Genomic DNA, 144,179 nt, shown 5'->3' with positions numbered 1-144,179 from the left:
CCACAGGATGGAGGCGAGTGCCAGCTGGCTTGCGAACACAGGTGAGGCTAATTCTGCTACACCTGAATGCATGTCACATTCACAAGTCAGATGAGGGTCTGTTCTCCAGCAGTGTTACAAGCAAGACAGAAGTCAGATGATATTAATATGCGGTTACCCCTTTAATATGACGGTTTGCTACTTTGTCCCTCCATTACAGGCTCATTGGTGTTGATGAAAATCACAGAGGAGGAACAAAGTCAGAGGAAGGGCAGCTCACACAGAAAACTCACTCCTCTCCATCTTATGCAGAAACTGCTGCCTTACCAGCCTCTGGCCAAGCCACGGCAACCCTCACTGGTTAGTAGTAGCCAACAGTTTATATTTAAGGACCAGTAGTTTTTCATCAACCTAAGCTTTCATGAATGACAATATTTTATTAATTAACCAAGTGAAAAGATTTAGTTGCAGGACTGTCAAACCTCTTGTGATGTTAGAAATAAAATCGATGAACATTATTGGGAGTCATGTAATGCTACCTTAATATGCAGTACAGTCCCTTACTGTTGCTTCCTAGAGAAGCCAAATAAGATCTCCCCACCTCTACTCCTACCACTCTGTTTGGTGAAGCCATCTGCCCATATAGTCTGCAGCATGGAAATGTTGAATTTAGTAGTCTTAATTTTCCAGCTTGGTGATCCACTGAATGTTAATGTATTTACAAGAGATCTTTTATTCCACATGATAATCTAGGATAAAAAAAGTTTAAATGTCCTCCTCCTTCCTTCCTAAATCCCAGGGCTTTTTGAAGGTCTTGGAGATTTCAGTTTTATTTATATAGTGCCAATTCACAACACATATCATCTCAAGGCACTTTATAAAGTCAATTCAATCGAATCATGGTTTGCTTTTAAAAAGCTCAATCTTTTTGCATATAATATCTCATTGCCATGGTTACTCGTTGCCATAGTTGCTCATAATATCAGATGGCAGCAAGTAACCAAAGTACGAGCAGAGGTCATGTAAGCAGGGCAGCATCTATATTAGAATCTATATTATCATGGAATAATATAGATAATATATCCATAATAATATAGACACCTACTTTTCGATGCAAAAGGTAATGAGAAAAGGTGTACCCTGCCTCTTGCCTGTAGACTGCTGGAGAGAGGCACCAGCTCCCCCGAGACCCACTATGGAATAAGCAGTATAGGATATGAATGAATGATTAGGCTTTAATTGATTACAGATTCAATTATTAGTACTTCAAAGTAAGTGGAAACAATATAAAATCTTTTTGGTGGATTTTTCAAATGATCAGTGATAGTTTAGATAGTTTAGAGGTTAGTCAGTAATTTTAGAAAGCCACTTAATATTTCATTAGGAAAGTTTATGCATATTTAATAAGTCTGTAGCAGCCTGGCATGTTATGGATCCCTCATGTCAGGCTTTTAGCCCTGAAACTGAGTGGTACTGGTTTAAACCATACACCGGCAGCTGTAACCATGGTGACAAATGGGAGCTTCTAATATGGGTGACGTCAATTGTGGTAAACACTGAAGGGATCCTTCATCCGTCCTCAATGAAAATATGCAATTTTTCCTCTGTGAAAACTTTGATCAAAGCAACCAGCTCCACTGGTGGTGTTTAGTTCATTGGATTGCTTAAACTTAAGTTATGAAAATACTGTATTTATTGTTGATGCAGTCACCTACTCTGCCATGCAAAAGGTAAAGAGGAAAATATGATACATGGTTTTTAAGTTTCTTTACAAATAAAAAAAAAACTGTTTCTATGTTCGTTTTGTTCTGTTTCTGGCCTTAGAGATTTGTTTGAGAACATTGGAGAACAAACCGCAAAAATAAAAATGTAAAATAGGAAATCCGCTATTCATCTAGACAAAACAATGCATTTTTACTTTGAACCCACCGCCTCTATTTTTGACTGTGGCTAAAGTAATCTGATTGGATGTTTGCCCATTTTGATTTAGATAATAATCAATTCCTTTTGGTGACATGTGTCTCCTCCAAAAACTGGTCTCTGTTTATTGTACTGTTTATCTAATAAGGAAATCAAAATGTGTTTTGGCCTACATGCAAAATGCTATCTGTGGCTGTCACCCTAAACACACAATCCCCACAGTGAAACATGTAGGGATTGTGGCAGCATCATGCTGTGGAGATCTTTTTCCATCAGCAGTAACAGAGAAGCTGGTCAGAGGTGATGGGAGGATGTATGGAATTTAATCCAGGACAATCCTGGAAAAAAACCTGTTAGAGCTGCAGAAAATGTGACAGGAAAACCACCCTAAACATACAGCCAAAGATACAGTGGGATGGCTTAGATCAAAGCATAGTAATGTGTTAGAATGGCCCAGTCAAAGCCCAGACCTAAATTCAAATGAGAATCTTTGGCAAGACCTGAAAATTGATGTTCACAGATGTTCTCCATTCTAGCGCACTGAGCTTGAGTTGTTTTACAAAAAAGAATAGGTAAAAAATGTCACTGTGAAGTTCACTCCATTTCTAAACGTTTTTCCTGTTCAATCAGCCAACTAGCTTTCTGATGTGTATATGATTTAGAGATGCACTGCTTTGTGTTCTCACCAACAGATTTCCCTTTGAGTTTACTGAAAAGCTTGTCATACAGTCTGCTGTTTTCACACAAGCAGCAAAAATGTTGAGGAGAATGTAGGAAAACTGTGATTTGGACATTTAGCATCTGGGGATTTGGAAACCTTTGGCCTAATGATTCCTTTGTTTTCTCCAACCTCCAGGTTACTCTGAAGATGGCGGGGCAAAAAAGGGGGAAGTCATTCCTGAGCACGAGTTTGCCGCTGGGCCTGTGTGTCTGGATGACATGAATGAGTTCCCTCCTGTGAGCATCCAGAAGTGCTAAATATCAGCCATAGATCCCTGATACCATCAGTTAGTTGTAAGAAATATCAAACCTTCATGCAAACTAGCTAGTTTCCTGGCAAGAGTTCAGAACCAATGATTTTACCACATTCTCCAGACCCCGCATTTACAACTGCAGAATCCACAAAATTTCCAGGTCTAAAGGAAGGGGGTTTTATCTCTAAGAGCAATGTAATGACTTAATGTAATGTCAATCTGGCATGCATCCTGTGGGTGTTTGCAGATTAGATTAGGGCCGTGAGGTAAAGGATAATTCAGCTGTTTTTAGCTCGGCTTCTATCCGTTTTACGGATCACATTTTGAGACATCAATGTGTTGTATTGAAGGTGGTGAGGAGGGATTTGGTTGTTGAGTTCCCAACCAAAACAAAACCAAATGTATCCGTATTGGATGTTATCTTTATGATCCTTTACTTGCGTAGCTTTGTACTTCTGGTTGGTTAACTTTTTGGGGTTGGAACTGGAGCCGCCTCTTGCTGTATGTTTTTATACTGTCCTGTCCTGTCGTACCCACATTACCATCAGTCCATCCATCCATCCATTCATTCATTCATTCATTCATTCATTCATCCATCCATCCATCCATCCATCCATCCATCCATCCATCCATCCATCCATCCATCCATCCATCCATCCATCCATCCATCCATCCATCCATCCATCCATCCATCCATCCATCCATCCATCCATCTCCCTCCCTCCCTCCCTTCCTTCCTTCTACTCACAGGTACTGTAAGAAAATGTATTTGTGTGACTCCAATAAATTACGTCTATTACGTATCATCGGGAGGTCGCTTGGAGTTTTATTGGGTTAATCAGAGATCCTAATCGTTTCAGAAGTGAGGATTAGAACCAAAATCAAGAGGAAACTGGTATGACCCAAAGTTTTCAAAAAACAATATACTGTTCAAGTTAATCCGGGGTGGCCCACCAGTTGAGCGTCAAGAACCAGTACATAATCCAGCAGCACTGCAAAGAGCCGCACAACAAAATGTCCCCACATTCTTTATTTAAATGCCTTATAACATAACCCTTAACATTTTTTAACATTTTTATATCAGATTTTCTTATTCCTGAACTGATTACTTGAAAATAAAAACAGTTTAAAACACAACTCGTTCGTATGATCACCTAGAGCATAGCCCCCTTTCTCGACTTTAAGCCAAGCAGTGTTTCCTGGCTCTTATCAACGGGCAAGAGGGAGAAGCTGCACTCCAGCCTTAAAACAACCTTAACTGTAAATCAGTCTGACAAAATTAGCTTTAAAGATCTCAGTAGATAAGCAGGTTGAGGCTGCAAATGTCTTTTTTCTTCTTTTATTTCTCGGTGTGGTGGAGGAGGGCGCGGCTGAACTGCAGGCGTGTGTAAAGCGCCCTAACTACACAAAGAAGTTGAATGCAGGCGGAAGTTAATATTTTTCTCAAAAAAACAAAATAAAAATACTTCACTAACTGCAGTTAAAAAGAGAACTTTGACAGATCAGTGAAGTCGCTGCGAGCAGCACAGGGAGAAGAACCGCACGTTCGCCACTCCTGAAGTAAATTATACATGTGATATGAGCATTTTTCTATCACCATAATTCATGAAAATTACTTATTTACTAAGGGAAATAACGTGAAATGCAATAGTGTAGTTACATGGGTAGGACAATGATGTGTGAAGGGAACAAATGTCAACATGTAGGTACAAAATGGGGGTACAATTTGTTGAATGTGAATTGACCTAAAGCCGTCTTGTTAAATCACAGAGGTGTCCACTGATTCTGTGCCTTTCTCTGGGGGGTTGTAAACACTCACTGATGAGGCACAAAGCTGTCTCTGTTTGGTAGAAATGGTGCAGAATTCTGACCGGGGTATTATGACAAACTTAACAATTTCTTGTTAATATGTAGACAGTTAATAAGCGCTATGATAGCGTTTTATCCCATGGATATGAACACTTTCAATTTGACTTGTTTTAAATTGCTAAAATCAGCTACGTCTGTCTGATTAAATGTTAGCCTTCCTCCTCTTAAAGGATTCTTTATTTTTCTACAAACTTACTGCAACATAGCATCTTTTCTCCTGTACTAAAACAACCTATTACTGGCAGTTACTTCGCATAAACCTCACTTTAAAAATCGGAACTGTCCCTTTGTCCCGAAACCAGCCAGCTCAATTGTTGAGACTGATAATCAAACTCAAAAAAAATGCTCTAAAAGTGATTCATAAATAACAATAAAAAACTCCTAAAATCCATAGAACATATGCCAGAATTGTCCTGATTGTAAAGATTTGGGACCTTGGCTGTGGAAAATACTGTAGGCAAAACTAACAAGTGTGTTGATGTGTTTTGGTAGATCGGTTGGTGCCGCAGCAGGACTGGAGGTGGCCAGGAGTGAGGCTGTAGAAGAACAAACACAGGCATCGGCCAGCAAGATGAACAGAAAAATCAAGTGTCAAATAATTACTGAGTGAAGAGTAGAAAACACTTAAAGGTCATACAGTAGGGAAAACAAGCTGTCTGTGATTTCCAAAAAAACATTTGACAATGATCACTGTTGGTTTTATACAACACCCAAAACAAGTCAACATGATGACTTTTCTGGAAATATGAGGTGCATGCGTGGGTACGAAATATACCCAAAACTTTTATTTTATTGTTACTTGTCAAATATACTATTGACATGCATTATTGTAGCACAATTAGGTTTTTTCTTAGTATTTCAGTTCACATATATTTTATTGTGCATAGCATTTTATCACATTCAGTGTTTCTGTATATGCCTCCTGGAGAATTTTCAGAAGGTGAATAAGTACTGTATGTTTCTTTGTGCCTCATATGTTTTGTAAAAGTAAAATGTAACTTGCCAATTGCACAAGACCAAAAAAAGAAGAAACTAAATATTAAACTCATAGAAGACTGAAACTATGCAAAACAATATCAGTGTCCTGTCTTGTGTCATGCATTTTTAAAAATAATTTATTAGCTTATAGATATTTGTGATTTTTACAAATGAAATTTTTCTACCAGGATTCCAACTTTTTATTTAATGTGGGTTTGTATGGACTATCTAAGAACAGTCAATATCTTAAGTCCAGGAAGTACAGTTCTGGGCAGATGTTTACATCAAATAATTATAGCCCTGAATGTCGAATGTTCATGTAGACTTTTTAAAAATGCATTTAAACCTGGCTTTTTGCGGGGTGGAATGGTGATACAACTTACAACTTCAGTGATTTTAAAAAGGTATGAGTTGGGTGCATGAGTGTGAATTTATTCTGGATTTTCTTTAAAGTGGAACTAAACCAAAAATCAACTTTTTTTGGAGATAAACTGTATAAATTGGGCCTTAGAGGTGCTATCTTTATGATATTGTGCAATTTTTCTACATTTTAATGTAAATATTGGTCCTAAAAGCATCTTAGTGGTACCCTCTTTGGGTTGAACGGTGGCTACTGCAGTTGCATTTTCCAATTGGTTAATACGGTACATCTTGGTACATCTGTGCATCAGAGCCCTGTGTTGGGGTATAAAACCATCTCACTCAGACAGGAGTTGGAATTGCGAGCATTGATCATATCCTTTTATGCTTTATGCCTTTGGTCATATGCTTTACTGGAGATAATATAAATCTAGATATAAATGTAAACTTTCTGAAAGCTTGTTACTGCTTTGAACATTAGCCCATGCTAGCTATGATGCTGCTAACATCCCCTTACTACTCAGAACTGGACCTATTCTGTCCTCCACAGTGCCAAGTGACTCTTGGCACTGCCCTCTTTGGTGGCATTTTTCAAAATCTGTCTGAGGGTGGGGTTATGCTTTTACATTGGGATTAATTCCACTTTAATGTACGCATGTTCAAAATTATACATACAGATTCAAATCTAATAGACTACTTGTTGTATGAACATTGCACCCTGGAAAACAGTTAATCTTCAAACATCATTTAAAGTCCAAATTTCATGACATTAATGCCAATGATAACTGTAGATTTCTGACCTAATAATGGTAGAAACAAGTGGGATTACTGACAGGTGCATGAGGTAACAGGTTATCAGATAATGAAAACAGAAGAGCAAATTTTTTCCCACCTAAAACAAATGAAGTGATGGAAGTCCTCCTTCTGTGGCTTGTTAGTAATTCTCTGTGTTTCTAACCTGAATGTGACCAAACAGAGTTCAAACATCCCTAATTAATAAACTAAAGTAGCTCCCAAAAATCACTGATTTCTAGCACCAATAATATTGTCTAGAAAGGACAGCAACCAACAGCTGCAACAACAAAGGTGTCTCACTTTCAGACCAATGAAAATAAGAATGTCTGTCACCATGCATCCCGTTTTCCTCTTATAAAACGTCTGACTCCTCTAAGTTTGGATACGGAATACCTCGATACACTGAACAATTCACGTTTAACAACTCGGTGTTTAAAACCCTCCCAAACATTTAGTTTTTTCATTTCAGGGAGAAACACGTCTTCATTCTGTTGTATGTTAAATACATACACTCACTTTTTTGGTACACCACAGTGCTTCGTTTGATTTACCATCAGAACTACCTTAATCTACATTCCTGATTTTGCTCCAGATTTTACAATAGCATCACAAAGTTCCTGCAGATTTGTTGACATAACATTTATGGTGGGAATCTCCTTTTCCACCATATCCCAAAGGTGCTCTGCCAGATTGAGATCTGGTGGCTAGGGCTACCACTGGAGTTCAGTGAACTTATTGCCTTGCTCCCGAAACCAGCTGAAGACTTTTTGTCCTGACTAAAACATTTGTGCAATACAAACCTTATGATCTCCTGGAACCTTTTTGTTAACTGCAGGTTTTGTTAAAGGACGCAAATGTCAGGAAAATCTACTAGAAATGTATGTTGTTTGCACATAGCAAATGCAATAGTCTTGTTGCTTAGGTGTTAAAATGTTATGTGCATTGTGCTTTCAGATACAGGAAGTGAGAGACAATTTGACACAACAGAAAAAAGATCAGTCGTATTATTTACTGATTCTGTCGAAAACAAATTTTCATGTGATCTTAAAATGTAAACCAAACTAAGATCCTAACTGTGTTATAATGTAGGATGAAGTGAAGTGAAGTGGAGAATCAAACATCATGCACAGGTTCACACCTGTCATCCTGTTTTCCATTTGAGCTGTGGATCTCTGCAGCTTCTCCAGAGTTACCATGGACCTCTTGGCTGCCTCTGTGATTAATGCCCTGCCTGCCAGTTTAGGTGGACATCCATGTCTTGGTAGGTTTTACACTTCAGCAGAACCTTCTCCCTGACCTGTCTGCTGTATTGCTTGGTCTGATGAGTGAACAGCTAAGATTAGATTACACATAAATTAACCTTTTTTAATATTTAGGTGATTTCTCAAGGCAACAGGTAGATTTAGACTTCATTTTAGGGTACCGGCAGAAAGAGAGCAGAGTACAAATGCATACTACCCTTTTTGAATCATTATATGTAACAAGTTTAGAAAACCATTGTCATGTTTCATCCGAATCACAATATATGCATCACTTTGTGTCGGTCATAAAATCCAAATAAATAAACTGAAGTTTGTTGTTGGAAGGAAATAACATCTGGAAAAATGAATGTTTAAGATCATTTTGCAACATGACATATTGCATAGAAAGTTGGATATCAGCTTGCAAAATAACACTAAAACTGAACCAGTTTATAAACAATCTTTAAAAGTGTTAGATGATAAAAAGCCTAAATATTGCCATCAATGTCACTGTAAAATAATTCTGTATTAGCTTATACCGTATTTCATGGTTATGCTCCTCCTCCACTTTTACTCCAATTTATTAATTCAGGAAAACTGCTTTTGGTGAAGCTATTTGTTTTCTTCATCCATATGTTATCTGGAATATAATCCCAAATAATATATATGGGAACGCTCACTCATCACCTCTTTTAGAGAATATCTTAAATTATGACTCATGGAAAGCCAGAAATGTCAACATAACAAAATTTAAGTTTGTCTATTTTATTGTGCTTCTACATTTTATTAGTAGAATTACATTTGATTATTTTTCTTTTTAGTTTTATGTGCTTAACATAAACCAGATAATGGGACCACCTAACTATAATCTCACTTATTTACATGCTATTGTTCATTAATAGGTATTGGCTCATTTTAAAAACTAATCTAAAAATGCTGTTTTTGTTCCATGTAGACAGGCAGAATTTGGACATTTGTGACGTGTTCTCTCAAAATTAACTTTGACCAGTCTTTGTTATCATCAGCGGGGTCAAAGTATTGTGCACACTGTTAATTGTTGCTGCACCAATTCTTTATTTTGTAGATTCTAACTGCAAAAATATAAACTATTATGCTTTTGGAAAGAATGGTAGCTGGTCATGTTAAAACATGAAAACCTCAGCAGAGTAGAGTCAACAACAGCTACCTTGGAGTTCTTCTCCTTACTTTTTGAGTAGTTCAGATTTCTTTATGCTGTTCTGTTGTGTTTTTACATCATGTTCCCAGGTGTAGGGTGTGGCTAAAGGGTCAGCCAATTACAGACATTTCCCTGTAGCGATATTAAAAAGGTATACTTGTGCCAACTTTTCACAGCCACTGTTTCCACTTGCTGTGCTGTGAGTTTTCTTATCCACCATCTGTGGTTCAGGCATTCTAAAGTCCACCCCTTTTATGGCTTAAATGTTCTCATTTCTGCTTTCTGGCTTTCAACTGCAAGCTACAAGGTCGCAACACATCCTGTGATGCTTGAGCAACCTTTCAACCACAGTGTACTCCAATCTACAGCTTAAACAGTGATGAAACTTCATTCGCTCAACCTTGCAACTTTTCACCAATAACAACAAATCTGTTGTTGGCTGAAACTATCCACCTTGAGGGACTACATGCTGCTGAGATAACACAAAAACAAATTGGATCTGAGAACAAAGAGGGGGAGAGGAGATAGAAGATATTAGCAGAGAGAACCTCCAACATTTACGTGTAATGGGTTGGAAAAACAAAGATCTTGATAACAAAGGATGAGTGAAAAACCTGAGTTTCTACTGCACAAGGGGTGTTTTCTTTGTTTGGAGCGGGTCACCTCAGGGAGGCACCCTGAAAGTCATCTCTGAGGTGAATTTTGATACAGTACAGTCTGTTTGTTTGATCTGGACTGGATTTTCAGACACAACTTGACAGAAGGAACCTGTACTATTTGGCATAAAATGAAATGAAATATATATATTTGTGGGAGTCAAGAAGACTACGTGTGAAGAAATTCCTCTGAACACAGCAAATGTTGGCTTTAAAAGAAGCAGGTTTGATGAGAATTTGATGAATATTTTTGAATTTTTCAAGAGCTACCCAATGCTCACTGACAGATTGACTGCTGGATTACAAATGTCCTTTAATCAGACACCATAGCCTCCTTAGATTTCAGACATGTGTTATTTGTGTTTTCATTACAAGCAAACTAGTGACATCCTTGGCCACATAGAAAAGAGGCTTTTATAGATCTGTCTGTCCATCCATTTGCCCTCCAATATTTCATGGAGCACTTGTACATTTCTAGTATAGACCACATCACTACATAAAACTTGTGATTATGTTTTGAGGTAAAAGAAAATCAATCTTTTTAACATTTACCATTTTGTTGGTGAATATTATTTGCCAAGTGCAACATCCACCCACAAACTTTATTCATGAATGAATAGTGTGCCCTATCAAAATTTAGGGCAGGACCTGGTCCGGCCTTGTCTTAGACACACCCCTGCTTTTTCCATACAAGTATATGAGGCCAAGGGCCTTCAGAACATGCCATGGAAGTCTGAAAAATCATCACACCTGCGAGAAAGGTATGTCAACTTTACATATCACATGCTTTAATACTGGCTGAATTAGCTAAAAATATTCATCAACATTAAACATTGCTAAGTTGAATTACACATGAAGAAACTTAGAGAATATTTTCTATAGAAAACGGTCAGGGACTTACATAATCTTTGCAGTCAACTTTCAGGACAAACTCCACTTATGTAAAAGCATCTTTAATATTTTACCAGACAGCCTGATGTTCCTCTTCTCATTTCTCACGCCCTCTACACCAGTGAACTGCAGCATGACTGTTTTTAATTTACTTGATGAATTAAGTACTTATTATTTACAAAAATACGGTTAATTACAGCAATAAAATCCATGTATTTTAGATAGATATTTATTATTTCTGCTGTTTACTTCTCAAGTTAATGGAGTTCTTAAGCTAAAAGAAAAACAGGAAAAAGAACAGCTAAAGGAAAAAGAAAAAGCCAACTATGATCTTTTATAACCACACTGAAATGTTCCTTTTATAAATGATTTGTGACATTAAAATTTAACAGAACACAGATAGACGCTACCACAGCAGGCTGAATGGGAAACTGTTTCAAACCACCTCTAGACCGGAATAAACCTGCTCATCCCAACCGCGCAACCGGTATGCGCAAGGTATACGTAGCGCGCGCCAACTGGCGAATCTGCATTCAGGATCCATGGTAAAATCTGACAAATTACATTCTACCTAACGGAAACCCCGATTTGGTTCTCGTAGAAACGCAAACTATTCAAAATATCAGTTTTTCCCCCTTTGTGTCTGATAAAGGCCACAGTTAATCGTCCTTTCTTTAGTGTGGTACATTTTTTTTCATGTTACAGTAAACGCGACGAGAGAGACAGCGACGGCTCGAGGCACATTGAAGATGCACGTGTACGGCAGACGCGTGGGCGCAGTGAAGAGCTGCGCGTTCATGCAGCCGGGGACCCGCGTGCCCGCGTTTGAATATACCGGCTGAAGCCGGTAAAGGGCTGCGAAGACAGGCAGGACATAACTCTGAAGACAAAGGATGCTGCCGCTGACAGAAAAGACTTACACACTGAGGAAGTAGATGTATTTAACAAATAGTTAAATTTTAGCGCGAAAAATATTTAAATATCGTTTTAGATATTTAAATATTTAAAAAATATAAGTGTTTAACTGCTGCTCTGTCGAACTAAGAAAAATACCAATCTTTAGAAATCATAAAGATACCAAAATGACCAACAGATAAAGGAAGCAAGAAGTCCACAAGATTCAAAAGACTGCCTCCCATCCACTGCTCAGCTCTGCCGGTAAGTGTGAACTTGGCTCCAAGATGCTGGTTAACCTCCGTTCTTGGGTCAGACACAAGAGCGGCTGTCAGCCTGCCTCCTATCCGCTTCATTGCAAATGCAAGTCTTTACTTATTTTAAATTTAACTTTTTATTAAATATAATGTTGTTTTTTTTTTACTGATACGTAAATGTTCCGTCTACTATCATTCCTTTTCAAAAAGACGTTTATAAGCTAGTTCCAACTTGGTTAAGATAACAGGGGGAAATCTGGTCCAAGTGAAATGTTTGAAGAGCTCTTCCTGTTGTGAGGCGCTGCCAGGCAAGCAGGGGCAAATTTAGACCCGGGGGTAACTGCCTGCATCAGTGTGGGAGAAACCTCTCGCATGCGGCACGTTGACATCATCCCGCTGCCTCTGCAGTGCGTACAACCCAAACACAGAAAACAAGACGAGAGCACGGTTCTTTTACGCTAAACATACCGATAAAAACCAGACCAATCCGGTTAAAATGGTCTGAGTCAAAAACAAGCAGTTTCACCAAATACCACGCGGAGTGCGCGCTGCTAGCAAAAACACATTTTAGGATTAGAATTACAAAATCATTTCAAAATAATCCGTAAAGTTCTTTGGATAAAACGTGAGCATGAATAGCGTAGAAAGGGCTCTGAATGCAATTTGATAACGAAGTAGAAGAGTTTAAAAGTCAAAAATGAATGAGCTCATAACATTTTTTGGATATTGATTAATTTCATAGATGATTGTGTACTGAAATGGATAACTGGTCTGAGAAGCTTTAAAAGATGGCAGGAAAACTAAAGATTTACCAATCAAAATTATGTCTAACTTTCGATCTCCATGTTCTTGAAAAGTTGATTTTAATTTAAATGATTTCACTTAGAGAAATATTCCTGTTTTAAGTGGTCATTAGTGATTTGTTAGGAGTAGAGGTGACATCACGCCAAATGTGTCACAAATTTTTTAACCATCACAGATGTACAGATTGCGAGTATAACTCAGTATAGGATCTCATATTAGTTATTAGTGAAGCAGCATTACCAACAGCAGTCTGTGTTTTCTACCAGACAGTCAAGGTGAAAATTGTTGATTGAGAGTTTGTCTCTAAAACAGACATTTAATAACAACACGAGGAAAAGTAGCAAGTTTTCAGCATTCAGAAGCTAGAACCAGGGTATGTTCTGATCTCTGTTCACAGTTTTCTGGGGTGTGGTTACTAAGTAATAAATTATTGTTAATATTCAGTCAACTTATGAGAGGACTCAATAAAAAGACATAGTCACCATTGCTTGCCTGATGTCCATACTCAATATTATGCAATAAATAAATATGTAACCCTTTAAAACAGGGTGAGGTAATGTAAACTGGCAGTGCTTCTTGCTTCTGCCTAAAACTAGCCCACAACTTATTTCTGACAGGATTCCTGAGACAGTCTTAGATACCTGCTATTCAGTTGTTATGATATGAATATAAATGAAATTGAACCACAATAAAATCTGGTGTGTAGTTCACTGGAAGCTCTCACTAGAATCTGCTTTGTTCATTAAAGTGTTTAAGTGTCTCGGTGGAACTGGTTGCCAGTTGACCTGGTGCTGATCCTGACGCAACAAGTCAAAGTCTCTGCAATAAAACATTTTTTAATCAGTATAAACGTATCAGACCCCCTACAGTTCACTCTTACATCTGAGATAATAAGCTTACAGCTATGAAAATGACCTATGATCTAAAAATGTTTTGTGTTGGGACAGTTATCTATAGTGGAGGAGCTTTATTTAAAATGGCTCATCAGGCCTTAATGGTATTGCTCTCGTTTTTATGTGGTCCTAAACACCTGTCCCTATTTTATGCAGCCCTAACAACAGATTAACCCTGCAGTGAACACTGTTTACAGAACACAGCATTTGCACCAACATAGCACCTGAAAGACTGAGACCACAGGCTGAGGACAGTGAGTTCCTAATCTAATGCATGGAAAGTGCAAGAATCAAAGGTAGTCAAACCGTTTCTAGAAAATACTTGGTTCTATACATTTGAAGCTCAGGAACAAAAAGATGAGGGTTTCTATTTACATAGAACCTAAAGCCAACAGCGTTTACACAAAATACATACTGCTCCTGAATTAGTTATAAAAAATAACATTAAAAAAACATTTAAATGAATCAGTGGTTCAAAATCTAAAGTAGATGAGACTTTAAAAAGCTGCATATGTGTGGACATGGATCATATTTCAGAGGGAAAACAGGTTTCAAATCTCCTTATGTCTGCTTGGGATTCTTAGTCCCATCTGGTAACTTCAGCCCACATTTAACACAGTAATACTTTATATGTTTAGACACAAAATGAAGATCAAGGTAAACTTAAGGTTTGTTGTTGGAATGTTTTTGTTTTGTTTTTTTGGAGGTACTTTTATGTCTTTCAGAAAGAAAAAGTGAGCCAATGCATTAGCTTAATTGTTCTGGGACTTAAGTCATTCGGACTGCAGAACATCAACACCACTGACCCGTCTGTAGAGTGTGTGCTGTTAGCATGAAATGACACTAAATGATTTAAGATTAATTTCCTCTTTTTCAATGCTTCAACATTCAGCCATTTTGTATGTCACTATCAGAGGATATCTAAATATGGGAAAGAAAAAAACTATGGTTGAAGCTATTGACCCAACCTAAATTAGAACATTCAAGTTTCCGTCAAATGACCTTTTCTTCAAGTCACTTCTGATTAATAATGGCAACATCCCCTCTGTGAAGGTCATACCTGCTAAAATGCAACTCATCGTACAACAATTATTTGTAGAACAATTTGAGAACCAAAGAAGCTCCCCACATCCTTCCACCCCTCAAACGACGACACAGAATCCATGTCTGCAGCTTCGTCTTTCTGCTGAGCCATGCTATGGTTCATGTTCATGTCTGTTTCTCTTACCAGGAGGCCTCTTGTAGCCATGAAGATTCCCAAAGTACCTCGTTGTTTGAGTCCAAATGTTTACCCAGAGGTGCCAGAAGGGGGGTGGGGCTGGGCCGTGGCTGTGGCCTTCTTCATGGTGGAAGTCAACACGTATGGAGTCCTCAAGACCCTTGGAGTGTTCCTCGAGGATCTCATGAGGGAGTTTAAGGAGACCAACAGCCGGGTCTCCTGGGTCATCTCCATCTCTGTGTTTGTCTTTGCCTTCACGGGTTAGTCATTATGTTTTTACTGGTATTTCTGACAAGTGACTAGGACTTGAAATGTTGTCTTTGTTGTAGGTGGAAGACCAAACACATGTACAGCTCATGCACTTCATTTGTCACACATTCAGTCTGTTTCATGTGGATTTTATGTCGTAGACCAACACAAAGTAGTGCAGAACTGTGAATCAGAAGAATAGTGATAGATTGTTTTCACTGTTTTAATGTCAGCCTTATCTGACCACAGTGTCTACAGCGTCCGTTCACAACATTTATTGATTATGGTGTTTCAACTCCACCCTCAGCCCCTCTGGCTTCGATGCTTAGCAACCGCTTCGGCTGCCGTCCTGTGGTCATGATGGGGGGCTTCCTCATGAGCCTGGGAATGATCTCCTCTGCCTTTATCAACGGCATCAATGAGATGTACATCAGTATTGGCATCATCTCAGGTACAAGAAACTCACACAAACAACATCTCGTCCTATCTACCTGACTGTCTATGTAGAACATTTGTTTGTCTGACTATGTTTGTGTAATTTTATAAAGTGGAGTTCCCTCTGCAGATCCCCGTGATCTTGTTTAACGCCCACATATTATAAACTAAAGGGACTTCTAGCAGTGTCAATAAAATCTGAAACAGTATATTCCTTTCAAGAATCGTCTAATGACTGACAGGTGAAGAACTTCTCTGAAACACTACATAGAGAGATCTGTCTACTACCTAATGCCTGGTTCACACAGCATGATAATTATGCCATTGACCCTATCTTCCCCTTCCGACAATCTTAAGGATGCCCTGTGATGGCTCTAAAGATAATCTAATGAGATATACCTGCTGTGTGTGGTGCTTTAAGAGTGATCTGGTCTAGTTGGAGCCGCTCTTACCTTAAATCGGAGATATTCAACATTTTGAATCGTCTTGGCCTGATATCCTAGTGCTTGGGGTATTCCCCGAGGACAAACGAGCACGCAGTCTGTTGAATGTGACGTGTAGCCAATCAAAAAGCGAGGTGATAAAAACACAGAGACAGACAGCTGCCATGGTGCACTAGAAATCTATGCACGTTTATTAGAACTGTAATTACCCAGGAAATAGAGAACAATGTAAACACACAGTATGTGTCTCCTTTAACCAACAACTTTTCTTTTTGTATTGTTTTTTTCTCTGTTAAAATTAGTCCACAAACTATCGCCATTGCTTCTTCCTTATGGGCCATATTTATTTATTCTGAACTCACGTTTGATCTCTAGAGATTTCCTGTCTGACATCTAAATGTTTGTGGTGTGTGTTGTGCTTGCTGTGTTCCGGGACACCTCACACTGTAAGACCAAACCTGTTATACCTACGATTTTATTATCATCATTCAATTTCAATTCAATTCAGTTTATTTATATAGCGCCAATTCACAACACATGTCGTCTCAAGGTTCTTCACAACAGTCAGGTTCATACATTCAAATTAATCGTAACCATTGAACAGTTCAGTCAGATTCAGTTATTTATTCAAATTGGATAAAAAGTTTTTCTATCTAAGGAAACCCAGCAGATTGCATCCAGTCAGTGACTTGCAGCATTCACTCCTCCTGGAAGAACATGTAGAGACAGTGGACAGTCACTGGTGTTGACTTTGCAGCAATCCCTCATACTGAGCATGCATGTAGCGACAGTGGAGAGGAAAAACTCCCTTTTAACAGGAAGAAACCTCCAGCAGAACCAGAACCAGGCTCAGTGTGAGCGGCCATCTGCCACGACCGACTGGAGGTTTGAGAGAACAGAGCAGAGACACAAAGAGAACAAATAAGCACTGATCCAGGAGTACTTTCTATGGGAAGGAGAAGTAAATGTTAATGGATGTAGCTCCTTTAGTCGTTTCATCTAGAAAGAAAGAACAGATAAACTCTGAGCCAGTTTTCAAGGTTAGAGTCTGAAAGAGAGCACATAGAGTTAGTTACAGTAGAAGCTCAGTCAGTAGCCATGTCTAGGAGAGAGAAAGGGTTAAACACTAAAAGACAGGGTCATGTGGATCATCTGTAGAAGGTGAGCATTAAGTTGTTGCCAGCAGAAGCTCAGACGATTCCCCTCTCCAGAAAGGTGTCACAGGTAGACACAGAGTCAGGCCAGTTGTAGCTTCTAGGAAGAGAATAGAGAGAACATAAAGTTAAAAGCTGAAATAACAGCAAATAATGCAAAATTGGAGAGTAGTATGAGAATGTAGCAAAGAGGGTGAAAGTGGTCATTATGTCCTCCAGCAGCCTAAGCCTATAGCAGCATAACTACAGAGATAGTTCAGGATAAACTAAGCCACTCTAACTATAAGCTTTATCAAAAAGGAAAGTTTTAAGCCTAGCCTTAAAAGTAGACAGGGTGTCTGCCTCACGGACTAAAACTGGGAGCTGGTTCCACAGGAGAGGAGCCTGATAACTAAAGGATCTGCCTCCCATTCTACTTCTAGAGAATCTAGGAACCACCAGTAAACCTGCAGTCTGAGAACAAAGTGCTCTGTTAGGAACATATGGACCAATCAGATCTCTGATGTATGATGGAGCTAGATCATTAAGGGCTTTATATGTGAGGAGGAGAATTTTAAATTCTATTCTGGATTTAACAGGGAGCCAATGAAGGGAAGCTAAAATAGGAGAAATATGATCTCTCTTTTTAATTTTCATCAGAACTCTTGCTGCAGCATTTTGAATCAGCTGAAGGCTTTTAACTGCATTTTGTGGACATCCTGATAGTAAAGAATTACAATAGTCCAGCCTTGAAGTAACAAATGCATGGACTAGTTTTTCAGCGTCACTCCTAGATAGGATATTTCTAAGTTTGACAATGTTCTGGAGATGAAAGAAGAAAATCCTAGAAACCTGTTTAATATGGGATTTACAGTGCCTTGCAAAAGTATTCAGCCCCCTTGAACTTTTCAACCTCTTGCCACATTTCAGGCTTCAAACATAAAGATATAAAATTCTAATTTTTTGTGAAGAATCAACAACAAGTGCGACACAATTATGAAGTGGAATGAAATTTATTGGATGTGTCAAACGTTTTTAACAAATAAAAAACTGAAAAGTGGGGCGTGCAATATTATTCAGCCCCTTTACTTTCAGTGCAGCAAATTCACTCCAGAAGTTCAGTGAGGATCTCTGAATGATCCAATCTTGTCCCAAATGACTGATGATGATAAATAGAATCCACCTGTGTGTCATCAAGTCTCCGTATAAACGCACCTGCTCTGTGATAGTCTCAGGGTTCTGTTCAAAGCACAGAGAGCATCATGAAGACCAAGGAACACACCAGGCAGGTCCAAGATACTGTTGTGGAGAAGTTTAAAGCTGGATTTGGATACAAAAATATTTCCCAAGCTTTAAACATCCCAAGGAGCACTGTGCAAGCAATCATATTGAAATGGAAGGAGTATCAGACCACTGCTAATCTACCAAGACCCGGCCGTCCCTCTAAACTTTCATCTCAAACAAGGAGAAGACTGATCAGAGATGCAGCCAAGAGGTCCATGATCACTCTGGATGAACTGCAGAGATCTACAGCTGAGGTGGGAGAGTCTGTCCATAGGACAACAATCAGTCGTACACGGCACAAATCTGGCCTTTATGGAACAGTGGCAAGAAGAAAACCATTTCTCAAAGATATCCATAAAAAGTCTCGTTTAAAGTTTGTCACAAGCCACCTGGGAGACACACTAAACATGTGGAAGAAGGTGCTCTGGTCAGAAGAAACCAAAATCAAACTGTTTGGCCACAATGCAAAACGATATGTTTGGTGTAAAAGCAACATAGCTCATCACCCTGAACACACCATCCCCACTGTTAAACATGGTGGTGGCAGCATCATGGTTTGGGCCTGCTTTTCATCAGCAGGGACAGAGAAGATGGTAAAAATTGATGAGAAGATGGATGGGACCAAATACAGGACCATTCTGGAAGAAAACCTGTTGGAGTCTGCAAGAGACCTGAGACTGGGACGATAAAGCCAAGTCTACAATAGAATGGTTCACAAATAAACGTATTCAGGTGTTGGAATGGCCAAGTCAAAGTCCAGACCTCTATCCAATCGAGCATCTGTGGAAAGAGCTGAAGACTGTTGTTCACTAACGCTCTCCATCCAACCTCACTGAGCTCCAGCTGTTTTACAAGGAAGAATGGACAAGAATTTCAGTCTCTCAATGTGAAAACTGATAGAGACAAACCCCAAGAGACTTGCAGCTGTAATTGTAGCAAAGGGTGGCGCTACAAAGTATTAATGCAAGGGGGCCGAATAATATTGCACACCCCACTTTTCAGTTTTTTATCTGTTAAAAACGTTTGACACATCCAATAAATTTTATTCCACTTCATGATTGTGTCCCACTTGTTGTTGATTCTTCACAAAAAATTTGAATTTTATATCTTTATGTTTGAAGCCTGAAATGTGGCAAGAGGTTGAAAAGTTAAAGGGGGCCGAATACTTTCACAAGGCACCGTAAATGACATGTTCTGGTCAAAAATAACACCACGGTTTTTTACTTTATTACCGGAGGTCAATTTATTGCCATCCAGGTTAATTGACTGACTAAGCAGTTTCTTTTTTAAATACTCCGGTCCAAAGACGACAACTTCTGTCTTGTCTGAATTTAGAAGCAAAAAATTTAAAGTCATCCAAGTTTTTATATCTTCAAGACATGCTTGTAGTCTATCTAACTGGTTGGGCTCATCAGGATTTATGGATAAGTAAAGCTGAGTATCATCAGCGTAACAGTGAACATTTATCCTATGCTGCCTGATAATTTGACCTATTGGAAGCATATAGTAAAGAGAATTGGCCCAAGTACTGAACCCTGTGGTACTCCACAATTAACCCTGGAGTTTAAAGATGATTTATCATTTACATGAACAACCTGGAATCTGTCAGACAGATAAGATTTAAACCAGCCTAACCCTGTTCTCCTGATCCCTACAGCATATTCCAGCCTTTCTAAGAGAATATTATGGTCGACTGGATCAAATGCAGCACTGAGATCTAACAGAACCAGAACAGACACAAGTCCATTATCTGAGGCCATAAGAATATCATTAGTGACTTTCAGCAGAGCTGTTTCAGTGCTATGATGAGCTCTGAAACCTGACTGAAACTCTTCAAACAGGTCATTGCTGTATAAATGTTCACACATTTGATTAGAAACTATTTTCTCAAGAATTTTAGATAAGAATGGAAGATTGGATATAGGTCTGTAGTTTATTAAATCATCTCGATCAAGTGAAGGTTTCTTAAGTAAAGGTTTAATTACAGCTAACTTAAAAGCCTGTGGTTCTGATCCATTTACTAAAGATAGATTAATCATATCTAAAACAGGGCTGGTAATCAGAGGGAACACTTCCTTAAATAATTTGGTTGGGATTGGGTCTAACATACAAGTTGAAGGTTTAGATGAAGTTAATATTTCTGATAACTCAGGAAGCTCCACAGGATCAGAACAGTCCAAACACAGATCAGGTTCTGCAGTTATTTCCAATGTTGTCTCACTTGCTGAGGATGAAGTAATCATCTTCAGGAGTATGTCAAAGATTTTATTTTTAATGGAATCAATTTTATTTAAGAAGAATCCCATAAAGTCATGGCTGCTAAGAGCTAAGGGAATCATCAGGTTTTGAAATCAAGCAACAGTTTTAAAACGTTGCCTTGTGAACCAGGCAAAAGCTTTCTAGGAGGGACAGACAGAAACAACACAAGCCTGAGATAACAGTATAACATTTCTGGGGGGAAATGATATCTTGGAATATGACTAAATTAGTAATCTTTGTATTAGAGAACAGTAACATTATTATTTTTTTAACAGAAGGCACTGCTAGCTCTCCCACCATGAATACCATGTCTGCCTCTCCAGTGGAACATGGCTAACTTTACAATTCCTTCTTCTCTCTCCCTTTGTCTTTTGTTGTCTTTACATGCATTTTGTCTTCCAGCCGTGGCTGTAGCAACCCTGTCTCCTCTCAAGCAGCCTGCCATCTTTGACAAAGGAGGGACACGGCGGCTTGACACTTTGACCCACCCCCCTAGCCATGCAGTGTTCCTATCAATCGGACCAGTGGCTGTCATGTCCCCTTTTTCTTTTCTCGTCTCTTTTTAGGGTTTGGCTTCTGCCTCGCTTTCCTCCCCACGGTCACCATCCTAGCCCAGTACTTTTCCAGGCGGCGAGCCCTCGTCACTTCCATCGCTTCCTCTGGAGAATCCTTCGCCATGTTCGCATTTGCACCTGGTGAGTTATGCAGTCTCCTAAATCTTACTTTTTCTGCCCATTATAACATAGAAAATCTAAAAAGCACAGAATTAAACATACCTATTATTGAACTCCTGTCAGAGAAATGTTCTTTGATGCTATCAAACATGTAAAGTACCTTAATGTTGCAACGTGTTTGTCAGGTTGCAGTCACAAACATCCATGTCTTTAATTAGGATTTTCTGGCTATGGAAGGAAAATCATAGATGATTTTCAGATTTCTGAATTATTTGTATATGGCTGTAGTTCCAGCTGTAAATCATTTAGGCATTTGTCTTCAACAGCTTCTACACAACTAAATGTTTCTTCAGTCTTTTTTGCAAGCAGCTCAACTCACCCATATTGGATGGAGAGTGTCTGTAACAATCAAGTTTCAAGTCTTGTCACTGATTCTGTACTTTGACTAGGCCATTCTTACTCATGAATCTGCTTTGATCTAAATCACCCCATTGTATATCTGGCTGTATGTTTAGGGTGGTTGTCCTGGTGGAAGGAGAACCTCCAACCTAGTCTAAGGTATTCTGCATCCTCTAAGAAGTTTTCTTCCAGGTCTGTCCTGGATTTAGCTCCATCCATCTTGCCATCGTCTCTGACCAGCTTCTTCCTGTCCCTGCCAAACAAATAGTGTTGCCACCATCATGTGTCACAGTAGGGATTGTGTGCTCAGGTAGATTTGCAGTATTATTTTTCTGCCATACACTATGGCAGTAGCATGAAGGCCAAAAAAGTTCAGTTTTGGACTCCTCTGAGTAGAGCACCTTCTTCAACATGTTTGCTGTGTCTCCTACTTGCCTTGTGGCTTTCTTTTTTCCAATCTTTCACAAAGGCTAGACAAGTAGCTGTCCTATGGCAGGTTCCTCCACCTAACCCGTGGATCTCTGCAGCACCTCTAGAGTTACCATAGTCCTCTTGGCTGTGTCTTTGATTAGGTGGACATCAACATCTTGTTTGGTCTGCAGTTGCTCCATCTCTCCATGTTCAGATGATGAGCTCTGAGAGATGTCAAAACTTGAGATATTGTTGTAGAATCTAACTTGCTTTAAACTTCTCCACAATTTCCTCCCTGAGCTGTCTGCTGTGGTCCTTGGTCTTCATGATGCTGCTTGTTCTCTGATGTTCTCTAACAAACATCTGAGGCTAGAAATAGAACTTAAATGATGGACTGTTGTGTGTCACATGAAATGCCAATAAAACAGTGAAGTTTGTGGATTTAAGGGTGTGAGGACAGTTGGGAGTCATTCTAGAAGTAGAAACCTTTACGTGAAAGTATCATAATAGTTGTAATTATGTTCTACATTAAAACAATAACAATATGAATCACAGTGAACATGTCTCTACAGCCTTCACCAGACTGAAGGAGGTCATCGGCTGGCGCTACTGTCTGGTTGTTCTCGGCGTCATGCAGGCATCTGTTATTGGCTTTGGCATCCTCCTACGTCCAATCAGAATTGAGTCGGAGCTTGTAAAGGAGGACAGTGACTCAGACTCCCTGTCTCTGAAGCAGATCCAAAGTGATTATGAGCTGGAGAACGAACAAACACGAACCTCCCTCAGCTCAGCCATCTCCCAGGGTTCTGGGGACTCAGGTGTAACGTCCCTCTCAACGTCTGACGAAGACCTCGGAAACGCTGAAACAGAGGCAAAGGCTCTGATGCGGTGGGGGGATCAGGACAAAGAGATCCTGGAGAAATCAGCATCCATGCCTCCCAGCGCCCCCCCCAGCACCCCTCCCAGCCCAGTCAAGGAGGAGCTTGATGTAGAACTATCAGAGGGAGAAGCCTGTCCCCTCCAGCCCTCCACCCCCAAACTCTTGGACTTCTCTATGCTTAAAGACGGTGCCTTCATATGGTACTCGCTCTTCGGCCTGTTTGCAACGTTGGGCTTCTTTGCTCCACAACTTTACATCATTGAACTGAGCAAAAGCCAGGGCGTGGAGCCCAGCATGGCCTCCTACATGCTGTCTGTGATGGCTGTGGCTGAAATCTTTGGCCGCTTTTCCATTGGCGTAGTGTTAAACAAAGTTCACTGTAAGAAGACCCATGTACTGCTGGGGTGTGTAATTCTCATGTCCCTGGTTCTGGTGGCCTTCACTATTGTGTGGGAGTTCTGGGGCCTGTTGGTCTGCTGTGCTCTCTACGGCTTCTTCATGGGCACAGTTGGCTCCACACACATCCCCCTGCTGGCTGAGGTGGAAGTGGTTGGCATCCAGAAGTTGCCTTCATGTGTTGGAGTCTACGTCTTCATCCAGAGCTTTGCTGGCCTGGCTGGGCCCCCACTAGGAGGTAAAGTTAGCTTCTTTTGCTGTTTTATTTGAACCATTTGTGAAAGTCTCTAAATCCTAACATCTGACTTCTCTTTGCCTTCAGGTGTGTTGGTGGATGTCACTCAGAACTATGGAGCAGCTTTTTACTCATGTGCAGCAGGAATGGGACTCAGTGCTGTCTGCCTGGCTCTGGTTGGTGTGGCCAAGTCTGGAGTGTGCCAAAGAATGAACAGAAACAAGAACAGAAGCAAGAACACAGAAGAAGAGAAAAATATATCTCAGGACAGTAACCCATTGGACTTTCTGGAGGTTGACTTGGTTGAGAACAGTTCAGTCAAACAGGCTGAGGACAACCGCTCAGTTATTTGAGGATGACCACAGCAGGACTTTACCTCATAGAAACCAACAAAGTAGAATCCAGAGTTCTGCATGTGCTGTCTGTGACTTCAGCTGCTGCTGATCAAACCTCAGGTGTTGCTAACTCACTTTTAAGCAAGCCTGAAGTCCAGTTCTTCACAGAAAGGAAACTTTTTCTGCTGGAGACCAAAGACATGGCTGCTGGGTCTATGTCATCATATCTGTTTGCTTTAAGAATGTGGACCATAGAGCACCACAGATATGAGGTCATGTCTGACTGATGCCTTTGGTCCCTAGCCTCTTCTCTCTTTTTACAGTAAACACTATAGTCTGACTGACAGCAGACATCTGAACCAGTATTTAGGGTGATTGTAGGGTGGTTTTCTGTCATAAAGAAATAAATAACATTTGGAGTAACTTGCTTATTTATTTTTCTGATGTTTTCCCAGACCAGTAACAGACAGGTAAAAATGGTTCAAAGTCTGCTGTCTGTCCGTGTTCTGCTGGTTGTTGGTTCACATTTTATTAATAAACAAATAAATGAATTCATTTCATAAATAAATGAAACGTGTTCCTGTGAGTAACTGCATTGCAACATGTGTTTGAGGCTTTAGATAAAATTGTGAGAGCAGTTGCTCAATAAGCACAGCTTCTCTGAATGGGACCAGCTTCACAATAATTTAACAAACATTCTGCTGCTCAAGAGACAGCGACACAAGCTCTGCAGATTGTTGATCTGAAGATGAGTCTGTACAACAAATCTTATTCTTAGAATCTCTATCATGATCACTGCAGCATCTGATCCTCCAGAGTGAGCTCATGGAGTCAGAGCTCTGATCATGGAGGTTAAAGGATGCATGAATCTTTAATTCTGTGCTGCTCTGGATAAAAGAACAATCCTTTTATCTCTTCATGATCCTGTTGCTGTACTGTAGAACTCCCCTTGATGCCAGACAAACTCAAAAGCAATGATCATTCAACAGACAGCTTAGTTTGTGACTGGTTGGAAAACGCTGGATGTTGACATGGTCTCATATGTCATGTATGCAAAACTGTCTCCTCTGCAGCCTCGGAGGCAAGTTGAGGGTTAGCTTAGAAAATGTATTTAAATTGTTTATTTGATGTCTTTCTTATTTTGTAATTTTTTTAATGAAGTGTCAGGCAGGTACATTCCTGTTAAGTGATGTACCACATACCTTGTGATTTTTAAAATAAAATCTCTAAAACAACTATGTTGGTGTTATGTAAAGTTTATTTCAGGAACTGACGTGCCAGAAAGTACTGGTGCATCTCCACTCAGACGTGGTAAAATGATGCTTCAGCACCATGGACTGTGACACTGGTTTCATCCATAGAGAGGCATCATATATCTACTATATTCTAACTTTCAAAACTAATAGTTGCAGGAAGACTTTAGGAAACCAACGCAACCCACAGAAAGTAATATGGGAAAGCAGACTGTCTAAAACCGTATTTAAAGGCCTATTGTGTTGCCCTGGAAAATAAAGCCCTCTCATCATTGAACCTGGACATGTTAAGCAGGTGTTCCAGTTTTTCCATGTTTTGCATCACGTTACCATATCATGAAGAGACTGCTATAACCTCTGCTGAGTATTCATAACCCCTCACGTTTTTATACTTTATTCTGTTTCAGATGTTCTGACATACACACACACCATGACACACAAGAAAATTAATACATGGACTGATGACTATAATGCTTGGATAGGGAAATAAAAACATAAATAATAATCATAATAGAGTAGCAACAAAACAAAACCCAGTAATTAGCGCAGTAAGCTATAAATGCAGGAACATGACGGATTGAAAAGGCACAATATGTACTTGTATGTCACATTGAGGCGCTTGATATATTCTCTAGACGACCACATTTTTTCAGAATGTTTCATGCTGATTGGCTACACTGTATCTCAGTTTTTCCAACTGTAACAGAAAGCATTTGCCCCAGTCATTAAAGGAAGGAGGTTAATTGGTTTTCACTGAAGAAGAAAAAGCCTTCAGGCCATAAGTGAAGCAAAAGTTCTCAACTGTAATGACGAAACCCTGACATCTGGAGGAGGCCACCCACAGATGTATATGTGGGCCATCTGTAATCATGTTTATTACAGATGTATGACAGGGCTACACAAACCTTTGACCCGAATTCATATAAGGAGGAACAGTCTTAGAACTTATGGCCTAGGATGACCAGATCTTGATGGCATCTTACACATTTTAGTGTAAGTGATGCAATATTTTAAACTGAATTAGGCATTGTCTAATACAACAAGATGATAGATGGATATTTCCTAGACAGAGCTGCCAGAAATTCCTTAGGATTAAACTAAATTAAATTAAATTCTGCATTTTTATACTGGCTCAACACTAAACTATTTTATAAAACAAATTTGAGTATTCAGAATTTCTTTGGTAGTAAGGCGATGTATAAATCCTTGTAGATCCAAAACTTAAAAGGAGTTTGCACTCATTAAAAGAAAGGCATTCAAGTTTACAAATTTGGGCTTGAAGTTTATCTAATTCTCAGTGATCAGGATAGAATTTGGGTCACCCTGTTTGACACATTTGTTGTATTTAGCCAAGTTTAATATAATAAAGTAAAAGGAGATTTGAGTGAACAAAAGTTTGTTTTTGAGTAAAGGTCACTGGATAGATGTGGTTCCTATTACTATGGAATTTAATTGAAAGACAAATACTGTGCGTTGTCGAGATGTGTTTCCTTATATGAAGATTGTTATTTGTTATTTCTCTAATTAAAAATGTCTATATCTGCATCAACCACCTGTACAAACAGGCCACATTTCTATCTTTCTTAAATTGTAGTCGAGGGCCACACAACATCAGTCCAGGGGTCCGCAAGTGGCCCCCGGGCTGCACTTTGGACACCCGCGCTCCAGATCCTTTAGCAAGTGAAAGACAGAAATAAATCTTTTTTTAAACTGATTTTAAGGAACAGTCAGGCCAGTTTTGCGCCACACCTGGAAGTCTGTGTGGGTTTGAGATGGTAGAAACAAGTGTTTTCTTAGCTGGGACAAGATTTTCAGAGAATGTTTGACTACAGGGTTTGCAATTGGAGACACACTGGTAACAATCAAACTAGAGAGATTGTTGGACTACTGTCCGGCTTCATACCGGCCCAGACCAGGCCTTAATTCTTTTCCCCATTTGGTAAACCAGTGTATTAGTTGGTCAGCATTTGTTGCCCAGCAATAATGGATAAAACTGGGCATTTCCATGCCTGCCGCCATAGGGACTTCCAAGAAGGGTTTCCATATTCGTGGGGCAGATTTGTTCCAAATGAAAGATGAACTATTTACTTGAATTCAAATTTGAGTAGTAAAAAAGGGACCATATTAACAAACTAGAGAAAATGGGGTTAGACCGACATCTTATATTAACTCTTCCCACTACACTGATGGGAAGCAGGGACCATCACGACACATTTGGGATTAAATGGTCAAGCAGATTATTTAAGATTACGCCCAAATGATTTTTATAGCAGTGTTTGACTTTTACTTCTAGATATGTAAACTCCTCTACTTGGTTAAATAGGAAGGAGCTAAAGGTTGCCAGGGTTGGTAAGTAGATATGCTTTGACCAGGTTGTGGTTTTAGTTTATTTAATGTTACAACCACAGACCTTAATTCATTTAAAAGGTATTTTATTTGATAGTAGTGATGTGTCTGCCATGAAGGAAATGGCTCTAAGAGCCGGTTCTTTGAAGTGAACAGGAGCTGGCTCCTGATTGGGAGCCATTTCTTCCTGCTTCTTTCTTCTTCAAACCACACGTGATTAGTCAGTCTGCAATAGCAGGCTTGACACTTATTCACATTGGCTGACTATTTGGCAATGGTGTGGCCAGCAGCAATAGGAACTTCAGCTCCTTTAAGAGAACCGGATCTTTCGGCTCCAGAAAACCTCGAGATTTTCGATGCTTGAATTATTTACTGCCTAAAATTAATTATAAATGCAGCGAGGTCAAGACACCAAGAGGAAAAGAATCTCATTTTCAGTAAGACTTCATTGAACATCAACACTGAACAGATGCTGCTTGTGCATCATGCTTACTCTTTTATATTTATCATCCAAGCAGCTGAACTTCCTGGTTATCTTTCAAAGGGGTTTATTCAGGTACTCTTGTTGTTTAGGCTGGTCTCAACTTTTTGTTGAATTTTGAGTATAAATTTTATTGTGTCACAGAAGAATCATGGGAAATGGGTGTGGGAATGCCTACAAGCACTGACCATGGATTTTTAAGAAATTATTTCACCATAACTCCACATTGAGCTGACAATTTTCCTTTTGTCTCAAATTTTATCATGTAAAATACACCCAAACTATGCCCCCATAAACCTTGCTTTTTGTTTCACAGAGAAATTGACTTTTGAGAAAGTTTAACGAACTAACAAAAAGGTTCTATGCGTATGAATATTTTGCACTGTTAAATTGGCCCTATATTATCTGCAGTAAAATCCAACAATACTGACAGGAGCCATTAAAAATCAGCTGATTTATTGAGGAGTGTCAGCGGTTAAGACAGTATAAGTTAGAGTTTACAGCAAAAGCTGTTTTCCCAAACTGGGAAGAGAAATACAGTATTTAGTGGTAACATCATTACACAAAGACATGGCATTTTGTGAGTCAACAAATGAAGTGAAATGAACTAACATAGTTTTAAAAATGATGCAGAGCTTAGGACAGGACGTTTCCTGATGTCACCTCAAAGTTCAATAAGTTCCATTAGACAGCGGCAGCATGAAAAGACTCGTCTGTGTAGAGTAGTGCTGCTGCAGAGTTTGGACCTTGTACAGACTGACCTCCTTACAAAGACAATCACACAGATGTTTGTTTCCACATCTGGAGCTGCAGAAAAACATCTAAATCTGAGCTTCAAGCTGTTGTCATGGGGCTGAAAGAGTCCGAATCCACAAATCAGAGACGATGCAGCATACAGCACCAGTAACATGAACATGTTAAAAGGCAACCTTAGAAGGTAAGGCAGATTTTGCGCAACATCTGGAGGTTTGAAAGAACAGCATCTCTTACAGAGGGTAAGGCTGCAAGACATAAGGCTTCAGTATTTAACAAAAAAGGGGGGAGACATTTTTGCAGAGGAAACGGTGTTGCTATGGTAATACGTTTAAGAAGTGTGGACATGAAAAAGTAGGCATTAAAGTTCTTCCTCAGGTTCCTCAGTCCAGAAAATGCTTCAAATGAGAGGCTGTCCACAAGAGGGTGCTGTCGGCCCTACTTCACATGCCAGTTTCTTTATAAAATATTTAAAGCACAATAATTGCTTCAGATGATGGGCAGTAAACAACAATCCACTTTAACTTAGCTTCCTCTCAGATTGGCGTTTTGTTCCTACTGCAGATAACTGAACTCTGCACGTCAGTTAGAGTGTTGTCACTTTTCTCATAAACAACCAACAAACAGATTTATATTTTCTGTAATACCAACACAACAGATGCAGTGTTTACAGGCCACCGTGTGCAGAGGCTCTGCTGCAGCACCCGGAGGGTAGTCAGTGTCAAACATATCCTGAAAGTAAGAAATGACAGAATAATAAGTTATTATATAGGTTGCTAAGTCAGAACAGCAAGAAAAGGTACCATCCATGTCCTCACAAGATAATAAAAATCTATATCAGTAAGTGTTCAAGCTGCCTTCCTCATTCATCTTCCACTCAGACTAACAGAGCAGATAAGTCCCAACTATCAGCATGAGATTGTCCTGTCCCACATCTGAGATGTTCTGTGAAATCTGCTGATCCAAACCAGCACCACATGACTTTTAAATTAACTAGCATCTGGTCCCTTATTTAGGATAGTTCAAAATTTCCAAGACAAGCTTCTGTTGAACGGAGCAGCTGACATCTCAGCTTTGGTACATAGATCAGTGAGTCTTCATATTGTGTGACCCCACATTAGTTGGTCCTACTGATCTAAAATTAGTCCAATCGAAAATTGATGAAAGTGGTTTAAGCTGACGCTCCTTTTAGATCCTTCAATCGGTCGCAATTTTACACTGGGAGGTTACGCACACAGAAGACATTTTTACTGAGATAAATTGAGGTTGGAGGAGGTGCGTCATCAATGACCTTCCTGTGTGAAACACCTTCCTAGAAATGGAACATACAAAGTGTTTCTGGTCAGAGTAACTGAGAAATAAAAGTAAAACGGTATTAAAAGCAAAAATATTATACTATTTTATTACCTTTTACTTTGCCTTAATTTTATATTAGCTAATGGTTAAAACGTTCTGTTTTCAGGTGGTGTTTCACACTTGAAGCTCATTGGTGGTGCATCACCTCTGAACTCAACTTCCTGTGTAAATGGGCATCAGTTGCTATGTAAACAACCTCCCAATGAAAAGTGACCCGTTAACCCAAACCACTTTGATCTTTTTTAGATGAAAGTTGTTTTAACTCAGTAGAAGTCCACCTTGGCCTTGATCCATCTCAGAGTAGCCGTTAGCCTCAGCCTCTAGAACCAACAAAGATACCATGAGTATCTACTGCAGGAAAGATATTAACCTCCAACAAAAACCCACTTCAAAAAATCTTTCCAACACTTTTAAAGGGAAAGAACCCGCCACCCTGAAAAGGATGTAGTCTCAGTGCCATCAGAACAGGTGGTTTTAGAGACAACTATACTGAGAGCCTCCTCTGGTGTATACATGTTTAACATGCGTCAGTTAAACCTGCTGTTCCCAGACAAGCTTTAAACTGAACGTGGACAGTTTTCATGCGGTTTCAGCCGATCGTGTCACTGCATTCAGATGCCATGAAACCCAGATTTGCATAACAGATTTGCAGTGCTCCGTGCCTTCTAAGTTTCATTCCCCGGTGAATTCCCATGCTTTGTTTCATTGCACTGAGAAATGCCTACACTGCACATATGTCTGAAAAAACGCACACCGGCTCCTCCTGCACCGTGACAACACAGCATCTGCAGGAACGAAGCAGGCTTGGTGAGCGTCACCAGAGGCCGTCTAACACCAGAAGACCTCACAGCGCCAACATAGAAGCTCCCCTTTGGTCTGAAGTGACTATGAGACAGACCGGTTCACGTCTGAACAAAGAAGACTCGTCTGTACTGACTGAGCAGCAGATTGGACACAGAGTGTCTGTCTGTGTGAAAACAGAGCACTGCTTCATCCACACACACACACACACACACACACTGGTGGACTGACAACTTTCCTTTCCTTTCTGGCACTGCAACACTGACACAATTCAGCAATTGGTCAGCCTGCTCCTTTTAAATACCAATGAAAGCAGCTTCATCTAACTGCTCCTTGCTGATGTCCATAGCGGACATTCAGCGTCCCACCAAGGTCTTTAAGCCTAAACTACAGATGAGTAGTAGTCAGCTGCAAACGGAATTAAAAGCCTTCTAATCTAAAACATTAATACTCCATCCTAAAGACTGAACAGATCATGACTCAGACAGCAGTGGAGCAGCATGATGTGTTCAAGGGGATCAGGCCAAAGTCCATCAACCTGCAGCTTCTTTCACTCACCGAGGTGATATCAAAACACTTGCCACAAACCGCCCTTTAAGCTTTACTCAGACTCCTTCACTTCTAGATCCCAACCTGACCTCTCAAGATTAAACTACTGATCATCAGTACAAAGTTTCTATCAGTTAAAGAATTAGAGATGTGCAGAGAAACCAGCTGGAACTGGAGAATTTCCAGCTCAATCAACCAATGATCTCTTCCAGATCGGTGAAATCGCCCATTTTAAGCACTACCAAGTAATACTGACAACACTCTTCAGTGTGGAAGTTGTTTCTGGGTAAAGGAGACTAAAAGTTAGCAGTTTTCAGTATCTGTAAGAATAAGGTGAGATGAAGCTACACTAAATGAAACTGTATTTTCTACATGTCTGCAGATAAATCAGGATGTGAGAGAGAGCAAGGCCTCAGCAGATGACAATAAGGCTGAATGGAGCACAGTAAAGTTGATCGTTTTGTAATACTTGTGAACTTTCAGCCTCCCTGTGGATTTTTAAGAGTTAAGGTATGGATCTTGCGGGGTTTGTAATGCTAACTCCAGTAATCGCTACTATAAGATGCTTTAAAACATGAATTCTGATTTTTCTGTCTTTCTTTTAAAAGCCTATTTTACAGTGATTACTCTCTCACACTGTGTGACATCAGCCCTTTGAAAGTGGTATCAGAAAATAACAACAACAACAAAAATCGTGATCTGCAGGTCAAAACTTTACAAAAATTGGCAGGAATATTCTGATTGGTGAATCTCTCTGAAGGACGACCCAAAATGTTTTTGATTCAAGGATGGAGAAAATCATCATCATCAGCTTTTAACTTGTGAGGAACACTTAAAAAAGCGCTTCTGCCTCTCTACAAACAGCTTAGTGATCATAAATGTCATAACTGTCATAAATAAAAACATCAACCCGCCCTCCCCTCCCCTCCCAACAACACCAATGAGCGGACAAGAACCTTCATGTACCTGTTGGAGAACATAGGAACATGGGAAAAACAACAGAGCAACAATTTCCACAAGAGATGAAAGAGTCCGATAACAGTATCAGCCCCGGCTATTAAACAGGCTGTGGATTTACAGATGCCAACACCGTAAAGCATCCACACATTTCACTTGAATGGGAGGAATCACACGAATTGCCTTATTGCAATATTTTAGGGTAGTAAAACTGGACTCAGGCTGGAGGAATGAGGAACATGATGAGAACAACTTGTCGGTTTGGGCCAAACTGGGATGTAAATCAAATGTGACTCTACAGGAGCGTTTTGGGCTTTAAACAGCATCGATGCTGCAGCTCCTGGACCAGGGAAGCCTGTGAGGACATGTATTGTAGTCCACTTTGTTGTGTGAGACACATTAAGGCTACCAGAACGCCAACTGTTCATTTATTTTACACAACTACAGAAAGTACCTGCAGGGGGAGCCCCCGCAGCAACACACAGGCAGCAGCCCTCCTTTTTGTTTGGAAGTCAGGGTGTGTGGAAGAGGGTCAGGTACCAGTACCATTCAGAACATTTAAATGATTTAAGACAGCAAAGAAATACCTGGCCACAGCATCATTTTACTATGATCCGCAACATTTTAGTGGTTACAATAAAAAAAAAAAAAAAAGAAGTTTGATTGAGAAGTGAAGCGAAAGATTTGGTACAGGACCCTGTTCAACCTGGACCAAACTTTCCATCCTTACTTCTGTAATATTTAAAGTCCACCCAACCTGTGGAGAACGTTTTTTTTCCTGCAGCTCAACTAGACAGCTTAACATTCAGTCTTTCCAGATGGTCTTTGTGCATCATTCTGGCCAAAACTCCGTCTGCAGCTCCACCAACGTCAGAAAAGCCTCCGTTTTAACTGAGGCCTTGACTATGTGCAAGAAGCTGCCTCAGACGGCAAAGGGACCAACATGTAGCTTAGGTCTGAACAGTGAACAGAGCGAAGCGTTAGTTTCCCTCCTGGCACTCCCACAGCACCTGTCCCCACTGTGTTATCTGGACACAGGAAAACAAACATATGGCACACAGGAGTTAGTGGATTCAATGGTCCACATCTGGTTGTGAGGCAGACATTGTCCCCAAAGACAGCTCATTTTACTAAAAGGTATTTAGAATTTTTTTTTGTTGAGATTTATGAAATATTAAGGAGGAATTCTGGGAAAATCTGACCTGAAGACGCACAAAACAAACAGCTTTGTTCACTGATTGGCCGGATGGAAACTAAAAATCTTTTTTTCCCCCATTAGTGGCCAACAACACCAAGTGCTAACAGGTTATGCTAACAACTCTCTTCAGTGCAGAAGTTGTTCCTGCAGAAAAGAGAAAGGGTTAGCTGGTTAAGAAACAGGGAACTAGAAATTATATTAAAATAGTGCAATATTTAATGTATCTAGAAAGTAGAAAAGTACTTTGGTGTATGTATTTGTAAGTAATTCAATAAAAGATAAGAATCAGCAGGTCAGAGCCAATCTCTTACTGGGGCATCTCTAATTTGTTACAATTATCCAGCTTCTCTTGAAAATCAATAACCTAAAATCCAAACGTGAAAAACTGAAATGAGTGTGAAAATGGAAAACCTTAGGTGCTGATTCACACTTCTTTAATCAACTGTGGGACTGCTCACACAGCCACAACAGAAAGACAAAGCTCTCTGTGGTAAGGGACCACCGTCCAGGTGGGACATGCAGGGAAAATGGAAAATGTCAGCAGGTGGTGAAATTTGCTCCAGGTTGAACGTGGCTGGACTTCTGCTTTTAAAGCACAGGAAGTCTCCTCACACACAGAAAACCCATGTCAGGGTCAGGTTCTGGTGGTTCTGATTGGCTTCAAATCACAGAGAAGTGGTTCATAATGAGCCCTGAGTGAAGGCAGAATACACTGGAACTGTTATCCCTGCATGAGCTGGCCTCTGGGAATAACAGGAGCACTTTCAGTAACTGTAACAGATTCCATCAGCAGTCACGTACGTGTAACGTTTCTCCCCTATAAAACATAAGAGGAAGGTGCATACGTACATACAGTATGTTCAGAGATTAGAGAAAACATACATGATTAGACCCTACAGGTGAATTCCTATCTGTATCGGTGATCTCTCAGAGGGCGAGAAGATGAACACTGAGGAAGCTCTGCTGAAGAAGGCAAACCCCCCCGCCCGACTAACACTGGTCAGAGCATCAGAGCAACACAGGGGGGGTAATACTGGGGCAAATGTAGGGAGGTGTCTATCAGAGCAGGTCTGCTGGAAGCTTGCAGCTCTTACCCACAGCTGGCTGTTATACATCACAGTGAACAAGCTCAGTCAGGCAGAGAGCAGGCGTGGAGGGTGGGGAGGTGGCCGCAGTAGTGGTGGCTTTAATACACAGTCTGAGTTCAAAACTAAGCAGGAGTGGAGGAGGGAGATAACATCCAAGGATACTGTAGGCATAAAGGCACTGTGATACCTGGTTCTGTCTGCAACTAGACCCTCCACCTCCTCCTCCTGCTCCAGGTCCATTCCCTCACTGCAGCATCAGCTGCTTGAGGTTGTCATGCAGGATGGTGTCCTTGACGTCGCGAAACACCAGCCGGATGTTGTCAGTGTTGATGGCCGTGGTGAAGTGGTAGTAGAGCGGCTTCTGCTGCTGATCGCGGCGCTTTCTGCGGAAGCACTCCACCAGGAAGCTCTTGACGTCGACCAGGCTGCTGGGTTCTCCTGAGAACTCAGGGAAGTAGTCCTTAATGGATACCTGCTTCACCTTCTCCTCCAGAAGGTCTGTCTTGTTGAGGAACAAGATGATGGAGACGTTGCCGAAAACCCGGTTGTTGACGATGGTCTCGAAGATGTTGAGAGACTCGCTCAGCCTGTTTGTCTGCCGGTCCTCCATGAGCACCTGAAAGTGTCAGAATGGGAAACAAGATAGAAAGCGATGATGAGTATCAGCTCTGCTGAAGGCTATTTTCTCAACCACAACTAACCCTTTCATCAGCGGTGACCTAATGTGACCCATTATGGAACATGTCAGTGGAAACAGGAACACACAAAACGGACGTTACAGCTACAAATCTGGCTCTTTTCACAGGTTGTGCTTTTTCAGACAGACCTTTTGTCTCTTTCACCTGCTGACAAGGTGCTAACAAGTTCTCACACCTATCAAGTTATTCCCATTATATTACATGACAAACTTCAATGTGTCTCATTGGAATTTTATGTGACATCACAGTGGTAGTGCATCCTAGTGAAATTAAAGGAAAATCATAAGAGCTCTTCAGTTTTTTCTGGCAATAAGACTCGTGGTATAGAAAAAGCCACAAAGAGTCCTGTTGGCAGTTTGTCACAAAGCATGAAGGAGACAACAAACATGGTGGACTTATTTGGCCCACATGCAAGAAGCTTTATGTGGAGACAAGATAACACAGCCTTCAAAACTAAAACTCAAAATTCCCATGATGGTGGTGGCAGCATCATGCTGTGGAGGTGATTTTCTTCAGCAGGGACAAGGTAGCTGGTAAGATGATAGGAATATGGATGGAGCTATATCCAGGACAATCCTGGCAGGAAACCTTCTAGAAACTTCAGAAGACTTGGGACTGAGGTGGAGGTCCACCTTCCAGCAGGACAACCACCCTAAACATACAGCCAAAGCTGCTATGGGATGGGTTGGATCAAAGCAGTCATATTGATTGCTTTGTCTTCAGTAAGTGACAGCATTAGACGAAACTCTAGAACCTGATCTGTGTTTGGACAGTTCTGATCCAGTTCAGCTTTCTCAAAACATTACATTCATCTAAACCTTCAACTTGTATGTTAGACCCAATCCCAATCAAATTATGTAAGGAAGGGTTCCGTTTAATTACCGCCCCCAGTTTAGATGTGATTAATCCGTCCTTTGAAACTAATCAGAACCACAAGCTGACAACTCATTTTCTGTGGGCGACCCACCTGTTGGACATGATGGAGAGGCGGGTATATTGAACATACAGGTCCTTCTCAAAATATTAGCATATTGTGATAAAGTTCATTATTTTCCATAATGTCATGATGAAAATTTAACATTCATATATTTTAGATTCATTGCACACTAACTGAAATATTTCAGGTCTTTTATTGTCTTAATACGGATGATTTTGGCATACAGCTCATGAAAACCCAAAATTCCTATCTCACAAAATTAGCATATTTCATCCGACCAATAAAAGAAAAGTGTTTTTAATACAAAAAACGTCAACCTTCAAATAATCATGTACAGTTATGCACTCAATACTTGGTCGGGAATCCTTTTGCAGAAATGACTGCTTCAATGCGGCGTGGCATGGAGGCAATCAGCCTGTGGCACTGCTGAGGTCTTATGGAGGCCCAGGATGCTTCGATAGCGGCCTTTAGCTCATCCAGAGTGTTGGGTCTTGAGTCTCTCAACGTTCTCTTCACAATATCCCACAGATTCTCTATGGGGTTCAGGTCAGGCGCTTCTGCCGCTGTTTCTGGTTCAAAAGTGGCTTGACCTGGGGAATGCGGCACCTGTAGCCCATTTCCTGCACACGCCTGTGCACGGTGGCTCTGGATGTTTCTACTCCAGACTCAGTCCACTGCTTCCGCAGGTCCCCCAAGGTCTGGAATCGGCCCTTCTCCACAATCTTCCTCAGGTTCCGGTCACCTCTTCTCGTTGTGCAGCGTTTTCTGCCACACTTTTTCCTTCCCACAGACTTCCCACTGAGGTGCCTTGATACAGCACTCTGGGAACAGCCTATTCGTTCAGAAATGTCTTTCTGTGTCTTACCCTCTTGCTTGAGGGTGTCAATAGTGGCCTTCTGGACAGCAGTCAGGTCGGCAGTCTTACCCATGATTGGGGTTTTGAGTGATGAACCAGGCTGGGAGTTTTAAAGGCCTCAGGAATCTTTTGCAGGTGTTTAGAGTTAACTCGTTGATTCAGATGATTAGGTTCATAGCTCGTTTAGAGACCCTTTTAATGATATGCTAATTTTGTGAGATAGGAATTTCGGGTTTTCATGAGCTGTATGCCAAAATCATCCGTATTAAGACAATAAAAGACCTGAAATATTTCAGTTAGTGTGCAATGAATCTAAAATATAGGAATGTTAAATTTTCATCATGACATTATGGAAAATAATGAACTTTATCACAATATGCTAATTTTTTGAGAAGGACCTGTAGTATTGAGAAAAATCACTTCCATTATGACTTCAGGGAAGACATCAAGGGTTCTTGTATCTTGGAGAACTTTGCCTTGGGTCCATCACCCAACACCATGCCCCAAAGGTTCTGGCATCCCGTACCTAATATAGATACAGGCGCTGACAGCTGTCTCCAGGCTTGTAATTAAGGACTGACCCAGGAAAACTGGGTTCTGTCTGCATTCAAAATCTTACTGAAGGTGCCATAACATTATTATGCAGAGCTGTGCTTAATAGTAGCCAACATGTTGCCTTTTTTCCCACTTTGCATACGTCTCCCCGATAGATGGATGACAGGACGGTCAGAGACTCCGTTCTCATCTTAGGACGCAGGAGAAAAGCAGGTAAAAAACAGCAAGCTAGTTGCAGCAACAGGAGGAGGACACACCTGGTAAAGTTCTGTTGAAACACACCTTCTGTTTGCTTAAAGAGCTAAAGTCTTTTTAAGTGAAAAAGTTCAGGTCCCAAGTCTTATGTGGTTTTATCAAGTTGAGTCTAAAGTCATTGAATCAATTCTGAGTCACATGACTCAGTTCACACCTCTGACAAATACAAAAGCAGTTTTCAAATTCAGATTTCATTTATTCAGGTAAAAGGTTATCCAAACCAGTCTGGCACTATGTGAAAAAGTAATCACCCCTCTTCATGAATTACAGCAACTGTGATTAAACTATATTCATGCCATTATTGAGACATCCAAACAGACCCTTAAAATCATACTAGGTGACACTAAACTGAGACGTTAAAAAAACTTGAGTTTTGGCTCATTCTGTGAAATAACATGACAAGCACTTACTTAAAATGTTCCATACCCTGCCTTCAACTTGATTGAAATAAGACACTTACCTGATCATATTCAGAAGAAGAGACGAGAAAGAGGATTGAAGTGACCGAGTCAAAGCATTCGAACCAGCGTCGCCTCTCAGAGCGCTGGCCGCCGACGTCCACCATTTTGAAGGGCACATTCTTAATCTCAAAGTTGTACTCGTGGATACCCTTGGTGGGTTTTCTGGCCAGTAGGATGTCCTGTTGGCTGGGGAGGTACTCCTGTAAGAAGATTAGTGCACTTAGACCTGAGATGGATATAAATAATGAATGATGTTGTTTTTATTGTTGGATTGATGATGATCAGCTGTAAAACTATAACAAGCAGCTAAATACACATTCCACTCGAGCCATTAATTCTACTGATCATTAAATGTCTGCAGCATTTGGTCCAAAGCAGTCAGTAACAGTACTCAATCTGCACTCTGTTCTACATCAGATCAGAGGTCTTTCTAATTCATCCCCCAGAGACGGCCTGAAAATGAGCACTGATCTTATCTCTCTCTTGTCTGTGCTGCCCACATACAGAATGAACCCTGCTCAGACATAACATCGTCTGAACAAAGACCTTCTAAAGGACCACAACCCATCCGATGAAGAGCATTGCTAGTTAGACCAAATCAGCATGCACACTGCTGCTGCTGCTTTGGGGACATTCCCAATTGACGCTCTGCATTCCTGACATTCCACAGCACAAACAAATGAGAGGCGGGAGCAGAGAAAGAGTATCGTTCAGCTAGTTCTCCGTAAGTTGGACCGGAACACAATGGAAATCGCTCTCCGCATTATTCCTACAGTTGGAGGGGCTCACAGTGTCTACAAAGATCTGTCTGGAAAAAAAAAACTAGTCTTAAACAGTGCAAACACTGACAACGATCAGTACCAGCACCAGGATGGAGTAGTCCACTTTAGATCTCAGTGGGTCCCTACACACAGCAGCAGCATTTGCAAAGAGATGGTAAACAATAAACTGCCGGCGCCACGTCAACCAGACAGCTCCCACTCTTTCCAGAGTTTTTTTTATTAAATCTATCTTTATATGTTCCTGTTTGTTCACCATGTTGCAGGCATTATGGAGCAGACTGTTTTGTGGAAAACTTTGTTTTTTCTTATTTGACAGCATTTGTGTTCGGGGACTGCATAAGAGGCTATACTTCCTGTTTACATTAGGGACCAGCTATTGGCTCTCGTTAGCTCTGCTTTGCTGATAGGAAGAGAGGCTGGACCTTTACTGTCATTGGGCCCTTCATTACGTCCATCATCATGGGAAATGTGAGATCACTTGTCAACAAAGTGAATGAATTGGCAGTGCTAACCCAGCTTCAGAGAGGCTACAGAAAGAGCAGTTTAAATATGCTGACTGACACGTGAATTCTCCAGTGCTTTTAATACCATCCAGCCTAGGCTTCTGGGGGACAAGCTGGAGCTATCAGAAGTGGACCACTATCTGTTCCAGTGGATACTGGGACCTCACTGGCCACCTGCAGCATGTGAGGACACGGGGGCTGTGTCTCTGACAAGCTAGTCTGCTTCACAGGGGCCCTGCAGGGAGCTGTGCTGGTAACGCTCCTGTTCACTCTACACTGCTCCATGAACTACTACTTAATAAATATACAGTATTTTTTACTTATGCTGCAATTTTTTCCCTAACTGTGTGGTCTCTTGTTCTTATTTTTATTATTTTATGTTTTTTACCTCTGTGGGTATCTGCATGTGTCCATTTGCCCATCCCTTTGCTGCTCGAACACCCGACGTTCCCCATAATAGCACAATAAAGGATAATTCTATTATATTTCTGTGTCAAGAGTAGGTTCCCGGGGGGTTTAAAAGGTGGATCAGGAGTGGATTGATGTGTTATAGGAATCAAACAGTGGGAGAAGGTCAGTAGATAGAAGATGCCTCCTAGCTGCAGCAGACAGCATAAAAGCACTTGATGAAGTTTAATATGTTGTGGGTTTGCATGACTCCAGGAGGTTAGGTTACAAATGTCATGTTTTGGTGTGTACTGCTTCTCTTCAACTTCTGAATGCAGAGGCATCATGATGAAAGGGTAATAAAAGCAATAATTCATAACCTTCACACAATTAGAATTATATTTTAAAATTACAATTTGCATCTGCTCTGTCATTAAACACACAAAGTTGTTTATGCGATTATAAAATGATCAGGTCAAATGCAGAATGTAGTCCCACAGTAACAGTGTGTATGAGCTGTGGCCTCAACATGGTGACCGTTTATACCTGTGTGCTACACCCATTACAGAAACAAACTGCTCTTGTTCTGACTCTCTTACATTGTGGAGGAATTGTCACTGACGTTTCTGCACAGTCCTCTGATGGTCCCATCAGATCACTTTAGACTTTGCCTGGGCCATTTTAGCACCTTGATTCTTTTTGTTTAGATTTGCTGCTGTGTTTGGGACCGTTGTCCTGTTGGTGATCCAGTTTGGCCCAGACTAAGTCCTTACAGCTTGACTGGTAATCAAACTGAAAAATCAGGTTGTTAATGAGGACTGAAGACTTACAGACTGGTGCCTTTTCTTTGTTTCTACTTTCCCAAGAATGCCCTCTCATGAAGAACGATCACAGAGGTGTAAGAAGCTACTAGAAAGGAAATGCTGTTAAACAGGCATGTCTGCTGCTGCAGAGAGTGAGATTTCTATAGATAACAGGAAGGCTATACCAACCTCAGCAGGTGTCCAAAGCTACCGCACCCTGCTGGCGGTCAGACGCCTTGGAGCTCCACCGGTCCTTGGACCCCGGAAACAGTCACCACTCTATCTAAAGACTCTTAAATGAACGACTCTAATACAGTTTCTAACTTTTAGCTCTTTTTAATCTAAATTAGGCAGAGGAATGATTACAGAGATCAGTGCTGAGGCTCCCGTCTCGGACCGTCACCGTCTGTTAGAGGATGACGAAGAGCCTCGATAGAAGGTCACATGTAGTTTTATATCTGGCAATCTAATGCAATGGATGTTCCCTCCCTCAGTGATTATCAGTAGACTATGTGTCACCATTGTGGTGTCTATCTGTTAGATTGTGTAGTAGCGGGTGTCCATATTTAATCTAATTGTGCTGTAGGTTTCTAATCAACCCAGTTATACCAGCTGCTCTACTATCAAACCCAGTGCCCCAGCTTCAGGTCATTCATAACAACCCTTGGGCCATTTATCCTTGTACTGTATGTTTATGAGCATTCTTATCCTATTGTAACAAAAGGGAAACAATAGAACTTATATTTTATTTTACTATAGTATAGATGGGATTAACAGCTCTGAGCATAATAATTAAGGTTATTCCTAACAGCCACAATGCTGGAATAACCAGCACCTCCCCACCAGCACCCACTCACACTCGTACACACCCCACTGGCCTGGTTCATATAACTCAATTCTGATCTAACCAGCTCTAAATCAGTGGGCAACACAGAAAAGCTTCAACGTTACTCTTCATAGAGGAAACAAACCAGTGCTACCTATTTAATAACTGATCGTTATCAGCACTTGTTTCTGTCTTATTTTTTAAAAATGGAATCCAAATATCAGCTGAAATTCCTTAAACGTCCATGCGGTTTGTTCAGCCTGCTTTGTTAACCATTTAATGGAATCAACAACAATCCATAAAGCTCATTCTAAACAAGTGAAGGGAGTACAAACCACAAATTATAAACCTGATGCTGCTCCACCAGCTTTCCCACATCTTAAAAAAAGGTCTAAAAAAAAATGAATTAAATGTTGGAACCTCCCTCAGCCACACTGTGATCATTAGATCGTTCCATTGGTCTGTAGTTACTGAGGTCAGACAAAGAAATGTAATGTAGTTTAAGGAGCCTTGTTGTGTAGAGGCTTAGGCTATATATTGCCTTTGTGCCACATGTGACAATATCACCAGTACTCCAGTATAAAATTCGACTGCAACTTCTGCTCACCTGGATCCAATTCGCTGAAAGCTCTCAATGCCTATGAATGCATCGGCCACAAATGCATTAGCACAAAGTCAAACTGAAGAAGATGTTAGGTCATTCAAACTGCTCAGGTTTAATGGATGCTGTGGTTTCGCTGATAAACTGATAAAAGGATGATGGACCTTATTATCACTGCCATCATCAAAGGGTGAGTAATTTGGTTCCAAGTGATTTGCTCAGCTGTTAAACGGCTTTCTTTCTGATCTCTCTGATTCTTTCTGCTGCTTATTTTCATTATCAAGTTGGTTTAATACTGATCATTGATCAAAGTCCTCTTTCCCATTAGTACAGTATATAATTTAAAAGTACTACTCTCTGTAACAAAACGTAGCGTGTTGATAGGCTGCTGTTCGAGTATCTCTTCTCTGGACACTGCCCTGTGTCTCTGTTCGGCTTGTATCTGTGATGTAGGCTATTACTGTGTCAGCTGTTGGTTTAGTGGTTTTGTGTTTGGGAGGTTTTTTTAAAACAGCTTTTATTCTCATTTCTATGCTGCAGTGTACACAAACAGTAGCCAACAAAGAATGCTTTCTCAAACACTTCATGTGTTTAAAAGGCAGCTCTTTCAGTTACTTAACATGTTTGATGTTTTGGTGCTTGGCTCATATATGCGCCATCATACTGCATCAACTGTTTTCATTTAGTTTGTGTTTGGCAGGTAATTGTGGGGTCTATTTAGCATCTGTGTGGTCTGATTATTGGTCAGAGGGATTTTTATTTCTTAGATTATGAGTTATGATTTGGCTTTGCAGATGTTTGCCATTCAAATGTACTTATTTTTTAACTGAGCAGCTAAATGCCTGCTATGTTTTGGAACTGAACGTGTTGAAGATCATATCTAATGAACACTCTTCTAAAATATTGTTACATTTGGACAAAGGAACATAAAAACACATTTTTATCTCATCTAGAACTGCATTTTTAACCTGAATGTGAAAACTCCTCCCTACCAGATATGAGAGATAACATTGCAGGGAGGCCTATGTTGGTAGCCCAGTGAGATGTATGAAGGGGTTGGGATTTTTAGTTACCATCCATAAATCATAGATTTTTATTTTGCTTGCAAATCTATGATAATCAGATAAACATGCTACATCTTCTCTATCAGACACAAGCAATCCATCATGTTACTCTTGAATCGAACATCAAGGAGAAAGGGACAGAGCAGGGAATAGCATGGAGACCCAGAACAGTGCTCTGCTCTTAACTGGCTGGCTAACGGTTATCGAGTAAATTCATTCGTCTTTTCATTCAGTCTTACAATAAACAACAAAGGACAATAATCACTCCCAGCCCCTTTCTGTTAGATTTGTAGTCGTAAAGGACAGAGGTCAGGATCATGCTGTAAATACCACCACTACCTCAGAAGCTTAACTATGTTGTCTGTCTGCCATTTTGGGGGATTGATTTAGCTCAGCACTGTACGTCTGATGCGGAGGAACAGGGTTTCATGGGATATATACATTTCCTTCATGGCTTTTTAATCCGAGAAAATACAAAAAAATAAATCTGATCTTTCGCCAAAGGATGTTCCCTTTACTCCGAGTAATGAAAAAAAACACACTGCAGATATCTGTTCTTTGGGCTACATGGTGTCAGAAACTCAGGCAGGTTCCTATTCAAGAGAAAAGCCCCAGGACACTACTACAGCTGGGAAAGAAAATAAAGCTCAAAAGAAACCGAAAGGAGGCAACTAATCGTTATGGTAACAGGTAATTAGTACATCCAAGGCTGAAATATCACCGACGGTTTACTGGACTGCCAGCAAGCTATGACCAAGGTTTTAAAAAAAGGTACAGGTTCAAAATCTCAAGAATGTCCTATCTTACTGTTTGAAGCATGCCCCCCACCTGGTGTTGAGCACTGCTGGTCAGCAGGTTGAAAGATGACTGCTCCAATTTTTCCCTTGCTTACAACAAAAACAAATTTAACTGTTAGAAAGAGTTTTCTGGGTTCAAAAAATATGAAGCATCTGGATGTGGAAACTCTAGGTGTGTTTCCACTAGAGATGCACCATATATCAGCAATAAAATCAGATTTGGCTGACATGAGTCATAATTTAGCATATCGATATCAGTCTGATATATAAAGCTGGGCCAATATTAACAACTAATGTTTATTTCTATCTTGTTGTCGTTTGAGTGTGTGTGTGTGTTTTAGGAGGAGGAGTGGGTTGGCCATGTGGTATTTGTTTAGGAATGTGATAGTGATGCAACGTAGGATTGTGGGATGTTTAAGGCAGAGAAGAAATGCCAGCAGTGTGGTTGTTTTTTAACGGTGTAGAAAGGGTAGGGAAATATTTACAGTATATAATATATATATATCCAGGGTCAGCAACCTTTCTGATTATAAGTGCCATCTAAACTTTTTCTCAGAAGTCAATGCGCCAAATCAACCTTTGCATTAACAATACATTTAATAAGACTGAATATTAACATTTATACACTTTAGTCAACAACTTTATAGAACTATATTTATTGACAGATGTTGGCAAAGTGCACATCAGATATATAAAAAAAAACACTTTAGACCACCATAATAGCAAAGGAACAATAGGCCAGAAAATACAAATAGTATTGATGCTCTCTTCACAACAATGATGAGAAAAAATAAACTGGGCCAACATGAAGATAATGCAGGGACATACCTGTTAATGAGATCCCTGCCCCAGCTCTGTATTGGCCAATTCTGGTCTCTGCGGACCAAACTTGGCAACATTAAGGAGCACACAGGTCTCTGGGTGTCCAGCAGTCAGACCACAATGGGAGGTGCTAGGCACTCTTCATGTGAGAAGATCTACTCACACAGACATAGAGCCATACTGTCAATAAGTCTTGTGCCATGTTCTTGCACTTGTCTGGTAGTGATGACCAGCAGGTGAACATGGAAGCGCCACGATCACACCCTGCTGGGGATTCCAGCTGCTGTCGTACTTCTGCAAACTTTGCCCTCCACAGAGTCACCACTAAGTCCATGGAGAGGTCTAACTGACAAATTCTACAGGGATTTCATTGATGATGACCTCGATGTTCTATTTAGAGGTGAGAGGAAAGACAGCTCAGGTCAGGATTAAATCCTAGTCTTCCAGAGTCAGATGAAGGTTCTAGCAATTACGGATATTTTACATGTAAAGCCCAGGAGATGTGTCCCAAAGTGCATTAGGCACACAAAGCAGCAGCAGCAGCCCTTCACAAGATGGGTGTTTATCTCACAAATTTCTTGCACCATAAACTGTCTAAACCCCAAAATATTCCCCCCTCTTTTCTCACAATGGCTGTAAACAGACATGTCAAATCTATTACTGCTCAAGTTAGCAGACAATATAAGCCTCAGGTCATTTTAACATATATGACTGAAAAGGGTTTCTTCCTTATCAGTGGAAATGTGCCTTAAAGGACGATCAACATTCACATTATTATACTTGTAACCAGGCGCGTAGCTAGACCTGGGCTTCCGGGGCGGAAGCCCCGGATGTTTTCTGAATAGCCCCGGACTTCTTGATAGAAGAAATTTAGAAGTTTTAAAAAGATGCAGCCACAAAATGGTATTGGACTTCACATTTTTATCTAAAAACAATCCGATTTTTTCAATTGTGTTCCATATAATCATGTCCTGCTCCACCTAACCTGACAATGAGTTAAAAGGAGAAGACAAAAAATAGCTATTTGCGCACTCGCGGCACCACGAACGTGCAACTATGCGCACAGCCCAAGACGGAACAGCAGTTTATTCCAGGTCGACCTGCCTCCTTCATTACGTGAAAAGTTACACTGAGCGCCTCGAACAGGGATCATTGCAAAGCAACCATGTAGCCAACCGGAGAGCGGGAGAGCCTGGTGCATGTGTGTTCAGGAACAGGCGGAAGCAGAGCGGTATAATCCAGGCGAAGATAGCGGTAAAACCTGAATGCTGACTCGGAATGGGTTAATTGTAAGTTACAGCTAATCACTGATTCACCCAGCAAGACATGAGGTGGAGGTTCACTCTAATGAGCATCTTCAGGGTCATGATGAGGGACTTTCACCTGAGCTACAGGTGAAGGTAAATGATCTGTGATAGAAAACAGCAGCAACCTTCTCTGTGAGCTTCTAGCTGGATTTGCATCATAATGTGAAAATATCTGGTCCTTTACTTCAGTCAAAATAAAAGCATTTAACCCTAACGGAGCTGAACACATTACAAGGTCCTTGAGATCATCACATTGCTGCAACCGGTCTTATAGTCTAGTTCTACATGTAGACAGAAAAAAGTGGTGCTCAATAAACCAGGAAATGATCTCCTCCTGTCAGTAAGACGTAGTAGAAAGTACAAAGCCTCCCTCTTCTCTTTCATATATTATGTGCTGATTCTAAACATACAGCTCTGGGTCTAAAGATACAGTATAATTAAGAAATAAATCATATCAATTAATCACAGGTGGACCATTGATTTGTTAACTATTTTATTTTTCTGAATTACACATGTAATATTATATAGACTAAACTAATTAAACAAGGATACAGTTTTACTGAAGGTGAGACATACATACCATATGTATACAGTTATTAATAACTGTAATATTAGTACTGATAAGGTCCAGGATGAGGCTCTATGCTATATTTTAAACAACACAACTTAACACCCTTTCCTCTCAAAGTGTTTGATAGTAAGAACTGCACTAATGTCTCACATGCTCAGTGCAGAACAAAAGACTGTGTTGGAAAATGTTTCTTTTATTATTTTTGGCAGCCAGATTTCTTTAGAAGTGGAATGAAGGGCTGAAAAGATGGTGATAAAAGAGAACAGGTTCATAAAAGAAGGAACAATTTTAATAAAATGTTTCAAAAGCTCTTGGCATAATAAAATAAGTGTGTTTTAGGATTTTACCATTTGACTAAGATTGAGGAAAATTAACTTTATACCACTTTCCTTTTTTGAAATAAAAGAATAAAGACAATGGAGCCTCATGAGTGGAACACTGATGAGAATGTAAAGTCTAAAAAGGTAATTTATATAGATGACAAAAGAAGTATATTTATCTGGTCCATAGTAAACATCTGGGTTCAAGAAAAACTTTGTCAGGAAAAATTCAGATTAAGTTCTTTTTGAAATACCTCAAAATGCGTCATTATTTTTTTCAATTAAATTAAATTCAATTCAATTCAATTCAATTCAGTTTATTTATATAGCACCAATTCACAGCACATGTCGTCTCAAGGTTCTTCACAACAGTCAGGTTCATACATTCTAATTAATCCTAATCATTGAACAGTTCAGTCAGATTCAGTTATTTATTCAAATTGGATAAAAAGTTTTTCTATCTAAGGAAACCCAGCAGATTGCATCCAGTCAGTGACTTGCAGCATTCACTCCTCCTGGATGAGCATGTAGAGACAGTGGACAGTCACTGGTGTTGACTTTGCAGCAATCCCTCATACTGAGCATGCATGTAGCGACAGTGGAGAGGAAAAACTCCCTTTTAACAGAAAGAAACCTCCAGCAGAACCAGGCTCAGTGTGAGCGGCCATCTGCCACGACCGGCAGCAAAATGGGTTTTGGGTTTTCAGTCTAAAACCAGCCGAGACAGAGAACTGGTACAATATGTCCTATATTATTTTAATTTTAAATTACCTATAAATTGTCTTATTGAAATCTAAATATTTTGGAATTGGGCTAAAGCCCCCAATGTTTTGAGACCTTAAAAACGCCCCCGCTTGTAACAATCAATGTTATTTTAGCAGTCATATTAATACTTGCTGCTTTACAGTTTCAAACAAAGATTTTAAATCCTGTTGGACCTGTTTTGTTTTAATTGTTTGGGTAATTAGTGTGAAACCCTAATATTTTCTACAAGGGTTGTCATAGCGATACCTGCTGATGCCTAGTTAGCAGCGCTCTGACGACAGAACGCTTAGTGGGAATAAATGCTCCTTAACATGGTGCGAGCGTGCCCAAATAACCTCCTGATAACATCACATAAAACAGACTCAGGTAGAGTCCATACAAGTCAAAGACAGGTCCCCATTATTATAACTACTGGGAGGTGTACCACTTCCTATTCATTTCTCAGCAGAGGAAATGATAGATCACAGGAACGTGGAAACATCTGCTGGCTCTAGATTCCCCATCACGGTTTGTTAATTATTTGTCCTAAAAGCCATCACAGAGCACGTTATCTCTTTCTGCATGACTGCATCTGTTGTTCTTATTCTGTTATGTAAAACTTCCTGACTGATGGGATTGTCAACACATTTTTCACACCAGTAAGTGTATGGTTCCTCTATCTGTAAGCCCACAAGTCAGAGGCCTGTCCCTAAGCAGTAGTAGCAAGGTTCACACAGAAACAAAGTACAGGAAGACATCACTTTCACTTCTCTTTCCAGCAAAGCAGTTGAGTTTTATCACACCCATCTACTCCATCAGCCATCCTGCTCAGTGGGAGTGGGGGGTTCTTAGTGTTGTGTGGGTGGGACTTACCAACTGTCCGAGCTTTTCTAAATTATCCAGGAAATACTTGACTGACTCGCCCTGAGGAGAGGAAGAGAAAGGAGAACAGTTCAGTCCGAAATGAAACAAAACTTTAAAAACCTCTCATCTTTACAGGAAAGAAGGCTTCGGTGATGTGACTTTGTCATGCCTCCAGCCTGGCTTAAAGGGAAAACAAACTCACTGTAAAAACAAAGCTCTGAAAGTCTGGGCCAGGATGTAGGGAACAGAAAGCAGAATAAATATAAATGTTACATAAAGGATTTAAAAAGTCAGAAAAGCCTAACAGAGCAGGTCTGACTCAGGACAGTTTGATACCGCTCAAGAAAATTAAAGGAACACCTTGAGAACACATCAGATTTTGATGAGAAACATATCCTGCTTGATATCCATACTGATATGGAATGGATAATGTGTTAGCAACAAAAGGATGCAACATCATTTGATCAAAATGAGAATTATTGACCCACAGAAGGCTTAATCTGAAGTCACAGAGAAATATAAACTGAAGAACTGTTCCATCAGACTAGTCCAATTTGTTCTCAGTAGAACCACTTTCAGTGCTCAGTATAACTAGAAAAGCACTAAATAAATTCAGTCCATTTACCATTTAACATTGGGTCTAAGAATTTGATCCCAGTACCAAATAGCAGTCAGGGTGCCGTCGTTACCCTGTACAGCTCTGCCCCCCCTCCACAAGGTTCCAAAAAAAAATAAAAAATGTTTTCTTAATTAAAAGCTGTTCCAGCTCAATGTGTTTCCCACTCACCAGCTGGAACTCCCTGCGCCGATCGTAGGCATTCTGGATGCCTTGGTCAGCCCACAGTGCCCGGATAGATGGCAGGTAGTGCTGGAATACATTGGTCTGCACCATGCCATGACCATGGGCCATTGCAGCACGGGTATCAAACGCCATCATGTTGTCACCATGCTGCTTATTGGACGGGTCGCCCCACGGGATGTGAAGCTTTTCCCGCGCATCCACCAACACTCGGATACCTACAGAAGAGAAAAAATGTTTTAGGAATATACTGTGGAACTGTGGCCCCTAAGCAAATTTACAGTAGGGTGGAAATAAAGAACAGATGCTGAGATGAGTTAAGCACTGGAAGTGGTATGTTGGTGATCTCAATGCCGCCCTCAATCTCTGAAGGCCTATATATACTGCACAGTAACAGGGAAATGTATTCTCTATCCCAAGGCTGCAAGAACACAATGACATCATTATGGATGCAGCCCTGGTTATGGAGTTCTTGCAGCCTGTTCTTGACACATCTTGAGGACAGATTGCGTTTCTTGCAGTGTGTGCCAAAACTATTGTATTTTAAATGCTGACTTTAAGTGGCTTCTGTATGGTCCTCAATAATTCCCTCTTTTTTTCTTGTTAGACAGGTCCGTCAGGCCACTGGTGATCCAGGTTTTGTTATTTGGGTAGCATCTCACCATTCTGGTGGGGATCCACACGGAAGTTTATATAGTCAGTAACACATTCAGTCATTGATGTCCTCTCCATGTGGCTGGCACAGTGCATCCCAGTCTGTAGCCTCAAAGCTACCTTGCAGGGCTTCTTCAGCTTCCAGCTTCCCCCAGTCCAGTGTGGAATATTCAGACCTCTCACCATTGCAGAAACAACAGCAGCTACAGCAAACGGATGGGCCGACACAAAAGACCCAACATGTCGGGTCAAGAATCAGCGGTCCATTTACATGTCAAGTACAAGAGACACTTGTTTGAAGGCAGCAATGAGCAATGTGCACATTAAGGCTCATTAAGCAGAAGCTTCATACTTTAACACAGACAAAACAATGGTTGCATGAAGCTGGGTCAGTTAAAAGACCATTTTATTGTTAAATTATTGTTTGTGTTTTCCACATGAGCGATGATATTACCACCATTATTTTCACTACCTGCATTGTGTCATGTGGACACCAATGGTCTGTGCACTCAGCGAACACTGCAGTATCTGTGATCTACTCTACGCAGTTTCTATTGACTTTAGCAACCAGTCTACCTTTTGTTTCTGCACCACTGAGGAGCAGAGTGAACTTCACGAGCTAAAGGAGAGGAGACGCATCTTGATAACGGCCTAAATTCAAGACAAAACCTTTTCTGAAACCTTTGTGGTGAAATCAGACAAGTCTTGATTTATTGGTATTTTGCTTCACAGTACTGCTCAACTGATTTCTTTCCATGTTAACAAGTCAGGTTACTATTTGTTGCATCCTGCTTTTATTCGTCTGACACTGGACAAAGATGAAGTCTGATCTGTTGCCTCATTCTTGATAGAAACCATGTGGCTGCTCTCAGTCCTGTTCTGCCTTCTCCTCATGTGCGGGATCATGCAGTGATTACATCCTCCACAGGTAACCTGTGATGGCTCATGTGAGGGGGACTCTGTGCAGGAGGTTAATGAGCCAACCTCATCTTTAGTCACGACATTTAATTCCGAGGACCTCGTTCCTTTTGCTAGTAACGGAATTCTACAAAACAAGTATGTTGATTCTTTTAGTGATTGGCTGTTTTTGAACTGCAGGTTTTTAATTGGGTTGTTGCTTTTTATTGTACAATCTAATACAGTCCCTGACTCCATCATTTGTTTAAATACTTCAGCTGATTTTAAAGCAAGGACTGGACGTGGTTGCAAGCATTTAAATGATTCTAGTTTGTTACCCAAGAAGGATTTTCTTTCATATTTGGGGATGCTGATGTTATTGTCTTATCTGAAACATGGCATAGCAAATCTATCACTGACAAAAATTAATAATTAAAAAACAACATTAAAAGGCAATAATGTATATTGCCCAGGCAACCTTTGCTGCATGTCTTCCCCCTCCCTCCACTCATTTTCTGTCAGCTTACAGTCGCAAAAATTTGAAAATTAAAGGCCACTAGTGCCGCAAAAAACATAAATATTTCCGGTAACTGTGCTTTTATGTCTGCGACTAGATCATAATTGCGATAACAATGCAAAATATTATGAAATGCCCACTCAAATCGACCCTAATTGATCTTATTTTGACAAATCAGCCTCATAAATATACATGTCTCTATGCTTCCCCATGACATCAGTGACCACTGTGTCTGTGCTAAAGATAGAAACACTACGTCTCTCAAAACCAAACCAGAAATTATTGTAAAACGAAACATGAAACATTTTCCTGAACAGGCTTTGTTCATAATCTGCATCTCTTTTCCTGCAATAAGCTCTTCTTATTGCAGGTGTAAAAACTGCATGGTAATTCTTGCCTAAAGTAAATTTTTTACTAAAAGTCATTTATAAACATGCAACCCTAAAGGCCCTTACAATTTATGAATTATTATTGACCTTTCAAAGTTACTTCATCAGATTAATTTGATATGGGCCAAAGACACACACACAAAAAAAAACTTAGCTCAGACTCGAAACATTCTATGGAGCAAAGTAACAAATGCACACTATAAGAAATGGAGAAAATGATTATTTTTTCTCCAAAACTTCAAAAATATTTAAATAGCCCTTCCAAATTTTGGATGACCATTAAATTACTTGATGGAAGTGATATTGGCTCAGAGCTCCCTACATGCATCATTAGAGACAAAAGGAAAATTGATAACAAGGTTAAAACATTTCCGTGCTTTAATGAGAATTTCATCACATCCATTAGACTATGATTCTATTTATATCTCTGATAGTAACACACCCACTGTGATGTTTAAAGTTGTCTTTCAGTGTTAGTATTATTTTAGTTTCAGTGGTCTGTAAAGCTCTCAAATATCTGGATATAAGAAAATCTGCTGGCCGAGACAACCTGGAGCCATATGCTTTAAACCAGACAGCTGGTTTTATTGCACCTCCATGTACTTATCTTTCCTATCTTTCTCTGGATGCAAATGAGATTCCTTCATATTGGAAATCTGCCTTTGTTCTACTGTTATTTAGAGGGGCAATCCTGCAGAAAATTACAGGCCTATAGCCAAACTGTCCATTTTGGTTAAAATCTTTGTTGTAAGTGAGCAACTGAAAGAATATCTAACTACTTTGCTATTTTATTCCATTTTCATTTGATAATGGACACGTAGTTTATATGAAAGCTTATCATGGTGATTAAATACTCCTGACAATGGGCCTTAAAGGTTTGAGTCATTGTATGTTGTATTCTAGCGCTGGATTGTGTCTGCTTTGTTGGTGTCAAAACACTGGTATATCCTCATTAATAATGCAATTCTTGGCCTTCTTCCATAATATTTAACATCCTATGTGTTTGGTAAAAATGTGAGAGCTTACTATGTTCCCTTGTAAAATGTGTCCATATTGGTTTCACCAAGAGCTCGCTGGAAAAAAGGCATTTAAATATGATGTGTCTCATGCATGAAATCAGCTCTAAAATCCGCTACATTTAAAGTGAGTGAGTTTAAACAGATTAAACATTTTTAGTAGTTGGACATGTGAGAGCCAATATTCTGATTGATTTGTTATAGTGCCAAACATGCTATTTGACTTGTTTTAATGTTCCTTAGAGTTTAGAGACCTCTAATGTTTTAAAATGCATTACATCTTATATGGGTGTGTTGTACTTTAGTGCCGTCTTGAGCTCCCGTCATTTTGCCCAAAACATCTTTGTGAGTGAGATTTTAAGTTTCAATGAATCTATCATTGTTGAACAAAATAGTACGAAAACAAAAACACAAATATGTGGCTCATTTTATACTGGCATTTGAAGCTTCATGCCTAGAGGTTAACACTATGTTGACTATCTGCAAATATTATACAATACACAGAATAACCAATCAGAGTTATCTCTATCACTTAAAGTTATCTGGCAGACTGGAAACTGTTGGAATGGGTTTGTCAGCGCAAACACTTCAATACACACAGTGAGAAGAGACAGTACTACCGGTACTGTAGTCCTTTCCCACAGCCAGTAAAGTTCTTTTCTGTCAGGTACAGCGACATAAAAGTGCTAGAATGGTTAACCCAAAGTTTCTCATGAATTAAGACAGGGTGATATGTCCTCCACCCCCACCCAACTCATATTCAATTCAATTCAGTTTTATTTATATAGCTTCAATTCACAACACACGTCGTCTCAAGGCACTTTACAAAGTCAATTCAATCGGATCATACACATTTTAAGTCAGGTACATAGATTCCAATTAATTCCAACTAAAAAATTTAAGTCAGATTCAGTTTATTATTCAAATTGGTTAAACATTTTTCTATTTAAGGAAACCCAGCAGATTGCTACAAGTCAGTGACTTGTAGCATTCACTCCTCCTGGATCAGCATAGAGACCATACTGCATCTGATAAAGTGCCTACACCCAATGTCTCATACGGGATTATAACATGTTATTGACGAACCGACCCCTAAACAAAACAGGTCATTTGCTCGCATGTGGCACTGCAGCAGTGCATTTAAGTGCACATGCAGCTGGTGATTGTTCTCAAAGTGTCTCAGTCACACTGGTATTAGAATGTTTTATCCGTCACCAGGGTGCCACTGACACTAGTGGTGGTTTTCTTTGGTCTTAAGCTGTTTTTTCAATAATTTTCTGTCCAGTCTCAATACTATTTTTCTGTAAATTGGATCTGTCTATCTTCAACTGAAAAACTTTTTCAAATATATATACAGGTCCTTCTCAAAAAATTAGCATATTGTGATAAAGTTCATTATTTTCCATAATGTCATGATGAAAATTTAACATTCATATATTTTAGATTCATTGCACACTAACTGAAATATTTCAGATCTTTTATTGTCTTAATACGGATGATTTTGGCATACAGCTCATGAAAACCCAAAATTCCTATCTCACAAAATTAGCATATTTCATCCGACCAATAAAAGAAAAGTGTTTTTAATACAAAAAACGTCAACCTTCAAATAATCATGTACAGTTATGCACTCAATACTTGGTCGGGAATCCTTTTGCAGAAATGACTGCTTCAATGCGGCGTGGCATGGAGGCAATCAGCCTGTGGCACTGCTGAGGTCTTATGGAGGCCCAGGATGCTTCGATAGCGGCCTTTAGCTCATCCAGAGTGTTGGGTCTTGAGTCTCTCAACGTTCTCTTCACAATATCCCACAGATTCTCTATGGGGTTCAGGTCAGGAGAGTTGGCAGGCCAATTGAGCACAGTGATACCATGGTCAGTAAACCATTTACCAGTGGTTTTGGCACTGTGAGCAGGTGCCAGGTCGTGCTGAAAAATGAAATGTTCATCTCCATAAAGCTTTTCAGCAGATGGAAGCATGAAGTGCTCCAAAATCTCCTGATAGCTAGCTGCATTGACCCTGCCCTTGATAAAACACAGTGGACCAACACCAGCAGCTGACACGGCACCCCAGACCATCACTGACTGTGGGTACTTGACACTGGACTTCTGGCATTTCCTTCTCCCCAGTCTTCCTCCAGACTCTGGCACCTTGATTTCTGAATGACATGCAGAATTTGCTTTCATCCGAAAAAAGTACTTTGGACCACTGAGCAACAGTCCAGTGCTGCTTCTCTGTAGCCCAGGTCAGGCGCTTCTGCCGCTGTTTCTGGTTCAAAAGTGGCTTGACCTGGGGAATGTGGCACCTGTAGCCCATTTCCTGCACACGCCTGTGCACGGTGGCTCTGGATGTTTCTACTCCAGACTCAGTCCACTGCTTCCGCAGGTCCCCCAAGGTCTGGAATCGGCCCTTCTCCACAATCTTCCTCAGGGTCCGGTCACCTCTTCTCGTTGTGCAGCGTTTTCTGCCACACTTTTTCCTTCCCACAGACTTCCCACTGAGGTGCCTTGATACAGCACTCTGGGAACAGCCTATTCGTTCAGAAATGTCTTTCTGTGTCTTACCCTCTTGCTTGAGGGTGTCAATAGTGGCCTTCTGGACAGCAGTCAGGTCGGCAGTCTTACCCATGATTGGGGTTTTGAGTGATGAACCAGGCTGGGAGTTTTAAAGGCCTCAGGAATCTTTTGCAGGTGTTTAGAGTTAACTCGTTGATTCAGATGATTAGGTTCATAGCTCGTTTAGAGACCCTTTTAATGATATGCTAATTTTGTGAGATAGGAATTTTGGGTTTTCATGAGCTGTATGCCAAAATCATCTGTATTAAGACAATAAAAGACCTGAAATATTTCAGTTAGTGTGCAATGAATCTAAAATATATGAATGTTACATTTTCATCATTACATTATGGAAAATAATGAACTTTATCACAATATGCTAATATTTTGAGAAGGACCTGTATATATATGTTTCAGGATAGTAACACCTCTCTTCAGAACCTGGATTATATATTCCACTGCGAAATGGGACACTCCTTCAAGAACAATGATCAGTTCTCAGTCAATTCCAAAACATACATAGATAGTGATCTATTATAGCTACTTATTATTCATGTATTTAAGTGTTCAAAAATGTATTGCTAACATACCAACAAAAACTCATACTACTTGGTATACAGTTGTTCCAAAACATCTGGGCCTGTAGACTAATAAACGTTATTCACAAAGCATCTTAGGCCTTAAGAGAGCTCCTAAAGTGAACATGTTAAGAATAGCGAGGAGGACTTTTAGTGAGTCTAAGAGCGTCTTAAGCAGAGAAGATGGTAGAAAGACGGAGAGTTATTCTTCGAACAATTAATAACTAAATTGATAAAACACTACGGGCTCGATCACGCAGGGATCCACCCCCTTAATAGTCGCGTAAATTAGAACATAAACTTCTATAACAATCATACAATTATTAAGATAGACATAAGATAAACCTTATCATCCTCCTAGGGGGAAATTAAATGGTTTCAGCAGCAGGACAGGTTAAAGGTGAACCTCTAGTAAGGTTATATTAGGGAGAATAAATAATAGAAACAATAATAAATAAAGATGAATAAAAAGTAAACAAAATTACAAACAATATAGAACAGAATTATTTAAATATTTACAGACTAAAATGCTTTCAAAAGATACATTTGGCAAAAATTGTAAAACTCAAAAAAAAAATATTTCTATAAATACAAACTAGACTAATTAGATTTAAGTCTGGACTTAAATCACAGCACATGAATATACTTTTCAGTTCAATTCACTTTATCTACATAGCCCCAATTAACAACAAATGCCATCTCAAGCCATTTCACTGGACAAGACCCAATTTCTTTACAGAACTACATAATCAAGTCAACACAACAGATTCAAATTCAATCCCATCCATTCTAATTGGATACTATACCCTTTATCCTATATAATAGAATGCATTCAAATTCAGCATATAGTGCCTATTTGTAAAATGTTGTCCATCTAAGGAAGCCCAACCAGTTGCATCAAAACACTGATTCACATACTGCTCATGAGCAAGCATGTGTTGGCGGGGGAGAGGAATGACTCCCTTTTAACAGGAAAAACATCTAGCAGAACCCTTGTCTGTATGAGTGGCCATCTGCCAAATCTTTTAGGTGTTCATTCATGTCTTGTTAGGTCTGCAGTTGGTCCATCCTCTCTTTATGTTCAGATGATAGATTGAACAGAGCTCTGGGAGATGTTCAAAGCTTGGGATATTGTTTTAGAACCTAACTCTTCTCTTCACAATGTTCTCCCTGACCTGTCTGCTGTGTTCCTTGGTCTTCATGGTGCTGTTTGCTCTCAAATGTTCTCTAAAGACAGAACCTCTGAGGCCAGAAACAGAACATCTCTAATAAATTTAGCCCACAGCTGGGCTCTACTTACTGATTAGGTGACTTCTGAAGACGGTTTGTTTAACTGGAAACTATTTAGGGGTATCCGAGTAATGGGAGATAGCAAAGAAAACCATCACTTTCCTTCCAGCTCCCAGTTATACTTGTGTTGATGTGTCATATCAAACCCAAATAAAGCAGATTGACGTTTGAGGCTGTGAAGTGACAAAATGTGGGAAAGTTCATGGGTATCAAATACTTTTGCAAGTCGGTGTATGAGAAAACTAAACAACTAAGACATTTCAGGTTACAAATGTATAACACTCCTCATTGTGATTTTAAATGAGGTGATTTAATCACTAGTGAAGCTTGTTACTGACTTTCACTCATTATTGTACTCTTGTATTGCATAACTAATATGTATAACAGCATGTTAGTGCATGAAGAAACCTGACCTGTTAATAATCTTGTTTAGTATATAAATCTGGAGAATCCTGAAAATGAAATAAATTGGAAAATAAGCACAACAGGGCCCGTATTCACAAAGACCCCTATAACTAAAAGTAGCTCCTAGTGACGTCATTCTAAGAAAAATCTTGAAATTTCTCCAATTCTGAGATTTTTCTTAGAATTTTCCCTTGGTAAGATAAAAGTTATTCACAAAGCATCTTAGGCCTTAAGAGAGCTCCTAAAGTGAACATGTTAAGAATAGCGAGGAGGACTTTTAGTGAGTCTAAGAGCGTCTTAAGCAGAGAAGATGGTAGAAAGACGGAGAGTTATTCTTCGAACAATTAATAACTAAATTGATAAAACACTACCGGCTCGATCACGCAGGGATCCACCCCCTTAATAGTCGAGTAAATTAGAATATAAACTTCTATAACAATCATACAATTATTAAGATAGACATAAGATAAACCTTATCATCCTCCTAGGGGGAAATTAAATGGTTTCAGCAGCAGGACAGGTTAAAGGTGAACCTCTAGTAAGGTTATATTAGGGAGAATAAATAATAGAAACAATAATAAATAAAGATGAATAAAACGTAAACAAAATTACAAACAATATAGAACAGAATTATTTAAATATTTACAGACTAAATTGCTTTCAAAAGATACATTTGGCAAAAATTGTAAAACTCAAAAAAAATATTTATATAAATACAAACTAGACAAGATGAAGTACAATAATCTAAGTACTATATACATAGAAAAAAGATGTAAATGAGGTGACTAAGTATTTGCTGTATTGTACATGATGATGTCAGCAGCATCAGCCTAAATGATCATCTCCAACGCTCCCCGTCTGTGGAGAAGTTCTCTGGTGTTCTGCTATCTCCTCTCTAGCTTCTGATTGCAGCAGGTACCAGAGCTGCTCACATTCCAGGCCGCTGCTGAAAGCAGAGGGAACAAAGCATTGATGTGCTGGGAGTGTCTGTTTGTTCCCACCGTGACCACAGGACCAAATCTACCTTTCAACACTCCTCTCTTCCCCTCAACCAGCAGGCTCTGCTCCTCTGGTCAGTTCGCTTTACTCCACCTTTTTTCCTCTGTTTTGTTTTGGTCATTTTACCAAACTAAACCTCATTAAACAAGAAGATCACAGGAAAATGTTGAGTTTAATATTATTATGAAAGTAATTATTCTTTGTAACAAGAATTCTGCTCTACGGGGTCTCATTATCTCATCATGATAAAGTATATGCCATCCCACAGCAGTGTGTGACCAAGTTAGTGACCGGCATGAGGAGGTTATTGTGGCCATGCATGGTTCTCTCACACACTAGTGTTAAATGAATAAATTGTTAAATTACCATCATGTCTTGTTTCTTCAGACATTAATCATCTGATCCATTAATTATATTATATTAAATTATATTAGACAGAATTAGGGCAAGAGATTTCATTTCAAGTTTAAAAAATAAGTTAGAAATGCATCACATAATTATATAAGAGAAACAAACACTTCTGATATTGTTGGAAAGATGTTAAAGATTTTCTATAAGGCTGCATTATGTAATATTGCAGGGGATGGCCTAATTCCAGTAGGTCTGGCAAACATCATAACCATGTTAATCCAATCAGCACTGGAACAGACAGAGATGGTCAATGAGCATAGTAGTTAACAACTCAGCCGCTTATTGAAATATTTGGAATGAAAATCTGACAATCAGCATTTATTTCACGGTACCCTCACCTTAAACATAATTAGGCTATGGAGCGCTCACCCAAAACTAAAAACATTGCACCAGCGCAGACAGAGCCGAGGAAAAGCTGTCAGATATCATCCTGCAGTGCAGATCCGAACACAACACTATGAGAATATCATTGAAAAAGTGAAGAAAAATTAAACATGGCTTTCAAACTTTTTTACAAATAAAAATCGAAACTCAGCATTTGTATTCAGCCCCCTGAGTGAATACTTTGTAGAATCACGTTACACTGTAGTTACAGTTCAAAGTCTTCAGAAGTATGGCTCTACCAGCTATGTACATATGAAGCTTTTGCCCATTCTTCTTTGTAAGGTAGCTCTATTGGATTCTTAGCTTGATTTAGGTCTGGACTGTGACTGAATCACTAACAGATTAACCTGCTTTGATCTAAACAATCTCATCTCTTCTTCTATGATCAGATTTCCTTCCTTATGCCCACAGCATGATACTGCCACCACTGTGCTTAACTGTGAGCATAAGCTGTTGAGGGTGATGTGTGATGTTTGTTTTCCACCACACAAACTATTTTGCATGTAGGCCAAAAAGTTCAAGTTTGGTCTCATTTGATCAGAACACCTTTTAACCAGAAACAGAACTAGACTCATTAAATTGGTCATAGCAGGACTCTGGCTGCATTGTAGATAAGGTTTGCTGCTATGGATTTTGCTTAAAAGTACCCGCATAAAGGCGCTAAAAGCTAATGCATGGCACAAATTTCAGATTTTGACTATGTATTATTTTCCTTCCACTTCACAATGACGCTTTACTTTGTGTCTGTCACAGAAAATTCCAGTAAATACATTCAGGTTTGTTGCCATAACATGAGAAAAGGAGGAAAAGGTCAAAAGGCATGGATGACTTTACAAACCAAAAGTACTGTACATGTCCAGTCACAATATACCAAGACAGCATTTTATCCAAGCAACACGCAATATTTCGTTAAGACCAGTTTGGTCCCGACCAAAAGCGGACTTTATTTTTTTTGTTTGGTGCGGTTTGCTTTCACATTGTACTTTCCAAGTGAACTATAACTTGTAACCAAAGGCACGCGTGTGACGATATTTGCTCCCATTAATTTGTACATGTGGAATGGCGTCAGCAAATATGTGCTGGAACCTGTAGGAGATGACAGGCTTTGTGTGCCCTGTCCAAGGCCGGTTCGTATTCACACCACAAGCAAACCGCAAGAGACTTCGTTTAGAAGCAAACCGAGACCACTTCAAAAAGTGGGTCTTGGTCCGGTTGTTTGGTGTGGACCAAGGGGGGAAATGAACTCTGGTCCGTTTAAAGCGGACAAAAAGTGGCAGATGTGAGTACAGCCTAAATAACATGGGTCCTAGATTAGACAAATCTAATAGATGTTAGGTGAAGGACCAGAGTAAATCAGAATGCTAACCTCAAAATCCAGTAAAAGACTGAGACGTGCACAAATACCCTAATATGGTATATGGCATGGTTAGAATGTTACCATGTCTTAGGATAGACAGTCCTCGTGCCCATTGGGATTTTAAGATTGGATTAAGGTGATACAAATGAATTTTAAAACGGTTTATATGCGAAGGTAAGGGACAGAGAACAGCAAACTCAACCCTCTTAGCTACCTAAAGAAAAAGGAGACAGGGCCCTCCTAAACCTAGGGGAATATTATAAGGCAACACAAGTGTATACTTTAGTATACTGGTGTAATCCAGTTTATAACTCATTAGAAAAGTATTGAGATATCAAGTAATAAACATCCCATTCAACCAATATTAGGAAAAAAGATATTCTTCACTGTTCAGGAAAAAAAAAACTGGAACTAGATCCAATCACAGAATTGACCCTTACAACCTGGTATGTTATCACCAAAGAACAATAAGTAGGAAAGAAAACTGGTCTACTGTTGGATGGATGATAAATTTGAACCAGGGACAATTGATTACATGTTTTAACCATGGGCAGGAATCACCAGACAATGGCTTACATCACATGTACCAGCAGAAAATGAATGGAGGAAAATAACAGAAGAAATACACGACATAGAGAAACTAACCTCCAAAATTAAACTGGAAGAAGGACAATTTCAAAAAGACTGGGGAAAATGGTAGAAATATGAACATGAGCTAAGGAAGAAGATGTAAAATTATGAGTACGCTGTAGCATCTGATTGTTTGATTGTACTTTAAGAAATACAAGTTGGAAAGATTGTAAAATACTTGTAGTAAGATGGAACAAAAAGTTACCAAAAAAAAAGGGTTATCATGTCTTATGGTTAATGTGACTGTTTTAAAATGAAATGACCAATAAATCCTTCAAACACAGCATCTCAAACACATTGAAACAGATGTAAGCAGAAGAGAATGAAAGCAGAGAAGTGCAAGTTGAATGTAGATGTAATGTAAACGGTTTTAACTACACAAGGTAGGATTTTTGAAGATGTCTGATCCTCACTGCATGCAGAAGGAAATGACTTGAGGTTTCCACTGCCTCCAGGAGCCTTCCAACAAATGATAAGTAAGGTAACTTGTCAGGTGGTCTGGTTTATATGTTTATTAGTTTAAAAGGGTGCAACCACTCTGTCCCATCCTGCAACTGCAGCCCCATCTACTGTTAAGGTCAAGTTCATTTGATTTAAGGTCACCTATCTTAAAGAGCAGGTCTTTGTCTTGTCTCTTTATTTACCAAACTAAACTGCCTTATGTTAACACAAGGAGCTATTTAAACAATACCATGTCATTTTCGCTCTACATGTTTACAGTTCTCCTCTGATTTGCTTATCATATACTGCAGGGTTCAACAAATATGTCGCTGACACCACTGTATCTGTTCGTCTGGATAGTGACAGATATTTGTCCCCTCAGTCTTTAATAAATTCCCATCCATGTCCTGCTACCAATGTTTCTAGCACCAGTTTGCTAACGTGCTAGGCTACAATTAGCATGTTTTCTCTCTGTTTTGATATTCCTCATTGATAATTTGTCTTGTAATATATATCTAAATGCGGTTCCAGTTAACCGTGTGGACAAAACTTCATCCCGCTTACGCTTTGTTTCAAACATCATGATCACCATTCCTGGTCTTGTACAACGTCTGGCAGTGATTGTGTTTCTACAGTGTTTGAATGTATTCAGTGTATAGCACTGCACTGATTTGATGCGCTGCACTTTTCAACTAGTTAGAAGCAAGTGGAAGCTAAGGAAACAAGAGCAGTCTATTCCACTAAATTTATCAGTTTAATTGGATACAAATCCATGTGGTGGGATTCTCACAGCTGGCATTAAGGAAAGGAAAGCAAAGATTTCCCGGGTCTTACATACAAAGAGAGAGCTGTTGTGCCCCATTAATCCTGGTTCGTGGATTTCAGAGGTCAGTCATGCTTTTAGTTCATTCAAAGAGGAGTACCTGTGAGCTGATCTGATCTATGATAGCAGCGGTTATTGTAAACACGCACATTTCCACAGAAGTCTGATGTCAGGCTCTTCATGCACGGCCAAGTGGCATGTGGAGCGCCATCAAGCAGCCATGAGGAGCACTTATAGTGTAACCAATACTTCAGATTGAGCGTTCAGGATAATATAAATCAACACAAACTCAATGGCTCCCATCAGTCCCACGATGACACAAACAGCATGGGCGTTTCTTAGTTCCCTAACCAACTAATCAGCCCGGGGAGGGCAGCCTGTCGAACACAGAAAGTACCCTAATCGGTGCAGCTAGCGTGGCTCAAACTTCCCACGCAACACCCTACCCACCACAACAAGCAGAACAGACGTCTAAACCACGCATCTTCATCACATTAAGCACAACTTCGCAGTGGCCTTACCTTTAATAACATTACTAAAAATTGTAGCTCTGAATTCTTCTTTGGCCTTCCAATCGAAGTCCTCCCCATGGATAATGCGCATCTGTTTGAGGAAAGTGGACTTGCCGCTTTCACCCGCTCCGAGCAGTAAGATCTTTACTAACCTTTTAACATAGGTCTTCTCTCGACTAAGACATCTATCTATCTCCTTCGACTTCCGGAGTTGTTCTGCCTCCCTACTCGTGAGGAAACAGTTTGGAAAACATAGCGATAAAAGGGAGCGGGACGGCAGGAAATCCGCCATCTTTGAAACAACTTCATCGATACAGTGTTTCGGTGAGAGAGCTGAGCACACCCGGACCGCTGCTGCCTTCACGTATCGTCCGATTTCTACACACCTCAGCCTACACGAAGAGAGGACGACACAGATGCTCAAATCCCCTAAAACGATATATATATATATATATATATATATATATATATATATATATATATATATATATATATATATATATATATATACACACACACACACGTTTTGTCACGTGTCAGACTCTGAACGCAGCACAACGTGGCGCGTGCCGCGTGAGCGCGCTCAAGCGTCAATGTTTGGGTGGGTCATCTGATTTTTGTTTTTTGAAGAAACAGCAGTGGTGGTGATCCATTATAGTTTAAATTTATAGAAGGTACGACACAAAATTAGGGATGATAAGTCACAAGTAAATTTAATATAATTAATTTATTCACTCATTCATTAAAGAAACAGAGGCACGGTCATTTTTAATAACGCCACTGCAGATATGACAAAATAATTTAAAATCAACAAGCTGGACATTTTGATTTCTGAAATACATAAACGAATAAATAGAGAGAGAGAGAGAGACTGTAATTCCATATTTTGAGTGATTGTATCTCAGTACCTCGGGGGTGTGGGGGTACTACCACACTACCCTGGTTCCTGAAAAGGTTTCTAAAGTGAAAACACACCTTTTATGTATTAGAATGGTCCAGTCAAAGTCCAGACCTAAATCCAGTAGAGAGTCTGTGGAAAACTCTGTCTAATATGACTGAGCTTGAGCTATTTTTGGAAAGAATGGTAAATTGCTTTATTTATGTTTGTGATGAAAAAATGTATACACATATTGGTTTCACACCAACATGAGTATGTTCTTCCTGGATGGTCAAATAAGAAAACCACCATCACATTTTTTATGATAATTCAAACTTGAAGCTACAGCCAACCATCATGCGTCTTAGTTCCTTTTTTCTTCAATTAAAAACCCCATCTGGCCTTTCAATGGAATCACTGGGGGAATTCTGGTTGCTGATTGGTTGATAAATGTTCCCCTCCTTTCCTGTAATCCATATTCAGTAGGAGTGTGCTCAGATCTGCTGCATGAACACATTTGTCTCCCTTCAGCTACAACCATTACACCTTGGACACTTCACACCTGTATTTTATTTCATTTAATCTGATTTAGTCTTGATCAAGCTGCAAAAATGACGATCAGAACAGCGCGTCCTAACCGGGGGCAACATTTCCACCCTCGTACACACTGCCTCAAAAAGGTTGGTGAAAGCATAACAATGTGTTCTTGATTTTTTGCATTATCACTGATTGTGTTAATGTTTTTTAAATAAATTTAAACACTTGCTGTAAAATATTTGTTTCAGACAACAGAGCTAATTTTATTTGGACTGATGGAAACCAAAGTCAAATTCCTTGTTTGTACTGACAAACTTGGCCATTAAAGTTGGTTCTGATTGTTATTATACTTAAATATCCAGATTACATCTTTTGATGCTTTCTAACATTTCAGAAAGCAACAGTTTATCAGCAGGAAGACATTCCCTTAAGGAAATTAGATGGTTTTTGTTGTTTTTTGTAGGGATCTGAAAGCAGGTGTATTTCCATAAGGTTTTTAGGTAAGCCAACAGAAGAGCAGAGGCTTGCTAAAGATAACGTCTAATTCCACTTATGGCCAATCAGCTTTGTTGCTCTGCAGTCAGAGTTCTCTGCCAAAGAAAGTATTTTGCAGATTAACGTGACATTAACAGCTCCTCTGTTAAAATATTCTGAATTATAACTTTGATTGGAATACTACAGGTCCTTCTCAAAATATTAGCATATTGTGATAAAGTTCATTATTTTCCATAATGTCATGATGAAAATTTAACATTCATATATTTTAGATTCATTGCACACTAACTGAAATATTTCAGGTCTTTTATTGTCTTAATATGGATGATTTTGGCATACAGCTCATGAAAACCCAAAATTCATATCTCACAAAATTAGCATATCATTAAAAGGGTCTCTAAACGAGCTATGAACCTAATCATCTGAATCAACGAGTTAACTCTAAACACCTGCAAAAGATTCCTGAGGCCTTTAAAACTCCCAGCCTGGTTCATCACTCAAAACCCCAATCATGGGTAAGACTGCCGACCTGACTGCTGTCCAGAAGGCCACTATTGACACCCTCAAGCAAGAGGGTAAGACACAGAAAGACATTTCTGAACGAATAGGCTGTTCCCAGAGTGCTGTATCAAGGCACCTCAGTGGGAAGTCTGTGGGAAGGAAAAAGTGTGGCAGAAAACGCTGCACAACGAGAAGAGGTGACCGGACCCTGAGGAAGATTGTGGAGAAGGGCCGATTCCAGACCTTGGGGGACCTGCGGAAGCAGTGGACTGAGTCTGGAGTAGAAACATCCAGAGCCACCGTGCACAGGCGTGTGCAGGAAATGGGCTACAGGTGCCACATTCCCCAGGTCAAGCCACTTTTGAACCAGAAACAGCGGCAGAAGCGCCTGACCTGGGCTACAGAGAAGCAGCACTGGACTGTTGCTCAGTGGTCCAAAGTACTTTTTTCGGATAAAAGCAAATTCTGCATGTCATGCGGAAATCAAGGTGCCAGAGTCTGGAGGAAGACTGGGGAGAAGGAAATGCCAAAATGCCAGAAGTCCAGTGTCAAGTACCCACAGTCAGTGATGGTCTGGGGTGCCGTGTCAGCTGCTGGTGTTGGTCCACTGTGTTTTATCAAGGGCAGGGTCAATGCAGCTAGCTATCAGGAGATTTTGGAGCACTTCATGCTTCCATCTGCTGAAAAGCTTTATGGAGATGAAGATTTCATTTTTTCAGCACGACCTGGCACCTGCTCACAGTGCCAAAACCACTGGTAAATGGTTTACTGACCATGGTATCACTGTGCTCAATTGGTCTGCCAACTCTCCTGACCTGAACCCCATAGAGAATCTGTGGGATATTGTGAAGAGAACGTTGAGAGACTCAAGACCCAACACTCTGGATGAACTAAAGGCCGCTATCGAAGCATCCTGGGCCTCCATAAGACCTCAGCAGTGCCACAGGCTGATTGCCTCCATGCCACGCTGCATTGAAGCAGTCATTTCTGCCAAAGGATTCCCGACCAAGTATTGAGTGCATAACTGTACATGATTATTTGAAGGTTGATGTTTTTTGTATAAAAAACACTTTTCTTTTATTGGTCGGATGAAATATGCTAATTTTGTGAGATAGGAATTTTGGGTTTTCATGAGCTGTATGCCAAAATCATCCGTATTAAGACAATAAAAGACCTGAAATATTTCAGTTAGTGTGCAATGAATCTAAAATATATGAATGTTAAATTTTCATCATTACATTATGGAAAATAATGAACTTTATCACAATATGCTAATATTTTGAGAAGGACCTGTATATGGGGATTTCAGATAGCAGTACTTGTTATTTCATCATGCATTAAAAACAAGAATAAACTACTTAATGAAGAACTTTAGGCTTTTATTTCTTTCACTTTGACGCAGTTGGTAGTTCGAATCCCAGCAGGGGGTCTTTCTGCATAGAGTTTACATGTTCTCCCGGTGAATGCATGGGTTCTCTCCCGATATTCTGGCATCCTCCCAAAGTCCAAAAACAGGACTGTTAGGTTAATTGGTCTGCCTAAATTGACCTTAGGTGTGAATGGTTGCGTACATTGTTGTTTGTCCTGTATGTTTCCCTGTGTTGGACTGGTGATCTGTCCAGGGTGTACCCCGCCTCTCACCCGTAGACTGCTGGAGATGGGCACTAGTTCCCCCACGACCCACTAGGGAAGAAGTGGGTATAGAAAATGGATGGATGGATGTATTGCTCTTTGTCAAATAAGAAGTGACCACACCTGAAACTACAGAGTGACTCTATTTGGATAAGTTGCAGTGATCTTCTTATTATCTTTTGCTTTCCATTAGAACAGACACACACTGATATGAGGGAATGAAATGATATGTGGTATTGCACATTATCAAATTTTCTGATGTGGCAACAACAAACACACATTTTATTGGTATAGCATGTGACAGACCAATCATTTGGAAGTGAAAGGAAAATGATAAGTGCTTGTCACTGAGTTGAAAAGCATGTGTGGTGTACATTTATGTACAGACCCCTGAGTCAATACTTCTTGAACCACCATTTACTGCAATTACAGCTCCAAGTCATTTGGGGTATGTCTCTATCAGCTTTAAACATCTACAGATAGAAATATCTGTTCATTTTTCTTTGCAAAAAAAGCTCAAACTCTGTCAGACTGGATGGAGAACATCTGAGAACATCTGTTTTCAAGTCTTGCCAAAGATTTTTAGTTGTATTTACTGTAGGTCTGGACTTTGACTAGACCATTCTAACGCATTAATATGTTTTGATCTAAACCAGAGGTTTGAAATTCCAGTCCTCTAGAGCCAATGCCCTGCAACTTTTAAAAGCATCATTGTCCCAATGCAGAGCAAGGCGTTCGAGGGATTGTCAGCTCACATCTCTAGGAGAAACAGACTGGAGCTTTGTCTGTCGTTCTGCAGTCGCTGCTCCAATCTGTTGTGGTAAAGAAAGAGTTCAAGCAAAGTTCTCGATTTACTGATTTACCCATTTACCCCTTCAGACCCACACCTAAGGTCACTAGAAAGAGATGTTTGGATTTAGGTCCCTCCTGGACCTGTTACCACCACAACCCGATCTTACATAGGCAGAAGACAATGGATGGATGGATGGATGGATGTGTATTGAAGCAGGGACACATCTAAAACTTGCATCACATCAGTCATCGAGGACTAAAGTTTTAACTATTGTAGCTGGATGTTTAGGGTTGTCGTCCTGCTGGAAGGTGAACTTCCACCCCATTCTCAAGTCTTTGGCTGCCTCTAACAGATTTTCTTACAGGATTATCCTGGATTCAGTTCCATCTATCTTTCCATAAACTGACCAGCTTTTCTATCCCTGCTGAACAAAAGCATCCCCACAGCATGATGCTGCCACCATCATGTTTCAGATGGTCAAAAAGTTCAATATTAATTGCTTTTGACCAGAGCCCCTTCTTCCACATGTTTGCTGTGTCCCTACATGGTTTGTTTCAAACTTCAAATTAGAATTCCTTTAAAGGCGACATATAATACTTTTAAATTCTTCCTTTCACCCTAAATCATTAAGTTGTGGTCTATATTAAGTGGAACTGCAATGTTTTGTTCTGAATTTCTTGTTATTATAGCTCTACAGGTTCCTCTTTTACCCCTGTTCTGAGGTGAGTCTAAGAGCAGCTAGTTTTGGTCCGGTCTCTTTGAATGATACTGAGGCACTTCACACTCCACTTCAGGTCAAAGATGGTTCCGCTTTAACCCATTTGGCCATTTTTGTAGTTTTGTAGTTTGATATCAACGTTGCAGAAACAAGACAAAAATGGCAAAAACAATGCAAAACTGTTTATGTAATAATATTATTCAAACCACACAGTACGGTTCTGTCCTCAAAGAGCTAATAGCAGCACACAGACATTAACATAAGCAAAAGGGACGATGCTACTGCTGTCAGAACAATGGCCAGGATATCAACATGCAATGAATTTAGGTCTAAAATTAAGGTTGTTGCCATTTTAACGTTTTTTGCAGCTTACCGCTTTGCTTTGTCTGTCGTTTCCAAAGACAGAAGGAACTTACTGCTTAATCAGATTAAATCTTTCAGCAAATTGTTGATACTGGCGGAGGTTGCTGAAGGCACTCATCCTTCAATTGGGGGAAATAGGAATTTCCTCACTGATGTGGGAACATTTTATGAAAAATAAAATTTAACCAAGCACTTCACAGAGGTTCTAGTGCTGGAGGACGGTGTAATGAATTGTGTTTACTCGAAAGAGGTTGATAATGTTTAGGCTGCAAATGCATTTATCAGTCAATTTATGTGTATGAATGCTTCTTTCTTCCAGCTAGATGCCATTATGATGGAGATGCAGGACCCAAAAAATGGAGTCAAAAGCTCAGAGCAGCAGCTCAATGTTACCACCATCCCACATGCCATCACTGGTGAGACACATACACACACACGCGTGCAATGTGTTGTTCATAACAATCTTATTGTAATAAACTGTTGGTACCGCCAAAGTCCAAGGATGTATTTTTGAACAAACAGACTCATTTTTATTGTTGGCTACTGCCTTGTATCTTCACCACAATGCATTCTATTTTGCAGTTAAAACCAGATATTTAGATGTAGTGCATAAACAGACACATAACCATTTGTCTATCCCATTTAAATTTAAAATGTTTGGCCATAATGGCCATTGTTAAGCCAGGAGGTTAAATATTCCACACAAATGGGGGCTTCCAAATAAACTATGACCCTAGAAAAAATTACAAAATGTATTTTGTTCTGTGCCCCCATGAAAAAACACTGGCCCCACCCTGGCCCCCCTGGTAAATTTGGTGTAAAACCCCCACTGGGCGCAGGGGTAAAACATGTGACCCATATTCAGAAGCTTCAGTCCTTTTTTTTTTAACGTGTCCTGTTCGGCAGAGTAGCACTCAGAATTGTTGTCTGAGTGATGGGAAGAAACCCAACAGATTTACTTTCACAAGTGGAGCATTACAGGTAATGCTATAATGCTCTGCTTGATATATATATAAAAAAACTTTTATTATTTATTAGAAACTGCTTTGGTATTATTTTAATTGCAATGGACGCAGAGACGGAAACGAAAAGGATAAAAGCAAGAAAGAGACATCAGGCAAAAAGGAAAAAGGGAAAGAACGTGAAAAGTATGGAGAAGAGAAAGAAGGGTGAAGAGATTCCAAAATAACACCCCAGAAGACTGCTTCTGCACCTGCAGAAACATACAAGGGTTGGACAATGAAACTGAAACACCTGGTTTTAGACCACAATCATTTATTAGTATGGTGTAGGGCCTCCTTTTGCGGCCAATACAGCGTCAGTTCGTCTTGGGAATGACATATACAAGTCCTGCACGGTGGTCAGAGGGATTTTAAGCCATTCTTCTTGCAGGATAGTGGCCAGGTCACTACGTGATACTGGTGGTAGAAAACGTTTCCTGACTCGCTCCTCCAAAACACCCCAAAGTGTCTCAACAATATTTAGATCTGGTGACTGTGCAGGCCATGGGAGATGTTCAACTTCACTTTCATGTTCATCAAACCAATCTTTCACCAGTCTTGCTGTGTGTATTGGTGCACTGTCATCCTGATACACAGCTTCAGGATACAATCTTTGAACCATTGGATGCACATGTTTCGGTAGTCCTTGGCAGTGACGCGCCCATCTAGCACAAGTATTGGGCCAAGGGAATGCCATGATATGGCAGCCCAAACCATCACTGATCCACCCTCATGCTTCACTCTGGGCATGCAACAGTCTGGGTGGTACGCTTCTTTGGGGCTTCTCCACACCCTAACTCTCCCGGATGTGGGGAAAACAGTAAAGGTGGACTCATCAGAGAACAATACATGTTTCACATTGTCCACAGCCCAAGATTTGTGCTTCTTGCACCATTGAAACCGACGTTTGGCATTGGCATGAGTGACCAAAGGTTTGGCTATAGCAGTCCGGCCGTGTATATTGACCCTGTGGAGCTCCCGACGGACAGTTCTGGTGGAAACAGGAGAGTTGAGGTGCACATTTAATTCTGTCGTGATTTGGGCAGCCGTGGTTTTATGTTTTTTGGATACAATCCAAGTTAGCACCCGAACATCCCTTTCAGACAGCTTCCTCTTGCGTCCACAGTTAATCCTGTTGTATGTGGTTCGTCCTTCTTGGTGGTATGCTGACATTACCCTGGATACCTGGATACCGATAGGTTGATTGTGAGGACGCTTGTATATAAAAAGTTTCTTCATAAAAATTTGCAATAGCGAGTGTGAGGAGCCAGAGACCTAACCCTCTGGACCTGAGACAGACACGGAGGAGATCTGAGCCACAAACATCCAAAGGCCCCTCAGAGCATGGGAACCCTAGGACTACCACCACCACCGGGACTACCGCAACCCCACCCAGAGAAGATCAGAGGAGAGCCCCAGGGGAACCACCAGCAGCCACAGTGCAGAAGCCGTAGCGAGTTGCAGCGACAAGCCCACAACAAAATTTGTAATGTACATGTGCATGTCATGAAAATGCTATAAGTGAGAGTGTCTAAGTTGTAGATTAAAATTGGGGCCCAGGCTGCCATGGGACCACGGAGATGGAAAACCCTCAAGGCACTCCAATGACCCACACATCAAGGCCCTACGTGAGTTGATACTGTGATGCAACGGGCGGAGGGAGTTGTCCGGGGATTGGGAGGCAAGGACTGGGGGGGAAAAATGCTCTCCTAGGGATTCAGCTCCCCAGCTGACCCCAATCGGCACCCCCGTTTGCCGAGTTACATCAACGGAGGAAGGCACAGGCACATCCACCAGGCCCAAGGCTAGGGAAAGGCACCGGGCCCCGAGAACCGTCCAAAAACCGGGACCAACATCCCCAGCTCCGACACCCAGTCCCCCACCCGAAGAAGCCACAATAACTATAGAAGAGGAGTCAGCTGGAAGCACGCAGCGATGACCAAGAGTGCGGCCCCACTCAAAAACAAAGAGCAGACCAACGGGCCCAGCAGAATAAGAATACGCCACACAAAAGAGGGCACATGACAAACATGCTCAACCATCGCTGAATCCACTGTGCAAAGCCAACAGAGCGCCCAGTCCCCAATGACCCCAGCCCAGCACCGGATCCCAGCCACAACCAGGGGAGCGGTGCAACAAAACATGCTCCATACCAACACCAAGGCAGCCAATAAGCCACACCCGACCCAAAACAGAAACTGCAAACTTCCAGCCAGTATAGGCACATGAACCCCTCCATAGACAAACAAATCGAAACCGCCAGCAACATCCAAGCCAGTCAAGCAAAAATGATAGAGCCAAGCTGTAGCTCCCCCTGAGCCAACACCACAGAAACAGCGACACCACACATCCTTCCATACATCTGTAAGGACACTGTGAAAACCACCAACCCCAAGCACACACCACCCACTGAGATCCACATAGCAAACAAGCAAACCCCACCTCAGTACAAGGCTGAGAAGCCCGATTCAACCGCTAAGCCCAGCGGCGCCCACCTCGCAGCACCCACACATGACGGCCATAGCCGCACCGCACAGGACCATCACCCCACCACCACAGCACGCCATACAGCGGAGGACAGAATGTAGGGAAGAGCACCCAAAGCCGTGCAAAATCCCACAGATGTGCCCCCACCAGCCTCCCAAAAATAGAGCCCCCCTGCAAAAAAAAAGACTCCCAACAGCATCCAAACGCAAGAACACATGCCAGACACCCATACCCGGATGTAGCCCAGTGAGAAAACCCACACCAAAGCCCACAAAAGGCAGAGAGCCCACAGAGCCACAACCAAAACCCACCGAGAAGCCGAGACCACTCCACCCCGAGAATAACACATACCAGCCCACCCGCCCAAACCATGCAGACCCCTCCGACTCCCCCCACCCCAACATCCAAACAACTCCCAGAACAAGACATTAGACCCCCAATTTTGCCCCACACCCTCCAACAGACTGTCCACCCCACCAGCAGAATGCATTTCTTGAAGGAGAGAGCACCTGCAATGAGATGGTACCTCCCCGCCAGCTTAGGAGGCCCTTTACCCCACCAATGCACTGAAGGCCTCCGAGCCAGGGCTGGGTGCCAGTGCATGCACTGGCCAGAAACCGCAGCTACATACCTGCCATGACCCAAATCCCCCAGGCCCAGCCAGAACCCCAGCCCGGGGGTGACACGCACCCAAGACACGAACCCCAACCCCTGATCCCCAGACCTACCCAGGAGCAGTATTGCCACCAGGCCAGTAACCTATGTCCGCTGGCACAGGCCCCCCAAAAGCATTGCACGCAGCCACCAAATGTCACCTCAGGATCCACCAAAGAGGCTTCAGTCCTTGATACAGCCCATCACAGGTTCGACTCTGCTGCATGTCTCCCCCCCACATTCCTGTCAGCTTGATTTAATGTGTAACCATGAGATAAAGCTGTAATGTGTCTTTTTCTACTGTGAATGTAATTATCTGGTTTTAACTGTAATGATAAACAATGTAAAAATTCTTTATGGTCATTTTCCTCTTATTCTCAGCATCATATATGTCTCTGTGTTTTTTAATTTCAAATAGTTGAAATATTGTTAAAGTAATTGAGGTTCTTCATCAGACCTTATATGGTTTATATTCAGATGTTTATGTCATTACTCATCATGGGCATGAATGTAACAATAATTTTGTCCATTTACTGTTTTTTACCATCCTTTTCTAAGGGTGAAGTTATTATAAAAGGCAACTTGTGTGATTTTGTGTGAGGAAGAAGAATTAATATGCAGCAAGATTCTCCATATCTTCTATAAGTCTGTTATGGAGAGTGAGATATCTTCTGCCATCATCTGCTGGGGTAGCAGCATTAGAGCCAGGGAATTAAAAAAGCTCAACAAGCTGATAAAGAAGGCTGGCTCTGTTCTGGGGACTCCTCTGAAACCTCTGGAGATCATTGTACAAAGAAGGATTCTTAATAAAATGAAGAACATTATGGAGAACCCTGAGCATCCTCTTCATAAAACTGATGTACAACAACAGAGTGTCTTCAGTCAGAGTCTTCTTCAGATCTGCAGCAATACAGACCACTACAGGAGAGCCTTCTTGCCCACAGTCATCAGAATCTATGACTGAAATCTGTATAATATGAGCAAAATCAACATTTAATTTCCCTTTGGGATTTATTAAGTATTTTTGAATAGAATTGAATTACAATGTATTGTGAATTTTTCTAAAGTCCACTTGGTCAAATTTACATGTAGGGATTTTTGAGGAATCACTAATTTTCTTGGAGGAATTGGTTCCCCCTTTATGACATGGCATTTTAGCATAGCCCACCAGTTTGTAAACAGACTTAAGGTTGGGGCTTTCGAGCTTTTTTGGAGGGGAGGGTCCAGAGCTGTCTTTTGAAAGTCAGAGAGGAACAGATGAGAACAATACATTTGAAGGACTGTGCCGTCTCCAAGAATTTGGAGATAGTTTATTTTCATTGTTACTCAATCCACTTTGTGCATTGTACTTTTACCACTGGCAGTGAAATGGCTTCACAGCATGATGCTGCTACCATCATGATTGACAGCAAGTACAGTGTTCTTAGATTTAAAAGCCTTACTTTGAGGCTTTAAACCTGCTAGAGGCTTTAACTGTAAAAACTGTGTAATCACATTCCATTAAATCAGTCTTCCAACATTACCCAAGCGAGTCTAGGCTTGCCCAGTTACATGGAAAGCCACCAAGAACTCCTGCCAAAGATCGTCAGAGTTTCATTATTTTTCCCCGTCACTCTTAGATTCAGCATGCACTAGTAAATTTAACATTCACATCCATGATGAAGAAAGAACTTCTTACCACAGTCATACAAAAATAAATGTAGAAAGGGAGGCAGACCCTTTAGTTATCAGGCTCCTCTCCTGTGGAACCAGCTCCCAGTTTTAGTCCGTGAGGCAGACACCCTGTCTACTTTTAAGGCTAGGATTAAAACTTTCCTTTTTGATAAAGTTTATAGTTAGAGTGGCTTAGTTTATCCTGAGTTATATCTGTAGTTATGCTGCTATAGACTTAGGCTGTTGGAGGACATAATGACCACTTTCGCTCACTCTGCTACATTTTCCTACAATTCTCCAGTTTAGCATTATTTACTGTTATTGCAGCTTTTAACTTTATGTTCTCTCTCTTTTTTTTCTGTCATAGAAGCTACATCTGATCTGGCATTGATTATTTGTGGAACCTCCCTAGAGGGAGGCATTGGCTGAGCTACTGCTGCCAATAACGTAATGTTCTCCTATACAGGTGCTGGTCATAAAATTAGAATATCATAAATTTTTTTATTTATTTCAGTAATTCCATTCAAAAAGTGAAACTCACATACTATATTCATTCATTGCACACAGACTGATATATTTCAAATTTTTATTATTTTAATTTTGATGATTATGACTGACAACTAGAAAATTTCGGAAGAAATTTAGACCGGGCCTGCCTCTTGGTGCGTGCTTCTCGGACCGGAGGTTGCTATTTTTATTGAAATTCATTGTCTATGCTATTTTCTATGCTATTATCAGCTTTCAAAAAATCATTAGTAAGCATGGAAGGGTGATGAAAGAAATTGCCCTTTAGGGTTAATCACAGTTGTGTGGGTGTTGAAACAGCAGTACATGCACAAAATGGCCGCCATGTAGTTGCCTCCTATGAAGATGGTCAAAGGGTTAGGGGTCGGGTCAGGTTTAAGCCATAGAAATGAATGAAAATCAATGGAAGTCAATGCAAAGTCGTCAAAAAGATAGATGGATGTGTGTGTGTGTGCTTGTCTGTGTGTGTTTGGGTGGGTGTGTGTGTGTGTCCCGCTGGAAAAGAGTTAGTGGTAGGGTCATGTTTAAGCCATAGACATGAAGAGAATAAAGGGAATTCCTCACAAAGATAGTAATCCATGCATGTGTTTGTGGGTGTGTGTCTGTGTGTGAGACACAGAGAGGCAGAAAGAAAGACAGAATCACATCCAGACATATACAGTAGGAGATACACAGAGCTATAAATAGAACAGTGAGGAATGAATCAGCCAATCAGCAAAGAGCGTCAGTGTAACTTGACACCTGCTGTTTCTCACTCACGCAGCACCTCTCTCTCTGTCTCCCCTGGTCTAGGCTTTATAACATGGAGGCGCATGCTCCCGAACAACTGGCCATAACTCTGAAACCGTAGGGGCGATCGACGTCATTCTTGGACCGTTTTTATCAGAACGGACAGGGGAACGTGAATATTAACACACTTTTGTTGAAAATATAATAATAAAGGCACAATGCTGGGTGAAAAGAGAGGGAAAATGGAGAAAAAGACAAAAATGCCTGAACATGCTCCCAAACAAAGTCTAATATCTGGGAATCCGTACATGGTATTTGAAATTTTTTTAAACTGTGGGCGACAGCTATCCCTCGTCCCCAATCATGGAGATTTTCATAGCTCTATGTCATTCACAGTATAAAATAGGATGATGGAAAGAAATGGTGTCACTCATGGATTACTGGTCAAACTCTCATTGAAAATACATGGGAGGCCTACAGAATTCCTGTGAGTCTTGGCGATCGAGGGGGTTTTGACAGAAATCTATGAAACCTAGAACAATTTTAAAGTTATTGTGTGAAAGCAGAGGCCCGGCCCTACAAACGGACCGAAAATTGTGACTTTAGAGCGAAATTTGTGGCCGTGAAGGCCAGTTAAAAATCATTTTTCCTGAAAAAAATCCCCTCTTTCTACACTCTAGTAACTGCCATCTCCACTGTTAGAGTGTGATTTTGTCGCAAACTTTGTGTCGCTTGGAGTCAAATTTTAGAGAAACCGTAGAAGTTATCAACAAACCGTTTTCATTTCTGAAGAACCGGCGGATTTTTCTACAAACTGAAAGTCAAACTGTGTTTCTAGGTGAAAGTATGGCGATACAGTAGAGCCTCAAAAACAGTGAATTTTGAAGATTCCTTCGCCCCTGACTCCATTCATTCCTATGGGGATTTTGGGGGGGTGGTTTTTCGTAAATTACGTCGCCATGGTAACTCTAAACGCCAATAAAAATAATAGCACACCTCCCGGGACCGAGCCGGACGTTTTAATGTATATATTGTGGGGGTGCGCGCTGCGATTCGGGCCGCATTAAAGTGGATAGGTTTTGACCAGGTGAATAATAATAGGTGCCTGCCATAGCAATGCATAGGAGAGCAGTGCATTGCGTGAAAACCCCAAATTCAGTATCTCAGAAAATTAGAATATTACTTAAGACCAGTACAAAAATAGGATTTTTAGAAATGTTGGCCAACTGAAAAGTATGAGCATGTACAGCACTCATTACTTAGTTGGGGCTCCTTTTGCCTGGATTACTGCAGCAATACTGCGGTGCATGAAGTCAATCAGTCTGTGGCACTGCTCAGGTGTTATGAGAGCCCAGGTGGCTCTGATGGTGACCTTCAGCTCTTCTGAATTATTGGGTCTGGCGTATTGCATCTTCCACTTCACAATACCGCATAGATTTTCTATGGAGTTAAGGTCTGGCAAGTTTGCTGGCCAATTAAGAGCAGGGATACCGTAGTCCTTAAACCAGGTACTGGTAGCGTTGGCACTGTGTGCAGGTTTCAAGTCCTGTTGGAAAATGAAATCTGCATCTCCATAACGTTGGTCAGCAGCAGGAAGCATGAAGTGCTCTAAAACATCCTGGTAGACGACTGACCTCAAGCAACGTGGATTCTGTGCCTCTGCTCTCTTCCTGCAGACTCTGGGACCTTGATTTCCAAATGAAATGCAACATTTACTTTCATCAGAGAACATAACTTTGGACCACTCAGCAGCAGCCCATTCCTTTTGTCTTAAGCCCAAGTAATACGCTGTCTCTTGTTCATGAGTGGCTTGACACAAGGAATGCGACAAATGAAACCCATGTCTCGCATACATCTGTTTGTGGTGGTTCTGGAAGCACTGACTCCAGCTGCAGTCCACTCTGTAAATCTCCCCCACATTGTTGAATGGGTTTTGTTTCACAATCCGCTCCGGGGTGCGGTTATCCCTATTATTTGTACACTTTTTTTCTACCACATCTTTTCCTTCCCTTCACCTCTCTATTAATGTGCTTGGACTCAGAGCTCTGTGAACAGCCAGTCTCTTTAGTAATGAGCTTTTGTGTCTTGCCCCCTTGTGCAAGGTGTCAATGGTCGTCTTTTGGACAGCTGTCAAGTCAGCAGTCTTCCCCATGATTGTGTAGCCCACAGAACTAGACTGAGAGACCATTTAAAGGCCTTTGCTGGTCTTCTTAGTTAATTAGCTGATTAGAGTGTGGCACCAGGTGACTTCAATATTGAACCTTTTCACAATGTTCCAATTTTCTGGTATACTGAATTTGGGGTTTTCATTAGTCGTCAGTTATAATCATCAAAATTAAAAGAAATAAACATTTAAATATATCAGTCTGTGCGCACCTATATATGATACACTTGGCCCTGTCTTTCAGAGTTTAACCTTTTCTCTCTTCTAGGCATAGCTATTGGCTGAGCATCTACTGTGACTAACTAGATGTGCTCCTTTTCATCCTATAGACTTGAAAACGGGCTCAGATCCTATCTACTTTGCTGTGCGTGTCTTACTTTTTACTTTCTTTAACATAGAAAGTACTCCTAGATCAGTGTTTCTGTGTTGTTTTATGTGTATGCTCTGTTCTCTCAAACCCACAGTCAGTTGTATCAGATGGCCGCTCATACTGGTTCTGGTTCCGCTTGAAGTTTATTTCTGAGGGGAGTTATTGGGGCTTGAGACAATATTTGTTGCGACTTAGTGCTATATAAATAAACTGAACTGAACTAAATTTAATAGAATTAAACCATAATCAGAAACACTATCTGCTATAAATGGTTGATCTTTATTCATTCTTTTGCATAATATGAAAATGAGAGACTGTGCAAAGACAACAGCAGGCTGCCTCAGTGCCTAAGCTGCCAACAGTGGCTAAATAAAGCATCTCATAAGTGGATTAGATTTGAACAGTGCTTTACAGGTCAAAATGGCTTTGCAGCCTATAGGATTAAGTTGTGGCTGCATGCAGATAAACCTTCAGCCAGGATTGAATTAGATATTTTGTTTAGCGATCAGGTTGGTTTTTATATTTATCTAAACAAAAACCAAAATGTTCAACATGCATTTTTAAACCAGTTCATGAAGTCTCTGATATGTTCAACAACATCTGAGCTTCATCTGCCACATCCAGTTCAGGACGGGAAACTGTGAAGCAAACACAAAAGAAGTTTATTCCCCTAAAGTATTTTCACTTTTGACCCAACTGTTGCAGTTTTGTTGGATCAATATCACATAGCACACCAGTTTGATTGAGAAAGCTGAACCCTAACGTATTACCTGGATATCTAAAATTAAGTATTGTTTGATACTATAAAACCATCACATAGCATTTCATTTGTCACAAAAGTAAATGTTAGGCACTGACAGGACATGATTCATTAACTTGATAAGCCTGATTACCGTAATTGTGCCTCATATTTCAAGTTTTTCTTTGTTTCCAACCAGGTAGCGACATTATTGCTTGGATTAGCAACAAGATGAAGACCACAACAGAAGGTAGGAGCTGTGAATGTTGAAATCTGTCTCTTTTCTCACTTTAGCACAGGGTTTTACTATTGAAAAATGAAAGGGTTTCCAGTCCCTGTATGAACAAAGCAAGAGGTGAGTACCCATTCTTGACAAACATTCTTACTTGTTCCCAGTACAAGTTGGACTTCATGAGGGATGCCCCTTGTCCCTAATCCTGTTTGTGGTATTCAGGGACAGGAAGAGGTGGTCGTCTGGTTTTGGGAATCTCAAGGTGTCATTACCTCTAAGTCTGAAGCTGTGTTTCTTGACCGGAAAAGGTTGTACCGATTCCTTCTAGGGTTGGAGTCAGTCTCTGCCTCAAGCATAGGGGCCAAAGAATATTAGGGGTATGTCTGGCTTTCCCTATCTGTTACTCCTTAACCCGATCTCAGATAAGTAGAAGACAATGGATAGATTAAAGGATGAAAGGCCAGAGAAAGTGTACTTTTTTTGAAAACTACTACAAAATTAAAAAGGTGTTTATTTAGTCTTTCTACTCGTATAAGTATTAAAATGAAAAAAACAATAAATACATGTTGTTGATGACATTATTGTAACATGTGATTGTTGTTATAACAATGATGATAATGTTGGATTATTTCAGCCCCTGCCTAATATTGATAAAACATTTTTACAGAGCTGCGGAAATGAGTATTGATGTTTATTCTTTTCTCTCTCTCCTATTTATCAGAACTGCTAAATTACATTATGTTCTCTGGATGCTGTATAATATTATTCCCAATTTGTTTAACATGGTTTAACAGAGTGGTAGTATCAGCCTGGCTTGGATCTGACCAGGAAGGGACAGGTCTCAACTGGTGTCCTTTTCTCTGTCTGAACATTAAAAGAAAATCATAGAAAAATATACAGTTTTGGTGAAGAATATGCACAAAATTCAGTTTTTACATGCTAATGCTGTCCTTGCATTGTTTCACACCAAATATAATATTTAAATGAAGAGGAAAATTAATTCACAGTCTTATAGTTTTCAGATTTTTTCACAAAATTAGACTATAGTAAAACATGACAGTTTATTGAATTACGGTGACAAATGAATAAACAATGAATATGATATTCATGAATTACCATCTTGTTAACTTTATTTTTGCTTCTCACTATGCACACTCCAGAAGCTCAGGTCTTTGGCCCACTGTTAGTGGCTTATGGCTACATCTACCCCCTGCAGAACCATAGGAAGCTGGTGATGTGTAACGACAGCAGCCTTTACCGCTTCCAGGTACAGCCTAATCACTGCTTCTTCACTGCTACCTAATGTTATCAAGAGGTGATTCTTTCACTAAAGCGATTCAGTGAATAATAAAGGGATAGTTCACATTTTTTAAAGTGAGGTTCTATTAAAACAAAACTGCCAACAGAGCTAGATCCTGCTGATAAGATATTAACTGCTTATAACCTTTAAACAGAACCTCTCATACCTGTTGAACTATCTCTTTAAGGCACATGAAATAAATCCTGATCATCCATGTTCACTCATGCTGATCAGCTATCTGTAGATGTTGTGACTGTGAGTGGAATAATGTGTGCTGAGGTTTAATCTCTAATCTTTATAGGCAAATACATAAGTGAGTAACAAGACAAAATTGTCTTGTTACTCATTTGAACAAACATTTGAAAAAAATCACAATTTTGAAAACTGCATTAATTCCTTAGTGGAAAACACCCCACCACTCCTTACAAAAATCTCAGCCATGCCCTTAAGTGAGATAGAAGGTGGACGAATGCTACTATACTCAAAATTATTGATACCAGTACTAATGCTTAACCTTTTCAGACCCCTACTTCTGGCCAACACAACAATGGGTTCCAGAGGACTCTGATTATGGTAGGTGTGATATTTTATTGCAGGGTAGAAAAGTAATGATGAAAGTTGTACAGAAAATCATGTCTCTGTTTAGCTTGCATAAACTAAACATTTGGCATTAATTAAACGGATATTTCAGGATTTGGTTGGTGTAGTCTCCCATGTCGGTGTCAGGCTTTTCCTCTTTTTAATTTGAAGATCTTCTATATTCAGCTCTGTCTGTGTTCGCTGTGTTAAGTGGTCTCTTTCCCTCAGTTCTCCTGCTCAGTCCTCTTTCACAGCTGTTCAACATTGTCTTTGTTAGACTTACCTGGTTCCTTCATCATTGAGCACATCTCCTCAGTGTTTAAGATCCCTGGTTTTCATTGTTCTCCACTGGATTCTACTAGCTCCTCTGGTTTTCATGTCATGCTCTTCTCGTTTTTAGCTTCTAAGTTCTCCCTGGTTTTTAGGTATTAAAGATTCACTTCCTGATCCAAACCTCACATCATGTCTTGTCGGTTTTTTCTGGTGTAAGGTCAGATTTGAATCTAAAAGCTGAATCAAAAACCGAACGCTTCCTATTATTTCAACTTCAGACTCAAGCGTATCATTGTGGTATATGTAAACAACAGTGTATGTAGAACTTTTTAGTCAGAGTTACTGTCTGATATAAAAGTAAAGTGCTGTAAAAAGCAAAGATCTTATATCTAAACCCTATTTTATTGATTTTACACATCATTACTATTGTCGTTCTATTCAACAGTTACTCTGACCAGAAATGCTTTATATAGACATGCTTAGTACATGTGTCACCTGGGAAGATTGTTGATGCTCAGCCTTTTATTTCGATTTCCCATGGAACAATCAGCACTGGAGTAAATAACTGTCCATTGCAAAAATGACGATGGTGTAAAGGTTTATAACATAGCATAAACTGCATTGATGATTTTCAGGTTGGAGCTATTTCAAGATGGTAGAAATCTGCATTGGGTTTCGACCCTCTTGGAATAATCCTGAGCTTCAGCCTCAGAGTCCAATTAAATTGGATTTATTTGAAATGAAGATGCCAGGAGAATTAAGACATTGACTCCAAAACCTCTGAAATATCCCTTTAAAGAATGCATTCATTTGCACTAAGTCTGCATCATTTAAAAGTTCAACGAATAAATTCTATTTCTGTAAATGACAAAAGCTTCCCTTTTTACAGTGTATGAAAATAGTCACCAGTCTTATGTTTTCACTTTTTTTCCAGCCATTTACCTGGCAAAGAGGAATATCCGCAAGAAAGGAATGCTTGAACCCTATGAGCAGGTACCTGTGCTGTGTAGGTCAAACAATGCTTGTGATTACAGGACCATCTAGAAGAAGCTATGCTTCAGGGAACATGTTAGTGATGAATAAAACGTGTGTATTAGCATCCTGCCATGTCATCATTACCTCATTAGTTTGAAATGTTTAAAACATCGCCCTTTGTTTTGTTGCTTTATGCAGGATTACTGTGATTTGACAAAAAATTTATCTAGAAACACTAAGTAATGCTTAGGTTCAGTGATTTTTCAGGTTGAAGGAAAATAAACCCCTTCCCCCAATCACATTCTCCTTCCTACAATGACTTAGTGTCTGAAACTGGTGCAGATTTACTGGAGCTCAGTTAAATGAGTTTTAATTAGGTTAAAATAGATTTATTTGATTTACAGAGAAATTCCTTAATTCTATGAGGAATGCATAATGATTTTACACTCATGTTGGTCCATTCTGGTCCCCGCATTTGTGTTTTAAACAGGCACATTACAACCACCTGCATGAATGGCTGAACCACAAATGGGACTTTATTGTAATGCAAGCTACTGAGCAGTACAAGTAAGTGACCTGGGAATTAAAACAAAGCTTTTTTCCTCAGTATATGCTTTAAAAAGAGTCACACATAGAAAAACACATCACCCTGTTCGAAATGACTCTGGACTTCAGTCTTGTCATGTCTGTCCAGCTCCCCAGAACGCAAACTGTCTTATAAGTTAATGCATTTAGCCATGTAGGTTTGAAGCTTTAAATATGGCAAACCACTGAACTAAGTATTTGTAAAACTGCACAAACGTAGTCTAAGGGTGCTGTATGACAATGGAGGTGAAAAATCTTCTTGTGCCATGATGGTAAACAGAACAAAGTTCTGTGAAAAAGGCCCCGAAAAAGAACCCAAAAAGTAGCTGAAACAGCAACATCAGCTGCTCTCTTTGTTTCTTAGATCCTTGTTTGATATCAGGTTAGACCTACGTAGCACCCTGGTTCATGAGTTGCTAACACAAAATGCAACACACATGTTTTATTTCTTTAATCATTAGAATTTCTGACTTAGGATACTTGATTTGTTAGCTTGTTAATAATTATATATGCATACATATATATGTATATACACACAGTATATACATATATATATATATATATATATATATATGTATATATATATTTATATATATATATATATATATATATATATATATATATATATGTATATATGTATTTATATATATATATATATATATATATATATATATATATATATATATATATATATATATATATATATATATATATATATATATATATATATATATATATATATATATATATATATATATATATAAATACATATATACATATATATATATATATATATATATATATATAAATATATATATATGTATATATATATTTATATATATATATATATATATATATATATATATATATATGTATATATGTATATATATATATGTATATGTATATATGTATAGTCAGTCAGTCAGTCATTTTCTACCGCTTATTCCATAGTGGGTCGCGGGGGAGCTGGTGCCTATCTCCAGCAGTCTATGGGCGAGAGGCAGGGTTCACCCTGGACAGATCGCCAGTCCATCGCAGGGCAACACACAAACAACCAAACACACACTCATTCACACACCTAAGGTCAATTTAGAGAGACCAATTAACCTAACAGGCATGTCTTTGGACTGTATATATATATATATATATATATATAGGGCTGCACGGTGGCGCAGTTGGTTGGTAGCACTGTTGCCTTGCAGCAAGAAGGTCCTGGGTTCGATTCCCGGCTGGGGGTCTTTCTGCATGGAGTTTGCATGTTCTCCCTGTGCATGCGTGGGTTCTCACCAGGTACTCCGGCTTCCTCCCACAGTCCAAAGACATGCCTGTTAGGTTAATTGGTCTCTCTAAATTGCCCTTAGGTGTATGAATGAGTGTGTGTTTGGTTGTTTGTGTGTTGCCCTGCGATGGACTGGTGACCTGTCCAGGGTGAACCCCGCCTCTCGCCCATAGACTGCTGGAGATAGACACCAGCTCCCCTGCGACCCACTATGGAATAAGCAGTAGAAAATGACTGACTGACTATATATATATACACACAGTATATATATGTATACACAGTAATGTTGTGAACACATCCATGCTCTGATAAAAGGACAAGCATGGCAAACATCTATCTTCAGATCTTCCATGAATCTGATCATTGTTGTCCTTTTCAATATATATAAAGAAGGAGTAAATACACAGCTTAACAATTCCAAATGAAAATGCATGCATGCACCTCATGGTTTTTTGATTGGGTGTTTCATTTCCCCGGAAATCTTCCATGTCTTTTTTGCTTCTTTTGTATTCCAGGGCTGGTAGAGAAAGGAACAAGGCAGACCGAGTGGTCTTCGACTGCCAGGAGAGGGCTTATTGGATTGCGAACAGGCCTCCAGTCAGTTTGTCTCACTCTGTATACATAAAAAAACACCAATTAACCACTACATTACAGCCACTCAATGATTGTTAATTTATAATAGTGCCATCCTGCTGCAGCCCCACACACAACCAAACACACTCCCAGCCTCCTGCACATTCAGCAAAACAAAAATGTATTATATATGTATATATAACTTCTAAAAACCATTAGCCTCTGTAGAGACTTTGCTACAATTGAGTGGATCCTCTTCTACTGCTGTAACATCTTTGAGGCTCAAACTCTATTTAAGATTAAGATTAAGAACAGCATTTGGTCCGATGGAGGGACTTCATCCCATAATGCATCCTGGTGCCACTTTGCAGGTTGGGGTTGATGGATTTTTGTAATGAGTCGTCATAAAGATTAAGACTGGTCTGCAGTTATACAGCCCAATATACCACAGAGCACTCACCATTTCAGGTTTTTCACTTACTTCATTTAAAGTTCTGCAGAGCACAGGTTGGCACACAGTCCCATGTCCCCCACTGCTTGGTGGTTTTTACTTCACCTGTCAGTAGTCACAATGTTATGGGTGATTGGTCAATATAATTTTAGAAGAGATTATCATATATTTACCATGATCGTGTCTTGTGCATGTTCAGCACCGCACTCACAGTGCTTTGGACTGTGGCCCAGAACACCTAATTAATCCTAACATAGAAGAGGTAACAGGTCAGTACACACACACACACAGTCTGTGTTTTTGGAGCAGAAATACAAGGTCCAGAACTGACTGTGAGGAAACATTTTGGCTAAAATCTTCTTTTCTTGTTTGTTTTTTCTTCTTTCAAACAGATCATCTTAATACGATGAGATGAAAGTGTAAATTTAACTGTATCCATGCAGTGTAGTCCAGAGGTCTCAGAGAGCATCCATAAATGTTTTATTTCCATTCACATCTCAGCACAGGCATAGAGGTCCAGAAACTCGTATTTCAGATAATGTTTAATAAGATTAGAAATCAGTCAGTGGCAGAAAAATAAAAAAAATAATGCTGAAATTTTCTAAAATAAAACAGAATTTCTTTTAAATTCCGATGTTTGGTGACATGGATTAAAAAAACATTGCGCTGTATTTGAAAGCAACATTAATCTTGAACTTTGGGACATCACTGTGTGTGTGTGATGTGTTCCTGTGGTGTATGATGTTCTATTAAACTCCTGAAAATATTAAAGCTGTAAAACTTTTATCAACAACTTGATTGTTTCTGCAGAGAATATGATATGATCCTGATTTGGTTAAAAAGACAATAGTTTCAGGAAGTTTCTATAGTATAGATGATGTAATCACCTAGTATTGTAAAACTGAGCAGCATGTGTTGTGTTGAGTTTTAGTGCTGTCTGTTTGTGCTTTACTGTAAATGATGTGCCACATATTCCTCCCTTTCATGTTGTCACATTCCAAACACAACTTCAGTGTAGTATTTCATTGGTTTATTATATGATAGACCAACACAAAGTGGAGAATAATAATGAAGGAAAAGGATAATGATACATGTTTATATTTTTGCAAATAAAGTGTAATGTACATTTGTATTCAATCCCCTGGGTCAATACTTTAGGAACTATAGGACCACTTTTGGCTGCAGTTCCAGCTGCTGATCTAAACCACCCATAGGAGCTCTTGCTGTTAGTTCATGGTTGTTGTCCTGCTGGAAGATGAACCTCCACCCCAGTGTCTTTATCTCCATTCATCTTCCCATCAGCTCCACAATTAGAATTGAAAAGGGAGCATGCCATTAGCATGATGCTACCACCTCCAAGTTTCACTCCTACATGGTCTGTGAAAAACTGCAAAAGGTACAAAACTTTGTCCTGTTGGCAGATTCTCCCACCTGCTACTATCTTCATGTACTATCTTCATGATGGACTGAACAGAGCTCTGTGAGATGTTTAAAGTTTAGGATGTTGTTTTAGAACCTAACCCTGCTTTAAACTTCTCCACAACTTTGTCCCTGACCTGTCTGCTATGTTCCTTGGTGATGGTTCCATGATGCTGTTTGTTCTCTAACAAACCTCTGAGACCAGAAACAGAACATCTGCAGTTAGATTCAGATTTAATTACACACAGCTGAGCTCTGTTTAATAATGAGGGGATTTCTGAAGTCAGTCGGTTGTACCAGAATTTAATTTAGAGGTATCAGAGTAAAGTGGGCTGATTACAGTCCACCACATACTTTACAGATTTTTGTTTGTAAAATATTTTCAAAACCATGTTCCATTTTTCTTTCAAGTTGCCACTCTACACTGTTTTGTGTTGGTGTGTCACATAAATCCCATTAAATTACACTGAAGTTGCAGCACAACAAAGGTGAAAAGTTGAATACTTTTAAAGAGCACTGTATTTCAAAACATTCCATAACGATCTTTATCTTTTTTCCTCACAGAAAATCACCTTTGACAAATACAGACGGGTTGTAAGTTACAACATTTAACACATTTAAACACTTAGATTCATTAGTTTGATTTATTTAATGTGTCATCAGAAATCACTAAAATAGTTCCTTAAGTAGCAGCTGATGATTTGATACTGACAGCAGTTTAATGTTTTAAAACAATACCTCAGTTTTGATTTCTCATAAGTAACAACATTTTGTGTTCATGTGTTTTAGAACATTTTCTACCAGCAAGCCATCATGAGATCAAAGGTCAAATCTAGTGTTTCACTTGGAGCGTAAGTTCTTTCTGTGTTGTTTTATTGGAAACTTGATAGAACATAAAACATTCTGTGTTTTGCGGCAAACACATACCAGCAATGAATCATTCCATAATTGCAAACAAGTGATCTCTTAATTCAAGCTTTAACTTAAAGAAAATGTTTGGGAGTTGTCACCGAACACTGAACCAAGTTTCTAGAGCAATTACTATAACTACTAAGATAAAGAAGCCTACTAAGATCCCAGGAAGCAAGTTAAGGGAATCACAAGTTTCTTAATTTCCTGAAAGGTTGGCACTTCCTTAACACAGCTGTGATCTGAAGTTTACAAGGTGCAGTCATGGAGATCTCTAAAACCTAGGAGCACTGCACTAACTGTCAAGCAGGTACACCATTGCTTTGCTTTGTCTGCCAGTGGTCCTGGTGCATCTCAAAAAGTTGATGGTATCATAACGAAGAAAGACCACCCTTTATCTTAAATTCCTCATCTTCACCTCAGAGCAAGTAATAGATAGTCGAAACATGGACATATTGTAATGTTCCGATAGGACAATGATTCTAAGCAATTCCGAGACTTAGAAGATCGAAATATAATTATTAAATATTCATGTGGTAATTCAGGCCTGAGAATAAACAGTACAGGTTTGGAATCTAACCTACAACGATGCAGGGATAGAAGTGACGTGCATGAGAAACAAAAATGACATGTGAACATCTCTGGAGCACATGCAGATGAAATGCTGGTTAACTCTTTTAAGGTATCCATAAGTATGTACAATGTAGCTGTTCAGGTTCTGTCATAATAAAAACACAAATTTCTATGTATTTTCTTAGTGAACAGTAAATGACAAAGAGGATCACCTAAAAGTAACTTTGTAAATTAAAGCTTTGCAGCATCATTATTCAGTTTTGATTTTTCTTTATAAAATATAACAACTGAGCACTGAAACATCAAAGAGATCAGTACACTAGTTTAGGCAATTCTGATTGGCCTGCAGACAGTTACTTTCATGAGAAATGCACATTCATTCTAGGTTTGTTCCTGCAAAGAAAATAGAAACTCTGCCCACTTGTTCAGCTTTAAAGTGTTACATTTCAAAACATTACAAAAAATCTCAACAAATAACACAGAATGATTTATTGAGGCAACAAATGTTCATTAAATTCTTTGCATTAAAAACCAGATATTAGCAGGTGTTTATGGATTTTTGTATGTAAAATGGCTTGTGTTTCTGTAGCGGTGAAGGTCTAACAGGACTACCTTTTTGCAGGTTGGTCAAGTACATCACATTGTACAAAAACCATGATGCTTTCCTGGCTCCTTGTTTACCCAGCAATCCTTGGGAAACAGACCACGATGCATACTGGACTCTTAACATGAGAAGGTAAACACCACACCTTATTTCTGTGTCATTTCATAACGTTTTTAGATGTTCTGTCTTTATAAAGACACCTATCTAAATGTAGTTGCAGTTATTCAAAACTTGAAGATTCTACGCTTCTGCAGAACATGATGGACAGCTCTGACATCCTAGAATCACTAACATCATTATGTTTTTACCAAATTGAAATATTTTATTGAATCATTATTCCTCTTAGCTTTTTCACCAGTCTAGTTCAAAGGATGTAGGTATAAGATGGTATATTCGGCCACATACAGTGCAACATACTTGCTGTACTCAAAGCCGTGTAATCACAAGCCTGACTGTTTGTTCTCAGGGTCGAAGTTCCTACTAAGATGCGAGTGGAGCGCTGGTCCTTCAGCTTTTTTGAGCTGCTGACTGACCTGCGAGGCCGAGATGATTTTAAGATCTTCCTGAAGAAGGAGTTCAGTGGTTTGTTACTACAGCTATTAATGCAAGGATTCAATCTTCTTCAGCTGTGCTGATGAATATTTGCATGAGTATTCACATTATTCTCTCAACCGTTGTTTATTTTTGCTGTTAAGACGTTCTTCTACTGGACACTAAAGAGAGCTGTCATCAAGAGGAACTGTGATAGTTTTTAGTCTTTTGCAAGTAATTAAAAAAACTAACCTGACTGTGAGGATGGTGATGTGCAGGTTTAGTTTCCATCTCACTCTGTTTTGTGTTCAGTTTAAATTGACACTTCCAGGCCTTCACATAGCAGCTGTATTAATACTGAGAGTAGGTTACATTAAGATGGAGTCCATTTACTAATTTGGTCACTTCTGTGGGCAATTGTTTGCACGGGGTTTGATTTAGGGATATCATAATAAAGAGAAACACAATTGCAAATGTCTACCACATTTTTTAGATTTAAACAAATGTTAAAACCATGTTATAAGTGACTTTGTGTTGATCCATCATATTGAATCCAAACAATGTAAGAAACGTTCAGGGGATGTATGTGTGAACATGTAACCACGTGCAACTTTAGTGGCAGATGTTGGCTGTAAAGGATTTTTCCACACTGGTGTGGGATGCTTAATGAATTTCTGTTGGTGCTTAGAAGATCTAGATAAGTCACAATCCCAGCAGGAGAGTTGTTTAAATCCAACAACACCTGACAGACCTTTTCAAAGCACAACTGCAGTCTCTACTGAGATCCTAAACCCTTGAAAAAGGTAGCAGATGAAGGCACAGATGTGGGGCCTGATTATGGGTTTGTTCTGTACTCCAGGTGAGAACCTAGCCTTCTGGGAAGCAGCTGAGGAACTGAAGTGGGGCACTGCCTCTTCCATGACAGCAAAGGCTGAGACTATCTTCAAGTAAGCGCAAAAACAGACTATATATCTCCATGTAATGTTATACACCTGATTTCATTTGCCTGGCATGATTTAATGTTAAAAAAAGAAGGCAGGTGATTAATTTGCTTTTCTCATAAAATCTACAGCATCTTAAATTTATCCAACGCCGGACTGAAGGTGTCAGACCAATGCTAAAAATTCTAGCATTGGATCGCTTGAGGTGGCAACATGTTGGAGCAGCTCTGACATTAATTCTGATTTGTTGACTTTAAAGACTTTTATTCCTCCTATTTTTGGTTGAGGCATTACTTTGATAGGCAATCATTCCCTCTAGTTTTGGAGAGAAAGGAGGAAGTTTAACCATCTCTTTAATTGATTACTTTAATTGATTACAGACAAGATGAGATCTTTGGCAAACAAACTGGATGAACTTCAAGTCCCTGCCAGAGTACTGACAATGCAGTATTGTGTGTTTCACGGAGACGTGATCGCAGGATCATATTCCTGTCTCTCTGCCAGTCTTTCTGACCATTCAACCAGACAGACATTTGAAAAAGATTGGCAAAAACAGATGGTGTAATCCAGGATATGTTACTGTGAAGAGTCATCACTGCATAAGATATTAAACTGTTGGCAGTAATTTTTTATCCATATTATTTACCAAGAGAAAGGTTTGTGTGAGGCTATTCTCAGTGGGCTCCTGCTGCTGCTCCAAAGCTCCTCAGAGTTTGGAGTGGAGGCCAGAGGTGTGCATGCTTTCTCGACATTAGGGCAAATCTTGAGCAACTGGCTCCCATTGTACAACCCAAATTCCAATGAAGTTGGATTGTTGTGAAAAACGTAAATAAAAACAGAATACAATGATTTGCAAATCCTGTTTAATCTACATGCAAATGAATCCACTACAAAGACAAGATATTTAATGTTCAAACAGATAAACTTTTAATTTTAGGTTAATTGGAAACAGGTGAGTGTCATGATTGGGTATAAAAGGAGCATCCCCAAAGGTTCAGTCATTCACAAGCAAGGATGGGGCGATGTTCGTTACTTTGTGAACAACTGGGTGAGCAGTAGTCCAACAGTTTAAGTACGTTTCTCAATGTACAATTTAGGGATTTCATAATCTACAGTCCATAAAATCATAAAAAGATTCAGAAAATCTGCAAAAACCTCGGCATGAAAGCAGCAAAGCCAGAAACCATCATTGAATACCCATGACCTTCGAACCCTCAGAAGGCACTGCATTGAAAACCAACATCATTCTGTAACAGATATCGCGTGGGCTGAGATGGACTGACGGAAAGTGGAAAAGGAAAGGGGAAAAGTGTGCTGTGGTCTGGCAAGTCCACATTTCAAATTATTTTTGGAAATCATGGACATCATGTCCTTCGGGCAAAAGAGGAAAATAACTATCAGAGGTGGACATGAAGCTGAGAAAAGGGAGGTGGTGAACCGCTATGTGGCATGGTGTAGAAACAATTATCTCATCTTGAACATGAATAAAACAAAGGAAATGATTGTGGATTTTAGGAGAAACTGGAATAGGTCAAACACTATTTCCATTATGGGAGAAGAGGTGGTGAAGGACTATAAGTAAGTACCTCTGTGTTCACCTGGACAACAGACTGGAGTGGAGATGCAACTGTGAAGACGTCTACAAGAAGGGACAGAGCAGACTGTACTTCTTGAGGAAGCTTAGGTCCTTTGGTGTTTGATCAAAGAGTGCATGGAAGCTGTGGCAGAAACAGAAGGACAACAATTTAAGGAAAGGGTTAAGCAAATTGCCATGCCTGCCACAAGCACAAGGAGAGCAAAACCTTTCTATCAAGATTTACAAACCAAGCTCAACTGTGTCATTCAAAGTGTGTTTAATATTGGTACTTGAATTGGATTGCTCTTTTCTGTTCAGCAGATGATTTCATGGGCATATGAATAATTGATCAGTAGTTAAAAAACAAAAACTCCACTGTTAATTTAAATGTTAAATAAAAATTTAAGAAAATATTTTTGTCAGTTGATTCAAAATGTTCACACCCCAAAGTGTTTTGATAATGGAAGTAGTGGACCTCCTGCTGGTTTTTGTTGGGGAGCCCTGTTCTAAGTATTTATTAGACTTGGTCTCATCATCATGCATCATGTGTTAAAACCAACAGGACCTTTCTGGCTCCGGATGCCCCCCGCTGGATCAACATTGATGGCAGGACAATGGGCCTGACAGTGAAAGGCTTGGAGCATCCTCACCGCTATGTGCTGGAGGCAGCTCAGACACACGTCTTTATGCTCATGAAAAAGGTGACTCTTTTTCAAGATATCTTACCAGTTCTAACTGAAATTCAGGCATCTGGGTGGTACCATTCAGGCATCCATGACCAATACAAGGATGTGCAGACAATAATATTAATATTGAGTATATGGAAAATACAGTGGAGGGATGATATCTTCTGTGCCAAATCAGAAGCTTCAAATCAGTGCACTGATATGCAGATTGTGCTAGGCATTATATTTTTATTTTACAGGACACATTCTTCCGTTACCTCAAGTCACCAACTTACAAGGAGACCCAGAAGAAGGCACTGAACCCTGAGGCCCATAACTTCAGGTTTGTATGATTTCAGTAAAGTAAAGTTGTAAGAGCTAAATCCTAATAGGGTTATAATAGGTATCACATGTTTAAATACAAATCCATCTCTGTGACAGAGCATTACCATTTAGGCTACTTTGAAAATCACTTGTTGGTGCAAAACCCAATTTTTCTGTATAACTGTGGTATCACTAGTGTCTTTTTGTCAGACAGATTGCTGGTAGCAAAGTTCACAAAAATCTGATTCCAAGTTTGTTCTTTACCAAGGTGCGTGTTCTGTGTCATTTCAACCATGGTTCATCTGTTATTGCAGCAGCATAACATCTCACTGAAAATATAAATGTCACTGAAGCATTTCTCACTTTCTTTTTTAACTTGATCAGAGATCAAGTTGACTTCCTGACTTCCTGTTTCCTGGGTATACATATGGCTTGATACAAGGGTCTATTTCTCTTGGGGGCTACAAATTTGAAATTATTTCTAATATGCAGTTTTAGTTTGTTAGTTTAAAACATGTGACAATTAACATAAACTTTGGAAATTTGCCCAACTGCAGGGAATGATTAGATCATTTTGGGATCAATGGGGATGCAGTTGCTCTACTTGCACCATGGTTCAGGCACCAACAGACAGAACAATAAATACAATAAAACTGGAACTGTGACAAACAAGGCAGGACAAGGATCCATATCTATATTGACATCATGCAGGGTGAGCAGGATGAAAAGGGAGGTAAACGGGGCGCAGCACTGGTTGTGTAGGGGTTAAGCATGCGAACCATATATAGAGACTACAGTCCGAATGTATTCCCCCTCTCTCTGCCCCTATTTCCTGTCTGCCGACTGTAGGAAAAATTGAAAAAATAAAGGCCTATAGTGCCGTAAAAAAAGAAAAAAAAGAAAAGGGAGGTAAACGAATCTCTGCAACAAACCGTTCAATACTATCTACATGCAAACCCATCTGATAGTGGTGTCAGGGAAAAGTCTTTTATGTCCTACCATCACAAACATAAATGTATGTAGTTACCTAATCTCACTGGAACTAAGAGTGCTTCGCCCATTGTTGAATACGGTGGAGGATCTGTGATGCTAATGGCCTGTTTTCCCCATTGTACCTGGGAACCTTATTATAGTGCATGCCATTATGGACACCATTTCAGTCAAAAATCCTGTGGACTCTACCATAGATGACCCTGCTGGTGATCACTGTGTCTTTCAGCAGAACAATGATCTAAAATATATGGCCTAATCAACTCAGACACGGTTCACCAGACACACCTCATCCTTCTTCCATGACTATTTCAGTCCCCAGACCTAAATGCTCCAGAAAAGCTGCAGGGTGAGTTGTACAGAAAAGAGCATTGAGACAACTATGGATTCTGGATGATGTGGAAAGACTGTTAAAAGAGGAATGGCTAAAGATCCCTCTGTAGAAGAGGAAGTGCTGCCCTACTGGCAAAAGGAAGTTTTTTCCCACTGAGAAAATGTGCTCAAATTAAGGCTGGACTCACATTTTTTAACCAGATTATTATTACAGCAATACAAGGATGATTTTATTATATTATTATTGCATTTTATTTTATATTTTTACTGTAAGTTTTTCATATCCCTACTGGTGTGGACAGCTATATAGGACTTTGACATATTTATAGTACCAGAACTAGAATTCAGAAACACTGACAAAACAAAACTGAACCAAAGTCCAAAGGAAAGACATTCCATGTTTCTGGAGAACTTATCAAGACTACTTAAAAAAAACATTAAGTTCTTACCTGACTGCCCACTAGCCTCAGGTTATATCCCCCTAACTCTGTTTTATGCACTTTGATTTGCCCATGTTGGCGTTCCAACCCCAGTTCAGCACAGCTAGAGGAAAATGCTCGGAACCGGAGCGCAGCCATTCATCCTATCATCCTGTGGCAGCAAGAAGAGGAGGAGAAGGCCAAGGCTGCTGCTGCAGCTGCTCCAGTTGATGTCAAGGCTGTGATGAGCAAAATAGACAGAAAGAAGTAGAGATATTAGAAGTGTGTGTTGATTTCTGCATCTAATGTTAAAGATGATGCTTGGTTTATCAGTTATGGCTTAGCAAATATTACACATTCACATACTGACAATGTTGAGCCTAAAGTATAAAGCTCAAAGCAGAAAGTCATATGGAAGGAGAGAGTTTGGAAGCGACTGTATTAAATGTTCATGTTTCATGTTTGTGCTAAAATGCCATTTGTCTATGTTCAGAACTTCTTCATGCAGTATACTATAAAGACTAAATGAAACAATTAATAACACATTGTGTAATGTTACAGCCACAGACCTAGCTGCATTTCATGTCATAGAATAAAACATGATTATGAAGGGGGGTGAGATGTGTAGCTTTTTATTAATAAAAGTCTATACAAATGTGATATGCATCCCCCAGGTCAGTACCCTGTAGAACCACCTTTAGCTGCAGGTCCAGCTGCAGGTGTTTTGGGCTTTATCTGTTCCAGCTTTGAACATCCCCAGACTGATATTTTTGCTCATTCTTCTTTATAAAACAGCTCAACCTCAGTCAGATTGGATGGAGAACATCTGTGAACATCAGTTTTCCATCCTTGCCACAGTTTCCTAATTAGATTTAAGTCTGGACTTAAATCACAGCACATGAATATACTTTTCAGTTCAATTCACTTTATCTACATAGCCCCAATTAACAACAAATGCCATCTCAAGCCATTTCACAGGACAAGACCCAATTTCTTTACAGAACTACATAATTAAGTCAATACAAGACAGATTCAAATTCAATCCCATCCATTCTAATTCTTTATCCTATATAATAGAATGCAGTCAAATTCAGCATATAGTGCCTATTTGTAAAATGTTGTCCATCTAAGGAAGCCCAACCAGTTGCATCAAAACACTGATTCACATACTGCTCATGAGCAAGCATGTGTTGGCGGGGGAGAGGAATGACTCCCTTTTAACAGGAAAAACATCTAGCAGAACCCTTGTCTGTATGAGTGGCCATCTGCCAAATCTTTTAGGTGTTCATTTATGTCTTGTTAGGTCTGCAGTTGGTCCATCCTCTCTTTATGTTCAGATGATAGATTGAACAGAGCTCTGGGAGATGTTCAAAGCTTGGGATATTGTTTTAGAACCTAACTCTTCTCTTCACAATGTTCTCCCTGACCTGTCTGCTGTGTTCCTTGGTCTTCATGGTGCTGTTTGCTCTCAAATGTTCTCTAAAGACAGAACCTCTGAGGCCAGAAACAGAACATCTCTAATAAATTTAGCCCACAGCTGGGCTCTACTTACTGATTAGGTGACTTCTGAAGACGGTTTGTTTAACTGGAAACTATTTAGGGGTATCCGAGTAATGGGAGATAGCAAAGAAAACCATCACTTTCCTTCCAGCTCCCAGTTATACTTGTGTTGATGTGTCATATCAAACCCAAATAAAGCAGATTGACGTTTGAGGCTGTGAAGTGACAAAATGTGGGAAAGTTCATGGGTATCAAATACTTTTGCAAGTCGGTGTATGAGAAAACTAAACAACTAAGACATTTCAGGTTACAAATGTATAACACTCCTCATTGTGATTTTAAATGAGGTGATTTAATCATTAGTGAAGCTTGTTACTGACTTTCACTCATTATTGTACTCATGTATTGCATGACTAATATGTATAACAGCATGTTAGTGCATGAAGAAACCTGACCTGTTAATAATCTTGTTTAGTATATAAATCTGGAGAATCCTGAAAATGAAATAAATTGGAAAATAAGCACAACAGGGCCCGTATTCACAAAGACCCCTATAACTAAAAGTAGCTCCTAGTGACGTCATTCTAAGAAAAATCTTGAAATTTCTCCAATTCTGAGATTTTTCTTAGAATTTTCCCTTGGTAAGATAAAAGTTATTCACAAAGCATCTTAGGCCTTAAGAGAGCTCCTAAAGTGAACATGTTAAGAATAGCGAGGAGGACTTTCAGTGAGTCTAAGAGCGTCTTAAGCAGAGAAGATGGTAGAAAGACGGAGAGTTATTCTTCGAACAATTAATAACTAAATTGATAAAACACTACCAGCTCGATCACGCAGGGATCCACCCCCTTAATAGTCGAGTAAATTAGAATATAAACTTCTATAACAATCATACAATTATTAAGATAGACATAAGATAAACCTTATCATCCTCCTAGGGGGAAATTAAATGGTTTCAGCAGCAGGACAGGTTAAAGGTGAACCTCTAGTAAGGTTATATTAGGGAGAATAAATAATAGAAACAATAATAAATAAAGATGAATAAAACATAAACAAAATTACAAACAATATAGAACAGAATTATTTAAATATTTACAGACTAAATTGCTTTCAAAAGATACATTTGGCAAAAATTGTAAAACTCAAAAAAAAATATTTTTATAAATACAAACTAGACAAGATAAAGTACAATAATCTAAGTACTATATACATAGAAAAAAGATGTAAATGAGGTGACTAAGTATTTGCTGTATTGTACATGATGATGTCAGCAGCATCAGCCTAAATGATCATCTCCAACGCTCCCCGTCTGTGGAGAAGTTCTCTGGTGTTCTGCTATCTCCTCTCTAGCTTCTGATTGCAGCAGGTACCAGAGCTGCTCACATTCCAGGCCGCTGCTGAAAGCAGAGGGAACAAAGCATTGATCTGCCGGGAGTGTCTGTTTGTTCCCACCGTGACCACAGGACCAAATCTACCTTTCAACACTCCTCTCTTCCCCTCCACCAGCAGGCTCTGCTCCTCTGTTCAGTTCGGTTTACTCCACCTTTTTTCCTCTGTTTTGTTTTGGTCATTTTACCAAACTAAACCTCATTAAACAAGAAGATCACAGGAAAATGTTGAGTTTAATATTATTATGAAAGTAATTATTCTTTGTAACAAGAATTCTGCTCTCAGGGTCTCATTATCTCATCATGATAAAGTATATGCCGTCCCACAGCAGGTTAAAGGTGAACCTCTAGTAAGGTTATATTAGGGAGAATAAATAATAGAAACAATAATAAATAAAGATGAATAAAACGTAAACAAAGTTACAAACAATACAGAATGGAATTATTTAAATATTTACAGACTAAAATGCTTTCAAAAAATTAATTTGGAAAAAATTTGGAAAACTTAAAAAAATATATATACATAAATATAAACTCTAGACAAGATGAAGTACAATAATCTAAGCACTATATACAGTACAGACCAAAAGTTTGGACACACCTTCTCATTAACACACACATACAGGGTTGAATGATTGTTTCGGGGGGTGTGTACCCAGTTGCAGGTGGTCCACTACCCAGTGCCTTGGGGGTTAACTGATCTAAATGAGTGAGGTGCCTTAAAATGACACCTCATCAGCGGGGTTGTTAGGAATAGGTGAAAGTAGTTTTAAATTCTTGGAGAGGCATTGGGGGCATATATACATGCAAATAAATATATATATATATATATATATATATATATATATTGTGTGTGTGTGTGTTAATTGTTATTGTCATCTGTGGCCCCCTTGAGATCTCTCTCTCTCAACAAAGTCCAAACTCAAACTAATTAAAACGTATCAATATTTTACTTTACTGTAGGCTGTCTGTATAAGGCAGAAATTAGAATCCCTATCTCAATTGTTAAAGAACTGCCATGTATGAAACAATGATAAACCATTTTCTGGAGCATAACTTTTCATCTTCAGTTTCTGTCTTTTCTTTTGAACAAAGAAGTTATTGTTCTCTGCATTGTGGTCAAGTTTTGATTTCTTTTAAATAAAATATTTGACAGTTTGGTTGTTTTCGCAGTTTTTATTTAAAAGTTTGTAGCTGGTCAGTGATTTATTGTTTGCCCTGTCCTAATGCAAGCGGCGGTTTTTTATGTCTGTGCACCACCTGTGTAAAATCTCCCAGTCCATTAAATCGACCGCACCAATCTCTTTGGCAACAGCTCTGGGTTGAAGGTAAGCGCACATGCGCTCTCGTGTAGTGTGTGAAATTGGTCGTAAGCGGTGTTTTTGAGCTGTACTGTGTTGTTGTAATTCAGCAAAATAACATGAAACACAACTAGTTACTCTCCCTTTGCTTTTAACTGGGGTATTTAGCAGCGAGCAAACAGACATTAAACGTAGCGGTGCTCGTTTTAGACGCTGGCCGTTCACAAAAGCCTCGAGCTCCGAGGGGAGAGAAGCAAAGCAAGAGCATTGAGGCTCCAGCATAGCAGAGCAGTTCAGAAACTATTTGTAATGAGGGGAAAATCTATATTTATAAACAGATTAAGTTGTGTTTTAGACTGCCTGTTGATAGCGGATCTGATCTTTGTGTGTTCGTGAATTTTTGCAGCTGTAACTGGTTCTGGATGACGGCTTCATAGCAGACAGCTGTTTAGTGTTTTACAGCTAACTTCAGCCTAGATATTCTGCTCAGCCTCAGCCTGTTCCTGGGTACACATGCTGCAGGCTACCATTCTAAAATGAAATGAATAAAAATACATTAATAAATCATAGAAATAAACAATGGGTAAAAAAAAAAAAAGGCAAAACAAAAAAACTTTATATTTCTAAAGTTGCTTATAGAAAAATAATAACACAACACACATTTCTTTTCCTGTATTTAACCAGATTATAACCAACCAAAAACAGAATAGGCCTACTTAATGTACAAGTGAGGGAATAAATGTGTAGATGAAAAGATGTCTGTACTGTAGTATTGTATTTGCACTTTGAGAGACATGTATGAGTAAAGATAAAGAGCGCCTGGATAATTATTTAGGACTGTGACACGCAGAAGGAACTGCAGGTGCATGCCTTTTTGCGCTGTTTTGCTTTGATTGAAAATATGTAACATAATAATTCCAGTAATGAGATATGGGAATTGGTCATTATATTAGTAAAATTGTAAAAAATAGTTGTGTTATTGAACATCAGATAGTTGTATTGATCATTTTATTAGGAGCTTTTCTGAGTTGTATAAAAACAAAGTAATGCGATAGAGAATTTCTATTTTAGGGTTCTTATTCATGCCAACTCATAGATTAAGAATCTTTGTAGTAATTGTTCATAGAAAAATAACAACAAACACGGAATACAAGATTCATTTTTCTGTATTTAATAACATTACAACCACCAAATGTCCACAGATAGCGTTTCTGCAGACTAGCTCCCGTGCGAGTGCCATTTGGTGGAGGACAATAGTATTACAGCTACAACTCGGATTTCAAAATTTCATGACGATTTTCAGTTGTTTCAGACAGTTATTGTGTATTTTTTCTCTTCTTTTGACTTTAAAGACATTAAAATTAATATTGAGATAATTACAGAAGCAAACACTGACACTGAGTGCTGCAGAATATATGACATTTATCAGAAACATCAGATCTCATTTCAGCACAGTTGATCTGTTAAGAATTAGTGGGGTCTGCAGTTCTACTTCTCTTATTGGATGGCTGGAGTTTAAATTTACTGGATAAGAAGAGTGTGGGCAGGGCATTGCTTAATTTGAGAAAACGCCGTTTTTTACGGCGTTCTGTGACACTTTTTACGCCGTAAAAAACGGTGTTTTCTCGGGACATTGAACGCCATCGCGCGTAAAAAGCGGCGTTCAGTGACCAGAAAAACGCTGATTTTACGGCGTTCTGTGGTGCTCTTTAGACACCGCAAAAAACGGCGTTTTGAAGGGTTTTCGGCGTATTTTACGGCGTTCTGACTTGTAAAACGGAGTTTTTTGACCTTTTAACCAGACGCGTGGTAAAGTGGCTTTTGTGGCACAGTTGACTTGCCTTACTCACGTGGCAAAAAATGCGCGTGCTTGTTCAGCGCTCGTAACCAGCGCATCGTGCTTGCGCCGCAGAAGATCTACGGACACCGTGAAAGGTCAAACAACGTGTTTCGGCGAAGCTGTGCCACTTTTTTGATAGATAGATAGATAGATAGATAGACAGACAGACAGACAGACAGACAGACAGACAGACAGACAGACAGACAGACAGACAGATACCGTTTCCCCTGTATTAAACAGGGGAAACGGTATCTGATGGGTCTCCACACCCCGTCAGATACCGTTCTTCCTGTACTATAGATGGGGAAACTCGCATCTGACGCCTCAGCTCCTGTTCCTAGTCTGCAGGGGTTCAGTGAGGAACTGGTCCTCGTTTTGGCTTCTGAACCCAGAGATGAGGGGTTCGAGGAGGAAACGCCATCAAACCCTGTTCATGAGGGGTTCAAGGAACAGTTTGTCCTAGTTTTGGCCTTTGAACCCAGAGACGAGGGTTCGCCTGGCTCTGCTTCAGCCTCCGAGGGTTTGCCAGGCTCCACGCCTCCGGAGTTCCACAGAGTTTCTGGGGGGTCCTCTACTCTGCTTGGTCGCCCGCTAGAACTCTGTGCCTGCTGGGGACGACCTCCTGGTCGCCCACCTGAACTTTGTTTTTGTTTTTCTCTGATCATGTCTTGTTCACAGATCATGTCTTGTTTTCTGCTCATGCCATGCCTGTCTTGCCTGCCCATTTGCACTTACCATCACGCTGCCTGCTCGTCTGCATTCTGGGGTCCTATATCAAGTAAGCCCTAACAGAACAGTTGTTTGCACCCTATGCTCCAAATTTCTGGGCAACCTTAAGAGAACAATACCCTGTTAACACTGGTCGTATTATTCATTATTGCAGAATCAGACAGCCAGGAGAAACAGGGAAGAATTACGTGGCCAGGTTGTTAAAAACCTGGGAGGAACAAGTTGGCCAGGTCGCACTGTCAGATCCCATGCAGAAACTGTTCAAACAAGCTATGATCTCAGGCCAACCACCACCTGTAAAAGAGGAAATGGAAAAATTAGTAGGAGGTCAGGTTTTTGCAATTAGATTTGTGGATGGAGACCTTGGTTCACCATCTTGACAGATATGATGAGACAAAACAGAAAACAGAGGAAGAGACAGAGACAGAGACAGAGACAGAGAAACTAAAAGCACAAGTCATGAAAGAACAGCTCAGAGAATTTAGGGACAAAATCAATGAAAAAAAGAAAGAGGACAAACAACAAGTTGCTACGCAACTGGTTGTAGCTGAACAACGAGCCCAAGCCCCACTCATTGAATATTGTGACAGTGACCCCTACCAGATGTATCAGAGCTCCTACACTTATTCTCCTTACAGGAAAACGATACAGTTCATATGTTGGAACTGTGGCCAGCCAGGCCATATGTCCAAATATTGCCTACAGCAGCACAAACCCCAAAAAAGAAGGGAATACAACAGGGGAGGAGCCAGGAAAAACTACATGTCTTCTCAAACTGACTGGAGGCAATTCCCACCCTATCCTCTGGATCAGGGAAAAAATCAGCAGACAGCGGGACCGCATTCTGCTCTACATCAAAATAAACTTCCACAGCATTAGGGGGGCCGGGACTCCATTCCTGGGGAAAAAACGGAAGAATTTCCTGCACCAATTATTGGTATCGTTGTAGGCGATCGACTGACGTCGGTGATGATTGATACAGGGGCTAGATATTCTTCTCTAAATTTTGACCTCCCACTTTCTCCAAAATACACCTAAGTAATAGGATTCTCGGGCGAAATCCAAAGATGCTATTTTTCTCAGCCAGTTCATTGTGAAATAATGTTGGACAGTCCATATATCAAATTTCTTATTCAAAAGCAGTGTCCCATCAATCTTTTAGCTAGAGATTTGATTACAGCCCTGAGAGCCACAGTAATCTGTTCACACAATTACACAGACATATTTCCTAATGGAAAAATTGTAAGGTCCTATCTAAATTCTAGCAGTCAAATGTCACAACTTTCTGTTGAAAAATGCTGATAACGCCTATGTTTGGCGGCGCAGGACAGTCCCCCCCACGGAGAGTGACCTTACTGAGATTGTGAATAGATGGGAAATTTGGATCTCTAATCTGAGATCATACCAATCTCCAGTTGACCCACCTCATGTAACACTAAATTATCTGAGAGAGCCTGAACAAACAGCTGATATAGACACATGAGGAACAGTGGAAACTAACAGCAAAACTACTCAGAGATAGATATGGTTGCGATGACCCACAACCTTGGATTAACTGGAAATAGATCTACATAGGAACAGAGGGTGTGGCTGCCCACGTTTTGTTAACTGAAGAACTCCCAACTGTTGTACAGATTGGACACTGTCATGCTACCCCATCTCACCCTAAAAATAGCCAAAGGAGGACAGGCTAAAAACTTGGGTCCAATGTTTAAAAGAGCAGCAGAGACCAGGGATTGGCTGGACGTCCAGGGAACAAAATTGATGAAATACGGCCCAAAAACAAACATCTACAGATTAGAATATGAGGGAACTTTGGATGTAATCTTAGAAATGGTTACGCATCACAGAACACATGGCAGAGACAACACAGACTCTGACTTGGCACTAAGATTGTTGAATGATGTCCCTGACAGTGTTTGGTCGCAGGGTCCATTTGACGTTGGGATTTACAAACAAATCCAGCCTCTCTTGCTACAAATGAAAACATATGATGTCATCTACCAGCCTCAGTATCCCCTCTCAACAGAAAAAACAGAAGGAATAAGAGGAACTATTTCTGGGTTAGTACAAAGTGGAGTATTACAACCTTGCGCTTCTCCTTATAACACGCCCATCACACCTTTTGCAAAATCCAGAGGGACAAATTTCAGACTGGTTCATGACCTCAGGAGAATAAATCTAAACTTAAAAAGGGCTTCAAATTCTGACACCCCAAATCCTTATACCATGTTGTCTAATCAGGGACACAATTTTAAGTGGTTTACTGTTATGGATCTGTCAAATGCATTTTTCTGTATTCCTATACAACCAGAATGCCAACAGTTGTTTGCATTTACCTTTGAGGGAAAACAGTACACCTACACAAGATTGCAACAAGGGCTAAATGACAGCCCCTCGCTGTTCAACAATGTTCTACAAAACCTATTAAGGTCTTTTTGCAGCGAGCATTTAAACAATTGCTGTGACCTTCAATATGTCGACGACATATTGATAGCTGGTGAAACAGAACAAACAGTTGTAGGTTTGACAAAAGAATTACTTTGCTGGCTGAATGAACAAGGTTTCAAAGTTTCCAGGGAAAAACTGCAGCTTTGCAGGCCAATGGTGAGCTTTCTAGGAAGAATCATAACACCACAGGGGCTGGGAATAACAGAGTCCCAAAAAACAAACATTTTAAATCACTCGAAACCCACAACAGTGAAACAGTTGATGTCCTTTTTAGGCATGACAAATTATAACAAGAATTATGTACCAGATTACACAGCCATTGCTGCCCTCTTGAGAAAACTTATCACCACTGCAGGGAGCACTCACCTCCATGCTCCAATAACATGGAACACAGAAGCTGAAAAAGCATTCGTGTTACTGAAACAACTTTTGAATGAAGCCACTGAATCGGCTTCCCCAGATTTAGGCAGCATGTTTCACCTGGATGGAAAAGAGACAGAAGGATTTCTTAGCTCAGTTTGTGGCATCCTGTAATGCTAGGGAAAAAGGTGTTATGTTATTTCAGTTCAAGATTAGACCCTGTTGAAAGACGCCACCCAACATGCACCAAGGCTCTGTGTGCAATAGCTAAGGCCCTTAAAGGCACTTCCCATGTCACAAGAGGACAAGATGTTACAGTACACACAATCATGCTGTAACCAGCTATATCTAGCAAACAGTTTACTCTTAGTCAACAAAGAACTACTATGCTACAGGAAATCCTCCTTCAGCCCAATGTCCACTATAAAGCTTCTGATACAAATATGGCTTCCCCTATTCCCAGTGAAGTTCCTCATGAATGTGAAGCTCTAACAAGGGAAGAAATGAATGTGTTTCCCAATGTGTCAACAGAACCCCCACCAAATGCTGATGACATCTTTACAGATGGTCACAGTCATGCCACGCCGGGAGGTGGCACTGTAGCATCATATGCTGTTGTTGCTGAGCCAAGTCCCAGTTGTGGTTTTATTTACAAGACTGTCGAGGATGACATCGTCCCCTCACCCGCTTCAGCCCAACTCGCAGAAATCATAGCAGTCACCAGAGCATGTGACCTAAATGAGGGAAAATACATCAATATTTAAACAGATTCTGCTTATTTGGTCAAAGCTGTTCATGTGGATCTTGCTCATTGGATGAGAACTGACTTTCTTACTACTACAGGGAAACCTGTAAAACACATGACACAAATGCTAAAACTTAAAGGGGCCCTAAGAAAACCAGAAGGGGTCGCGGTCATCAAATACGCAGGTCACCAGACAGGTTCAGGGAAAATAAGTTTAGGAAATAACGCCTCGGATGCAGCAGCCAAGAAAATAGCTGGTTACCAAAACAAAGAGAAAGCTGTGTTTGAAATGTTGCAGGACTGTATTAACCCTATGACCAGCGCGGACAAAACCAAAACTAAAATTTTGGACATGCAGGCAGCGGCTGCGCCACACAAAAAACAAGCATGGATTGAAAAAGGAGAAACAAAATGCACAATAACTGGCTTCTGGAGATCACATGACGCTAAGGTTGTGTATTCCTCAAAACGTCTGAGCTTGCTGTGTGAACAGGCACACCACAGGGGTCACCAATCTTGGAAAAGAATGAAAAAAATTGATTGCACAAAAATGGTGGCACCCCTATTTGACAGAGGTTTGTAAATATTTTGTAAATACCTGCTCCATTTGTTCTAAATATAATCCTTGAAGGTGGGAATGGGAGCTTTTCCTGTTCCTCAGAAGCCATGGGAAGAGACAGTGATTGATTTCACTGACATGGGGGCAGGAAACAGAGTTAAAGATTGTAGTTACTTGCTTGTTTGCATCGATGTTTTCACAAGATGGGTGGAAGCAAAACCCACCAAAACCGAAACTGCAAAAGAAGTCATTAATTGGCTAATTAATGATTTAATCCCTCGGTACGGGTTGCCAAGGATCATTAGATCAGACATCGGCATTCATTTTACAGCAGAGGGCCTAAAGAGGGTTGAGGAGTATTTTGGCATCCTGCATAAATTTGGCTCTGCGTACCACCCTGCATCCCAGGGCCTGGTAGAAAGGGTTAATACAACCATCAAACAACAGTTGGCAAAGGTTTGTGCTGATACAAGCCTGAAGTGGCTGGATGCGCTTCCCTTGGGGATGTTCACCCTCAGGTCCTCACCAAGCGAAAAGTTGGGGTTAACCCCACATGAACTGTTGACAGGGAGACAAATGTCCTGTTCCTTCACAGCTCAGCTGAGTAGTGGTTGTGAGCCCAGGCTGGCCTCGCAAAAGGAGGAGTTTGATGAATATCTAAAACAACTGCAGTCTGCTGTAACCTTTCTGTCTCACAACGTCCAGGACGCACTAACAGGCGTCAACAGGAAAGGAACCAGAGGAGATTGCAGAAGGAGAGTGAATATACAGAAAGATATTCTACCGAACCTGGAATGAACCGAGGTGGATCGGCCCCTTCAAGGTGGTAACCGCTACTACCTACAGTCTCAGAGTGTGGCTTGACGAAGACCAGAAAAAGGTTAGTAAACCCTGGCACAAATCACATAACACTGCAGGAGGGGGGAACCACCCACTGAAAGAAACCTCAGCGAAATCAAAAAGCACGTGAGGGATATAGGTGAAGAAGTGGACGAAAAGGAGGAAGAATAAACAATCCAAAATCAAACTTTAAATCAAACCAAATTAAGGGATTGAAGGATTTAAGTGTAAGTCAACTTATTTATTCAACTATAAATTTTTAAATCAATGAAAGATCTACAATTAATTTAAGTATCAATTTTAATTAAAGTAATTAATCATGTGAATAACTAATAATAAACTATAACTTAATAAAGGTTTTAAGGAATAATTAATAACTATAAAAGACTTAAAGCAACTTATTCTTCAACAGTATAGAGTGGATCCAAAATGGCCACCTGCTGGCCCATCTCATGGTCTATCATAGCCTGCTTCAGTGTCATTGTAATAATAACAATTGCTACTCCCCCATTATGGATGGAAAATCAGGCCAAGAAGAACGCTAGGATAACCAAACCCGTCACCCATATGTGGAAAACCAGAAGATCCACAATTAATGCACAACAAAAACCTAAAGACAAATGCTTACAAAACTATGGTGGAACTGAACTTGATTATATTGAAGGAGCTGAGACAACATTCCAATTTGATCTGTGCTGCATTATCTCCTGTAATGGCCAAGATTCCTCCTGGAAAGATTATGATGTGTACATGTGTAGTCCTCCATGGAGAGTCCCCACGGGAAAATTGGTCAGTATGGTGGTACACTGGCCACTGGAGTCCTGCGAAACCAAAATCCCAGGACACTCAGGAAATAGTAAGAAACATTACCCTGAGGAGGGGTAGATTGACAACCACACATGGACAGAAAAACAATAACGCGAACCCCCTCTTACTGACACTTTCCCACCTCAAGACAGGTCCATTCACGGGACAACGACCCGTACCCCGTGTAAACTCATGTTACATACGGCTAGACCCCAAGAAAACATGGTATCTTATTGTAGGAGTAGATGTGTCAGGGAAGGATCCCATGGGACTAATAAAAATGAATATGCATTCTCCAGCCACAAAAGGCTCTTTTCAATCTCCTGGTGGACAACACAAGGTTGAAGCTATTAGTACTGATAGAATTTCCTTAGACCAAAGGATTCTTCTGGAAACAGGGTATTCTCAAAAGAACACCTGGCTGGCACAAGCCCAGGATGCTGCGAAACAAGCAAATGAAGGTAACTGTATTGTATGTGCCCAGGCCAGACCAAATCTCATATTAATAGGAACAGCATTTGAAAACTCTGTAAATGGAACTAAATCTAAAACAAATCAAAGTGATATGGCATGTTTGCTGCAACTAATGTCTAAGGATTATTTGGATAATAGTTGTGTTGGATGGGATAACATTTTTCCTGTGGCACCTCAAAGCACAACTCCGCCCATTTTTCAGCCTTTAATTGTCTCTAAGGTAACCTGTTTCTGTAATAATATTACTGCCTCAGGTAAGTGGAATGCTGGTTGGCTAAACCCCAGACACTGCAAGACCATTATTCCCCTCACAGGTACTGTTATAGCCAGGCAATTAATGGTCAACAGAGCAGATGTATGGTGGTACTGTGGAGGAAATAAACTGTTGGCATGGTTACCTGCCAACTGGGCAGGACAATGTGCTCTTCTCTCTCTTCTCTCCCCCGTCCAGGTGATTCCAATAGCGGATCCTAAAATACCATCCAGAGACCAGAATATACAGGTCCTTCTCAAAATATTAGCATATTGTGATAAAGTTCATTATTTTCCATAATGTCATGATGAAAATGTAACATTCATATATTTTAGATTCATTGCACACTAACTGAAATATTTCAGGTCTTTTATTGTCTTAATACGGATGATTTTGGCATACAGCTCATGAAAACCCAAAATTCCTATCTCACAAAATTAGCATATCATTAAAAGGGTCTCTAAACGAGCTATGAACCTAATCATCTGAATCAACGAGTTAACTCTAAACACCTGCAAAAGATTCCTGAGGCCTTTAAAACTCCCAGCCTGGTTCATCACTCAAAACCCCAATCATGGGTAAGACTGCCGACCTGACTGCTGTCCAGAAGGCCACTATTGACACCCTCAAGCAAGAGGGTAAGACACAGAAAGACATTTCTGAACGAATAGGCTGTTCCCAGAGTGCTGTATCAAGGCACCTCAGTGGGAAGTCTGTGGGAAGGAAAAAGTGTGGCAGAAAACGCTGCACAACGAGAAGAGGTGACCGGACCCTGAGGAAGATTGTGGAGAAGGGCCGATTCCAGACCTTGGGGGACCTGCGGAAGCAGTGGACTGAGTCTGGAGTAGAAACATCCAGAGCCACCGTGCACAGGCGTGTGCAGGAAATGGGCTACAGGTGCCGCATTCCCCAGGTCAAGCCACTTTTGAACCAGAAACAGCGGCAGAACAGCCTGACCTGGGCTACAGAGAAGCAGCACTGGACTGTTGCTCAGTGGTCCAAAGTACTTTTTTCGGATGAAAGCAAATTCTGCATGTCATTCGGAAATCAAGGTGCCAGAGTCTGGAGGAAGACTGGGGAGAAGGAAATGCCAACATGCCAGAAGTCCAGTGTCAGGTACCCACAGTCAGTGATGGTCTGGGGTGCCGTGTCAGCTGCTGGTGTTGGTCCACTGTGTTTTATCAAGGGCAGGGTCAATGCAGCTAGCTATCAGGAGATTTTGGAGCACTTCATGCTTCCATCTGCTGAAAAGCTTTATGGAGATGAAGATTTCATTTTTCAGCATGACCTGGCACCTGCTCACAGTGCCAAAACCACTGGTAAATGGTTTACTGACCATGGTATCACTGTGCTCAATTGGCCTGCCAACTCTCCTGACCTGAACCCCATAGAGAATCTGTGGGATATTGTGAAGAGAACGTTGAGAGACTCAAGACCCAACACTCTGGATGAGCTAAAGGCCGCTATCGAAGCATCCTGGGCCTCCATAAGACCTCAGCAGTGCTACAGGCTGATTGCCTCCATGCCACGCCGCATTGAAGCAGTCATTTCTGCAAAAGGATTCCCGACCAAGTATTGAGTGCATAACTGTACATGATTATTTGAAGGTTGACGTTTTTTGTATTAAAAATACTTTTCTTTTATTGGTCGGATGAAATATGCTAATTTTGTGAGATAGGAATTTTGGGTTTTCATGAGCTGTATGCCAAAATCATCCATATTAAGACAATAAAATACCTGAAATATTTCAGTTAGTGTGCAATGAATCTAAAATATATGAATGTTAAATTTTCATCATGACATTATGGAAAATAATGAACTTTATCACAATATGCTAATTTTTTGAGAAGGACCTGTAAATATACACCTGCATCCCAATAAAATTGAAAAACGTTCCATTTCATGGGAGGAGGGCTCCCCCTTATGGTTGGATGCAATAGGTGTACCGAGAGGAGTGCCTGACCAATTCAAATTGGCAAACCAGGTGGCCGCTGGATTTGAATCTATTTTTATTTGGATAACACCTAACAAAAATGTAGATAGAATGAATTATATTCATTATAATGCACAGATTGGCTAATTTCACTAGAGAAGGAGTTGAAGCTGTGCATGAACAACTGTCAGCCACCTCCCTTGTAGCCTACCAGAATAGGTTAGCTGTAGATATGGTCCTAGCAGAAAAGGGAGGTGTTTGTAGCATGTTTGGAGAATTGTGTTGTACTTTCATCCCCAACAATACAGCTTCAGATGGATCTTTGACAAAAACACTACAGGGGCTGACAGCCCTGTCTAATGAAATGAAGGAACATTCAGGAACAAAAAATCCATTCTCTGAATTATTTGGGAAGTGGTTTGGTAAGTGGGGACTCATAATGGTAAGGATCCCTTCTAAGACAGGCCTCCCCTTGTTCACTGCAAGGGCTAGCCCTTCTGCTGGGGTGAATTCAGGAGATGGTGGCCCACCCCCTGTGCCAGACACGTGACCCTTTTCATTCTCTTACTGACCCTAAAATCAGTAAGAGATTGAAAGATGCGAACCGGCACCTTCTAAGTCATTAGCACATTACAGGTCCTTCTCAAAGAATTAGCATATTGTGATAAAGTTAATTATTTTCCATAATGTCATGATGAAAATTTAACATTCATATATTTTAGATTCATTGCACACTAACTGAAATATTTCAGGTCTTTTATTGTCTTAATACGGATGATTTTGGCATACAGCTCATGAAAACCCAAAATTCCTATCTCACAAAATTAGCATATTATTAAAAGGGTCTCAAAACGAGCTATGAACCTAATCATCTGAATCAACGAGTTAACTCTAAACACCTGCAAAAGATTCCTGAGGCCTTTAAAACTCCCAGCCTTGTTTATCACTCAAAACCTCAATCATGGGTAAGACTGCCGACCTGACTGCTGTCCAGAAGGCCACTATTGACACCCTCAAGCAAGAGGGTAAGACACAGAAAGAAATTTCAGAACAAATAGGCTGTTCCCAGAGTGCTGTATCAAGGCACCTCAGTGGGAAGTTTGTGGGAAGGAAAAAGTGTGGCAGAAAACGCTGCATAACGAGAAGAGGTGACCGGACCCTGAGGAAGATTATGGAGAAGGGCCGATTCCAGACCTTGGGGGACCTGCGGAAGCAGTGGACTGAGTCTGGAGTAGAAACATCCAGAGCCACCGTGCACAGGCGTGTGCAGGAAATGGGCTACAGGTGCCGCATTCCCCAGACCTGGGCTACAGAGAAGCAGCACTGGACTGTTGCTCAGTGGTCCAAAGTACTTTTTTCAGATGAAAGCAAATTCTGCATGTCATTCAGAAATCAAGGTGCCAGAGTCTGGAGGAAGACTGGGGAGAAGGAAATGCCAAAATGCCAGAAGTCCAGTGTCAAGTACCCACAGTCAGTGATGGTCTGGGGTGCCGTGTCAGCTGCTGGTGTTGGTCCACTGTGTTTTATCAAGGGCAGGGTCAATGCAGCTAGCTATCAGGAGATTTTGGAGCACTTCATGCTTCCATCTACTGAAAAGCTTTAGGGAGATGAAGATTTCGTTTTTCAGCATGACCTGGCACCTGCTCACAGTGCCAAAACCACTGGTAAATGGTTTACTGACCATGGTATCGCTGTGCTCAATTGGCCTGCCAACTCTCCTGACCTGAACCCCATAGAGAATCTGTGGGATATTGTGAAGAGAACGTTGAGAGACTCAAGACCCAACACTCTGGATGAGCTAAAGGCCGCTATCGAAGCATCCTGGGCCTCCATAAGACCTCAGCAGTGCCACAGGCTGATTGCCTCCATGCCACGCCGCATTGAAGCAGTCATTTCTGCAAAAGGATTCCCGACCAAGTATTGAGTGCATAACTGTACATGATTATTTGAAGGTTGACGTTTTTTGTATTAAAAACACTTTTCTTTTATTGGTTGGATGAAATATGCTAATTTTGTGAGATAGGAATTTTGGGTTTTCATGAGCTGTATGCCAAAATTATCCGTATTAAGACAATAAAAGACCTGAAATATTTCAGTTAGTGTGCAATGAATCTAAAATATATGAATGTTAAATTTTCATCATTACATTATAGAAACTAATGAACTTTATCACAATATGCTAATTTTTTGAGAAGGACCTGTATAGTCAACATTTTGTCCAGAACTTTACGAGTCTGAAAAACATTCTTTTATTTAATTTTGACCTGCTGACATGTCCTCTTTGGTCCAGTCACATTTATTCTGTATAAATATTAAAGAGATATGCAACAGAAAAAGAGTAACATCAATTAATCAACACACAAATTCAATAAAATTAATGACCTGGAGGCCTTTGTTCATGAGGATGTCGCTAAGATTCCTCAGGAATATTATTTCATATTATTTCAGCAGTTTATTGCAAACAGCTACTAGTTTTTAAATATAAACCCTACCTTAATGCTGCACATTCATCAGCATTTACTTGATTTATTTTTCTATTTTAAAACATTTTTATCATTATTGACAGTTGAGCTAAAATAATGAGGTGAAAGTCAAAGGTGAGAGAGGAGGAGTTTATGTTCTATAGAGGTATTTGTGAATAGAAACAGACAGAAAAATGTAGAATTAGGATTCAAATTGAACAGAATTGAATTTGATATCTTTCTATATTATAATAATACATTTTATTTGGTTAGTGCTTTTCAAAGATCTCAAAGACATTTCACAGGAATCAAACAAAATTATAAGATCAAAACACTTAAGTACATCTTACTAGACATTTACAACACAGAATGAGAATTAGACAAAACAATTACATATTAAAAACAGTTCTGAAAAGGTGAGTTTTAAGATGTGATTAGAATGTGCATAGATCTGTACAATCAAGGATATGGTCAGGGAGAGAGCTCCAAAGGGTGGGAGCAGCTGTGGAGAAGGCTCTGTCCTCCCAGGTCACAGTGGGGTGGTGGAGACAGCAGGTCGGCATCAGAGGAGCGGAGGCTGCGTGAAGGAATGTGATGGTGGAGCAGATTGGTGAGGTAGCAAGGGCCTTGGTTATGAAGGGATTTGTAAGTAAGAAGGAGAACTTTGAAATGAATGTGTTGGGGGACAAGGAGCCAATGGAGCTTCTGGATAACTGGGGGTGATGTGGGCGAAAACCCAAAGTGAGAAACTTTAAATATCAAAGGTAAGCTGGGATTTTTACTCTTGTTGCCCTGACCTAGAAAAATATTATGCTAATAGGAGTTATTCCTGAAATTTGTTTGGTCTATGTTATCAAATGGCAGATCATATCTACACACATAAAAAGTTAGTTTAGCTATTACTAAAATGTTAATGGTTTGTTTTGCAGAAGGATGCCAGAGATTGTGTATGTTTGTGGTCTATAATCTACAGGGAGCAAGAAGATCCTCTCTGCTTTCAGAAAAGATTCCTAAAAGGTTTTGTGATTCCTGAAAAGAACCTTTGAACTGCAGATTTTGGGGGTTTTATGTTAAAGTAACTTTTTAAACATTAAAAGGACTGCCAGCTTCTGATATCATAGCCTTCAACACTGCTTCAGTGGAGCCAAACTCGGTTTTTAGATCTTTGGTGATGTCTCTAACAAATTGTTTAGTGTTTTCATTGTATATATCGACAGTAAAGTCTTTTTCTACAACATCCACTCCTGACAGATAACACAGGATCTTTCCCATCTCTTTGGACGTAAGGGGCCCGCCATTTTTCTTTGAACAGTTTAAAACTGCACTCATTACAAAAAATGTCATACCTTCCTCTAGTTCTGTGTTCTCAGACACGTCACTTTAAATCAGCTCCTGATTTGACATGTTAGTCTGAATTTCATCATTACAACTGAAATAAATATTCCCTGATGCTGTAAACCCATCGCTGGTTGACATCCTTTTGAGAAATATTTTACGTGTCACAGTCAAGGAATCAGTGTGATATGTTAAAGAAACTTGGTCTCCTTCATCATATTTAGACTGGTCTGCGAATTCACTTGAAATATTTGGTTTATTGTTGTTTTCATTTTGTGGCTCACAGGGCTCTGGAGACATTATTTGGTTCGATGTGACACATATTTGTTTGACCAGATCGTCGGGATGCAGGAGTTGAATTCCCCACCACATGTAGCATCTAGAGGTCATAGTTTAAAAAGACTCTGGTTTGCTGTTTGCGGGATGGTGGCTGCTGTGTCCAGATGCGTTTCTCCATCAGTAGCTGTTCATCAGGGGCTTCAGTGGTCTGCAGGCTCACCATCCATGCTTTAAAAAACTGGATTGTATTTCTACAAAGCGTTTTGTAGCCACAGGTATCATAGCTGCATGCTTAATTAAAATTCATCTGCTGGTACATTATTGACATTGAAGTCTAAAGTGATTAAATACTTTTTTTATATCTGCAAACTTCAGCAGAGCCTCTTTTAGCAGCTCCTGAACATCATATGCAACAGTTTCCAGGTGGTTTTACTGATCTATATGGTGTTTACTTCAGTGATAAAACCTCAGTCAGTTCTATACAAAACACTTTTTACGTTAAGCAGCTACTGAAGCACTCATGTTTGAAAAATAACTATTTTCCGCTGTAGCATCTTTGAATCATGGATTTTCTTCTACTTAAAAATGGTGGCAGACTAGCTGGCTGCATCATCATGGACAGTGACACCAGCACTGGTCAGGGCCACAGTGGACTGGAAAGCTCCTTACAGTGCCAAGAACAGGTAATGAACTTTTTCATGTTCACTTTTCCACCATGAAAACACCATCTCCATGGAGATGCAACATCATGCTTTATTTCAGAAGGGAAAAGGTAGATGGCGTATCCTAGATGAAACCTGTTAGAGGCTGCAGGTGGAGGTTCACCTTCCAGCAGGACAACGGCCCTAAACATACAGCTAGAGCTACGATGCAATGATTTCGGTCAACGCAATATTTATGTGTTAGCATGGCCCGGTCAAAGTCCAGGCCTAAATACAAGTGAAAATATGTGGCAAGACTTGAGAACTGATCTTCAGAGATGATCTCCATCCAGTCTGACTGAGCTTAAGCTATTTTGAAAGAAGAATGAGCAAAAATGTACAAAAAAGTATATAGATGGTTAAAGCTGCTGGAACTGCAGAGAAAGGTGGCTCTACATAGTATTGACTAAGGAGTAGGGTTGAATATAAATCTCAGATTGTTTTGTTAAAACATTTTATGAGTTTCCTTCTACTTCATCATTTTAAATGATTTTATGTTGGTCTGTCACATGAAATGCCTTTAAATGTTTGTGGTTGGAAATGACACAATATAAAGGGGTGTGAATAGTTTTGCAAGACACAGTTTTTCCTGTAACTTACACTATGTTTTGTAGGTATAGTCCTATGTTCACTCAGGAATCTATACACTAACTAGCTACTTTATTGTGTCCACTTTTAAAGCTCCAGGCGGGACTCCTTTCTGCCATCAGAACTACCTTGATTCTTCATGGTATAGATTGAACAGAGATGTTGCTTCATATTGCCACAATGGGATTACACATTTGTTGCAGATTTACATCCATACTGAAAATTTCCTGCTGCACCATGTGAAAAGCAGGTGCTCAGTTAGACTGAGATCTGGAGACTGTGGAGGCCATTGGAGCAAAGTGAACTCATTGCCATGTTCAAGAAACCAGCTTGAGATGACTTGTGACACGTTGCATTATCCTGCTGGAAGTAGGCCCAAAGTGTGCCAAGAACCTCCCCCACCCATACACACACACCATTATATCACCACCACCACCAGCCTGACTTGTTGATGCCATGCAGGATGAATCCATACCTTCATGTTATTCATTCCAAATTCTGACCCAACCATCTGAATGTTGAGGTTTAAACAGACTCTCATCTGTCTAGACAACTTTTTAACCCCTAATTATCCAGTTTTGGTGAGCCTGTGGATTCTTGGCTCAGTTTATGGTTCTTAGCTGACAAATGTAGCAACTGGTGGAGCCTTTTGTTGCCATTGTTTTTTTAAATTACCGTTACCTTTCCATCATCTCAAACCAGTCTGTCCTTTCTCCTCTGACATCAACAAGACATTTTTGCTGCCTCAAATTCTGCTGTCTGGATATTTTCTCCTTTTGCTCATTCTCATTAATCTTAGCGATGCTTGTTTTTGTGTCTCAGTTGTTAATCAATTTCTGAAATCCAGCAACCCCCATGCCACAATCAGTCCCTCAAATCCCCTTTCTTTACCATTCTGATGCTAAGTTTGAACTTCAGCAAGTCATCTTCACCACATGAAGATGCCTAAACCAATTTGTTGCCATTTGATTGGCTGAGTCACTTGTGTTCACAAGCAATTTAACAGGTGTACCTAATGGCTGGTTAGTGTATATATTTACATGTATTATTAAGTGCCTCATCCGGAACATGCAAGGACTGACTTGAAACAGTTATTAGGTCCAGCCATGGATGGAGAACAACATCTGAACTACACAAACAAAGAGATTGGAAAAACTCTGAATCCCAGAATGCACGGCATAAACCTACTTTCCGGACAGCCCCAGGAAGGAAGAGTCACAGCTGGAATCCCAATTACATTATAGTACAAAACTCTGGTGAATATCCCTGTTCCCCCTCTTTCCCACAGCCACCACTGGTTGTGTAGCAGGGACAACGTGCCTGAACATCTGAATGTCCTGATCCACATCCAAAGTGTCGATGCAGTAGAATGGCTATGTCTCAATATGGGAGAAGCACCATTTCACAGCCTCGAGGAGAGTGGTCTTCATAGTCTTGACCCACGTATCATTCTCTTCATCTCGAGAAAGAGCACGCTTCAGCACTGATGGCAGGTATCACATCAGCACATGTTGCAGTCTGTGCACTTACTGCCCTTGTGACCTCTTCAAATGATGCCAAAACTAATGCAATCTTCTCTGCCAACATCCACTGGTTTATAGTCAGAGTAGAAGGAAGGTTGTGCTCACTTGCATATAGACTAAGCGGATGTTTTTGCTCCAGGAGGCTTTGCAGCATGTACAGAGTGCTGTTCCGTTTTACTTGCACATCCTGCTTCAGGTGTTTTGCTTGCATTTTAAGCTCAACCTGAATGTCCTCTAGCTGTGAGTAGGCCAGGGGGGGAATGCTTAAAATGACCTACAATTTGACTAGTGTCAGCCATGCTGCGTTGTGAAAGGAGACCCTCGTGTACGATAAGGTGAATCGTGTGGGCAACGCAGCCCAGGCTCCTCACTCCCATTTCATCCATGGCTTTGTGCATGTTGCTGGCGTTATCTCTTAAAATCTTAAAATAAATTCCTGGCTTTTTCCATCATCCCTATAAAGACTCAGGAGGACAACAGCCATGTTTCCTGGACTGTAGAGATTAAGGTAAAAGCTCTGGATTCAAGATCTCAGAAACCGTGCACAGATCTGGAGCACAGAGAGGTGGGTGAGTAACTGAGATCAGAGAGGTTAGCATTGCCTTGTTCAGTTTATGAGTGACCAACCTGTTGGGGTTTAGTCCAGACATGCGAAGAAAAAACCCAGACATTATCCATGAGTAGATGATCCCCAGTAGTTCGTTAAATGACCAGTTAAACTCTGCAGATGAGTGACAGTACTCAGGTGGGTTATATTGGACAGAAAGACACAGAATGATTAAACTTCTCTCAGCTTTCAGGTGGGCATTGTGGAGGACATAGTCTGAGTTTGGTTTACAGGAGATCCACTGTTTGGTTTTTTCAAAGGTTTGTTTGACACTAGTGAGAGGTGATGTCCAACCTGGACAGGTCCCTAGTCCATCACAGAGACACACAGGACAAACAACCCAGAGGAAACCAACGCATGTAGAGGAAGAACAAACAAACTTTATCTAGAAAGAAACCTCAGATTGGAATTTAGTCTCAGGACCTTCTTTCTGCAAGACAACAGCGCTAACAACTGCTCCACCATGCAGCCTATAACCTACTGCCATACATAGTAAACAATACAATCTAGAATAGTAAAGAACATTATCAACAAAACAAATGCCAGTACTTGTTGTGATTTTTGGTCACTTAAACAGCAATAAACTAGCATATTAATAGATAACTGTTGCTAACTTTAAAATATTCAAGTATGAGATAATGCATAGCTTTTAGCTAAAATCCAGACTGAAGTAAGGCTCTAATAGAAGAAAGAGACTTCATAAATATATATTTTAGTTCTCACTTTAGGCTTTAACAGAAGACTCCTTTCCAGAAGAAGGATCTCGAGATGTTAGCTCCTCTCGGGAGTCCTCCATGGGTGAGCTGATTATTTGGCAGGTGCTCTTCCAAGGCCGTTAGCTGGGAGACCGCTTGATGGGATCGAGGTTAGAATGGTCATTGTCTGACGCACCAGCCTGTGATGGGCAGGAAGAGGGTGACAGGACGAGAGGGGTAAGCAGGGAGGCCTGTAAGGTAAAGTAAGTTTATTTATATAGCGCTTTTCAGTAACGAGACACTCAAAGCACTGTACATACAATTACAATACAATCACAAAGAACAGAAAAACAAATCAAATGCTAAGAAATCAAAAAATCTATGAATCCTTCTGAGAAATCTAAAAATCTCTGTAGAAGCAAAATCCTTGTGGACTGGGAGAGACTAAAGTACACCATTCAATCAAACGTTTTGACAGGTGACCTTTGATCTTAAGGGGGGTCATGTCGCCATGGGGGCGGGGAGGTCATGGGGTCAACAGGGTGTGTCCGAGGGGCGTAACAGTGGATGCTGATTGGGGCCCTGTCCCAATTCCCACACTACACCCCTCTATGAAGTGTTTACTTTGTACAAGTGCATGTAAGGGTTGAAGTGCGCAGGTTACAAGCGTGCAAAATTGGAGAATTGGGACAGTAGGGGTTACGTCATCGACTTGCACCTCTGCACCGTAACTGCAACATCAAAAAGGGTGTGAACCAGCGCTGTTTTCACAGTCTTGCTGCTATAAAAACTATTTAAAACTGCAACAAGCAATTGTTTTGAGGAGAAAAAAGTGCAGGAAGTGAAGGAGGTTTATACACCAGACTCTCGCCGCGCCAGTGTTTGTTTGTAAGGTAACTTCAGTGTTATTATCTACTAACTGACCAGACTCACTCTGAACCCAGTGGTTTCTTACAATGTTGAGCCTGGAAAACCAGTAAAAAATATATATTTGTCGGCTTGCTGTCTAAAGTTTACGCAGTTCTTATTATTCTGATTTGATGGCTGGTTAAGTTGACGGTTGTGATTGGTTTTTGCTTAGAACGTCATCTGCAGCAGTGAATTGTGGGTAATATACTTCGGCGAAGTCCGCTTCGATGCGGGCTTCGCCGAAGGGCAGATGTGGGGCACAAAGGGGGCGGGGCTAAGGACCACTCTAGAGAAATGGGACACACTACGCACTTGAACCCATCAACGGGAACGCGCAATTCAGGGACACAAGGGTGGAAGTGCGAGTATTGGGACAGGGCCTGGTTGTCGTCATTAGGGGCGATACCTTAAATGAGCCAATGAAAACACAGGGGTGTGTTTAAAGGTGTTACGGGGAAGGGCTTAAATGAGCCAATTAAAACACAGGGGGTGTGTTTAAGGGTGTTATGGGGAAGGCCTTAAATGAACCAATTAAAACACAGGGGTGTGTTTGTTATAAATAGAACAAGACAAATATGGTATTATCAGAAACTGTTTGGCATCAGCACCAATTAAAAATAGAGGGGGTGTGTTTGTAAGCATCGTTAAACCTTGAATAACCCAATGAAAACAACGGGGCATGCTTTAGTGTTTACTTTAAATACAGGCATAAAACTCTGCACTTTACATGCAGCATTCGTTGGAAAAGAACACCCGTTCAGCAATGGCTAGAGTTAAGTGAGTTTATCGTCAAGCGGAGGAGAAACGCAACGCATGCCAAGATGATGATGAACAAGCAACTGCATCATCTATATCATCTACTTCCTCATCTGAGATACCTATCGGAATTCCCGTCATAACATACTCTACCGATGATGAGGATCCAACATCAACTTCAACAACCACGGTTGAAAATCAGACCTCGGTTCGGCCAAGAGGTACGTCAGTTCTGTGCGAAACCCCAGTGACCGTCTACCAGCATTCATCCCGTGAATTGAATGCTCCTAAGAAATCAACATACTACATCTGCAGGGTACAAAGACCCCCGTTCGACACTCTGCAGGAAGAATGGTCTTTGGAGCCATATGGCCTGGTTGGCAGCTGGGGTTATATTTTCATGTATGAAATAGGAGAGCTTTGCCTGTATCAATTGGATCAAGATGAGGTATTTAATGGATCACTGGCTCTGTGTACACTCACCCACAGCGACTGGGCTGTGTTAAAGCTTGCAATCCTGCACCTTAATGATAGCCCTGAAACAGTCTCAAGGCAGGAGAGGGAGGAAGAAGAAGAAGAAAATGAACTGTTTCCTCGACCTGTAAAACGGGCGAGAATGTTTCATATACCATCCGATGTTGAAATAGCTGAGAGAGAACCTCTCTTTAGCGCAGTGTGGGGGTCAAAAACCACAGCAAATGGCCGCTGGTCTTTTCGGGCAAGCAGATGCAGGAACAACTGGACGAACCCCTCAGATCTGTTTGTGTTGGAGGCTTTCAATCAGGACTGCGGCGTATTCAAGACAATGCTGGCTCTGCCGTTTGAAGCTTGGGTAGAGAAGATGAGTGAAATTGGACATCGTCTTTCCGACCTTTTCCACAACTCACACAGTTGGATCGATGTCATGTCAGTGAAAAAAACCCTGACGTTTCCTGTTTTACGTTTAGAACGAACCCTCTTCTGAGGACACGCCCCTTCCTATGATATATATACGGGGGGATAACTGCAAGCTCACAGACACTGAGAATCGTATCATGAGAATGAGTGGACCGACACCATACAGGGATCTCTACAACCACCGAGCAGAGATCCACTTCTCTCCTGAGCATGATGAAAGCTTCAATATTGGACCATATCATCCGCCTTCCCCGGACTTCTTCTCACCATCCACCTCAACGTCCTCATTCTCAGAGAACCACTTCAGTCCTGCATCACCTACAGGATACAACATGAAATATCTACCGCTTTCTCCAGACCTCTGCTCACCATCACCGCTATTCATGGCTGAGTCTGTAGACGCGAATGTCCTGCCTGAAGACAAGAAGGTGGTCGTGGAGGAGGAGGTAGCTACCAGCTACTCACCCTCTACCGAAGCCCCTACACAAACCCTGGAACCGATGGAGGACCCTCAGCCTTCAGCAGAGGATGAGAGTAACCAGGTGGACGAAATTGATGGTTGGTTCTCAACCACCCTCATCAATACGGTGAAAACAGCGATACTTCATTTATTCAACATAACCTCTTTGAACTATCTCAGAGAAACCTGCTATGGATGTATAACGAACCACCCAAGCCAGCGTCAACACCATTGCCTGGAGGTATTGGGGGAGGATTATTACCAAGTCAACTTTCAACGCATCGTACGACGACTCGTAACCCCCAAACTCGTTCCTGCTATTCAGAATCTTCTGGTACTTCAACGCATACAAGCGGATGACTTCAGAGTGAAGACGATTGCAGAGACGGTTTTCTATGAACTGAAATCGGTACAAGGCATCCACAGTGCAATAGCGCACGTTTATGATCGCATGGTCGATGAGAAACATCTCAAACAACTTAACTCTGTTTCAGAGTGCTATGGACTGACAAACTGATCTCACATGTTTGATGACTTGTTGTTTCATTTTTTTTTTTTTAGTATTCCAGTACTTTAGTTAATCTGCATTATATGATTTTTCTTCTTTTTTTTTCTTTTTACTATTAAATACAATTAAAGTAGGAACATAGTAACCTTTCCCAAAAGTGTTGTTTAAAAGCTAGTAGTGTTTGAATTCATCTGCATTAATCTGCATTTTATCTAATTTTGTTTTTTGGTTGTTTTGTTTTTACTATTAAATACAAAAAAAAAAAAAAAGGGATAAATCTACCCTCCGGTGTGTTTTTTCTCATTATTTAACAAGTAATCGGCAGAGTGAGCATAAGGCAGAGATGGCAGGAAGACGGCTGCTGAAGAAAGTATATTATAGCCCTTCAAATCCGGGAAGTTTTGGGGGTGTAGATAGGTTGAGGAGGGTTATGCAAGATGAAACGGGAAAGAAGGTTGCGGTTGAAAAAGTTAAAGATTTTTTATCAGGAGAAGATACCTATACTCTACATAAACCTGCAAGAATAAAATTCCCGAGAAACAGAGTTTTTGTCACCAGACCATTGAGGCAGTTCCAGGCTGATCTCTGTGACATGCAAGCTCTGGCCATGGAAATGATGGTTATAATTATTTATTAACAGTCATTGACATCTTTTCAAAAGGGCGTATGTACGAGTTTTGAAGAGGAAAACAGCCGCTGAGGTGGTAAAGGCATTTGAATCAGTTTTTACAGAAAGTCAGATCCCCAAAAAACTTCAGACTGATGCCGGTAAAGAATTTTTTAACAAGAAATTTAAGGTTTTAATGGAGAAACACGGTATTGAACATTTCGCGACAGTGAGTGAAGCAAAAGCTTCAGTGGTCGAGAGATTTAACCGCACATTAAAAACAAGGATGTGGAGATATTTTACAGGTAACAACACCTGGCGGTACGTCGATGTCCTGCAAAACCTAGCTAGAAGCTACAACCATTCCTACCACTCCAGCATTAAAATGAGCCCTATGGAAGTGACCCCAGAAAATGCCTTTCAAGTGTTTCAGAATCTGTATGATGTCAAGTCCAACAGATATTGCAAGGACTCAGTGACAACGTTTAAACAAGGGGATCTTGTCAGAATATCCAAGGTCCGTGGAGTGTTTGACAAAAAATACGAACAGAGTTTTACGGATGAAGTGTTTACAGTGTATGAGCGGATACCCCGATCTCCTCCTGTATACAAACTCAAAGATTTGGATGGAGAACCTATCGAGGGTTCCTTTTACGCTGAGGAACTTCAAAAAGTAAAAATATTTAACGACAAGATGTATCAAGTGGAAAAAATATTAAAACGACGTACGGTCAAGGGAGTCAAACAGGTTTTTGTAAGCTGGAAAAACTGGCCTGATAAATTCAACAGTTGGATCAAGTTTGATGAACTTCGAAACGTATAAAAAGGTTTGCACTAAACCTCACAGTTGACACAGCATCACGAACCGTCAGGTAGAGGATGATGGCTTTTACGTTACTCTTCCATCTAATGCTAGCATGGAAGTGTTTAAAAATAATACCAGTTCAAGTTTCCGTGTAAATTTAGCTCAACATATTGATTTAGAAGGCCAATGGATGGTTGCATTAGCCGAGATTTCATACCCTCATACATGGCATAATTTACCGGATTATGATGCCTACTTTGAATGGAGGAAGGTTGGTGATGTGGAGATCAATACGCAAAGGATCAGAAGTGGCTACTATAACAACGTTATTCAACTCGAGACAGAGATGGAACTGTTTTTCAAAAAAATTGAAATCGGGTTTACGCATTAAATTCAGCAAAGTTCAAAAGAGATTTGCATTTCAAGCAAACAGTCCGTATGAAATACTCTTCTTCAGCACTCTAGCTTATATGATGGGCGTGAAATCAGGGGAATGGATTCATGTTTCTGAACCAAAACTGGCTCCTTTTCCAGCGGATATAAAGGCTGGTTTCTATCACCTATACTGTTACAGCGACGTGGTCAGCCCACAAATAGTAGGCGACACTTTTGCACCTTTACTGCGGACCGTCAAAGTACAAGGCGACTTCAGTGATATGATTACTCTGACGTTTAACCCCGCCCACTACCTTCCAGTTTCCAGAAGACATATTGAAAATATCAATATAGAAATTAAATCGGACCAAAACGTTCCTGTAAATTTCGTCTATGGAAAGACCGTCATAAGACTACACTTCAGACCGGTGATATCGTAGCCTGAGATAAATTTTATTTGTATAAACTATTCCAGAGATATGTATATAACCTCTAAGACTGATTGGTTATCATTCATATTACGCTGGTCATTCAACACTGCATCAAGCAGGCAAGTGAGAACATGGCACAGCTAAGTCTGAGACGTGATCCAAATCGCTTTGTAAATTACTATGTAAGTCAATCAGGCGGTAATCTGCCAGGGTTTTATGGGGCCCCGGTCATGTACGGATGTGGAATTGGATCATTATTTTCAAAATTATTCCGCTTCGTATCCCCTCTGGTTAAAAAAGGATTTGCAATTGCAAAACCCCATCTTAAAACGGCTGCATCAAATATCGCTTCGGATGTCATCGGTAGAGCCGTGAGTAAAATGAGTGGTTCTACACACACCGATGGTCAAGAAGGTTCAGGAATTATGGTTTTATCCAAAAGACCCAGAACAAGACCCCCTGGTGATCGTTTAAGGACGGTTAAAAAACAACGACAAACGCGAAAAAGGAGATCAGTCGCAGCTGACAAACGAAGAGGAAGGAAGTCATCCGCAAGTTTTGATATATTTAAATAATGGCTCTTTTACATAACAAATCATCAGAGTGCACGCTGGCAGAGTTGGACTTATTTTTCACCCCGATGACGCAGCTATCGATCGAAGATAAAATTTACACCGAGATCCAGCCTTTATCAGCAATCACCGATGGAGGCCCGATCGAGTTTTTCATTCCGGGAGACGGAGAAAAGTATCTGGATCTCAACGATACGCTGTTGCATCTCAGAGTGAAAATTACTAACGAGGATGGAACAAACCTGCCAGATGATGCACCTGTAGGGCTCATCAACTACCCGTTAAACACCATCTTCAGTCAGTGTGACGTCACTCTCAGAGATCGATTGATTTCACAATCCAGCACCACACATCCATATAGAGCCATGATTGAGACATTGTTAAACTTTTCTGAGGATTCTTTAAAAACCCAGTTTAGCTCTGGTCTTTTTTATAAAGACACTGCAGGTGCTCTGAACTCTATTGTTACAACTAATGGCCCTAACCAAGGTCTTAACAGCAGAGCAGGCTTTACGGCAAATTCCAGGGAGGTACATCTCCTAGGCCCCCTGCATGCCGACATATTTTTCTGCGAGAGACTTCTTTTAAACTCTGTTGACCTTAAAATTAAACTTACAAGAGCCAACGATGCCTTTTGTCTCATGGCCGCAAGAGACTCCACTTACAAACTCAGGATATTAGGAGCATCTCTTTTTATCAAAAAAGTTACTGTCTCTCCAGCTGTACGACTGGGGCACGCTTCAGCTTTAATGAAAGCAAATGCTCTGTATCCACTTTCACGTGTGAATGTAAAAACATATTCCATCCCTGAAAATTCAAGGGTATGCAACCAAGAGAATCTTTTCTTAGGCGTCTTTCCCAAGTATGTGGTGATTGCATTACTGGATCATGACGCTTTTACAGGAACACGCAATCTCAATCCGTTCGTTCGTTCGTTCGTCGTCTTCCGCTTATCCAGGACCGGGTCGCGGGGGCAGCAGACTCAGCAGAGACGCCCAGACGTCCCTCTCTCCAGACACCTCCTCCAGTTCCTCCAGGGGGAGCCCAAGGCGTTCCCAGGCCAGCCGAGAGACATAGTCCCTCCAGCGTGTCCTGGGCCGTTTGACTTTAATCATTTTGATATGGAATATTTAGCTTTGTGTAAGGATGGCAGACAAATTCCTGCTAAAGCCTTCCAGCCCAATTTTAACCAAGGTAATTCAGTGAGAGAGTATTACAACTTGTTTACGGCTACAGGACGACATCTAAAAGATCTTCCACTGAGTATAACACGTCAGGAATTTAATCAAGGATACTCTCTATTCACATTTAATCTTAACCCGGGTGAGGACACAGATGCTCTATCTCCAGTTTCCAGTGGAAATTTAAGATTGGAAATGCGCTTCAGAAACCCGTTGCCTCATACCACCACGCTGATCATCTACGCTTGTTATGACTCTATTTTAGAGATTGATTCAAAGAGGCGTGTGCTGGTGGATTATTATTAATCTAATCAGACATGAATAATCATGAAATTGAGAGCCTGATGCGTCATCTGCTGGGAGATTTGTTTTGCGGTGTGTGGCCGTGCGACCAGCTGCCGCTGCTAGCTGACAAATTCCCAGGGCCGGCCTACTTTATCGTGAATACACATCCTTCACACATGCCGGGGGAACACTGGCTAGCTCTGACTTTGGATGAGAATGGTCAATCCAGCTTTTTTGACTCTTATGGATTCTCTCCGGATTTCGAGTTCTACCCGTCAAGCATCGTAACATTTTTAGAAGACAGATCCTCAAAAATATTGTATCATAATAATCAGCTTCAAAACACTCTGTCCACTGTGTGCGGTCACCATTGCATTTTTTATCTATGTCATAGAGCGTGCGGATTATCAATGCAGCAAGTGTTGTCGAAATACACCGGAGATGTGATTAAGAATGATTTAATGGTATCTAACTTTGTGAAAAAATATCAGAAATGTGTCATTAATCAAAGTTGTACATTTTATACTCACGGAACATGCTCTTTGGAGATGTTTCTGGATTGTTATGGAATTTAAAATGTCTTATTTTTTTTTTCATTGTTTGTTTTTTTTTTCTTCTTATGATTTAATATTTGTGTAATGATATCATATGTTAGTGTGTGAAGTAGAGAACGAAGTTAGACTTGAAAAATATAATCAATAAATATTTTATTGAATAAAAGAAATAGGCTACATGTTTCATTCTCTTATAACGGTTTATGGTGAAAATGTAATCCATCGGGGGGTGGTAGTGTCGTCTTACGAAGAGACCTTTTTGATCTCCCATCAGCATTTTTTGGATCTTCCAGCTCAGATCTCGACCAGTAGGGAGAATGAGTTATCTGCCTTCTTCTTCTTTTTCTTCTCTGCTTAACGCTGGGGGGTGTACCCCCATTTTCAATCGATGTACCCTCTGTTTTGAAACGTCTATATTCTTCACGAGCATAAGGGTTAATGACTGAAGATATAGGTATGTTTACTTCTGACAAGGTGTGTAGAAAATCAGACCATCCTCGGGTTTGTGATGCTCCAGATTTTTTAAACGGAAGGATGAGATTTTTCAACAAATCAATCATGTGGGACCCTTTTATAACATTTCCTTTAAATACAAATTCACCTCGCGAAGTCCAACTCTCACTTCTTTCGGATAATTTCTTCAAAATGTACTCGGCATTTTTACGGTTGTGTTTAGGAAGGCTTTTCAGTACTTCCGTAAGAACCTGATCCTTAGGGGCCTCGTCCTGCCCTGGGCCTTGTTTTTCTTGGGACCGCTCATGTTCAGGAACCTCTGTGTCACGCTGCAGCGTTAAACTGACCCGCTGTTTTTCTTCTTTGACACCTTGCTTAAGTAAAGTCAGATACCTCTGGAGAAGAGCATCGTATCTCTTGATTTTTTCATAAGAAGTCAAACCGGGCTCGTTTAATATCGCTCTCATTTCAGCATCCAAATTCTCCTCCGCCGTCTGTCTGATGGACGTGTCTGACTGGGTCAGACGCTTGAATTGATGAGGTGAAATGAGAAACATCTTCTGCTATGTTCTGAGAGACATTATCTCCTGATGATTCCACCCACTAGATCACCGATCAAGGGAGCAAGAGCTGTTAAGATGGGGAGAATAAAACCACCTCGTTGCTTTTTGAGAGCCAACTGTTTAGTTTTTATCCCGGTTCTTTTATCACCCAACAATCTGATGATATTTATTTGTTTCTTCAATTGTCGGTGTTGAGAGGGTGATAGTTTAATGTTACCTTTTAGGATATTCAGTGCAATCTCGCACAGAGCCTGAATAAAGTCGGGAGAGCAGTGTGCGAGAATATCTTTACGTTTCTGTGGACAGGCCTGGTACAAAGCTCTGAATAATGGTAAATTCCTTTTTATACGCGCAGACATGATGACTTACTTTGTTCTGGGCACATACACAGCAGGCCACTGCTGAGGAAGTATCCCCGTTCTCAGTCTGAAATGTTCTGGGCCGGTAGGCGTAAAATCGATGATTAAATATCCATGAGCTTCTCTCGTTGCGTCTTCAAAACTCTCCAAGAAGAGACCCTTTTGAGATGGAAACATTTGGCGGGCCAGTATATTCAGCTGGAGTTTATCTCTCGGGTTCTTAAACAACACCATATAAATACAGTTCAAACTAATAGTGCGACTGAACTTCCCCTGATGAAAAACATTCTGAGTCAGCATAATAACACTCATATTTCGATGATGTCGATACTGGGTAAAGACTTTCATCACGTTTTCATCATCTGAGGCTTGAGCAATAACATCGTCTAGAATAATCAGATGATTCTGATCAGGAGGAAACAGGTTTTCATCTTCAAAAGAATGAGGCAATCCTTCCACAAAGGTAATATTTTTATTCATCTTCTGCAATTCAGCATACATGGGTTGAAAAGATGTGTAAATCCATACAATATTTTCTGGAACAATATCCGAACAATAACCGAAAGGCAGAGTTGTCCCGTCAGAAAAAAGACGTCTCTTATCATACACCAATCAAAACTTTTTAAGAAATGTCGCGTTTGTCAAACGGAATCTCTTTTTATCCCTCCTGATCGTGTGTTGAGGGATTTCAATGACACCCTCACTTGACCCCTGTAAGTAGCCCTCGACCAGCCCTTTGATGCTGTCAAAATTGACCCTCTCGCTGCATTCATGCGTCTGAGTGATGCCTTTAGCACGTATCACTACTTTTTTACGGTTTTTAGTTTGGTATGCATAACTCTTGGGTCCTGTCGATGCAAACTCCGAAATGCTGTCACCATCTAACTCGTCAGTAAGATCACCCAGATAATTCCCCAATTCCAGAGGAGTTTCACCACTTTTTGTCACATAAATCAAACTGTCCGTGTCAATATAAATCAATCTGTCCTGTAACTTCTCCATGCTGCTGAGAAGTTTTAAACGTGCATAAGCGGTGGTGAATGCTGCTATAAACACATTATTTGTCTTACTTGGTGGATATATGACACGTTTACTGAAATTCCACTGCACTACACACATTTCAGGGTTGAAAAAATGAAAATAGTTAACCCTGTATTTACTCGAGAACATGAAGCTGAAAAAGTCTTCAGGGTTAGTGATGACTGTGGTCTGAGACAGATCACTTCTTTGCGCAAATTTCCCCCAAAAACTGTTTAAACACAGTTTTGCCACCTGCCTTTTGGCAGGATTCACCTCGATTTTCTCAGGGTCTAATTGGATGCCCTGATGCAGTTTGTAGTCTGCTACATACTTTGACTTGCTCTCCTGATCCACTGCTTCAGACGGGTAGCCTGAAGCCTCCTGCTTACTCTTCAGGAAGGTGTTGATATACCCTTTGAAGATTGTGTCACTGCTCTTTTCAAAATGCCAAACTTCAGTGATTTTGGCAAGACGATAACTACACTCCAACGCTTTACAGAGTTCTACACTCGTCCAAACTCCCATCAAAGCTCTTTCTTGATCATTATGCATGCAGGGACCTGACTGGTTATTTATTTCAGCGCATGTGCGGCAGAGAGTGAACACAAGTTTACCTTGGGATGTTCTGTAAGGTAAAACAGGGAACAACAGGTTACGTGGTGGGTAGACCACAGCTTTGATTATACCGAAGTAGCTGCTGGGGTCATCAAAATCTTTGTAAATGATGGTGGGGTGTCCGAGGGGAAAAACGCAGTTGGCGTTTACATAAGGGTACAGAGATGTGTAATCCACATAGTGTACAGTTTCACCCGGTTCCGCTGTGTACCTCAACTTCATAGGACAGGTGCGTCCACCATACAGAGCATCCCGGGGGGATAGCGGTTCGGGTGCATTAACTTTCTCAAGAAAGCTGATCACCCCTGGGTCTGATTTTTTCATTTCAATCCACTCATGCTCCCAGATGACCTCGAGGCGAAGGCCGTACACAGTTTGTAACACCTTGCTTCTCTCAACAGTGGCTGCGTAAAACTGTTCAAATGCGACCCCTCTCAACGGACACTTGTCATGAGGCATGTAACACTTTTTACAGCCGTGGAAAAAACAGCCGTAAAATTCAAACGCAACTTTGACACCGTTAATCTCTGCATACCCATCCACTGAATATGGGCCGATTTTCTTTTCACCCCTATTTAATGCATGCTCGATAAATATGGCTATGCTGTCTGCAATCCAGCCGAGCCATTGAATGGACGCGCTGGAGAACGTTTTACTGCTACGTCTGTAGTCCAGAGGTGATGGAATGGCTAAGGTTTGAGGAGGAAGGAAATTGGTTACAAAAACCTTCATGCACGCTGATGCTATCGTGATGTATTTAAACGGATCCACACTTGTCTCCTTAAAGAACTCGTCTCTGAATTTTAAGCATCCTTGAAGAATTTCAACGTCATTTTTACAATAATAAATAGATTCTTTCTTAAAGTCAAAGACCTCTTTGCTCGCTTCTCTGTACCAGCTGCTAAACACCTGTTGTTCTTGAAGACTCATGCGTTCTACAGCGTAGCAGGATGGAGGAGGAAAAGGCACCACATACTGGAGATGTTGTTCAGAGGAAAATAGGTGGGGGAAAAAACCCTTGCTTTGATCGGTAAAGCCTAACGCTTTCGGCATGGCACTAAGCTTCATGCACATGAAGGACAGGCTATCAATGTATTTTAACCTGTAATCAGGGTCGGTTAAACAGAGAAGTTTACTTCCTGCATGATGAGATGATGTTTAATCCCTAACTGCAGCATTGCATTGAGAATCAGGTAACCATCGTACCCCCGCGCATTGTGCGCTATTAAGGTGAAGCCTCTGTACTTCGGCCTCCTGAAATGCAGGAGAAATTTTTGGGTGCAATTCAGTCCATAAGCGTACCATTCATCACCTTTCAACGTTTTAGCACAGACCAGAAAGGGGGTATGCACGCCGCTCTCATTGATGAAGCATTCAAAATCATAAAAAATCAGTTCATCATCAAGCTGATTAATTGCACTGCAAGGCTGAATGTAACACTTATGATCATCGCATGTAATGTCTAGGCTGGGGGGTACATTTTCACCGCAAATACTGCATTTTACATTACACACGTGTGGTTTATTCGGTTTACTGATTGGAATAACGTATATCCGTTTGCATACTTTACACAGTTTTACCAACTCACAGTCACTCATAGGTTTTTCAGCACTATTTCTGATGCGCGGTTCCCTGTGTCTGCTGAAACATGAAGAATTACGACAGATTCTTTCACAGCCTGCACAGTTTACAGGATTGCTAATCTCTTGCATACATTTATATGTTTGACACACTGGACAATAACCTTCACAATGGTGTGTGTTTGCATTATCATAGCTGGCGTAACAGTAATTACAAATATATCTGCACCCCATAAAACCTTTGAGATTTTTTATCCCATAGTAATGACCTTGAAATAACAGCAAAAACAGAGGGTTTGAACGATCAGGGAAACTGGTGTCAAATTTACACAGAGCAGTAGAGCCCGTGGTTCTGTGAAACACTACAATTTTTCTCTTCAGAATGGTTTCAAATTTATCAATATCACTAAAAGTAACTGCTGTTTGCTCATCAAGGTCTGCCTGGTCCTGCCATTTCCTCCCCAGTTCTACAGCACGGTCATCAGTAAGCTCAGGATAAAAGACGTGTGCGAGGCTGATTGCAAAACATAACTGATTACCGGTATTATCTACAACATACAGGTGACGCATTTTCTTATTAATCAGTTCACAGTCTAACGTTCCTGCAGCTTTACGTTTAGACCCTCCAGCTGGATCATTAACTACCTGAAGAACAAATTCCATGTTATTATCTACAGGTACATCTGCATTCGATTGTATTAAATCATCTAGAAAGTTCTCAAAAGCAGGCAGGATCATATTTCCATCATCAGTAACAGTAAATGTGACGTGACGATTGAGATTTTCACCCACTAATTCCAGCTGCACAACGTCATTATGTCTGGTTAAACATCTCGCGGCGTCGGCTAATTCAATGAGGATACACATGATGTTTGTATAGAATGCAGATAGATCTGAAAACATTTTCTGGACAGGGCGGCGGGATGGTAAAAGGTCTCCTTATTTCATGGTTATTAAAACGTTCACGTTCAACAACCGCTAGAGGATCTCGCCCTATTTGATCAGAACTGACCGCTACCTCTGGATTGAAATGACCCCCATGCTGATTAGTATGATCTGCGGCGTGTGACGTTGAAGGATTTTGTAAGTCAGCTGATTCATTTTGCTGAACGCTGGGTGGAGATGGTGTTCTATTTAAATCTTCAACAGCCTGTTCTAATAAGTTTAAATTTTGGTCAGGTGGTAACGGCCTATTTAAATCTTCAAGAGCCTGGTCAATTAAGTTTAAAAAGTCACCGTGCTGATTTTGTTTTATTACATTTTCACTGTTAACAAGAGATGCTTCATCCTCTGAAACATGTACAGCTATAGGGATTTCGTTAAGCTCATTTCCAAAATTTTTATTTTATCCAGGGCAAGTGTGATTCGGTTATCCATTTATATGAGCATAAGAAAAATCAAACAAACCAAGCAAAAAACAAAACAAAACACAGTGATCAGTTCAGTTTAAAATCACCTTGATGTCACCAAACTGCTTCTGTAACAGAATCTGACATGCAGCCAGAAGCGTTAAAGATGAGGCCTTATTTCGATGGATCCGTGCGGCTGTAGAACCTTTCTTTCTGCACTGTCCGGGTCTGGAACCAATCTGTCCTACCATCAACGTTACCTCTATAAGGAGAATGAACAACAACAAAAATATATATATATATTGAAATAAACACATTAAGATAAAAAAAAAAGGGGAATTCAAATTAATTCAGCAGGTATGAATTAAACGTACCGCTCATTAAACCTCTCACAAGCGTTGGTCTGGTATGCAGAGCAGAGAGTTGCTGTCTTTTGGCCGGGGTTAAATATTCTGTAAAAACAGAATAAAATAAAGTGACCTTACGCTGCGCAGCACAGCGTTCATAAATAAACGATAATAGTTTTTAAAATAAACAAGTTTTTTAAGGGGGAAGTGAACCCTTATAACTTTATTACTTGTAGGTTTATAAACAAATTTTTGTCTTACTCCGAGTCTGTGCGATAAAACCTCCAGATTTCGCTTCTTGCTGTACAGGACCGATGCGTTTCTGTTGATAGCTGTCTTGATCTTTGAAAAGCGACCTTCTGGTGGATGGTTTCAGTGTGGCATCTTTGGATGTATCTGTAAACAGATTTATATGATATTTTATTGAACTATGCTTAAAATACACACACATATATATATATATATATATTGTTGTTTTTTATTTATTTTTAGCCACCTTGCTGCTCGACAGCTGATGGCAGTATTCGAAGTTCGGCTTTAGTCTGATCGATCAGATCAGCTGGTGCTGCTGCTTCTTCCAGAAGTACACTCACCGTCGAATCTGTAAACAGTTTTATCTGAGGTTTAAAACAAGTCTCTAATAACACATAAATAAATACATTCACTCTCAAAGAAACTTATCCGGTGTGTCTTCAGGGGAAATGATGATAATTTGCGGAGGCGTATTTAACAATTCTGCTTTAATTTCTTTGTTAGAAGAAAGTTCAGATGTTGTTGGGGGTTTTTCTTGTTTGGAAATAATTTGCCTTCTCAATTTTGACTGTCGATTCCAGCCGCTGATCCCTTCAACTTGATCATTCGGGTTTACCTCTCTCATCAAATCTATAAAATTTATTCAATGTTAGCTGATTTATTCGTTAACTATAAAATATTTTTGCATTCAACATTTACTTACCATGTTCTGATTGTGTCAAGATGAAATCCTCAAGGTCATCAGTGGTGGGTTCTAAGACAAAGAAACAATATATATATATATAAAACAATATTAGAGAACATTCACATGCATTTAATGATTTCTTAAAGATGAATACTTACTTACTTACTTTTAAAGATGTCATTGTACTTCTGTGAATCATTAGAAGCAGATGGAGCAATTTCCTGGTTTCCTGAAATATTTACCGACATTTTTCTTGTCAGTACTGGTATTTTCAGTGTAACAAGTGTAAACTTTTTTCTTAGCTGTACCAGACTTGACGATGATGTACACAGCCCTGAGGTCTCTGTGACTACTGTGAAACTAAACCTGTTTTTTATTGCCAGCACACTGAAATGCAAAAAACAGGCCCAATTACCATATTAGCTATTCATTGCACTGTTTCTTGTGGACATAACTCAGTGAGCTCTGACATGGAGACGCTGTGTCTGTAGACTTTACCAAAATCAAAAACTAGAATCTCCTTTTAGAAGCACGTATTAGCAATGAGAAACCGGCACCTGTTCATGAACCTATGTATGTCCTCTTTTTGGAGGGGTTGAGAGAGTTCTAATTACTTTATTGCCCTGTGTCACACACTTGGTCAGGAAACTGAATCAGAAGACCGAGGGCTGATGTTGACTGGGAGTTCAGTTACAGAATAACTGTTTCAGTAAGTCCCTGAATAACCTTTGCTCTAAGATGAAAAGCTACAGGTAACTAAAATTATAATTTCTTTTCCTAAAATGGAGTCTCTCATGATTCAAAACAAACACATCATCGCTAGAATCAATTTATAACTTGGAAACAGTATACTGAGGGCTCGTAAAGTTTTTTTTCTGTTAATCTCATATTTGTCTTACCTCTTTCTCCTGCTTTCCAGTCTGTTGACGCAGAAGAGGAAGGTTTGCTCATTCTATCGATGTAGTGAAGCACAATCTTTATTTACCTTTTAGGTCTTTTCTATTTTGAACTGATTTAGACTGGCTCATATATTCAACAAATAGGTCCTGCTGTAAAGCAAAATGAACTTACAATTCTGTCAGGTTACACAGTTCATTTATTAGGATTTCATGTGACAGGTTAATATTAAGTTGATTATACCTTTAAAATATAAAAGGATGCATGTCTTTATTTTTTTTTAGATGTATTAATGCCTGAAAAACATACAGATTATTAATAACACCCTTAAACACACCCCTGTGTGTTTTAATTGGCTCATTTAAAGGTATCGCCCCTAATGACGACAACCAATCAGCATCCACGGTTATGCCCCTCGGACACACCCCCTGTTGACCCCATGACCTCCCCGCCCCCATGGCGCCATGACCCCCCTTAAGGTCAAAGGTCACCTGTCAAAAAGTTTGATTGAAGGGTGGACTTTAGTCTCTACTGGGCAATAGAGATAATGAAATCATTGATCTGCATGCCCGTGTCTCTTATTTTCTGTCTAGTCCCTCATAGGTTTTGTGACAGATTGTACAGTCCATGATCTCACTGAAAGCTGCCAACAGCAGCCCAACTCCCAGTTAGGACGCTTAAAGTAGCTGATCCAAGTCTTTTAAATTAAAATTCCACAAGGATGTTTAAGTCGACAGATAAAAACAAACAACTCTGGATGACTTTCAACGTTCTGCTTTTAAATTCAGATAAGAAAAAGGTAGTGGTCTTTGGTCCAGAGCATTGTGGAAGCATAAAGTTTTGTTTGATTAGATTAAAAAGTGTTATTATTGTTTTTACCATTATAAGATGAATTCTGTGAAGAATTGTTCACTCTGAGTAAACCTGCAAGCTGTCTTGAAACAGATTACATTAGGGAAAAGTTCTTGGCAAGAGGAAAGACTAATGGGCTTGTTATTGCTGTTCAGCCAGGAAATCTTGTGATACCCTGACTCTGCCAGGTCAACGTGACATTAGAAGTTTTGCATCCAGATAAGTGATGGAATTGTTATTGTAAACTATCACGTAGGCTAATTTGATCTTTTCCAGATGTTTGGCTGGAGTCAATTCTCGGAACCGCGACAGAGAAGCAATGTTATGGATGCCAAAAAGTTTTACGTAAATGAGTATTATGATTTCAATTGGTCAAGAGGACCCCAATGCTTTGTATCTGTATAAAACTGCCCTGTAAAGACTGAAAAGGAGGGAGGCTTCTGGAATTTCTGATGACATTTTTGTGCGCTGTGAAAGAATAAAAGTTCACCCCGTGGAGACTGGGAATAGAGATTTCTCTGAGTTCTGTGTTAATTATTTTAGCTCAGTGATAAGACCGCCCTCTCCTACAGCATCAACTTGTCCTCCAGTAATAACATAAAGAACCTTGTTGTCAACTTTGGCCAGGACCAGGATCATTTCAATCCCTTATTACACAGGCTATAAGAAAAAAGCAGATCTGATAAGCTTGTGGTGGTAACACCATTGTTAACTCAAAAGGTCAGGAATTCACCTTAACCATGTAAAAGTAGCCAATGATGACAATTAAAAAATAGAATAATATTAGTTCTTTCTGGTTTTCTTAAGTAGTGCTGCTGAATTTTACAATAGTTGTAGAGGGGCTGTGTTGGTATATGGAAGACCACAAAGCAGAACACTGCAGTCACCTATTCTGCATCTTATAAAAGCATGTAATAAATTGTCTGTATTGGACCCAGAGACAAACTGTGAAATTTTGGATATGTTCTTAAGAGATGAAATCCATTTATGATTACATTTTTAAAAAGATATCAACAAGTGTCAGCTAGACCAAAATATAATGCCCATATTTATTGCATGGTCTGAAGGGTTTTAAATGGGACGTAGGCAAAGAAAGGCACGCAACATCTCTCAGTGGACCTCTGACACCAAAATGTACATATTCCAATACGTGTACATGTCATATACCTATACAGATACATATACATACACATATACATAGACATGTGGGATACTGTTGATCTATTATTTGGATGGGGGTACACATTTTGGCAGGGTCAACCCCTCTATTGTATAAAGAGCTAACTGCTCTAAAATTTCAGGAGTAGTTAGCAATCATAAGAAGGGTTTGTGATCCAAAAATCAAGAATGTGAATCATTTTATGTGTATGTAATCTCACGTTTTTCATACTACATTTATTGGATTGGAAAATAATACTTAAAAAACATTGTTATTTCCCACAAAGACTATAGCCTAAATAGCCAAATATTCAGTAAAATCTCTTTTGCTAGATGTAGGATAGAAAACAAACCATCATGAATACCAGTTTGCTCTATCAATCAAATAGCTTTGGATAATGGGCTTTCCTTTTAATGATATTTAATCATTAAAGTAAGCAATAACTTCACTATAGCACGTTGTAGTGCCATCAAACTCATAGCACACATAGAGCACATTATCTTGATCATACTACAACTCTTACTTTGGGACAATGTGCCACAGATATTACACATATTCTCCATATTATTATTTTTTTTTAGGTATTATTATCCACAAAGATAATGTTAGAAGTTGTAGGGTCACATAAAATTGATCACATCTACTCCATATCACATTGTTTACACTGCAGCAACTTTTAAACAACTCACAAAGTTGTGACAAAAAATGTATTTAACCACCTTTTCCCAAAATAAGAGTTGTAGTATGATCAAGTATGATCAGACGGTGATACCGTGACGAAAGTCACTTTATATGACAAGTTTACCCACAAAACTGTTGGAGGTAAAAGTTACATTTTGAGGGGCTATGACTTCAGGTGGCAAGCTCCTCAATATCAAAAAAACATCATTAAAAGAACCCGGTTCTTCAGAGCATCTCCACATCTCACTGCCCCCCTGATCCTAAGACACCACTCTGGGAAACCCTTGATAAAATGCATTTGGTGTCTGTGGAGGTGAAGATGTGGAGGTATGTATTTTTAATTAATGTATTTAATTTTAAAATTGACTGCTTAATATGACCAATATATCCTATGAACAAATACAAAGTAGCAGAAAAGCATTTGTTACATTGTACTAATAACCCTAGATGTTTTTCTCAGATCTCTGCAGTAAGGCAAGTCCGGTCTGGAAGGGACTCACCTTCCTGCTCCGAAATAAGAATGAAGCAGGTATTTTAAATACTTTTTTTTATTATTGTCAAATAATTACATGTTAAATTACATGTTTCTTTGTGGCTAGAAGGGGAGAAGGACAGCTTTAATGTCTGTCTGTCAGCCGCTAAGAGCAATGCACTTCTGTTAGCAGAAAATGGGCTTCTCAGATCAGCTTGAACAATAAATACTCAGAGGCTGTTAATCCCAACAACAGATAGTCTCCTTCAACACCAGAATTTGATTCAAACAGTGAAAGCTGATTTTCAATTGAGCAGATTCACAGTAAAGGTCACCATACAAAAACATTCAAACTAATTATAAATGCAAATTAAAGTTATGTATCTGAGGAAACCAGCTGACTGTGTTCAATCTTCATTTTTGTTACAATCTCCCATAGACTTCAACATTGTTTTTTCATAAAGTACATTACCTGTTTAAAAAAGTTCTTGTTATTGCAACAGGACAATTTCTTCATGGCAGTGTCCCTTTAAAGCGAGGTGGCAGTGATGCAAGAACTGCATGTAGGAGAAGGTCTCCATCTCCCACATGAAAATGTCAAAGATGCCATATGGGCAGCAGCTGCAGTCGTCCATTTTTACAAAGATGGAGGTATGTTATTGACAAGTAATTCATGGTTCGAACTTTTACACATGCAAATATGCAGATGTACATGGGTACCAGGCCACACTTTCCATTTTTTTAATCAAAAAAATAAAAATTGGAAACCCTGAATTAGTATCATCCACCTCACAGACCGGTCTCTCTGTTTAATTGACCATAGACTTCGAGCATTAGCGGTTAAGTCTTTCTCACTAGAGAAAACCTGTCGAAACGCCTCCTCAAATTCAGAAAATGTGCAACCAAAATCCAAACCGTTAGAAAAACGAGCCTCTGCCCATTTCTAAGCTTTTCCAGAGAGTAACCCAAGTACAAAAGAAATCTTAACAGAATCATGTGGAAAGGATTGTGGGGAGCAATTGAAAACTAGAGTGCATTGTAGAAGAAAACCCCTACAATCTTCTTTCTCACCAGAGAATTTTTCAGGATTCGGGGAAGTGACGACACGTGAGTGCGGAAGTTGCTGAGAAACCGGAGAGGCTGAAGTGCCCTCTACTGCCGGGGCGGAGAAATTACTCAAGGTGTGTTGAAACAAGGAGGCTAGATGTTCAATCTGCTGATTGGCCTGTTTCTGTTGTTCAAACAGAGAACGGAGGGAAGAATCATGTGTTATGATTTGGCGATGTTGTTCAGATAGAGTTCTCCTGAACACTTCTGCTGGGTCTGGTTGGCCAGAGTGTTCTGTCATATTGTTTTTAATGGATTTGACCCACATGCAGAAAGCAATTCAGGAGACAGAGTTTTACGGTAAAGTGTTTATTTACAGTGTAGTGACGTGGGCAGGGAAACTGGAACCGGGAAACCAACTGTAAAAATAAACAGGATGGTAAGCAGGGAATACTCAGAGTCAAAACTAAAGAATAATAATTCAGCCTTACTGGGTTGATGTAATGATCCGCCAGAGAGTGGGGAGCGGAGAGACCAAATAGTTGTTTACCTGTGAGACAGATGATGGTGGATAATGGTGTGCCAGGATGATAAGATGGTCCAGGGTTTTCAGAAGTGGAAGGAGGAGGGTGGACAGGGTTCTTGAATGGTAATCCAAGGAGTGAAGAATTCAGGAGGCTGCCAACCGGTGTGGTCCAATGAAGTAACGAGAGGTTAGAGTCTTTGCTCATGGAGCTGGACAGCTTCTTTCCAGAAGTTGTTAATCCAGGCAGAGTTCCACACAAAAAGGCAAGGTCAGGTTCTGGTAATCCACTAAGGGACAACATTCTGGCAGTGAGTTGCTGGCAGCCTCCTCCTAATATACTCCTCAGCAGGTGATCAAGGGAATGATGAACACCTGTCACCTTTCCTCCAGGTTCCATGCCATCTAGGGGCTAAGCAAAGTAACAGCACCAAAACAAACAGACAAAGCACAGATCCTGACATAAAGATGAAGTAAAAACTGAAATACTAGCTGAAACATTTAGCTAAATTCATAATATCAACATCATTAGTAACGAGGTAGGTAAACACAACTTAATATATAATATGAAATTAATAATATACTAATATTAAAAATATGAAAGAAACCAATAATCTACAAAATGAATCTTATACAAAAACAGAACTTAAGCAAGTGTGCATTTAGGAAAATCAAAGTAAATGGCACCCGGGAAAGAACAAATCTGATGGTGGACAGAGGGCCTTGTGGTGCCGACTGTATGGCATTGTATGTATGTATGTACGTTTCATTAGAAATACAGCAATCGTTATTTAGGATACAGATGATTGGCAGTTATATTTTCAGGGGACACAACCACAAAAAAAAAAACGGGCAACAACAGGACAAATCATCTTTACAATAAATGAGCAAATCAGAAGCCAGAAGTGTAATGATGAATGCTCCTGCATTTTCTTTCTTTCGCAGTCTCTGCCCTGACGAGAATATTTCTCCTATCAGTTTATTTGCACTGGGCGCTTCTGAGTACATAATTGCGCATGCAGAAGGCTGAGTTTGATGTTGTTTTGCAAGCAGATGCTTTATGTTTGGGGTTTGGACGAATCCAATGAGGCAAAGACTACATTCTGTTTCGCCTTTATAAAAATATTGAATTACAGGCTATTGCACAGGAGGGCAGAGCTGGGTCCAGAGTGGGGCACAGCCTCCACCATGACAGCACCATAGGAGTGCACACAGCTTGTTTATTGTGTTGCTCTATGTAATTCGCAGCAGTTGCAGCTTACAAATTGGCCAATTATATTATTATATGTTAATTATATTATTATATGTTAATTAATTTATTAGAGGTTTGCCTCCTTTGAAATTTTAATTATTTTCAGGTACTTGCCATGTTCTTTTTGTTTTGACAATATGTTTTTGAAGACTTAACCTTAAACAGCCAAAATATTTAAGCCTGAATTTAAGATTAGCAACATAAAAATAGTTGTAGGAGTGGATTATCTGTATATTATAGCTCATTTAAAAAAATATCACAAAACTGTCCTGCAAAGCATTTAAATTGAATATACATACATAAAAATAAAGTATTTTCCAATGATTGTACTGAATTCATTTGGTTTGTCTTGCCAATATTTTAACTATATAAAACGTGTTTGATTCTTAAAATTGTATTTTGGTTACATCATCATTTACTGTATAAACCCTCTCCTGATATATGTTCACATTCAAAAAATGTAATCAAACAGATCCAGTTCCAATTGTTCTGCATAATAAATCGCATTGCAGGTGGTAAGGGATTACATTTCCATATTCCCCTCCCATAAATTTGTGCGTGTTGGCCCCCTCCTTGAACCGCCACCTTAACGTGGTGGAGGGGCTTGAGTGCCCAAATGATCCTAGAGGCTATGTTGTCTGGGGCTTAAATTTCCCTGGTAGGGTCTCCCATGGCAAACAGGCTCTAGGTGACGGGTCAGACAAAGAGCGGTTCAAGACACCCTCATGAGGACTACACAATCGAGGCACATGATGTCCCCCGGTACAGCAGAGCCGGGGTCCCACCCTGGAGCCAGGCCCGGGGTCGGGACCTGTCGGAGAGCGCCTGGTGGCTGGGTTGCTCCTCGTGGGACCTGGCCGGGCCAAGCCCGAAGGAGAGATGCAAGGCCATCCCCCAGTGGGCCCACCACCTGCAGGGGGAACCGTGAGGGACCGGTGCAAAGAGGATTGGGCGGCAGACGAAGGTGGAGACCTCAGCGGCCCGATCCCCGGATGCTTAGGCTGGCTCTAGGGACGTGGAATGTCACCTCACCGGGTGGGAAGGAGCCTGAGCTTGTGCGGGAGGACGAGAGCTATCGACTAGATATAGTCGGGCTCACCCTCATGCATAGCCTGGGCTCCGGAACACATCTCCTTGAGAGGGGCTGGACTCTCTTCTACTCTGGAGTGATCCGTGAGGAGAGGTGGCGGGCTGAGGTGGGTTTGCTTGTTCCCCCCCTGTTCAGTCGACTCGTTTTGGGGTTTACCCCAGTGGATGAGAAGATCGCATCCCTGCGCCTTTGGTTTGGGGACAGGTCTCTGACTGTCGTTTCGGCCTACGGGCCGGGCGGTAGTGCGGAGTACCCGGCGTTCTTGGCGTCCGTGTCGTGGGTGCTGGATAGAGCCCCTCCCAGGGACTCCATTATTCTGCTGGGGGACTTCAATGCCCACGTGGGAAACAGTGACAACTGGAGAGGCGTTATCGGGAGTTATGGCCTCCACGATCTGAATCGATCTGAGTGGTGTTTCCTTATTGGACTTCTGTGCTAGTCACGAATTGTCCATAATGAACACCATGTTCAACCATAAGGGTGTCCATCAGTGCACTTGGCACCAGGACACCCTAGGCAGGAGGTCGATGATCGACTTTTTTGTTGTATCGTCAGACCTTCGGACGCATGTTTTGGACACTCGGGTGAAGAGAGGGGTTGAGCTGTCGACTGATCACCACCTGATGGTGAGTTGGATCTGCTGGAAGAGCAGAAAGCTGGACAGACTTGGCAGGCCCAAGCGCATAGTGAGGGTCTGCTGGGAACATCTGGCAGAGCCCTCAGCCAGGGATGTATTAAAATCCCACCCCCGGGAGAGCTTTGACCAGATTCCGGGCGATGTTGGGGACATAGAGCCCATAGCTGCCTGCCGTGGTGGCAATCCCAGAACCCGGTGGTGGACACCGGCAGTAAAGGTGTTCAGCTTCTGTCAAGCTGAAGAAGGAGTCCTATCGGCTGTGGTTGGCTTGTTGGACTCCTGAGCCGGCTGACGGGTACCGTGAGGCCAAACGTCCTGCCGCCCGGGCTGTGGCAGAGGCAAAAACCCGGGCTGGGGAGGAGTTCGGTGAGGCCATGGAGAAGGACTTTCGGTGTGCCTCGAAGCGATTCTGGCAAACCGTCCGGCGCCTCAGGAGGAGGAAGCAGTGCCTCTTCAACATTAAATGGCAGTCGGAGAATGTGCCTCTGGACTGGCAGACTGGGGTGGTGGTCCCCCTTCAAAAGAAGGGGGACCGGAGGGTGTGTTCCAACTACAGGGGGATCACACTCCTCAGCCTCCCTGGTAAGGCCTACGCCAGAGTATTGGAGAGGAGAGTCCGGCCGATAGTCGAACCTCGGCTTCAGGAGGAGCAGTGTGGTTTTCATCCCGGGCGTGGAACACTGGACCAGCTCTATACCCGCTATAGGGTACTCGAGGGTTCATGGGAGTTTGCCCAACCGGTCCACATGTGTTTTGTGGACCTGGAGAAGGCATTCGACTGTGTCCGTCGTGGTGCCCTGTGGGGGGTGCTCCAGGAGTATGGAATCGAGGGCCCTTTATCAGAGGCCATCCTATCTCTGTACAAGCGGAGCAGGAGTTTGGTTCGCATTGCCGGCACTAAGTCGGATCTTTTCCCGACGCATGTTGGACTCCGGCAGGGCTGCCCTTTGTCACCGGTCCTGTTCATAACTTTTATGGACAGGATTTCTTGGAGCAGCCAAGGGCCGGAGGGGGTCTGGTTTGGTGACCAGTGGATTTCGTTTCTTCTTTTTGCGGATGACGTGGTCCTGCTGGCCCCCTCTAGCCAAGACCTACAGCATGCACTGGGGTGGTTCGCAACCAAGTGTGAAGCGGCTGGGATGAAGATCAGCTCCTCCAAGTCTGAGGCCATGGCTCTCGACTGGAAAAGGGTGGCTTGTCCTCTTTAGGTTGGGGAGGAGTTCGTGCCTCAAGTGGAG

The 144,179-nt window shown here is 40.5% G+C and overlaps 3 protein-coding genes, 1 long non-coding RNA gene and 1 pseudogene across 7 annotated transcripts in view; 3 read left to right on the top strand and 2 right to left on the bottom strand.

The window, feature by feature from the left end:
- The window catches only part of LOC124863819 (WD repeat domain phosphoinositide-interacting protein 1-like), a 33,526-nt gene extending 27,716 nt beyond the window's left edge, over window positions 1–5,810 (top strand). For 2 of the 3 annotated variants that reach the window (XM_047358319.1, XM_047358317.1), the window contains 4 exons: window positions 1–41; window positions 200–339; window positions 2,756–2,856; window positions 5,235–5,810. The exon at window positions 1–41 is cut by the window's left edge and continues 67 nt beyond it. In XM_047358319.1, coding sequence (XP_047214275.1) covers window positions 1–41; window positions 200–339; window positions 2,756–2,856; window positions 5,235–5,276 — 324 coding nt within the window. In that variant the 3' untranslated portion in view covers window positions 5,277–5,810. Of the gene's footprint in view, window positions 42–199; window positions 340–2,755; window positions 2,914–5,234 lie in introns of all 3 variants that reach the window. The other variant, XM_047358318.1, reaches the window with a different exon arrangement.
- Window positions 5,811–11,472: 5,662 nt separating this feature from the next.
- On the top strand, window positions 11,473–25,276 carry LOC124863917 (monocarboxylate transporter 7-like). 2 transcript variants are annotated; one of them, XM_047358480.1, is made up of 7 exons: window positions 11,473–11,771; window positions 11,934–11,998; window positions 14,920–15,167; window positions 15,464–15,607; window positions 21,277–21,405; window positions 22,767–23,708; window positions 23,793–25,276. In XM_047358480.1, exons 3-7 carry the CDS (start codon window positions 14,936–14,938, stop codon window positions 24,056–24,058), a joined length of 1,713 nt encoding a protein of 570 aa, XP_047214436.1. In that variant the 5' UTR covers window positions 11,473–11,771; window positions 11,934–11,998; window positions 14,920–14,935; the 3' UTR covers window positions 24,059–25,276. The 2 variants fall into 2 exon arrangements, with proteins under 2 accessions (XP_047214436.1, XP_047214435.1); XM_047358479.1 differs by having other exon boundaries at window positions 11,473–11,998.
- A 4,995-nt stretch (window positions 25,277–30,271) lies between these two features.
- Window positions 30,272–63,985, bottom strand: LOC124864591 (guanine nucleotide-binding protein subunit alpha-13-like). Its single transcript, XM_047359428.1, has 5 exons — window positions 63,642–63,985; window positions 49,763–49,992; window positions 48,985–49,035; window positions 38,584–38,784; window positions 30,272–35,438 (listed from the first exon to the last, which is right to left on the bottom strand). The coding sequence occupies exons 1-5, from the start codon at window positions 63,922–63,924 to the stop codon at window positions 35,067–35,069; spliced, it is 1,137 nt and encodes a 378-aa protein (XP_047215384.1). The 5' UTR covers window positions 63,925–63,985; the 3' UTR covers window positions 30,272–35,066.
- Window positions 63,986–65,041: 1,056 nt separating this feature from the next.
- On the top strand, window positions 65,042–95,942 carry LOC124863888 (annotated as a pseudogene).
- On the bottom strand, window positions 91,950–97,087 carry LOC124863891. Its single transcript, XR_007037209.1, has 3 exons — window positions 96,954–97,087; window positions 95,432–95,640; window positions 91,950–92,812 (listed from the first exon to the last, which is right to left on the bottom strand). It is a non-coding gene; the product is annotated as an uncharacterized LOC124863891 (long non-coding RNA).
- Between the last annotated feature and the right edge of the window lie 47,092 nt (window positions 97,088–144,179).

The sequence above is a fragment of the Girardinichthys multiradiatus genome, chromosome Y (genome assembly GCF_021462225.1).
Source record: "Girardinichthys multiradiatus isolate DD_20200921_A chromosome Y, DD_fGirMul_XY1, whole genome shotgun sequence".
Taxonomy (NCBI): domain Eukaryota; kingdom Metazoa; phylum Chordata; class Actinopteri; order Cyprinodontiformes; family Goodeidae; genus Girardinichthys; species Girardinichthys multiradiatus.
Note: the sequence above shows the minus strand (reverse complement) of the source record. Positions and strands in the feature narration are given on the sequence as shown.

Coding starts and splice junctions, on each gene's coding strand:
- LOC124864591 (XM_047359428.1), bottom strand. CDS start 63,924: ATGGCGGATTTCCTGCCGTCCCGCTCCCTTTTATCGCTATGTTTTCCA. Junction 49,993..63,641: donor TTTTAGTAATGTTATTAAAG/GTAAGGCCACTG, acceptor TCTCTTCTGTAG/GTATCCGAGTGTTGGTGGAT. Junction 38,785..48,984: donor TAGAAAAGCTCGGACAGTTG/GTAAGTCCCACC, acceptor ATCTTCTTACAG/GAGTACCTCCCCAGCCAACA.
- LOC124863917 (XM_047358480.1), top strand. CDS start 14,936: ATGAAGATTCCCAAAGTACCTCGTTGTTTGAGTCCAAATGTTTACCCA. Junction 21,406..22,766: donor CATGTTCGCATTTGCACCTG/GTGAGTTATGCA, acceptor ATGTCTCTACAG/CCTTCACCAGACTGAAGGAG. Junction 23,709..23,792: donor GGCTGGGCCCCCACTAGGAG/GTAAAGTTAGCT, acceptor CTTTGCCTTCAG/GTGTGTTGGTGGATGTCACT.